This window comes from Ziziphus jujuba, chromosome 1 (assembly GCF_031755915.1).
Source record: "Ziziphus jujuba cultivar Dongzao chromosome 1, ASM3175591v1".
Lineage (NCBI taxonomy): Eukaryota > Viridiplantae > Streptophyta > Magnoliopsida > Rosales > Rhamnaceae > Ziziphus > Ziziphus jujuba.
The window spans coordinates 11,849,202-11,971,097 of NC_083379.1; the positions used below are offsets into that span (position 1 = coordinate 11,849,202).

The window sequence follows — 121,896 nt, forward strand, 5'->3', positions numbered from 1 at the left end:
GGCAACCTTCTTAGAAGACTTGACACTTGTCTTAGCAGTGAATTCTCACAAGGAATATCACCTGGCATATCAAAAACCAAAAGCAATCACTATTGAACTCTAGAATTTGACTCCGCATAGCTCCAAACATAGGATAAATAGCTTATTTGATCCACACACTCTTAAGTTGAATATAAATTAAAGTAAAAATTGGGCTTTGAGGCTAAAATGGGAATTGCAAGTTACAATCAACTTAGGCACGTCTTATAGTTAGGAGATGGGATATTCACTTCTAAGGATTTTATATTCTTCGCCTTTAATTCTTTAGGTTGGACAAAAATAATCTGAAATTCACATTCAAAACAAACGATCTCTTAAAAGCATGAATATACCTTTCTGCATTGAAAGAAGATAGTGATGAAGTACTCTAATTCTGCTATTCAGCATTTTGATGGCACTATGTGTGCCCGTAAGGTGTGCAGCCACTGCAAACAACCACATTTATGTTGATACACGTCAGAAAAAAGAGAACTTTTAGTAGTGTGATTTCTATCATATGAAAGGAAAAAAAAAAGTCTGTGTGGCTTTGTAATAATTAAAAGTATAATACACATGCATACAGACAAAGAGAAGTGGGAAAGAAAAGAGGAACTCACATTGTGTTGCGGCTGAACCTCCATCAGATGGTTTAAGATGAGCAACATGATCAACTGAGATTCGTTCTGCTTCTACTGTCTTTGAAGCAGACCCAGAAACAAAAGAACAAGTGCTCAGTAAACCTAATTGGTAATAGTCAAGATATATAAAGTACATAAAAATGAAGTCCAACCTCAATAGTGTAGCTTGCGCGAACAAATATGAGCTGAGGAATCCCATCTATGACATGCAGCTCTAGAGTTGTAATGTAAACACCCACATAAACAGAAAAAGTTACAACCTCGTATAACAGAAAAAAAAAAAGAAAAAAAAAAAGGATAAAACTAACATAACTCTGACTGTGAATACAAGTATGCCCATAATCTTGACATCAAATGGGACTGCAGATCCTCATCCTCACCTCTTTATATGTGTATATAGATGTATAATATGCATATATGTTATTGTTAATATAACGAACAGAATGCCGAGATATTTAGAAATTGAGTTCTCTCTAGAAGCCTTGGCTTTACATGGTTTAAACAGCTACTCCCCAACGTCAGCTCTATTGCTTGCCAAACCATTATTGACAGGATGACAAATTATGCAGGGTCTGCTAAAGATTTCTAAAAAATTGAAATCCCACTTGTTTATTCAATTTTTAAATATGCTATTAGCTAAATATATTTGAAGCAAGATTCTTGATAAATGCTATACTAAAGGCACATCGGTGCTTGGAATTTGAGGTGTGTTGGGCTATTACTACGCCATAAAAAGAACAAAAAACGCATTGGCACGTACCACTTTCGAAGATAGTGACAGGAAGATCCTTTTGAGCATGGTTAATAGATGGATTAAGCAAAACATAAACAGGGCTTTCATTGATATCCATCAACTGTTAATAACAAGGGGGGGAAAAAAAATCAAGCTACTTAAATGAATGGACATAAATTTGTAAATTGAAAGAGGATGCATATATTAGTGCAATGAGGGTTTTACAGCTTTATGAATGTGCATATCCGATTCCTGAGCATCGCTTCCAGTGGAGTACCAACCAAGTATGTAAAAGTGAGGGAAAACCTTCTTATCTGCCTCCATATCAACGAAGAACAAGAAGGAAATAAAATTTCAGAAAATTATATACAAAAAAAAAGAAAAAAAAAAAGAAAAATTAAAAGCAAGAGGAAGGAGAAAAAGAAGACGAACAGAGTTCTTGCTTCTTCTCGAGGAAAGCTCGGTCGAGCGAGTGAGTAGAGGGATCATAAAGAAGCTCGAAGCTGTTGAAGATCTCGACGGTACGTCCCCTCTGGATTCCGATGACACAACCATAAACCCTAGGAGGCGGCGACCGAGACGGAGATGAAGAAGAAGAAGAAGGAGAAGAAGAGGTATTATCGACTCCATCAGAGCCGTTGGTAGCGGTGAGCGGAGGATGCATCTGAGACTTAACCCTCGTGTAATGATCCGATATATTCACTATCACCAGCGGATGAAGCTTGAACGTCAGTCCGCTGCTCGACGACGACGCCATTGCTCTGCTGATTTCCTCTCCCTCTCTCTCTCTCTCTCTCTTCTTCTCTCTCACTCTGCCAGCGGACGGAGGGCTTTTCTATTTTTCCTTCTTTTTTTTTTTTTTTTTTTTTTTTTTTTTCTCGTTCTGTTTTTAAATAAAAATAGAATGTTAGTTGGGCTTTGAATAACAATCCGAGTCTGAGTTGGGCTTTCCTAGTACCTCTAAAAGCCCAAAACTACGAAGACGGTGAGAGGGAGAGGGAGAGCGAGAGACGAATGTCATCACTCATCATCCATTGTCATCCCAATCCCAATCCCAATGCAACCCCAGTAGATTGATAATATATAATAATAAATTTAATTTTCATAAAAAAATAATAATAATAAAATAAAAAACACAGCGCGCAACAGAGAGAGAGAGAGAGAGAGAGAGAGAGAGGGAGATAAAACAAGTGGTGGTGGTGGAGGAGGAGTTGTTAAGAGAATATTCCGGAATTCCTCAGCCGCCGGAGTAGGCAGTAGACGCAGCGGTAGTAGTAGAAGGCGGCGGCGGCGGTGGTTGTGGTGGTGAGGAAGGAAAAAAAAAAAAAAACAAAAAGAAGAAAGAAGGGATATGGCGATGCGTGAGCTTGTTTCGGGTGGAGCTGCTTGTGCGGTTCCTGGCTCTTCTTCTTCATCCAATCCTCTCGGTGCTCTAGCCAACTCTCTTATCGGTTCTTCTTCCAAGACTAAGGTAAGCCAACCAATATCAACCTTCAATTTTCGTTTTCACAGTATTTTTTTTGATTCAATTCCTTCGAGTATATTCCCAATTTTTTTTTTTTTTTTTGATTCACTTTCTCTTCTCAGCTCGCTGACTTTGTATTTTTTTTTTTGGGGGGTTTTGGTCCATTTTATATAAAACCAGGAAAGGCTAGAGGAAATCCCTACGTCAACGTCAACAAGTTCAGGGAGGCAGTTTGATGAACAATATCAACCGCCACAACTCCCTGGCTCCGAATTTGATCGGCCATTTCTGCAACCCGGCACTCAGGTTTCTTGTTCTTCTAAGAAAATCATTCTACTTCTTGTTCCAATCTATTTTTTGTTTTTTTTTTTTTTTTTTTTTTTGGTTAAGGCAATGAAAAATATATATATATATATATATATATAAATATTTTTGTTTTTTTGGTTCTGGTTAGGGATCGGATTTTATTGGCGCTTTTCGTTCCGCGGATCATGGTGGACTTGCAGATGCATGGGATGAGATACAGCAGCATTCTCATGTTGCTCCTCCTCTTCCTCACCCAAGAGATGCAGAATTCCAACGCATATATGATCGGGGACCTGCTCAACCAACTTTGGAGGGTAATTATTTTGCAATGTTGTATTTTATATATTTTTGCTTTGGCTTTTGATGAAATCACTATTAATTGCTTAACAGTTTAGGAAGCTTATGAGCTATCATATATCAATATCAATTTACTTATGTTTTTTGTATTGTGTTTCGGTGCTTGTGGACTTAATTTAGTAGGACGCAGAAGTGGTGGTAAACCTTCCTTTCGTTAGAAACGTCTACTTGTTCATTATTAATAGTTTTAAAAGATCTGATTAGGGGTCCATATCACCTACCTGTAGTAGCATATGAAGCACAAGAAAACAAAAATCCTGCTAAATTGAAAAAGTGGATTCTCAGTGCTTAAGAATAGAAAGGGATAGCTATGTGTGTATATATTTTCTTTCATTTTGTTTGAATTAGATCAAGACTCAAGGATCTCTTTTGATTTAAGCAGGTGTATTCTTGTTGATTACACCATACAAGATTAAGTGAAATTGTCTTTCTGTTTTTAGTTTTTGGAATTTATCTGCTTTTCCCCCTTAAATTGCAGGCCCACCACAAAGAGTGTTGTCAAACTTTTTGCACTCATTCGTTGAGAGTAGTCGTGGTGGACTACCGTTTCATCCCACTCCACTTCCTATGTTAGGATTGTCAGAAAGAGACAAACAATGCATACGTGACCGTAGCAGCATAATGGCCCGGCATTTTTTTGCAGATAAAAGTGAAGATTTTATTTCAGCACAGGTTTGAAACTTGTTATCTTTGAATTTTCTTCATTACCATTTTCAATTTACACTATTGTTTAGTACCATATCTACATTTGAATTTTTTAATTTTGTTATGAACAGTTGAGTTTTTGTTTGTTATGGTAAGATTCTAAAAGCAGAATAATAATAATAAAAAAGTATTATCAATGAACATTCTGATAGCAATTTCTCTCTAAGTTAGAATTTCCCCTTGACTGCCACAGATTGCAATAGCATTATGTACTTGAATGTCGCAATGATAATTTTTCCTATAAATAATATGGACAATTGAATGATGATAAACTTCTTACTTGATAATATTCCAGGTAAATGCACTTCTATCTTCTTTAGACATAGATAGTGATGTCCGAGCTAAGGGACCTCAGCCTGCCCCAGTAAGGGAATTGGAGGCTTATTGGAATGAGTCCCAAGGTATCATGCAACCAAATTCTCATGCTACAGATGGATGGGTTGCTGAATTTGGTCAACAACGACATGGAGATCCTAATGCTTGGGTTCACTCATTTGAACAACAACATGGTTCCAATGGTTGGGCCTCTGAATTTGAGCAGGTAAGAGAGTATTGAAATGTTACACAAATGTAAATGAGTCTCACTTATGGCAACAGCTATTCATTTTATGTATTGTAGAACAGCATATTCATATATGTTTTTGTTTCTCCCCTCAATACATTTTGAATACAGGAGCAATCTCAGTTGGCTTCGGTGGATCATATGAGAGGTGTAAATGTTGCAAACTTAGCTGCAATGGAGCAGACTCGTATGCTTGCAAATACTTTAGCTCAAAATGGTGATCCTAAATTTCAGGTGTATATGCTTTTACAAAACTCTACTGTTTTGCATGATTTTTATTTTTGTTGGTTAAAATGGGGGCCAAAGGCCCAAGAAAGCTGCATGTTGCTCTCTCTCTCTCTCTCTCTCTTTCTTTTCCTCTTTTTTTTTTTTCCCCTCCTTCACATGGTATGTAGTATTATGGAGAGTGCATTAATAAGTAAGCTTTTAAATAACACTCGTTTGGTGAGTGGTGCTAATGCTTATTCTGTAATTGCTAGTACTTTAGGGTGGAAATGATTATCATTATATTGTGTACATCTACTATGAACCTTATGATACCTTTTTGGGCCAAACAATTTTGGAAATTATTTAAAATGTTATGAGATAGAAAAATAATGAGTACTGTTCAAAATGCCCTACATTGTGTCATTAAATATTTTAGTGGTTACATAATTTAAGAAATATGGAAAGTCATGGATTCTTTGCCATCAGATGCATGGATGTTATGGGTAGCCCAACCTTTGACTAGTTATATAATTTGGTCAAAGTACTAGCATATCATTTTTTGCTGCAATTTAATTCAGTAGATCAATATCAAAGCACAAGAGGTCTAAAATAATCAACCAAGTTGATATATGTACATCACACACTAGGCAGAGACCCACACAGAAAAAGAAACTGACAAACTAGATAATTAAAATCTTTGTGTGTTGCAATTTGATTTAACCATTTATCCCATTCATGGGGTATGCAGAATTCGAAGTTTCTTCAGTTTGTATCAAAGATGAGTCGTGGTGAACTCATTATTGACGATAACCAAGTAAAGCCTACATCTGGGGATTGGGCAACAGAATATCAACAACAGTATAATGCAGGTCCTTCTTGGGCTGATGAATTTGTAAGTGCTGAGCCAAGTGTTAATATGGTCAGAATATTAATGTTAGTTACATTTGTTACTTTACCTTTTAATTGTGACTTAATATCTGCCAATGCACAAGTAGTGACTTTAGAGTAATTTAATGACAAATGGAATGATGTTGATAAATATATAAATGATGAACATTGTATAACTGAGCATGGTTTTGAACAGAAAATAAGATAGTAAAGCCTACCTTTATTAAGTTTATCAACCTACAAAATGCTAGAAGCTATTAGGAAGTGAGTTTAACTATGTATATCTTGCTATTACGAATATATACTACCTAATAGCTAGAAGCAAATATGGGCCTTATACATGCGATAAGCAACTACTGAAATTGGGAGTCAGATGGTTTCAAACAAATAAGAAATAGACAATTAGGGTTCTCATGCCATGTTAATGTTTACAATACATGATACTGAATTAGGAAATTAGATTTGCTGCCTGTATGTGATTCTGGGGTTAGGAAGAAGAAAAGAGAGAAGAAAGAGAAATGATAAAATAAAATTCCCAGTATTGAGTTACAGCAAAACATGTCATGTATTTATGTTGTTAAGATAATTGAAAATACAAATACTAAATGTCTTGGCATAATTAAAAAAGCTAATACTCAATAATCTACCAACTTTCAAATATATTCTGCTATCTAATTCTAGTAGTTTTCAGACTTCACATGGACCTGATCGGTGGGTGAATGAGTTTGCTTCTGAAAGAGAACAGCAACGGTCAGTTGATGATAAGTGGATTGATGAATTTTCTAATTTGCGGGTTAATGACTGGGCAGAAGAATTTGAGAACCAGGTTGGTGAAGGAGCTTTGGGGGATAATTCTGCAGATAATTGGGCTAATGCTTATGATGAGTAAGTGTTTCTGATCTTGCTTTTTAATTAGTAATATTGGTTGATCACCAAATATGCCTTTTTATATAATAGATATCTACTTTCGAGAGTTCTGCACTCTGCATGTTATACTGGAACTTTTAAATGTTTCCTGACTTCTTCCTGATTACTGTTGGCATGGTTGCTTAAAATAAATGAAATTAGATGCTTTGTTGATGTTCCTTTCACTGGTTTATGGAATAATAATTCTTTTTATTTATTTGTAACAGGAAACATATGCTTGTTTTAAAATGGAAGTGTGAGTGGAAATTCTTCAAGAGGATTAGAAATCCTCAAAAAAATGTGAAACACAAAAATAAACTATTCTGCAGATTTAACAAATAAGTAAATTATCTATTTATTTTGCCGAAGAAACTCAAGGCAAAACCAAAAACATGATTTGATAGCATTAGATATCACCCTTGAGATCTTTCTTAAAAATTTTCGATTAGTTTCTGCTACATTTTTGTGTTCTTCAGATTCCAAAACCTTTTAAGACAACAGTCAATTGATGATGATTCACAATCTATAGGAAACATCCAATACTTTTGTTTCAAATAACAGTTTAAACCACACTATGTGCAACATTACAGTGGAGAAAGATTAAGTCTGGTTGAAATAAAGCTTGCATTGATTCTGATAGAGGTGGACAATGTGTTTCCATTTTAGCTAATGCATTGATTGCATAATGAGGATAAATAATGATTACCCCACTTTAATTTGTAATTTTCAGTCCTGGTTGTTTCGTTCATGAGTTTGGCTATATACCGCTATTGGTGGTTATCACTAATGGGACCATTGCTATATGGCAACTATTAGTTGGGGGGATTTAATTCTTTTAATTAAAGCGAACCCTTTAATAGTAGCCAATTAAATTGCCGCCCATCATGTATGTCCAACTGGTGCTCTATCACCAGTGAGGCCAAATAACATGTTCCTTCATTTAAAGGAGTTAGTGGGCTTTGGCTTTTGTCAGCTTTTTTATTTTTTTTTATTTTTTGTTTTAAAGTATTTTGTGTACTATTATTTATTGTAATTATCTTGTAATATTCTCTCTTTTGTTTATCTCCACATGAAAATTTGTGTTCATTCATTATAAACCAAACAATTGCTGGATATGATTTAACATCTTTTCTTTTAAAAAACTTGATTTATATGACATGAATTGGTTTATTGTATTGACAAATAGGTTTATGAATGAGCAAATAGCTACCAAGCAGCATTCAGATGCTTCGAAGGGGATCTATGTCTTCTCTGATATGAATCCTTATGTTGGTCACCCCAATCCCTTAAAAGAAGGCCAGGATCTGTTCCGCAAAGGACTTTTGAGTGAAGCAGTCCTTGCTTTAGAGGCTGAAGTTCTGAAAAACCCTGAAAATTCTGAAGGTTGGAGGCTACTTGGAATAGCACATGCAGAGAATGACGACGACCAACAGGTAATTTAACCCCTTTTTATTTTTTGATATCACTAGAATAGAGTAGTTTCAGCTGTATTGAATAGTTCTCTGGAATTTTAATTCTGATTGTCCGTTATGCGCCCTTCTTTTTTTTCATTAGTATTAGAGAGAGAGAGAGAGAGAGAGAGAGAGAGAGAGAGAGAGCGCGGTGGGCAGCAGCATGTGGGGGCGGGTGCTCAGTCATGTCATAGTCATAAAGATAGATCGCCTGAAATTAATTCCTCATGTTTTGGTTTTGTGCATTTGGCCTTCATTGTTTATAAAATCTTCTAATATGAGTTTTATTTGTAGAATGAAATTTAATCTTGTAATGGGATCTCTGCAGGCTATTGCAGCCATGATGCGTGCACAAGAGGCTGATTCAACAAATTTAGAAGTGCTTCTTGCTCTTGGTGTGAGTCATACAAATGGTCAGTCAGTACTTCTCCAGTTATATCATATATGCAAAAGGAAAAATAGTTGTCTTATTTTCGTTTGGATCACATTATTCAATGAATAATTAACATATTCATCTTGTGAATTAATATTGGATATAGAACCTTTAACTTTGGGATAAGTGGGGAAATCTGCTTCTCTCAAGTATTGAAATAATGATGAAATATATAAAAAAAAAAATTTTAAAAAAAAAAGAACCCTAACCCTAAATAAGTGGTGTCTTCACATATGCAGAATTGGAGCAGGCGGCTGCATTGAAGTACTTATTTGGTTGGCTACGTCACCACCCAAAGTATGGGACACTTGCCCCTCCTGAGCTATCTGATTCTTTGTATTATGCTGATGTAAGTATCTGCGCATCTGCATGTTTTGTCTGTCTCTGCAGTAAGGAATTCCTAAAAAACTGGTTTTGGTAAACAAAATATACTAACTTATTCCAGATATGAAATGAAAACTTGTTGGGATTTAATTTTGTTGCTGCATTTAACTTCTTGTTATAGTGCTGGTGTGAATAGGATGTAAACCCATTCTTTAAACTGGTCCTTGAATTGACAAGTATGTAATTAGGCTTTGAATATTGATTATGTTGATTCACCTTCACACATTTTTAGACACAGTTATTGAGCACTTTCGAGAGAAGGGAAGAGTTCATGTAGTTCAAGCATTTCTATGTTCTAATGTTGCTGGTTCTGGAATCAGTTACGCTGTAATTTGCTTGTTATTAGCTGTATAATAGAAAATGCGAAAGGGGGATGCTATCAATATACAAGATGCTGTTCATGTACATGAGTATTATGGTTTTACTGGCTATGAATGTGCCACCATTGTTGATTTTGTTAGATGAAATGGTCACTTAGAAGATATTGATTGATGGTCAATTTGAGGGAAAATAATTCTATAATATATAGTCTATTAGTAGGTGCATAAACCACATCGATGAACAGAACAAAGCCATTGTAGCACATTCTAACTTTCCCTCTCTGCCCCCAAGACCATTTAAATTTTCTAATCAACAAATTTTATATTTCTATTTTGAAATATAAAATATATTGACTTTTTGGTTTCATACATCAGTTGACAATTGCTTGCTATTGGGAAGATAGATTTGTGGGTAACAAGTGGACTATTCATGTGGAAACATGCATTTAAATTCTTTCTTCAACGGTTATATGTACACTCGTACAGCTGTATCTATATTTATAATATAAATTCATTTGAGTAAGTATCGTGTTTTTTTTTTTTTTTTTTTTTTTGGCATGCAGATTGCTAGATTATTCAATGAAGCTGCTCAACTGTCACCTGATGATGCTGATGTGCACGTAGTACTTGGTGTTCTTTACAACTTATCTAGAGAATATGACAAAGCAATTGAGTCCTTCCAGACAGCTTTGAAACTCAAGCCACATGACTACTCTCTCTGGAACAAGCTTGGTGCAACACAAGCAAACAGCGTTCAGAGTGCTGATGCAATATTGGCTTATCAACATGTAATCTCTTAAAACATAATCATTAACCATATTCTCTTCAAATTAGTGTATTCTTTGGAATAAGCTCATTGCAAATTGAATTAGGGTAATTATAGTGTCGGTTTGAAATTATCCTTTTAGCTTATTCATAGCATTATAATTCAAAACTTCTGACAGTTAGGGGGTTCTATTACCATGCTAAGTAAATTAGTAATAATGTTATTTATTAAACTATTAAAAAAAATAAAATCTTATGTTGGCAAGTATTTAGCGAAACAGTCATTTAGATACTGTTTAAAATAAGAATTTCTGTGGAGTGTACAGTTCATTGTTTTATGATTGAACAAGCTTTATCTAAATCTTGTCCTAAAAGCGAATGGATCTCTATTTGGTTTAAGTATGACCTCATTGTCCCATAGCTAGACATATAAAAAGTATCCAAATTTTTATTTTTATTTTTTTTTGTCGAGAAACTATAATAAGTAATGATATTTATATTTCTAAGTCATATTTTTGTTGAATGTATTTATGCTAGTGGTTTATTCTGTAATTTACTTGATTTTACTTTCTCTTTGTTTCCAGGCACTAGATTTGAAGCCTAATTATGTTCGGGCATGGGCAAACATGGGTATCAGTTATGCTAATCAGGTATGTAGCATTGTTCATTTTCCATGCTCATTTTCTCTGTGTTTTATATGGTTTTTATTCGTTTCTCCTGCCCATGTTTTGGGTTTCTCTATTTGGTTGTGGGCTTGCAGCGACAATTGTAAATTAAACTCGATGGTTTCATATGCAGATGCATATATGAGCCCAACGGCAAACCTTTTAAGAGCTGTCTTAGTTGGAAATGTCCTTTAAATGAATGGGAAATTTCGTTGTTTAATTACATATGTTTGGTAAGAATGGAGGGAAGTAGAAAAAAGGATAGGAAGGATGGGAGAGTATAACTAACAGTGGTTGTCCCTTGTTTTGTTTATTGGAGGGAAGGAGAAGAGGGAATGAGAGAATAATTTAGTAATTGTATCCTTGTAATTGATAGGAATAAGACTAAAATTAAATTTACAAAATATATTAAGCATTTCCTTCCTTCAATTACTTCAACGATGGAAGGATGGTTTTAGTTGGGCATAGTTAATTCTCTTATCCACTTAACTCCCTCAATCAATCTCTCTATGAAACAAGATTTTTTATCTTTGTGCTCACTGTTGGGAACGGAGAGCTAATTAAAATGCCTAGGAGATCAAGTAGTCTGTAACATCGACAATCACAGTGCTAGAATATGATCTATCCGGGCTTCTAAGCATACAAGTTGGCCATCTTAAATGGAGTAATCATTTATCACTTCAGAATTTGTACGGGCTGTGAATTCTGACGTCTTAGAATTTAAGTAGTTAAGAGTGAAAATGCTTTTTATGACAAGTTGAAAGCCATTACTCTTTGTCTGTGTTAATGAAATTTCTTTTGTTTCCTCTTTTTGCGTACAGGGAATGTATGAGGACTCGATTCGTTACTATGTCCGCGCACTTGCAATGAATCCAAAGGCAGATAATGCTTGGCAGTATTTGAGAATTTCTCTGAGGTATGTTCATGAAAAGAAATTAGTTTTGGGTCTTTTTTGGTCAAGTTCCTTGAATTTTAACCGCAATTTGATTATGTTATTTTCATTTGTTGCAGCTGTGCTTCAAGAGATGACATGTTGGAAGCTTGTGATTCTCGGAACCTTGATGTTCTCCAAAAAGAGTTCCCACTATAATATAATTTGGGCATGTTGACATGAGACTGATGGGAATGTACGTCTATTTTGGTTGTATTGATGAGATTATTAGTTGGGCAAATTGACATGAGACTGATGAAGTGGAATAAACAATGTATAGGTCATATATTTAAAAACAAAATATGAATAAAGAATAACAAAGAAAATCAATCAAAGTCCTGAAAGTGGATTCTCTGTGTCATTGCATCAAGGGCCTACCGAAGATAGAGGTTCATGAAGTCTCCGTTCGATAACATGAGATAGGTTTTGTTTATATCTTAAATGCGATGGTACATTTTATCCCCAACAAAAAAAAAGAAAAAAAAAGAAAAAAAGAAAAGAAAAATTGCTCTGGTCCATTTCTTCTCTTATTTGTTGTGTAAAAATTTAGAAGATATTTTGGATAACGAGGACCAAATATCTTCAATTTTTTAATTTGAGGGTAAATGAGGTTAATATTTAGAGTAGTTGAAATATATGTACTTGCCACATTGAATAGATTGTAGCCTGACTGATTCTAAATGATTGAGCTCATTTGCAACTTAAAAGGGTTGAGATACCCTCCTTGATCCTAATTGTTATTTTGTATTTGTAAAACTTGTAGATTAACCATAACTTAACATTTGTTATTATTATCTTCTATTCCATAACACCACTCTTAGATATTGTTATACCTAAATCTTCTCATTTTTCATTATAATATTTCACATCTTTGAAACTTGCAAGACCAGATGGAAAAGTTCGAATGTGATTCTGTTTTCGAATGTTATTTGAACCCAGGCAGGGAAAAGAATAGAAATAAACAAATTAGAAAAGAAACAAGAAATAAAGAATGCAGATGCATAAAGTCATAAGAGTACCAAGGGTGAAAAGTCAATTTTCATGGTTTACTAATAGAAGCTTAAAAAAAAAAAAAAAAAAAATTGACCTTAATTGCAATTAAAGAAGTTAACGTACATTTAATCTTATCATCTATTATTAATGCACAGAAAAGGAGAAGGGGAAGGAAGATGGAATCTCTCTCTCTCTCTCTCTTATCAATCATTTGGCAGTGGGTCTGGTTTCTGGATATGGGAAGGGTGGTACAATGACTATCAAATATAATAAGATAAAAAATAAGATAAATAAATAGATAGACAAAAAAAAAAAACCAAAAGAGGATGCCTTTTGCTGTTCTTCTTACTTGTTGCACACGCCCATATTCCCTCTTCAAAGTTTCCCCCCAGCCTTTTTCATGTCCCTACTACAACCTCTTCTCTTCCCCTATACCCTTCTCTTCTCCCTCCTGTCTAGCTAGTACCATCCATTAATATACATATACGTACTTATATATATAATAATAGAGTGCTTTTGATTCATCACCATCAAAGCTCTTTCTCTCCCTCTTGCATGCAGAATTTATAATTTATTATATATATATATATATATATTCTCACACACACACACACACACATATAGATTGCAGAAGAGGAAAATCTTTATCCCCTTACTTTCTGAGCTTCAAGAGAAGTATATTATATATTTATAATATATATGTATACATTAGAAAGACCCACATCAGTCGCATGCATTACATTTCACTAGTCAATTTATCTTAAATGTGTTCAGGTCCTTTCATATTGCTTATATTAAGAAATGTTGCTCGAGTCGGTCACAATCGAAAGTACTAACCTATTATTAAATGAATTAGGTTATTTTTCTTTAACAGTTAATTTATTTAATTCCAAGTCCTGCAATAGATAATACGTAGTGGAGACTGTGAAGTAATTAGCTGCTACAGCGCAATTTTCTTGTTTGAGAAGACAATTGCTTCCAATCTGACCAGTACTGCAACACATGCATATGTGTGTGTGTGTGTGTATATATATTATTTTATATATATGTATATATGTAGGGTCATGTGTAGGATAGACTTACTTCATCTGGTGGAGGTGGAGGGTGTCTCACAGAAAACAAACTCCGATCCTTCTCCAAATAGCCCAAGTATAACATTATTCTCATCGAATTACTAGTTACTCCCACAAAACTATCCCAAATCAAATGTCATACCCTGCACAGATGAACCTACCAACTACACTACAGATTTGACTGCTCTCTCTCTCTCTCTCTCTCTTTCATTTACTATATGAAGTTGATGCGAGAAAGTAGGCAGTCATTGGAAGACATATTGTAATGGCTAGGAATCCCATTCCCATTCAATTTCATAATAGAAATTATATAAAATCTCTGTCTTTTCGAATCTTTTTAACATAGAAAATAATGCACACCTATACCAAATAATACCATATAGCCTCTATATATAAAAATGTAAATATAAATATAAGCATTACTTGGAGCACAGTTTATATGGGTAAAGGAAGAAGGACCAATAACAATAACTAGTATACCTCAGCATTAAAAAGGCACGAACAAAAGAAAAAGGCTGGAGAAATTAGTAATCATATAATCTGGATTCTGTAAAGAATATCTGGCCTACCTTATCTCAGCAAATCATGAACAATATTCATACATATATATGTATATATGGTATATATATCATGCAATTAATGAGTAGCATCATTGAATGAAGAAAGTGGCATAATCTTGTAGCAGCTAGCGAAGTATTTAATGATCACCGTGATATCTAGAAAAACATATTAATTGACCATTCGTCCTTCTTTCCCACGTTTAGATATATATTATTTATTTTTGTTGTCATGGATGGTGGTCATAATTACATGCTGTGTGTGTGTGTGTGAGAGAGAGAGAGAGAGAGAGAGAGAGAGGAAACAGGAACATGTATACCAAATATATCAAATGACCAAAAATAAAAAAATAAAAAATAAAAAGAGTAAATGAGTTGGGTTTTCAATCCAAACAAACAAAAGGTTACGTCCGAATCAAAAGATGGAAAGATGGATGGATGTCTGTCAATGCCATGCGTGCACCAACCCTATAACCCCACTTTATATAACCTATTATATATCTCTGCTATATATCTATCTCTATCTAATTTGCCCCCTCACTTCCCTCTTCTACTCTCATATAAACGATCCCAACACGCAAGCTTAGCTACTTCATATGCCATGCTTTACCATCTTATCACTGTCAGCTACCAAAGGCCAAAACACACACACACACACACACACACACACACACACACACACATACACGCACGCAGACACAATAAATAAATAAATAAATATCTTCCTAAGTATAACACACACACCCTCCATTGCCAAAGGCCAAAGCATCTTTTATTATCCCCTTCTTTTGCTATATAGCTATTGAATTTCCTCTTTTTTATATTACATATGATATATTAAAATACTATATATATATACGTGTGTGTGTGTGTGTGTGTTGGGGGCAGATTGCAAGGTTTAAAAAGGTTATCAATGTGAAACCTAGGTGGGAGATATATAGTGGTCCTTAAAAACCAGGGGCAAAGAGAAATCCCTAGCTATATATGGCAGAAGGGGTTTTTTATTTATTTATTTTTTAACAAAAATAAATAAATAAATAAACAAAATGCATGGTCCAAAGGCAAAAAGGAGGCAAAGTGAGCATGAAATGCTCTATTCTTTTAAAACTTTGATGGTTTTGTTGAGGGGACAGGGAGGCACAAATTAGGGTAGTAAAAATGGTGTATTTATCAAATGGACAGCAACACAGGAATATACGGCTCTTTCTTACTTTGCTAAAAACAAGAAAAACTTTCTTTCATGCCCATCACCTTTTCAAAGATATCTCTCTCTCTCTCGAAACCAACACAACATTGAAGGAGACAATGGAATTTTAGGAAACAAAGAGTGGCTCATTTTTGCAAACACCTTGTATACATTTTATATCATTGCCGTTATTTTAGCAACTAAAAAAGAAAGATTTTATATTTTTTTAAAAGTTATTATTAGTGGAAAGATTTAGGTGCGCATGAGTACGACTAATAATAATTTATTTAAAAGTATATTCTATCAGCATCAATTATTCAAACCAGCAATAAGAACAACCTTATTTCGTTCATTTCTTTTTATTTTTTAAAGTGAAAAAAAAAATAACGAATGCCACAACTAATACAAGAGACAAATTAACAATCACCTAAAAAGATGCCCTTTAATCTTTAGATATCATAAAGCATATAAAAAGTGAATTAATTAAACATCATAAATTAGATGCACTCCACCAAGCAACTATCATTGCCTCTATAATATTCAAAGAGGGAAATTAATGGTTACATAATTAATCAGTCAACAAAAATCAATAATAATATATTAATATAGAACAAAAGAGAGGGTCTAAGTGCAAAAGATAGAACAAAAAAAAAACAAAATTATTAAAGCTAGCCTAAGTAAGAAACAAATATATAACATACATATAACAATAACAACCTATCATCAAATTCAGCTCTCTCGAAGAAAAGCAAGAACAGTGTATGAAGATGAAGAAGGTGCATGGTAAAACAATGGAGCCAAACAGTAGCAGCTAGGTCGGTTCGGATCAATTGAAGAATCTAAAATGCTTGCCGTATAGCTTTCTGCTTCCATAGTTTTCTCATGCAACAATTCACAGCTCCCATATAAGTTAATCCAACATTGAGTACGAGGAAGACATCTTTTGTCCGAAGAAGAAATTTTAAGTCCGGGATCTTTTTGGTAAGTGGTTTGCAAAGGTCAATCTTCCAGCTAACACAAACCTACTACTACAACAACTACTACTACTACTACTAACAATAATAACAATAATACAATTTCATTTTGTTCTTCCATTTTGTGTTTCCTTTCTGGTAGGAAAACAAGGGGCAATAATATATTCATATATAGCAAAGAGAAATTTGTATTTGGAATAGAATTATTATATATATATATATATATATTATTAGTGCCATGAAGAAACTGAGAAAAGGGGACGACTCTGCCAACCTAAGAAGAAAGAATCATTAAGAATCCGAAGTTGATAACCTTCAGAAGGGTAATGGAGTCTAAGAAGAAGCTTAGCCTGAGAAAGTGCAAAGGGACTCAACGGAACATTGGAGAAACCACAACCTCTAAGCAAACTTTCCCACGTCTCATATCTCTCGGAACGCTGCCTACCATCTCCATCTTCCGCAATCACATCCACGATCTCTTTCCCAAACCACACCTGCTCCACACTCAGTCTCTCTCTGCTATTCGGCGGCAGATTCGCTTCCAGACAATCGAAGATCGCGGCGTAATAGTCCAAAGCATCCACGAATCTCTGCAAGAACACTGGGCTGTTATGCTCCGCTTCTCTTTCCGCAATCGTCACTATCTTTGGATTCAGAGCTTTGATCTTTTGAAGAAAACCTCGGAGCACACCGTATCGGTGGTGGTGGTGATGATGATGATGATGGTGGTGGCCGCCGCAATCGTAATCGTAACCGTCTTGGCCTTCAAGAAGCCTGTGCAGGTACATCATACAGTTTACCGCCAGAGCTTCGTCCGGAAGAAGAGATAGTCCCGAAGGAAGTGTATTAACATTATCAGGGAGAAGTAGAAGGGGATGAAATTGAAACCGGAGACCGAGTGACTGAGCGAACCTCAGGAGTCGGTCTCCTGTTCGGTTTAGCAAATCCAGATCGGTTCCGGTGGCGGTGATTCGGAGCATAGGTGGAGGTCGGAGGGTGTTGAAGGAACGCTCGGCAAGTGCTTGCATAAATGGTGGCCATTGAACGCCGTGCATAATGTCGAAATCGAGGATGTGAATGGCTTGTTGATCTTCGTCGATGGCTTCTAAGATGGCTTGGTTTGCAGTGAGATGAGTGAATCTGATAAATGGAGTGATCTGGTTTAGGGTTAGATAGCATGACTGAATAGCTGATGCGTCACTACTAGCAGCAGTAGCAGTGGTAGTACTAGTACTAGTACCAGTAGTAGTAGTAGTAGTAGTAGTGGAGGATGGATTGGGATTGAGTCTGAGGAAGAGGGCTCTGGCGAACTGGTGAGCCAATCTTTCCGTGGAATCACCGTAAGGCGAAGAGTTTGCAAATAAAATGGAAACCATACGGTGAGCGGCAGAGAAATCGGAGTGAGCGATGAGCTCGGCGCAGGTAATGAGTAATTGGCGAATGTGCATTATTGTGTTTTGCGGTGTTGTTAATGAACTAGTTGTTGTTGCTGTTGTTGTTGTATTAGTAATAGTAGTAGTGAATCCAATCTCTGATGGCTGCTGCTGCTGCTGATATATTTGCAGATCTGATGAGCTGAGGTGAGCTGCTGCTGCTGCTGCTTCTTCTTCTTGTTGTTCTTGAGGTTGTTGTTGATGCGAAGAATTGAATGACCCCATAAGAATTATCTGATATGGAGTATCTCTCTGGGGGTAGGGATATAATATATATATATATAAATATATGGATATATTTATATTTGTTTGGGTTTAATTTTATATAAAGACGCAAAAACATATATATAGCAAGTCGAAGACAGCAGTGGGGGGATCTGTACGTGGTGGCTTAATTAATAGCAGAAGCAGTAATACCAGGTTATTTGGGGAAACCGATCTCCAAGGAACATCTTTATATTATATATTATATATTATATGTTATATATTATATGTTATATGTTATATATTATATATTATATATATTTATTATTTGGTTATGTATATATACATAGAAAGACTTAGAAACTGTGAGAGGAATGGTACTTTGGGATAGAAGTTATATACAAGGGAGTATTAAATTCTTCCTGCTGTTGGGAAATGATAGTGTGAAAGAAGCTATAGAGAGAAACATGTGTGTTCTGGGTAGTTTAGCATATTTCTATGGTTTAACGTAAATATATTTGATCTAGATCGATGATGCACAAGCAGCTTATATATATATATATATATATCTGGCAGAAACTGAAAATGCCATTGCAGTGAGTTAGTAATAGTACTACCATTCCTCCCTTCTCTCCCACTAAAGCAATGTATATTCTTTTTTTCTCCATATTTAAACAAGAAAAAGAGAAGGGGTGGCAAACAAAAAAAAGAAAGAAAAATTGTTGAAAAGCAAAACTGATTAAAAAAAAAAATTTCTGGAAACAGACAACACAAAGCCAATATGATCCATCTGGGGTTCGCATCCATATTATTATTGCAGACATTGATCTATATATTGGCTAGCCAAAACATCATAATATAGCCAAAGGAAAGCAACATGTCCATTAACTAATTATATACGTAGCCAAAGGACAGCAACATTGTAAAATATCATAGTATGTAGTTTTCACTAATATTATAGTTAATCCTTAATTTTAATTAGCTAGAAATATATAGAGAGAGAGGCAATATTTGGATGCGTTTCATTTTTTTTTTTATGAAATAAAAATGAAAATACTATCCAGTTCAACATGTTTCCTATAATACACTTAACAAACTAAGGAGCTCAATTGGTTAATGATTTTGAAGTTTTTTTTTTTTTGTTTTTACTTTAATTATTTCTCTCTACATTTTGGATTTCCACCCTCTTCCTATTTATTCATCTTCCTCTCGTTTCTATCCATCATAACTCATGCTTTTATTTATTTATTTTATTTAATTATTTCCCAAAACGAAAGACTTACAAATAATAGTCCAAAAAGTTTTCATGTTAAAAGCTTTTATTAATAGTTTAACATTTTAAAAGGAATGATAATTCAACTTGCTATGAGATCCTTAGATATTCTAAATTCCAAATTCAACAATTCCATCCAAAGCATTAATTAAAAAAAATTTTAAATCTGAAAAACATATTTATTCTTTACGAAAAGATGATGGACTAGGACTGAAAAACAAGATGATGATGTGAATTCTTTTTATCCCAAAAATATTGCATTACTGATATATTTTTCAAAAAAAAAAAAAAACAAAAAAACAAAAAAAAAAGTGTTAATGAAATATTTGTATGAATATGATTGGATAGTAGTAATAATAATGATACTTTGTCATTTAGAATATAAAACTTAATACAAGCTGACTTTTTTTTTTTTTCCTTTTTTTCTCTTTCATTTTTTTTTTTTTTTTGGGGTCTTACACTTGAACCAAAAAAAATAAAATCCAGAAGAATAATGCAATTTTTTTTTTTTTTTAAACATAGTTTCAATTAGCAGAGAGCGATTTTTTTTTTGTGTTTTTTTACTCACAGATTCAATTAGGAGAATAATGTAATTCTTGTCTCAATTTCAACTTTCAACTTGTTTTTTGTTATACAAACTGACTTTTTTTTTTTAATTTTGTTTTACAGTTTAAAAAAATAAATTCCAGAAGAATAATGTAATTTATTTTTGACATAGTTTAAATTACAAAAGAGAGATTTTTTATTTTATTTTATTTTTTACTCACAGGTTTAATTAGAAGAATAATGTAATTCTTGTGTCAAATTTAATTGTTATAGAAGAAGAAGAATAGTTTTTTGATGGTCAATTCCTCACGATGTACTGATGACTAACCTATATGTATATATAGAAATGTTTTCCTGAAAACTATATTTTCACTTATTTTTGGGGATATAGTAGATATTAAAAATAGGATCACACGATTCATAAACATTTAAATGCTTACTTTTTAAATGTTCACTTTCCCATATTAAGTTTTTTTTTAAAATTTTTTTAGTATTAATTTTTTTTTGGGAAGAATTAACATGTAAAATTAGATGGATTTGTCAATATAAATTCTATTTTTATGTCTAATATAAACCAAGTGATAGTTCATACAAAATTAATTTTATCTATCTATATGCATACAATGAAGTTTGCATCAAATCCATCTAATAGTTTAACTATTAAGACATTCTATATTAATTATTTATTGTGTCCATTAAGATTTAAAAATACTTTTATAATTTATCAAATTCCTATAAAATTTATCTTCTTCATAAAATTTTTTAATATATTATTAAAATCTATGTTAAACCGTTAATTAATTTTAAATTTCAAATTTTGTGCGAGTTCCAATATTTAAATTTTTACATATGTAAAGTCAAGGAATCTAAAATATCTGATGCTAAAACGATCAATTCAATGGGTCAGCATCACTCTTTATACGTATATATTCGGTCTGATCTCATAAACCTCTTTTATGCTTCGTAAACCCAAATCAAATCATTTCTACAAACTGATGCACATGGATTGGTGAATGCTTCAAAACTTTAGTTTGTAGATAAAGGTGATAAAAAATATATATTCCTTTATATAAAAATAAAATTAATTAAAAAACAAAAGTAATTTTGGACTTGTCTGGATATGCTGAACCCACCTGTATGATTAAAGAGGCATTCAAATGGCAAATTTTATAGTCAAATATCATTTATTTTGGTTTGACAAATTAACCATACTTGGGATTTGGAGCTAGATGCAACTCGTTCTCTTTAAAATTATTATTATTATTATTTTTTTTTTTTAAAATGAACAAAGAAAAAGGAATTTACCAAAATGGAAAAGCCTAAAGATTCTCAAAACGTTCAAAGAATGATAAACCCCGTACATGCAAAAAGAATCTTCCTAGCTAGGAGGAGAGGAATTTTATGGGAGGTGAAGGACTTCAATTGATCAGCACGGTTTCATCCATACATCCATTATTGTTTACAATTAATTCTCTGCCACACAGTTTAATTATTAATTAAAAGTGAACAGACACTTTCTTTCTAGGTTTCATGAATCATGAACAAATTCAACAGAAGATATGTTTCAGCCCAACATGTTTCCGAAGGCAGAGATTTTTTTAATACATTAGTGGTTTGATAGCTAAATATATATATATATATATATGTATGTATAATCTACCTGTGTTATCAACATCCAATATCACAATATATTATATGAATCTTTTTTCTCATAACATATCAATAACATATTATGTGATGTTGAAAATAAACTTTGTCCATGTAAAAATTAAAATTTAGTATAAAGCAAGTAAAAGAGCTATTGATTTAGAACTATCACTTCGATTCTAACCAGATAATCATTATACAATTATTAAGATTTATACAATATACATACATATATATATATATATATATAATTTGGATGTCCATTGATAACATATTATTATTCGTGACAAAGTCAACTTGATTAATAAACAGAACAGATAACATAGTTAATCAAATCGAAACATGAACAGTGAAAAGGCATCAAATAATTAAATAATAATACAAGTAATTAATTTAAAGAGACGGTAGGGCTAGAGGGAGAGGATGCCATTGCTTGCCAGGGTATGTATGGTATGGAGGTGGCAGTTTTTTTATTTATTTTTTTTTAAATAATATTATAAAAATAATGTAATTTCCAAATATGAATGTAAATATATATATATATATATATAAAATATATAGGGGGTACTAGTAAGTAGTAGGGTGAAAATTACACGCAAAGCCTTAAATGTGGGAAAGGAATACTTGTGTTGACATGCTGCAACAGCTTAACCCCAATCTTCGCTTAACGCTGACACCTGTGTTTACCTTGTTTGTCTCTCTTTGTTGGATTCGCTTTAAGGTCTTTCCCATCATCATACCATGTGCCTCCACCTCCACCTGCCCTTCCTTCCTTCCTTCCCTTTTTCTTTTCTGTTTTCTCACCTTCCATCATATGTTTCTCTTCTTCCAATCTCATTTCTTCTTCTTTTTCTCATAATTATCTACCACTTTATCCTAATACAAATACTAACATAGTCAATAAAATCTAATATATACAAATATAATAGTCAGTTAAATTTGAATTTGGATTTTATCTTTGGTATCCACAATTAATACAATGTTTTTTTTTTTTAAGTATATTAAGATATAATTTTCACAACATGCACTAATATCGTTTATCTTCCTCAGATTTGGCTTATATATAATTTAATTTCTTAATTTTAAAAATGACATCCTTTAACTATCATATTTTTTTCTATTGTTTTATTCAATTTCCTTGTATTAAATATCATTTACAGCACCCTATGAATATTTTAGTTTCATTTTTTAAATAGCAGAGATGAACCATGAAAATATCAATTCTGTTCTTCTAATTATATTATATTATATTTTATATTAATACAATTCAAAAAGAAATTGGAAAATATTAGTTGGAATGATTGAAAGAAGCTGTATATATATATATATATATATATATATATGTAAGCTAGTTGCTAAAGCATCGTGTACGTTTCAGTTCTTCCCTAGGTGATGCAATCAGATACACTCCCAAATTTATAACTTGCTCCACTTTTATTTATTTATTTACTATTATTATTATTATTATTATTATTATGTTGCTGCCAAACAGTACGTAGCTATATAGACAACTGGAAGTCACAGATTTTCAGAAATGATCGTTGATTTACACAAGCAATCCTCTTCATCTCTTTTTGTCCCCATATGCCTAAATATGCCCCCTTTTTTTTTTTATAATTTTTAATATCCGATGGAACATGCAATTTGGATACAAAAAAAAAAAAAAAAAAATGGATAACCATATATTACCCAAAAAACAAAAAATATGGATAACCATAATACAATCCACCTGCACCACCACAAAACATTTATTATTTATTATTATCATTTTAATTTGACCGTATCACTCAAAGGATACTATCAGAGTATATAAGCCATAAATTTTATTTTACAGGACGATGTGTCCGACTTGTCCTGGGCATTACATGAGTTATATCTGCATATAATTTAATTTATATGATGGTATAAATTTTAAGGGTCCTTTTGCTTCATTGTAGGGGATTGGAGTGTATATATAAACAAAAAATTGGACTATATGGATAAAATTGGATTCTATAAAGATGGGACTATCACTTGTTGGATTGAACTATAAAACATAACGTTTTATTTTGAATAATTTGTAATATAAATTAGAAAAAATTAAAACATATTTCCGAACTTAGCCAAACTCTAACTCAATTCCGTGAATTTTTTGACTGGTCAACGTCAATTGACAGTCAGTCAACAACATTCAAATGTCGACGAATACGAGCCAAATACTGGTCAACGCCGGTCAAAGATTGGTCAATGTTGGTCAACACCTGTCTATAGTTCTAACGAGATAAATCCTCATTTAAGCCTATTTTTTTAATGGATAATTAATCCAATTGATTGAAAAGGATAGGATAATTAATCCAATTGCAACAAGCATGCTACTAAACTAAACTTATTATAGCCTAAGTCAATCCAATTCAAATATCCAAAATAAGTTGTTTGATATTGAATTGTTGTATAAATCATCAAAGATATTGTAGGATTAAAAGAATATTAGAGTATATAAACCATATACCTACTTTGTATAAGAGCCTTTTTAATTATAAATATCATTTTGACATTATCATAATTAAAATGTAATATTGATATAAACTTTGTAATAATAAATGAAAATGTCAATACTAAATTTTTACATTAATACTTCGATAATGCTAATCCTAAAAAATAAAAACGCCCAAGAAATCGATCATTTTAGACAGTCAAGAAATTTAACAGTCGCAAAATAATAATAATAATAATAATAATAAGAAGAAGAAGAAGAAGAAGAATTAATTCAATGCACACTCGTGGAACCCACATTCTTTATGATCATATCACAGCCAATAAATAGCAATCTCAAATTTGCTGTCAAATTTAACCCTAGTAAAATTTTTATTGTTCCCCATTGAAAATGTCAAATTGGAGATATGTTATTATAATATGGCAACATGACAATACCCAATTAGCATGGTATTGAAGATGCTCAAGCCTTTCTAGCCAAAAAAAGAAGATGCTCCAAGTCTGAGTTTATAGGAAAAGTGGTGCCTTAATAATAAAAAAGCATCTCCTGTCTATACCTTTGGCTTAGACATGCTTGAATTTTGTCATTATTTTGTGTCCAAAACCATATTTACCGTCAAATTTTACATTTTATCTATATATATATATATAATATTAAAAAAAAAAAAGAAAAAAAAGAAAAAGAGAAAAGAGCATCTCTTGCGTACAAATCACTAGCAAACAATGTAATTTAATGTTGCAGACGAAGAGAGAAAACACACTCTCTGCAGCCTTTCAGTACTAGACAGTAGACACGCACACACTCTCTCTTTATATATATATATATATATGTATTTATATGTGGAAATCAGTGAGAAGATCAAATGAGAGGTCATGAAGATCCCTTGTCTGCTTCCATAGGACAAAAGATATTTCATAATTGCACCTTTTCTTTCTTCTGGTATAAACTTACTCATTCCCAGTTGTATAGAAACCACTCTTACTATGAACCTTTTTTACTTTGTTAAACAACAATTATATGTATATCTATGCAGCTTTCTGCAATTGTAGCTATTCCTTACTGCTCTAGATCTTCTTTTTTTCTTGTGTCACAGAACAGGAGGTAAACTTTCTCTGATTATTCTATTAAGCTCAGTCCCAAAAATGGTAACAACAAAAAAATAATAATAATAATAATAAATTAATTAAAATGATAAAAAGCGAGCTATTTCTTATATGTATGTATAAATGAGTATACAAAACTGCAGAGGAATCTTCCCTTTTGACTCTTTCCTGCTGAGTACCAAATAGTAATAAACAAAGGGATCAAATGAAGGTGACCGTATAAGAGAGAGCATAAATATAATGTTAATCATCATACTCCAAAAAAAAAAAAAAAAAGCCAAATATCCATATAAATATATATATATATATATATAGTTGTATTTTTTTTTAATCATTTATAATAAGTTTTATAAACATTGGATATCTTAAATCTATAACTTTTTAACATTTTATGGTAAATATAGTAATTTTTCTGACTAAATCAATCTCATTTAATCTATTTATATTGTATTGAAAATATATATTTTAAGAGTTACAATATAAACTTTTTAAATTTTTGTTATTTTAATTAACAAATGCAATTTTCGAAAATTTATATCTGATTTTCTCTTCTTATTTAATTTTCTGCTCAAATATTATATTGTATTTTTAACTTTATTCACTGATTTAACGTGTATAAATATGCGTCCAGACCGTCATATCAGGGCACTCGTGATTAGTAAAACAAGTACGTACAAAAAAAAAAAAAAAAATTATTATTTTTTCATTATTGATGGTGGAGTACTATGCCATGTACAATTAATTGCCTGTTATAAAATGATTCACTTTTTTATATTTAATTTTTAATAAAAAATATATATAATTAAATACATATAATTACTGTTTATCATATTAAATTTTTAATAAATAAATAACACATAATTAAATATATCCTTTTAGTATTTGTAATAAGCTCCACTAGTGTCAATTCCATGAGTTGCCTAACAGTCAATTCCATTTTATATCATCATTTTCTTGATTGTTTTTTTAGTCAGCTTTATCCTAATCCAGTCATCTCCTGTTTAGATGCCTCTTTTACTTTTTTTTCAAAAAAGATATTTATGAATCATTGGATACAAATATTGATATAATACGTGAGACAGAAAATGGTTCATAATATATATACATATATATTAAATTCATAAGAGCAAGCTTGCATCCACATGATTTTAGTTAGAGAATCTGAAAATCCGAATTTGATTATAAGGAGCAGAACATCTCCATCGTGGATTTCCTTGCTCTCTTAACAGTGTATGTTTAACCTGTAAGCTACGGAGATTCATGTCACACTGCTATACTAGACTCGACAGTATCAATGCACAAACACACACCACCCTGCCAAAAAACAAGCTCTTTGGCTAATAGCCGGACACCCCAAATTGCAGAGAGGCCCCCCAAAAAAAAAAAAAAAAAATTCCATTGAAGACGACCGTGTTTAGCATCGTGTTTTATGGCAAAGAACATATTTTCCAAAGAGCATTTAATTATTTATTTTTGGGTCCTCTTTTTCTCATCCTGCAAGCGTGTTCAAAGCATATAATTGAGACTTCTCCTGCCAAATGAAAAATACATATTCTATTTAATTTATTAATGGCCAAAACACATATGAGGAAGAGAAATAGAACACAAAATGAAAGTTCAGATAACTATATACTGGAAAACAATCCATGCTACAAGAAATCTGGAAGCAAAACAATCCATCATGCTATAAGAACTGTCTCCAACAACCTCTGCAATACTGCAACTCAGTGAAACAAAGCTCCCTAAAATGAAGGCTGGCTGATGATGCATCTGAGATTGTTGTTCTCGCAACTGCCAGTCTCAGTTTCTCTAGCTGCAAGTGAATTTCTTCCCGACGAAAAATATGCCCACGATGCAAAGCATTTTGAATTCAGTTTCACCATCTTAAATGGACTGACAACCTTAGATGTCATAGCCACTTTCTCCGGCTGGCTGATCCTTTATCACCAGATAAAAACCTGGGAATGCTTAGCAGACTATTAACCCGTGTAATACCTTCCAAGGCTGACCACTCATCATCATCTGCGGTTGAAATGAACTCAGCTAGGCTTCTCCTGGACTGACCCTTCACCAACAACTTTTCCTTTATTGGCTCTGGGACAGGCACAATCTCGTCAGAGCCTTGTGTAGAATCTGAATGCTTAGGAACAGAAGTATGGGAATCATTAATTTCCAAACAATTAGCATTGTCATTTGTCATTTCCATTCTCTCCTTTGCCTCTTCATTAGTTGTATTTCTACTGGTCTCCATGACATCTGCATCGATTACAGACTGATGATTAAAAAAGAGGCAAACAGCAGCACAATCATCATTCTTTGATGTTGGGTATTTAAGCCTCCAGGATCGACTAGCACAGTCTACAAGAGCTCTAGCAGCTGTTGTGCGACCAGGGGCTGAAGCCACAACATCCGCAGCTTCCTTATTTGAAAGGACATCCCAAACCTGCATCGGGGTAAATTTACTTCATTTCAGGAGCCAACAAAACACAAATAACAAGAGAAAACAGAAATATACCCCATCGGTGGCAAGAATAATGAATTCATCTCTTTCAGTAATATGGTGATGGTAAACATCTGGGATGGAAATTAAACCAAAATCCTTCAGACAGAAATCCCCAAAGGCTCTAGCCATTGCCAAACCAGGTGAATCATTATTAGGCAACCAGACACGTGCAACCTCAGGCTCGTCTTGCAGTGCAAAAACCCTTCCTTTGCATTGCTGGATCCTAGCAGCTTCCCCTAATTATAAAAGAGACGGTAAATGAAATTTTCTAAAAAAAATGTCTCCCTCTGATTTCAGTGGTTTTATGGATGCTTTTGAGAAAGAAAAATATAAACTCTTTTTAAAGTACAGATTCCAGAAATCTTCTCTTCTTCAAAAAAGATCATTTTTTTTAGGTGAAGAGGTTGAAATGAGCGATTGTACAGAGTAAGAGACCTGGAAGATCAGGCTTTAAGTCAACAGTCAACTGGACAGCAATCAAACAATTATCTTTATCCCTTGTTGCCAACACTGCTCTTGAGTCCCCGACATTTCCAATAACAAGATCCTGACCCTGAAAAACCACATCACTACGTGTTATTTCTATAAGGTATGACCAACTTTTTTTTTTATTTTTTTTATTTTTTTTTATTTTTATAGCCATAGGAAAAACCCTCACTTACTAAGAATCCATATGCTGTATAGCAAAAGAAGCATACATTTCTGAGTGACAAAACTAGATAAATCACAGTAACATCAAAAATATGCTTTCTAAACCTGGCAATTCTGCATATCTGTTAATAAATGTTCTAATAGCTTTACGAACTATCGAATAGACCTAATAATCTCCTGATTCATTTAGTGTCTTAACTATAGAAACTTACTGGCAAAGAAGAGTAGCTTCCTTCAGCATGTCAGTTTGGTAACTGAACTCTTTTTTGCTAAGAATCTTTGAAGAAGAAATATAAATTAATATATCATCTTTCTATTCTTTTTGTAGATAGCTATAAGTCTACATTAAATCCTCTAAAAAATTGAATTCATGGTTTCCACAAAAAACACATCTTTTCTTCAGAGTGCTCAACTACTATTCGTAAACTGCAAAATATTTCAGAACGCACTTGATCAGTTTAATAAAGTGCTACCATTTATTTAACAGTACTAAATGCTCAATTGGTGATAAATCAAACTTTAACATGCTATTTTAAAGGCTTAAATTTCTTGCTCTCACTTGACGCTTCATGGCCCTGTTTCTGGAGGTGTTGTGAATATGCTTAAAAATAACCACAATTATATGCATTCCAGGAAGTCAATTTGGGGATTTTGCCAGAAAAATCACCTGTTTTACCACAGTAACAGCCGTAGTTCCACTGCAGAAGCAATCAATTGTAGGATGAAATTTCAATTCCTTATCCATTAATTTGAAAGCCTTTAAAAAAGATCGCTTAAGTGGTAGATACATCTCAGGGAGTTTCTCGTTTTGCTCAATCTCCAATGACTTGAACCATTCATCATCTATACTTGGAGAAGCAGTTTCTGAAAAATTTGGGCTTCCATGAGCATTTTCAGCATTATAGATGTTGCTTTGATCAGCATTTGAATTAGCTTTCCACTGAGTACATAGAATAACAGGAAGAGCATCCCGAACTTTCTTGGCCACCATATGACCGTAAGGACCATGGCCGTCAAATACCCCACAAAAAACTGTATCACTTCTTGAACTGAAATTCTATGTTCCAAGTATTTCAAATGAACACGTCATAACATGTTGATGCAAAAGAGAGGACAACAAAAAGACAAATATATATGTGAGAGTAAAAACCTGTCAATTACAAATATGCTGCTCAACACCATTCATACGTAGCATATACAAGGCAAAATATTACACCACTTAACAAAGAGATTATCCATATTACCATCATAAAATTGTCATATTTTATTCATATATAACACAAAGTAGCTGCACCAAAAAAAAAAAAAAAAAAAAAAAAAGATTGGGTTTTTGCAATCAAAAATGCAAAACCCAGATTCATATTCCCCTAACATTTACGTTGCTCCTCCCGGAACAAAGATTTTACTAGTCGGAAATTCATGGATTTCTAACATTCCAAAAGTCGTATATCCTTTTTGGGTATTAAGTTCTTATGCTTATAGATAAACCCAATAATAAAAACAAAGGCAGCTTTTGATATTGATTTTGAAATTGATATTTAGGGCAGATGGGTATAGAGAAAAAAAGCACTAACCTCCCAAACAACCATGGCGTCTTGATTGACTCCTTTCTTTCCCTGCTGCGTATATAAGCATGCAAGCTTGCTACTGCTGGAGCCATTGATGAAAATCTTTCCACTCCCACTCCCACTTCCAGAGATGATCTCAATCTCATTATTACAACCGCCGCCACCAACACCGCCGTAAGTTACATCTCCACCTGATTTCTTTCTCTTCCACCTCCCACTCTTCCAACTCTGTAATACACCCACTTCCCCTGTAACTGTAACAGTATCTGTAACGCTTCTCTTTCCTGTTCCCAAATATGTAGAAGTAGAATAGCAAGAACCCATTTTGATTTTGATTTTTTGGAATTTGAATTTGGGTTTTTCGATTCGATTCGCTTTGACTCACACACCACCCCCACCTATTCTTCCAAAAATCTATTTTGATGGTGCATAGTACACCAACCCACCCACTATTTTAGTCTTTGCATTACTAATTACGACTCTTTTTACTTAATTGCTTATTAAAACACCGTCCCTCTCTGTATCCTCATTATTTAGTTTCTCTTTTTCTTATTTTTCTTATTTCTTTTTTAATAAATTTATGTGCTAAAAATTTCCTTTATTTTAAGCAATAATAATGGTATTCACACTCACAGACTGAAGAAGATCCATGAATAGCCTGAATACTTTGTCCCAGAATCAAAACCAAAAATAAAGAATTTTTGAAATTCAGACAATTCAACTGGAATCTCTCAGCTTTTGCATCCTCTTTCTCTACTTGCTCACGTGTGGTGCTTTCTTGTTTACAATTTTTAATCCATGTATAACTTCAAAAAAATAATAATAATAATAAATAAATAAAGTTAATTGGGCTCAGATTCAAGGCCTTTATTGGGTTCCCATACTTTCCTTGGGCTTTGGAGTTTTGGGTTTCATTTTGGTGGTTTCTTCTAAGGGTTTTTTCCATAAATAACCACCTTACAACTCCATTTTAGAAAAATAGCAAAATTTTTTTTTTTTAAATTAGCCACTTTGGGACAAAAATACCCTTGATAAAATTGAAAATTACACAAAAGTTTTCCTTTCTTCTACACAGCCGTTCGTTCGTGGGGGTGGAGTTTATACAAAACTGTTCGTGGGGTTTCTCTAAACTCTTTGCATCTCATCGCCTCTCACTTTCATTTTTTTGTATTTTCTCAGATTTCAAACTAAAATCAGGTAAAAATTTTATCTTTTTTCTTATTAGATGAAAGTAAGAAAATATGTATTTTTTTTGTTTTTTCTCTTTCTATTTTTTCTTGTAAGTTTTATTAGTTTAGGGTTTTTTAAGCTTTTTATTTGATATGGGTATGTAAGAAATTGATTTATGAGATGTTCTATGTGATTTTAAAGATACTTTAGGTGGCATATGGTTTGAAAATGGGAGAAATTTTGTGTAAAACTGAAAAATCGCGAAAAACAGTAAAAACGGAGGAAATTTGGCGAAAAAGATGAATTTCCGCCAATTTCCTCCAGTTTGTCAGTTTTCGCAAATTTCCGCCAATTTTCCGCCAGTTTTCCGCCATTTTTCCGCCAGTTTTCCTTCAGTTTTCCGCTAGTTTTCCGCCAGTTTTCAGCCAGTAGGAAAAAGCTATATTTGGCCCGAAAAAAAAAACAGAATCAACTTTTTTAATACAGTTAATATGTTTGTTTAATATTATTCAAAATTTTATATATTTATTGATTTAGTTTAACGTTATTCATTTAATTTTGTAGTCAAATGGAAGATGATGACATTGTAATTGCAGTTTTATACAATGGAACATTGGTACAAAATGATAGTGGTGATTGGGAATATCGAAATGGTAAAAATGTAATGGTTTCCGTCGGCAAGAGATGCACAAAATCAGAGTTAGAGGATGAGATTTTCAATTCTATTGAGATAGATCGAAATGAATATTTGCTAAAGCTAAAATGGATATATGGACGATGTGCAGAAAAGTTGGATCCTACAGAAATACGATGTGATAGGGATGTGAAATGCTTTCTTCAAGAAGTGAGGAATGGAGGGATGACAATGATGCGGCCTCCATTGTATGTTGAGGTGATTTCAAAAGTTGAACATGTATGTAGAAATGTTCATCAAACAGCATTTGCTTCGGATAGTGGGAGTAATCTTCATTCTTTTTCTTGTCCTCCAATTGGCGGTCGTCTACCACAAGCTTCCGGTACTGAACCAATTCAGGCTACATCTCAGGAAATTATGGTTCAAGAAACTCAGTTTAGACATCAAGTTGATGTTCATGGGGGGGGCCTGGACATCATTTAACATTCACGAAGGAGTTGATGTTGGAGGTGACTATGCTGAACGGTTTCCTAACGACGAGGAGTATGAGCAGTTGCATCATATTGATCATGATGAGAATTACAATGCAGCAAGGGATGATGTTGGTCATAATGATGTAGATTTTGATCATGAGTTGCCGGATAATGATAATGATATGCATCCTGAAATGAACAATGAAGGAGTTGATGATGTTAGGGTTCATCGTGCTACAAGTGACCACATATCATCGAGCAACAGAAGTGATTCTATGGCCATATTTTCGTCAAAGTTCACTGGCTGTGAGAGCATAGTAGTTGGACAATTATTTCGCAACAAACGTGACCTACAGAATAAACTGAGTATCTATTGCATGCGAGAAAATAAGGAGTTCAAGGTGACACGATCAACTACACAACGATATGAGGTTGTATGCTTGAAAAATACTTGTAAATGGCGACTACGTGCAACCACATTTAAAAATGAAGAAATATTTGTTGTGAGAATTTTTGATAATGTACACAGTTGCTCGTTAGATATCGTGCATCGAGAACACAAGCAAGCCAGTAGCCGGGTTATCGGGCAATGTATCAAATCTAAATATGAAGGTATTGCACGTGTTTACAAACCCAAAGAAATTCAACATGATTTTTTGCAGAAATATGGGGTGAATATAAGCTACAACAAAGCATGAAGAGGTAAAGAGTATGCACTTAACAGTGTTAGGGGATCTCCAGAGGAGAATTTTGCTAAGTTACCTGCCTACTGTTTTAAGTTAGTGTCGAAGAAATTAGTTTCTAATAGGAGTAAAAATTATTCAACGATTTCCGCTTGGAGGAAATGTTTTCCAACAGAAGGAAAACTATTTCCGCTTGGAGGAAAATTTTTCCACCTGGCGGAAATTTATCAAGAGGCTTCAATTTTTCTTCATATGGGATTTCCGACTGGAGGAACGTTTTTCCTCCATTTTTCCTCCAGTAGGAAAATTTTTCGGCCTATAGGAAATATTTCCGACAAGCGGAAATTTTTTTAAAATTTGCAATTGAGCTCTTAAGGCGTTTGTGCATAACGGAATTCTAATAAATAAACATGACACATTTCCTATAAGGTCAATTACTTATCATTACATCAATACCACATTGTTATCGTTGTTAAATGAACATTATAAGCCACCATTATATTTACAATTAAAAGTCAAATATAATAAATAATATGCATCTATAAACATGAAAAAAGGAAAGAAAAAAGCATCACCACGCAGCTCATATGCTAAGTTCTTTGTTGTAAACCTCATATGCATACTTCTTCCTAAAGAACTCCATGTTATCTTGTGTGAATGTCAATGGTAATCTAGCATGTAAGAATTCGATGGTCTTGAGTGTAAATATGCCACAATCCTCTAACTCTGATTTTGTGCATCTCTTGCCGACGGAAACCATTACATTTTTACCATTTCGATATTCCCAATCACCACTATCATTTTGTACCAATGTTCCATTGTATAAAACCGCAATTACAATGTCATCATCTTCCATTTGACTACAAAATTAAATGAATAACGTTAAACTAAATCAATAAATATATAAAATTTTGAATAATATTAAACAAGCATATTAACTGTATTAAAAAAGTTGATTCTGTTTTTTTTTTCGGGCCAAATATAGCTTTTTCCTACTGGCGGAAAACTGGCGGAAAATTGGCGGAAAAGTGGCGGAAAACTGATGGAAAACTGGCGGAAAACTGGCGGAAAATTGGCGGAAAATTGGCGGAAATTTGCGAAAACTGACAAACTGGAGGAAATTCATCTTTTTCGCCAAATTTCCTCCGTTTTTACTGTTTTTCGCGATTTTTCAGTTTTACACAAAATTTCTCCCATTTTCAAACCATATGCCACCTAAAGTATTTTTAAAATCACATAGAACATCTCATAAATCAATTTCTTGCATACCCATATCAAATAAAAAGCTTAAAAAACCCTAAACTAATAAAACTTACAAGAAAAAATAGAAAGAGAAAAAACAAAAAAAATACATATTTCTTTACTTTCATCTAATAAGAAAAAAGATAAAATTTTTACCTGATTTTAGTTTGAGATCTGAGAAAATACAAAAAAATGAGAGTGAGAGGCGATGAGATGCAAAGAGTTTAGAGAAACCCCACGAACAGTTTTGTATAAACCCCACCCCCACGAACGAACGGCTGTGTAGAAGAAAGGAAAGCTTTTGTAGATAAGGGTACTTTAGTCCAAACGGGTAAAATATTGGTTAGTTTTTAAAAAAATAAAAAAATTTGCTATTTTTCTAAAATGCAATTGTAAAGTGGCTAGTTATCAAAAAAACCCTTCTTCTAACTCAACGAAACTTTATCCCTTTCGATTAATTATTATCATTTGGGAAAATTGGATTTTGCTATTGTGATGTTAAGGGTTTACGTAATTTCGGTTTTAAAATTTTAATTTCAGTAATTTTGGTTTTGATATTTCAAAATTATTGCGAATTGATATTTGAAGTAACAGTATCATTTAAATTAATTATATGGACATCATAATTTATTTTTAAAAAATACAAAATATTTTTTTAAAAATTGAAAAAAAAAATAAATTTATTATTTTTCCATTTTATATTTATAATTTTTTATTTAAAAAATTGTATCCATTCTTTTTTGTGTTTAAATTAAAATACCCATACTTAAATGTTTTTTAACCTAAAATTAGATCCAAATATAAAAATTAAAAATAGAATTTGAATTTTTGATATAATAAAAATAATTTTATTACACCAAAATTTAAAAATAATTATTGTGCCAAATCCACAAAAATTAGACCAAAAATAAAAAAATAAAAAATTGTCTATTTATTATTATTTTTTATTTTTTGGTCTAACAAAATTATTTTTTTGTCTAATTTTTTTTATTACTATTTTTTAATGGTTTATTTTTTGGTTAATTGGATTTTTTTAAAAAAAAATGAAAAAAATAAACCACAATTCATTTCCATATTGATATTTTAATCTATAATTAGAGGTATAAATGAACCAAGCTAAAGCAAATATTATGCTTAAGCTCGACTCGTATAGTTTTTGGATTGATCAAACTTGATTAAAGCTAGTTAAATTTGAAAATTTGTTATTCAAGATTGACTGGGCTCAATTATAAAGAAATTAAACTTGGCTCAGCTCATTTTAAAATAAAAGTCTAAGAAAAATAAACATTTGATTTATTAATTTTTATCATTAAATTATTAATACAGTCCATATGTTTTATTAAATTTATTTTATAAATTAGATATATATTTTATCATTTATATATTATAAGAATTTTAAATTATTAAACAAATATTATAAGTATCATACACGATTAAATTAATAATATAATATATAAATATGTACATAAATATAAATTCAAGCTACTCATTTACTATACACGAGCTATTCACGATTGGCTTCCATATTTTTCAAGTTTCTCATATTTTTTACGAGCCAAGTTTGAATGGGCCAAAAATGAGTAGAAAACATGCCGATCTTGAACCATTCAAGCCTATTTACAGCCTTATCTATAATTCATTTGGTCAAGTGGAAATTTTTTTTCAAAAATGAAAAAATTAGACCATTTTCATCTTCTTCTTTTTTGTTTATAAAATGAAAAAATAACAAATGCATTTTTTTAAAATTTTTTATTAAAAAGTTACTTTTTATTTCTAAAAACTGAATTATGGCATCAGTATGAACTAATTTTATTAAATAAAAAAATAACAATAAAAATTAGATAATTTTTAAAAAATTTTGATCTAATTTTTATTTAGGTTTTTTTTTTTTTGGTTTGGGCATAAAAAAATATTTTTAGTATACCAACAATTCAAATTCTATTTTGATTTTTGATTTTTATTTTTTGTGTAATTTTGTGTCCAAAGATATTTAATTATGATTGTTAATATTTTATTTCAACTACTAAAAAGAGAATGGATATAATTTTCTAAATAAAAAATCATAAATATGAAATGGAAAACTAATAAATTTATTTTTTAAATTTTTTTAAAAATATTTTTATTTTTGAAAAATGAATTATAATATTAGCATAACGTTATACTGATGCTAGCAATGTTAATTTAAAAAAAAACTTTTATTGCAGTGGATCAATTTACAATGATTTAAAATTTCAAAGCTGAAATATTTGAAATCAAAACTTCAAAACTGAAATCATGTTTACTCTAAACTTCATTGTATTAAACTGCAATTTTTCGTAATTATTATTATTATTGGTAAAATCTTTTGTTTGGTTATTTATGACTATACATTTTAAAATATATTTATTTGCAAACATTTTAAACATATTAGATTATTAGATCATAGTCATGTTACTCAATATTTATAAATTGTTTGGTCATATGATTGGAAAATTGTTTAGATTGTTTGACCAATTGCAAGTCGAAAAAATTTATGGCTGTGCAAAGCAATCAGCGTAAAAATAAAAAGAACAACTCTTTCATTCTTTTCTAAAAGCTTATTTGGGAGCCCATATTTTTGCTTTTTCCAGTTGGATAATTTGGCTCAATAGTCAAACACATACCACAATGCATATATACATAATAAACTTCAACTTTGCATTAAGAAATAGAAGTGTTACAAACATCAACATCACCTTGGAGTGTAGGAAGTAATGAATTTAAGACTCTTCTCAAAGAATGACAAGCTAAAACATGTGAAGGTTTATTAGCCTCCCCAAGGAGCAAAATGTACAGTGAAAAAAGAAGCATGAAAAGCTAAAGAAGCCCTATCTATCATTCACCAAAAATGGAAAAATAACAAAGCCTTATATGTCACCTACCAAATAAGGTTCTGCACCCAAATAAATTCGATAGTTAAAGGTGTGAATGAGGTGGGAAAAGGCTTTGATTATGCAGCCATTAGATTGCCACTCTTAATGGACACACCAACGCCACCAACACCACTTACCCACTTGCAGGGATTAGCCCAGATTTGATATGCATGCGGGTGAACTAATTATCATTATTTTACAAAAAAAAAAAAAAAAACAATAAACATTGTCACTTTTGAAGCTGTAGCTTAAAAAATATAATAATTATGAAAAAAGATATAAACAGCTATTGGGAATAGAGAAACTTTATTGCTTATCAACAAAAAAATTAAACTAACCTCTCAATTTATTATAATAGTAAACTCTAAGTAAGTATAAGGAAATGTATAAAATAGCCAATAACAACAACACTCAAATCAACTCTCTCAATATTCACAAAAATAAAAAAAATAAAAAAATCAACTCTCTCAATTTTACAATAATAATAATAACCTAAACTAAATCACTAAAATTAACCAAAAATATCATTTAAATCATCTCTTAAATATTCAATTTCAGTAATCAAAATAGCATATCCAAACCAATAATCACTAACAGGAAACTGACTTTAAATAAGAAAAAAAAAGGGGCAAAATTTAATATTCCTAACTACTCACATTTGTTTTTTCTTGAAAAAAGACAAAAAACAAAAAAAAAAATTCTTCTTTTCTTACCTGTGTCCAATTTTTTTTTAAAAAAATTGCTTATATCCAAAATTGTCTTTTTCTTTTTTTTTTTTACATGTTTTTCATTTTCTTTTTTTACTTTTCTATTTTTCTCTCTCTCTATATATATATATATATATATTTTAATTGTATATATGTGTATATAAACCAGTTTTACAATGCGGATCACACCAAAATTAATATTTTTTAGAAAAAAAAAAGTTAATTTTGTTATATACCGTGTGTATATATATATAGTAAAATTGAAATTTTTTTTCTCACACATCGACTTTGATTTGGTGCGTATGCGATCTGCATTATAAATTTTCTTCATATATATATATATATATATATATATATACTGAATAGAAAGAAAAAAAAAAAAAAAAAAAGAAAAAAGAAAATTGTGTTGGGTGGGCTTGAGCCCACCCTATCCTCTCATTAATTACATTGATACAGACCTGCCAAAGGTGGTACCCACTGAACATGCATGCATAACCTTCAGGTGGACCAGGGACCTCCATAAAAGCCCAACGAAGATTAGCCAGACCGTCTCTTCTTTTGAGGTCTACTAGATAAAGCTCCAAATATCCCCAAATTAAGGAGTTGCAAATGTTTCCTAATTAAACACCGCGAGTGAATCCACACACAACTGACAGAGTAAAAAAATATTTAAATGATGAGAGCCGCAGCCTATGAAGCTTCATTGCAAAAGTCCACATCCTTCCAAACCGACCTTCACATTCAAATAAAAGCATATATCGCTGAAAATAGATTGATTCGGTTAACATAAATTCACAAACACCATGTCTAGGACACAAACAAAATAGCACACATTAGAGCTCGATCTTGAGCGTGCTGGCCATAGAAAAAGATAATAGTATCTTCTTTGGAACCATCAATTTCTAGATGGATCACCTGCACAATGTTTGTTGTTGTTGCTGCACATTTGGACCACCTATTCGCCCCACCATCACCCATCATATGGCCAATCCATTAATTAGGACTTCATGAAGTAATGCCGCCAACTGCTGTAATGTCAATACTCACAATTTGGATACACAAATTCACCCCCCCAAAATTAAAAATAAAAAATAAATAACAATTTAAAAACAAAAATAAATGGGAACTTGCACTTGCATCCTCAACTTTATCAAAATTAGCACTTTCCACTTCAAATATGTTTTTTTGAGCGCACAATTATTTTTTGCACCTTTGGTTCTACTGTCAAAAGGTTAAAAGGAATCTATCACGTGCTGCTCACGTGAGACTAAGGCAGGGGTACGTAACTTTCTGGTGGATCAGAGACATGGCGTGAATCAACTTAACAGCGCAAGTGGCTGGCATGGCCATGAATACTTGACCTCCGACGAGCTCACGGGCGGTGATGCAGAGCATGGGTCATACTCTCTTGCCTCCTGCGAAGAGCGAGGATCGCATGGCTTCGTGAATCTTCTTGGGTATTTGAGCAAAACGCTGTCGTCTAAGGCTTTGTTCACGGAATTTTTGCTTTTTTACCGATCTTATTTTCCCTTACTTAGAGATTTTTAATTATTATTATTTTTTTGATAAATAAGATTTTTAATTATTATTATTATTATTTCCCTCTTTCTATATAATGGTTATCCCCCTCTATCTCCTAAGAGTCATAGGCCAAAATATTAAGTTCTGTTTATTTTATTATGTATGAATAAAAAAAAGAAAACTCATACAAAAAAAATTGGAAAATAACTAGAATAAATTTCTTGATGATCTTCGGAATTTCTGAATTAATATTTAAAATTTAAAATATAAAAATATATATAAAAATATCGAAAATTATTGAATATTGATGTTAATTTATAAAAAATGATGAAAATTGATAAAAATTGATTTAAAAATAGAAATTTTTATTAAAACTATAAAATTAGTTTATTTAATTAATTAATTATCAAATTGACTATTAAAATTATAAAAATATTAAATGGATATTATATTTTCTTAATCAGTTGATTTTTAATAAGCGTTAATATTTAAAAAATACTACTATTAATAAAAATGCAGAAAAACAACAATTTTAATGAAATTATTCATTAATTAAGATATATAGAACAATTATTATAATTATATTATATTTTATAAAATATCATTTCAATACTATAAAGAATTCTTGGATGGTTTAATTGTTTGTATCTTCCTCATTCTTATTTTAAAATGTAAAATATAATAAATAATTATTAAAATATATATCTCATTGATAATTTTGTATGTAACTGTTAATATACCATTAATATGAATATTTGATGGTTAAGTTTGCATGTATCAAATATCATTGATACTGAAATTTTGAACCTTGATTTACAAAAAAACATATTTCTTGTATGTCTTTCAATTTTTATCTATGTTCTAATTGTTATCTATTTTATAATATTTATACAAATATTAAATTTATTATTTACAAAATAATAATATATAGGTAAATTTGTAACTTTTGATATCAATTTTCTCTGAGACTATAATAGATAGACTTATATAATATAATTTTGGACATTGTTTGTTAAATGTAATTTTTTTTTTTAGTTTTTATTTACCTAATTATTGGAAAACAGTTAAAAGGTAAAAAATATATATCAATAAAATTAAGAAATATATATGTTTCCAAGTTTCTATGGAAATTTATGAAAATTTGATGGAAATTTAAAAATTTTCCATGAAAATTATGGATTTTTTAACCAAATTGTGAAGGATTTAATGTGGATATTATGATGAAATTTTTTTTGAAAATTATAAAAAAATATCAAAAATTTAAATAAATATTATAGAAGTTATATCTGTTTCCACGTGGAAACTAAATTTTTTTTTTTTTTTTGATGTGTTTGAAAAATGAAAATTTTGTAGAAATTACATAGAAAATTTTGATATTTTAAACTATGTTAAAACATTATTTAAACAAGATGGCTAAAAAAGTTTATGTTGAAAAGCCAATGTTGGGCTTGAGCATTTTCAATGGGAATGTATATTGTTGTGGATACTAGCGTGCCAAATAAGTAAATATGAATATTATTTGAACAAGTTGGTTTCCAATAGTCCAATGATAAAATGGAATATAAAGTTGACGTGTTATAAAAAGCATTTCCAATTCACAATATTTCACAAAGCCTCGGATAATAAATATTCATGTAAATAATATTTAGGCCACATAAATGTGATATTCATTTTATTAAGGCCACATAAATGTGATATTCATTTTATTAAAACTATAGAATATTGCTTATGTGGTATACTAATTTTCAAAATCTATACTCCCATTTAAAAATGCTTTAAATACTGTTAAAATGAATGTTTATTTCTAGAGATTTTATTAGATATTGTAAATAGTTTTTTTAAAAAATAATTTTTTATTTAAAAATCAGTTTTTTTTAAATAATGAAAAATTAATAAAATATATAATTTTAATTAATTTTGAATAACACTATTAGAGAATAATTTTGAATTGGCTATCAATACTATCAATACATTTAAATATTTATGACATCTAAATTAATTTTTATGCCAAATAGGTAGCAATCTAAATTTCTTTTGAAAATATGCTTAATCCGTCCAAAACAATGGACCCAATAATCAAGCTACATCATTTCTTTATTAGATATTTCTCAAACTTCTATTTATTTATTACATATGTTAGAATTTATTATTTAATAAACCAAATTGCAACTCTTTGAACATTCTATTATTTATTTATGGAGTATCAAAATTGTAGGTCATAAAAAGAGTAAAAAATAATGTTAATGTATCATAATTTTCAATAATGGTTTTCAAAGATATATTTGTCGTTTTACTGTGCCATATAGGAGAAACAAACTTTATCTCTTTTCTTCGCAATAAAAATTAACTTTGGTTGAATAAATTGCTGGGACACATATATATATATATATATATACACTAGTATAGATCTATGTGATACACGACATGTATAATCTCAATACATTATTTTGATAATAAGCTATGGAAATGAATTATAATAAAATCAAATACAAAACATCATAAAAATAACATTAAACCAAAAGTTTCAATTCAATATAGCTAATCCAAAATTTGAAAAACTTCTTTGAAAACCACATTAGTGGTTGAATTGGTAAGTTCTCCATTTTTATCACAAATTAATATCTTCAATTATTTTCTATTTGTAATTCTAAAAACTACAACATATAACTGTCTATGATTAAAAACTGGTTTGTTAATATAAAGTCCAACATGCGAAAGATATTGATCTTGACTCTTATTAATAGTCATAGCATATGATACAATCAAAGGATATTGTCTTCTCTGAAACTTAAAAGGTGACCTTGATTCCAATGGAGTTAAATTCATTATTGGAAAAAAAATTTTAAATCCTGCATTGCTTCATTAATAACTTTGCTTTTGAAAACATGATTGCCAAGCCATGTAATGACCAATCTAGTCCCATCGTATAACCCTAAAGAATGATCAACATTTCTTAATAGCATAATGGTGACGCCAACCTTCAACTTCAACTAATGATTAGGTACCCCAAAGCATTTTATAGTGTTTAAAATTTCAGGTGTATGAAAATCTCCTATAAGATCAATATTGGAATCCGATCTGCAAGTTGCATCAAAATTTAAATATCTATTTTCCTTAGTTCGATTAATGGAACTCATGTATTCATTTACCCATTCAACAATGTCAAGAGTTGGAGCAAGTATGGCTCTTTCTTGCAAATATGATGGATCATTAACATTCTATGAGAAAGAAGGATACATGCTATTTACAACAGATGCAACTGAATCTTCAGTATCCTTTATCAAAAGATCATCGGGTATATCAAGCATTGCATGACTATCATTTAGAGTGCCAATTGTTCCATCTCTAATGCTTGATATCCATTTTGAAAAAGCCTTTAGTTCATTCTTAATCAATGTCTAAGTCAAGACTTTGAAAACTCATGTTTTTTGTTAACTTCAAAACTTTACAATATTTCCACAAATATGATGAATTTATGGTTACAAGAACAATATCTTGCCTCTTTTTTTTTGGAGGCAAAATTTATCTGAAATCCCCTCTAAATACGACACTTTTGCTCTAAAAGGTTGCTCCAAATTTAATGGATTGCTAAATCTTAAAATATCTCTCATAGTCTTGTCCAACGCTTGAAAACAATATCTATTCATCATAGGTGCTTCATCTTAAATAATAAGTTCGGTTTTGACAATCAACTCAGCAAATGGACTTCCTTATTTAATGTTGCAAGTTAAATCTTCATTTGGAGCAAGAGGTATAGTAAACCTTGAATGTGTTGTCCTATCTCCCAATGAAAGAAGAGATGTTATACCACTCGATGCTACAGTTAACATAATTTTCCGCTTCAACCTTAATGTTATTGATAGAGTTTTCCAGACAAAAGTTTTCCCCGTACCTCCATATCCATACAGAAAGAATATACTGGGTTTGACACCTTCAACAGCATCCACAATTGTTTCATAAACATATTTTTGTTCAGCTATGAGATTTGATATAAACTTATTGTGGTCTTTAGCTAAAGCAATTCTATCATAGCGCAGTTCATCCATTATAAGCCTATTTTTGCAGCCAGAAACATTGACGGTGCCAGGGAAAGGCATCATTGGAAAGTCACGAAGACTTTTTCCACTTCTTCGTAAGACCTTCTCAATCTCTAGAAGAGTATAATTTTTTATCTCTTCGTCAATCGGTTGCAAATCTGTGAAGTAGAATAAATAAATAATCAAATTATGCTAATCATTATTATTATGTAAATAAAAACATTAAGGAATATATAAAACGTTGATGATGCAATATGATGCAGTGCCTGTAAAGTATATCATTTGATAGATGCCGCCAACTATGTTCCCAAATAAATTCAACGAATCTGACAACAACAAAATTGCAAATAGATATTTCAAATAGTATGCAGATCCCTAATGATTTGTTTCAGTTATACCATCGACATATTTTTTATAATCATCTAACAAACCAAGTGCATAGTAAGCATCTCTCAAGGAATTATATTGAATGGTCGTTTATATTCATTATTTCTTCAAAAATTTTTGGTTCCAAACTATGTTAAGAAGTATTCTCAAATAGTACATGTCATCGCATTTCGGAGGCACAAAAAACATTCATCCAATTGCAAATCCTTATTTCTTTGGATGCCATTCCTTTCTGAACTCTTTCATACAAATCTAATAGGAAACTTTGCATAAATCAGCTCGCTCGTTTCAACATATTTTTTATTTGCATTCATTCATGCTGAAAACATCTAATTGCTCACAGTAGTGACAATGTATCATAGTTTTCAATAATGGTTTTCAAAGATATATTTGTTGTTTTACTATGCCATATAGGAGAAATAAACTTTACCTTTTTTTTTTTTTGACAATAAGACTTAACTTTATTTGAATAAACTGCTGGGGTACATGTATATATTTATATTATTCTTTCCTGCTTCCAAACTGTTGACTCATAAATGATATTTTAAGAACCTAGAAGGGCTATTTGTCAATTGTTATAAATTCCTCAAAGGGTTATCAGGTAATTAAATATCTCACATTGCCTTTTAGACTTATCAAGAAAATAATAATTCATATGACCGATATAAAGGAAACAATTAATAGCTTGAAGGGTCTGTAACATAACGAAACATATAAAAAAAAAAAAAAATGGGTGTTTTGTTTTACACAACCGAGATCTCTACCCACACAACCATTTTTATAAAATTACTAAAATATCCTTGACTTTGTCCTTTCTTTTCCTTTTTAATTTTTATAACATCATTTTTCTCATACTTCAATTGGAAAGGACAGCAGCTGGATAAGGACCATTGTAGTAACTGGACCACCAACTCGACCATAGCTCATGTCTGCTCCACCCATCCTTGGTGATACACGTATTAGGTTACCGTATAGACAAATTTACAAAATAAATAAATACATGAATTTATGAAGGTAAATCTCAATCAAAGCAGAAATTACCCCATAATTTTTTATATTATAGGAAACAAAATCCTTATAATTTTTGTATTTTAAATTGCTTGTTTTCCATAAATCACGTTTGGCCCTTAGAACTATGAACCCGGTTGCAGAGAAAGAAAGGCTGAATAGGGATTCATTCTAGGAAAGAAAAAGATATCTTGTTGGTGATCCTCCTTCAGTAGCTGTTTACTCAACCAGAGTAAGAGAATCTATCCCAAATAAAGAAAAAAAAAATGTAAAAAGTATGCGAAAATTGGTGTTACAAAATTAATTGGTTTCTTGGTAATTTTAAATGAAAAGATAGTTTAAATATGTGGGTAGGATTTATTCTAAGCAATAAATCCTTCCTCTGATTTAATAAAATCATAAATGAAATCTAATTTTGGGATTCTGAGACTAATGTAATAGGTAAAACGATTAAGCAAAATTTCAGCCTATAGGTATTTCCAAGAAGAATATATGAGGAGATAGGCATAGCTATTTTATCATGTCCGATAACTTAGATAGTTCATCTAAGGAAATGCCTCCCTAGGGCTGTTCGAGAGGAAATTTATGAGACTCATGTATCGACTAGACATTGAATCCTGAAAAATCTATCTTATGAGATCAGCTAAATTAGTTAAATAATGAAATCCACTACTTTCCTTACTTGAGATTCTGTGGTCTGACTCATTAGGGGCTAGTGAGTTGGTTTTCTTGATAAATAAGAAAATCCAATGCAAATAGTATATGAGCACCTTATAATTCTTGGTTTCTAGGTATGCATATTCGTACAAAAATCCTAGATTTCAACTTTGGCACTCAAAGTATACCATCTGACTTAAGCATCGGAGTATTTTTTATCGGCACCATATTAGACTCCAAGATCTTTGCAGTTCCTTTATTTTGCAAATGACACCTAGATTTTAACTTTATTATGCAGCGGCTCATGGTGGTTAAGATCAAGGTTTAAAAAATCAATATCGATGAAAATATTGAAAGTTCAAAATACTGAAATATCCATGGAAATATAAAAAATTATCGAATATTGATAAAAACTTATAAAAAAATATGAAAATTGATTTTAAAAAATGCAAATTCTTATTAAAATTTTAGGATTAACTTATTTATTCAATTAATTATCAAATTGATTACAAAAATTACAAAAATTACAAAAATATCGAATGAATTTTATATTTATCCTAATTAATCAATGTATAATAAGCGTTAATGGTTATAAATATAATATTATCAATAAAAATTGCAAAAAATACATATTTGATAAAAATAGTTATTAATTAAGATATATAAAATAATTATTACAATTACATTATATTTTATAAAATATTATCTTAATACTATATAGAACTCCTAGGTGGCTGAAAATTGATTGTTTCTTCCTTCTTCTTATTTTGAGTTGTGAAATAGAAAGTAATTATTAAAAATTGTATCTTCCTAATAATTTTGTATATAATTGTTAATATGTAATCATATGGATTTTATATTAAATGTGACTATTCTAGTTGATAATCATTATATGATATTGGTTGACTATATACATGTAACATCCCGTCCCGAAGTACATCAGAAATTTCTCAAATTTGACCAAGGTTGACCGGGTTTGACTGTCGTTGACCGAGAAAGAATCAAATGTTGACTTTTTACTCCTGATGGAATTTCACATTGACCGAGGTACCGTTACGAAGTACACATTGGCACGAGTTCATAGACTAGTAGCACGTCAAAAACGAAGCTACGGTTTGAAAGTTATGAGCAAAACAAGTTCAGGTCCAAACTATTCAAGGGATGCCGGAGTTGACTTTTTGTTCATGCAAAGTTGAGCTTTGACTCATGTGTGGTTGTGAAGTACTTGTAGATATGAGTTTATAGACTAGCAGCACGCTTAAATTGGACATTTGGTTAAAAAGTTATGGACATGCAAAATTTTTCGAATACCATAATATTTTAATATATTTTGACTTGAGTGAACAGTGTGGGCCGCGTGTCGTATTTTCAGCCAATCCCATGAGTGAACAGCATCACCCACGGGTGGCTTTTATTTTGGCCAAAACACGTGAGCCGACGAAGGAGAGAGAAAAAGGGGAGGAGAGAGAGAAAGAGAGAGAGCTAGAGAGAGAAACCAACCGGCCAACCGCTGTTCACCCATTTTTGGCCACCAGAATAGTACACGCACCACCCCACCTTGACGCCCACCTGAAAACCCCTGGCCAACCAAAAATCACGGCCAACCGACCACCGACGCACCTAGATCGAGGCTTTTTCCGACGGCGGTGCCGATTACTTCAAACCCAGTTTTCTCCCTATTCCAGCCTTCGTTTGCCTCACCGCCAGTCCCGTTGAGTCACCCATTCCCCAATCTACCTTCCCACCAAAAATCACGGCCAGTGGCCACCGGACGAGCCGCCGGAGGTGGTGAATTCCGGTGACCACGGCGCCTCGTCAGGAAATCGACTTTCCGACAAGTTTCCAGTTGCACCGCCCATCCTTTCTCACTAAATCAACCTCCCTAAACCCAAATCCGAGGTCATTTTCCTCCAATTAGTGACGGATTGAGAGAATAGAGGACTTGAAATCCGAAAGCTTTTCGGCGAGATTCCGGCCACTTTGGGTCCGATCTCCGGGAAGTAAGACCAGATTCGTAATCCTCGTTGCATAAGCTTCGTTTCGGTATATTACTCGCAAATTTTGGTTAATGTTTATGTTAAACCTCCTGGGTACCGGGTATTATTTTTCCAAATAAAATATTAATTTATTTGAGTTGTATAATATTGTTGTTCTAGGAGCACGTGTTAGTCGTGGAATTGATCCCATGAAGGATCTTGGGTTAATTGTGTGCTCGAGGTGAGTAATCCACCTTCAAAATTATTTTTGGATGATTAATTATATTTATCCTGTGTTAATTTAATATTTAGAAATATGCTCATGTGGTGGAATTTAATTATAATTGTGGTAAAATTTTATTTTATATATATATATATATATATTCTTATTGATGCTAAATGAAAATTTGGTTTATTAAGGAATTCTTGATTATTAGTATTGTGATTTAATTGTATTTATTATGCATGAGCAAAGTGTTTTCATTTAATTAATTGTATTTGGATTTTAATATTATTTTTGGTATGATTTGATTTTAAAGATTTCAAGAAAAATATTGATTTAAGTTATGGTGCTCTCAAAATATATATTTATGCACTTGAAATATTATCTAGTTGATTTTATGATATGAGAAAAATTATATATTATTGATGGATTTATGCTGGTGTTATTAAAGAAAAATGTGGGAATGTGAGTTTGAAAAAAATGGTATAATTCTCATGGTGAATTTTGGAAAAATTGGATATTTTAATAATAAACTTGATTATTTGTTTTAGACGCACTCATACAGTACTGGTGTTCTGTACTGTATATGTGGATGAGCGCGCAAGTTATAATGCCTCCCTTGAGTTGCCATTGGATCGAGGGCAGGCAAGTTCTATATGGTGCACATAAGCCTTCCCCCTCCATGGCCGGGATGATTATTTTGTCAGGACCCGTCCAAAATTCCTCACAGGAACCCTATACAAGTCCTGATCCCAGGAAAACCCCACCGGACCTTCCAATGGAAAATCCGGCAGAACCTCCCCTAAGGGTTGGACTACCATAATTTTCCTGCACTGAAAATACATTTCTAGAAACATCCCATTATTCCTCCCACATTACTACAATTTAATCCACAACTTTCAGCACTCTGATAAAATAAACTGGAAATTCATGCAGTATTAATACAATAGGTCCAGTAAATGTACAGAGCATCAAAGTTACAGATGAGTGTGAAAGTTATACAACATAAAATAGGAAACAATAATACAATAGAATACAAGGAAGCATAACTCTTTGAAACTCAACAGCAACAAACGTCGAGCTTGGTTCTGATGTCCTCTACCAGCCCAAACCTAAGGGAACGGAATTTAAAAACGTGAGATGCTAATCATCTCAGTGAGTGACCCTATCTACTGTACAATTATAATAGTAACGAAAATTATAGCATATTTGAATAATTAACAATAAATGAGCAAATAAATAATAATTAATTGAAAATAATAATTTATCTCAAAACCCTTACGGTTCACTCGTTTGGAAAAATTCCCCTTTTAAAACATTTCACAAAAACCAGCAATTATATTTCTCAAAAATCAAGGTAGCCAATAAATAATTAATTAAATAATAACTAAATGGAATATCAACATTTAAAATACAAAATCATGCGAATAATAATATAGAGCACCACAATTTATATGAAAATGTTTAATCAATAATTACCAATAAAATGCAACAATTTTTGGAACCCAATGCACTCAGAAAAATAATCCGGAATAAAGTAAATTTTGAATAACAATTAATAAATCATATAGAAAAATACCACAAATTTATTTGTTTGAAATAAACGGTAAAACTTAAATAAAGTAACCATTTTATTTGAATAGTATTTCCAAATAATAAGCCGGAAAATTCAAATCGAAAAATAGCCTGACGCACCACACTATATACCAGTGATGCCCTACTGTACTCAGCGTCCCGAGCACCCTCAGGCGGGGGTTAAAGAGAGAACCGGCATACGGTCGCTTTGGCATCCTGACAGCGCCGCTGCTAAAACCTATCATCTCGACTTAGGAGGAGGGCGGTTATGTGTACTATACTAAATCGGCCTGCCCTCAAGTCCGTAGGTAATTCACGGGAGACTGTCATCCCGGCTTAGGAGGAGGGCGGTTATGTGCATTATACTAAACCGTCCTGCCCTCAGGTCCATAGGTAACTCACGGGAGACTAAAACCTGCGCGCTAATCACAATCTCATGTACAGTACAGAACACCGGTACTGCATAAGTGCGTCCAAAATAATTAAAATAAAATAAATACCAATAGCCCATTTTTGTTATTACCAAAATTTTCTGAAATTCACCGTGGGAGATATAAAAATCTCCAAACCCACATTCCTTGCATTGCTCACCATAAATCATCAATATAGAAAAGAAATATGGTTTACTCAAAACCATGAAATCAACCACCTCGCATTATAAATGCATAATTACATTTTTAAAACATACAGTACCATCATACCAATATTTTTCTTCAAATCCTTTAAATCAATTTTTTCCTCCAAAATAATATATAAGGCTCACAAAAATATTTAAATATATTTTCTCTTCATAAGCCCTTGATTGTACATGAAAATTCTCGATAAAAATAATAATAATAATAATCCGAAATTTAAATCGTAAATTTTTTGAATTTCTCCAATATTCAATCATGGCATCAAAATATATATATGTATGCATATAACCAAACGTCGGAAATTTGACATTATAAAGTAAATATCCAATTTTTATAAAATTCCAACCACATACATATATTTTCCAAATATTCAAATATCACCAAATAAATATAAATCATCACCCGAAAATAGTTTTTAAGGTGGGTCACTCACCTGGAGCACGCAATTAACCTAAGATCTTCTATGGAATCAATTCCACGACGCACACGTGCTCCTAGAACAACAATTCACACATAGTCAAATAAAATAATATTTTATTCGGATAAATAATACCCAGTACCCGGGGGGTTAAACACAAACATTAACCAAAATTGACGAGTAATATACCGAAACGAAGCTTATGGAACGAGGATCGCATTACTGGCCTCCATTGACCCCAATTCCGCCGGTGGTGGCCGGAATTTGCTCGGGAAGTACCGGACAAATTTTATCTCCTCATAACTCTCGAACCACTTCAAATTGAAACAATTGGAGGCCATATTTGAACTTAAAGGACCTAAAATAGGGGAAAAGGGGTGGAAGACTGGATTGGGTTGGCTAGAAACGGCGAGAATCACAGGAAAAACTTAACCCGCCGCCGCCGACTTCACCGGCCCGATCTGGACGCTTCCTGCGGCGTCTGGCCGGGAAATTTGGAGGTCGGAGTCGCCGGCGAACGGGCTTCTTCCTTGGCCGGCACGTGTGATCGTCCGGTGGCTGGAATTAAAAAAAAAGGCAAGAACCTGAGAGGGAGAAAGGAAGGGAAAGGAAGAAGAAGGAGCAAGAAGAAGAAGAAAGAAGAAGGGGCCCGTGGCCCTTTTTTCCCACATGGGGGAAAGGAGAAAAAAAGAAAAAAAAGACAAGAAAAAGAAAGAAATAAAATAAAATAATTAAATAATATTAAAAATAATATTATTATATAAAATAACAATAATAAAATAATATGGTATTAAGCATGGTTGACATGTGGCATCTCACCATGGTGACACATGGTCACATTTATTAAGTCACACGTGGCATATTGTTACAAGTTTAAAAATAATATTAAAATAATACAGTATTTGAAAAACTATACAAGTCCATCACTTTCAAACCACATGTCCAAATCGGACGTACCGCTAGTCTACGGACTCGTATCGACGAGTACTTCACAAGCATGCATGAGTCAAAGCTCAACTTTGCATGAATAAAAAATCAACTCCGACATTCTTTGGATAGTTTGGACCTCAAATTGTTTTGCTCATATCTTTCAAACCGTAGCTACGTTTTCAACGTGCTACTAGTCTACGAACTCGTGCCAACGTGTACTTTGTAACGGTACCTTAGTCAATCTAGAATTCCATCCGAGTCAAAAAGTCAATTTTTGACCCATTCGATCAACTGTCAACAGTCAACGGTCAAAGTCAACGGTCAACGATCAACCTCGGTGAAAGTTGGAAAATTTCCGTTGTACTTTGGGACGGGGTGTTACAATCTTCTCCCCTTACAAAAATTTCGTCCTCGAAATTTTATACGTCATAGAAACGCATAAGAATATTGGTTGCGGATTTATGCCTCGAGCTTCCACATCACTTTCTCGACTAGATTAAGTCACCACAAGACCTTGACTCGAGAAATAAGTCTTATTGATCCATACGCATTCTTCATTACTTAAAAATCTGCACTGGTCGCTCCTTACATGACAGATCTTCGATGTCCTTTCGTAGTAACAATACGTAAATTACGCTGCATACCCATGTCTGCTTTCCCAAAAATACTAACTTGCATGCCACAAAACCAATTCTCCCAATAACCTCATAGAAGCTAAGTTAATGAGAACTTAACTTCCTTTGTCAGCCAAAGCATATGACTCTCTCCTACAGAGATAATTAAAAAAAAAAAAAAAAACTCAATCTCAGACTTCGAATTCAAGATCTTTTCCATGCACATCGGCTTAACTCATTTGTTGATTCCTGAGCGGTCTTCAAACTCTCTCGGAAGGCCTTTTCCTTATTCATAGTCATCCGTAGGTGTTTGCATCCAATTCACGTTGGTCATCGTATGGTGCTTCTCCTCACCTACTTCACTCCAATATAGTGAGGTTCGACACTGCCTTCCATATAGAATCTCACACGAAAATACCTCGATGCTCGCTTGGTAGCTAATATTACAATGGACCTTATCAACGGCAATTGCTTATTCCTACTTCATTCGATATTACATCATGCACGGTCTTAGCATAACTTCTGAAGTATAAATTCTGCACTTCACTTGTCCAATGACCTGTGGTGGAAGGCGATGCAGTAGTTAAGTCTCGCTCCAAGTGTATTTGTTAACCTTCATCATAGTCTTGAAGTAAAGCTCGAATCTCAAATAGTCGTGATGGTGATTGATACTCTATGTAGTCTCATGATACGCTTTACGAACAGCTTGGCCGACTTGTCTCAATGAGAACCACTCTCGTACCAGTAAAAGTGCGCTAACATTTCTACTTCCCGCTTCCACTTGTAGCAACTTACGTACCTTGATTCTAATTCGGCAACTTCCTTTATCGCCAATCCACCAACAATACTTAGTGAGCATTCGATATATCTTTATACCTTTGGGGTGTATCACATACGTCAAATCACGTGCTTCCTTTAGGATCTCCTTTTTGAACTCAAGGATATCCTACCTTGGATTCTCAATTGGCGATACTTAACCCTTAAGTCACTCTTGGAAAAAATCATAACATAAAACAAATAATAAAATATATTTTTCAAATATACCACCAACATAAAATATATACAAATTATCAATATAAATTAAATTTCCAAACTTCTTCAAAAATCAAAATATAATTTATGAAATTTACTAATTAAATCAATGAAATAATAAATAATAAGAAAATTATTTTAATTAGTTTAAAATATCTTAACTTGCATAGGCAATTGTTAAAACTCCACATTGGAAAAATAATAAAAATATGAATAAATGCATAAAATCATATCTTAAAATCCATAGCATAAAATGAAATATGCATGCTCGTAATGGAGGTACGTACGATACCTTCTAACATGCTGCGTGATCCATGATTCCAATTGTCGTCGGCACTCTGCTACCAATACGAACCAGGGTGGTTGCCTATATTGGCCGTCCGATCCCCTGGACTCGTAGGCAACATGATTATGGGGCTAGCTCTACATGGACCACATTGGTTCGCCGTCTCCATGTGGTGCGGTATGCAATATAATATCAAACAATATAACATACAAATTAATGTACGAACATAAACAAAAAATACTTGAATAAAATACCTTTAATTTCAAATATTACTTTGAAAAGTATTTAATTTTTAATAATCGATCGGAAAAAAATATCTTGACACCTTAAGGTTGATCGACACACATTCATACTCGACAACAAGTATCAATTATGGGTGGTCACCTTGTTAAGTCGTTGGTAGCCAATACACACCCTTAGGCAATCATCCTTCTTCTCCATGAATGAAACGGATGTCATTCACGATGATAAGCTTGATCTAGTGAAATCTTTATTCACCAAATCTTGCAGTTAAGCCTTTAAGTCCTTTAACTTTAATGGAGTAGCACGGCATGGCGGTACTGAAATAGATCGATGTCCCAAGCCAATTCAATAATGATTTGATATCCTTTTTACGGTCGTAATCCAAGTAACTTGTGGGAAAACGCTTTCGAATTGCTTCCCACTATGAGCAGTTCCAACGCTCACCATCTATTCGGGCATCAACCACATGGGTCAAATACCCTTGACAACCATTCTCCGATAGCTCCTTGGAGACGAGGATAGAAATTAACCACGGTAAAGGCCTCCTAACTCCTCCACGAAGCAGCACTTCAGGTAAGCTGAATCACTTTAACTTTACTCCTTTATGGTAGCGGTCCATAAACATAGGAACTACTCATTCCATATCTAGGACCACTTCGGATCCCAAAAAGATTCACAGAATTGGATCTGCCCCAATTACTTAAGCTTCGATAAAGAAAAGACAATCCTCGACCATTGACTAGGCCATAGGAATTCCCTGTTAGGATAGGTGATTCTAATTGACACCCTCGAAGATTAGAGTTATTCAAACTCGGGCAATGAATTTGCTTCGAGACAAACGGAAAGAACGCTTTAAGACAGGAAAAATGAGAGAAGAGACACGGATGGGATGCACAACAATGTACAGTCCCTTAGGAATACTAGAACCTAGAGCTCTGATACCAACTATCAGGACCTGTCCAAAATTCCTCACTGGAACCCTAGACAAGTCTTGATCCCAGGGAAACCCTACAGGACCATTCAATGGAAAATCCGGCAGAATCTCCCCTAAGGGTTGGACTACCACAATTTTCCTGCACTGAAAATACACTTCTAGAAACATCCCCTTATTCCTCCCACATTACTACAATTTAATCCACAACTTTCAGCACTTCGATAAAATAAACAGGAAATTCATGTAGTATTAATACAATAGGTCTAGTAAATGTACAGAGCATCAAAGTTACAGATGAGTGTGAAAGTTATACAACATAAAATAGGAAACAATAATACAATAGAATACAAGGAAGCATAACTCTTTGAAACTCAACAGCAACAAACGTCGAGCTTGATTCTGATGTTGTCTACCAGCCCGAATCTAAGGGAACGGAATTTAAAAACGTGAGATGCTAATCATCTCAGTGAGTGACCCTATCTACTGTAAAATTATAATAGTAACGAAAATTATAGCATATTTGAATAATTAACAATAAATGAGCAAATAAATAATAATTATTTGAAAATAATAATTTCTCTCAAAACCCTCACAGTTCACTTGGTTGGAAAAGTTTCCCTTTTAAAACATTTCACAAAACCCAGCAATTATATTTCCCCAAAATCAAGGTAGCCAATAAATAATTAATTAAATAATAACTAAATGGAATATCAACATTTAAAATACAAAATCATGCAAATAATAATATAGAGCACCACAATTTATATGAAAATGTTTAATCAATAATTACCAATAAAATGCAACAATTTGTGGAACCCAATGCACTCAGAAAAATAATCTGGAATAAAGTAAATTTTGAATAACAATTAATAAATCATATAGAAAAATACCACAAAATCATTTGTTTGAAATAAACGGTAAAACTTAAATAAATTAACAATTTTACTTGAATAGTATTTCCAAATAATAAGCTTGAAAATTCAAATCGAAAAATAGCCTGACGCACCACACTATATACCAGTGATGCCCTATGGTACTCAGTGTCCCGAGCACCCTCAGGCGGGGGTTAAAGAGAGAACCGGCATACGGTCGCTTCGGCGTCCCGACAGCACCGCTGCTAAAACCTGTCATCTCGGTCTAGGAGGAGGGCGGTCATGTGTACTATACTAAACCGGCCTGCCCTCAAGTCCGTAGGTAATTCACGGGAGACTGTCACCCCGGCCTAGGAGGAGGGCGGTTATGTGCATTATACTAAACCACCCTGCCCTCAGGTCCATAGGTCTCTCACGGGAGACTAAAACCTGCGCGCTAATCACAATCTCATGTACAGTACAGAACACCGGTACTGCATAAGTGCGTCCAAAATAATTAAAATAAAATAAATACCAATAGCTCATTTTTCTTATTACCAAACTTTTTCGAAATTCACCGTGGGAGATATAAAAATCTCCAAACCCACATTTCTTGCATTGCTCACCATAAATCATCAATATAGAAAAGAAATATGGTTTACTCAAAACCATGAAATCAACCACCTCGCATTATAAATGCATAATTACATTTTTAAAACATACAGTACCATCATACCAATATTTTTCTTCAAATCCTTTAAATCAATTTTTTCCTCCAAAATAATATATAAGTCTCACAAAAAATATTTAAATATATTTTCTCTTCATAAGCCCTTGATTGTACATGAAACTTCTCGGTAAAAATAATAATAGTAATAATCCAGAATTTAAATCGTAAATTTTTTGAATTTCTCCAATATTCAATCATGGCATCAAAATATATATATGTATGCATATAACCAAACGTCGGAAATTTGACATTATAAAATAAATATCCAATTTTTATAAAATTCCAACCACATATATATATTTTTCAAATATTCAAATATCACCAAATAAATATAAATCATCACCCGAAAATAGGTGGATCACTCACCTGGAGCACGCAATTAACCTAAGATCCTCCATGGAATCAATTCCACAACGCACACGTGCTCCTAGAACAACAATTCACACATAGTCAAATAAAATAATATTTTATTCGGATAAATAATACCCAGTACCCGGGGGGTTAAACACAAACATTAACCAAAATTGACGAGTAATATACCGAAACGAAGCTTATGGAATGAGGATCGCATTACCGGCCTCCATTGACCCCAATTCCACCAGTGGTGGCCGAAATTTGCCTAGGAAGTACCGGTCGAATTTCATATCCTCATAACTCTCGAAACACTTCGAATTTAAACAATTGGAGACCATATTTGAACTCAGAGGACCCAAAATAGGGGGAAAGGGGTGGAAGACCGGATTGGGTTGGCCGAAAACGGCGAGAATAACGGGAAAAACTTAACCCGCCGCCGCCGACTTCACCGGCCCAATCTGGGCGCGTCCGGCGGCGTCTGGCTGGGAAATTTGGAGGTCGGCATTGCCAGCAAACGAGCTTCTTCCCTGGCCAGCGCATGTGACCGTCCGGTGGCCGGAATTTAAAAAAACGGCAAGAACCCGAGAGGGAGAAAGGAAGGGAAAGGAAGAAGAAGGAGGAAGAAGAAGAAGAAAGAAGAAAGGGCTCGTGGCCCTTTTTTCCCATGTGGGGGAAAGGAGAAAAAAGAAAAAAAGAAAGAAAAAGAAATAAAAAGAAATAAAATAAAATAATTAAATAATATTATTATATAAAATAACAATAATAAAATAATATGGTATTAAATATGGTTGACATGTGGCATCTCACCATGGTGACACATGGTCATATTTATTAAGTCACACGTGGCAAATTGTTACACGTTTAAAAATAATATTAAAATAATATAGTATTTGAAAAACTTTACAGGTCCATCACTTTTAAACTACATGTACAAATCGGACGTGCTGCTAGTCTACGGACTCATATCCACGAGTACTTCACAACCATGTATGAGTCAAAGCTCAATTTTGCATGAATAAAAAGTCAACTCCGGCATCCCTTGGACAGTTTGACCTCAAATTGTTTTGCTGATATCTTTCAAACCGTAGCTCCGTTTTCAACGTGCTACTAGTCTACAAACTCGTGCCAACGTGTACTTCGTAATGGTACCTCAGTCAATCTAGAATTCCATCCGAGTCAAAAAGTCAATTTTTGACCCATTCGATCAACGGTCAAAGTCAACTATCAACGGTCAACCTCGGTGAAAGTTGGAAAATTTCCGTTGTACTTTGGGACGGTGTGTTACAGTTTAAGCAGCGGCACTGTCGGGACGTCGAAGTGACCGTATGCAAGTTTCTCTCTTTAATTTCCCGCCAGATGGTGCTCGGGACGCTGAGTATCATAGGACATCACTGGTATATAGTGTGGTGCGTCAAGTATTATTTTTCTGATATAAATTTCAAATCCTAAAGTTTTAAAGTATTATTTAAATTAGAATGTATTTAATGTTGTTTTTATTATTTATTTTAATTGGAGATTTTAATACATATTTTATGGAATTTTATTATTTTTTAATTACCTATTTATATTAATGTTTTAACAATGCATTTTATCTTGATTTTACTATTTATATTGATTTGATGATTTTAAAGAGATCTTACTATGTTTTTGCCATTTATTTTAAATGGAGGTTTTAATTTGGTTTAATTATTCCTTTGTTTAATTTTTTAATTAATTAATTCATTATAATTATTTTAATTATATCCTGAATTGTCTTAATGTAAGTTTCATTAATATTTTTGCATTATTTGTTTATGACATTATCAATCATTTAGTAATTGTTGCAAAATTATTTTTATTCTATTTCTATTTTATTTTCATTATAAATTTTGGATCCTTGATCTATTATACTTTATTTGATATTTAGTTGACTAATTGTTTCCTTGATTTTTGGGGCATAAAAGATTGGATTTTGGAAAAATGTTTTAAAAGGGGAACCTTTCTAACAGAGTGAATGGTGAGAGTTTTGAAAGAAACTATTATTTTCAATTAATTATTATTTATTTACTTATTTATTCTTAATTAATCAAATGTGCTATAATTACCGTTACTATTATAATTATACAGTAGATAGGATCACTCATTGAAATGATTAGTATCTCATATTTCTAAATTCCGTTCCCCTAGGTACAATGATTGGGAGACGTTGATCGTCCGGGATGAGCCCGACGTCTCAGTTCATTGCCGAAAGTCCAAGAAGCATTTCCTCCCTTTTTCTTCTTCATCTTGTATTGCTTCCTTATATGACATTGTATTAATTTCATATTTATTTGTATAATGCTCTATATACTGTATGGGACACATTTTATTAAATACTGTATTAATTCCCTGTTATTATTTTGGAATGCTGTAAATTTGTGGAATTAAATTGTAGTAATGTGGGAGGAATAAGATGATGTATATAGGAGTGTATTTTCAGTGCAGGAAAATTGTGGTAAGTCCAATCCTCAGGGGAGGTTCTATCGGACTTTCCATTGGAGGGTCCGGTAGAGTTTCCCTGGTATCAGGGCTTGTCTAGGATTCCGATGAAGAATTTTAGATAGGCCTTGACAATACAAAATTATTATCTTCTGATGGGTAAATTTGAGACGATACGCGTAAGTTATTATTATGACATTCCATTAAATCATTTAGCTATAATTGTATAAAATATATTTCCTGTACATATTTATAATATTTATCATTTTATTTTATATACATATTTGTATTTTTGTCCATATTATAATTTATATATACTTTGTAATATTTAGAGAACTATTAAATTTATTATGGTAAAAAAATAATGGATAAGTAGAAAGTTAAAGATCAATGATATTCATTAATTTTTTAATAAAAAATGTTAAAAAATAAATTTAATAGAAATTTCTACAAAAATTTCATGGAAATTTAGAAAATTTTCATGTAAATTATAGATTTTTTTACAAAATTGTAAAAGAATTAATGTTGATATTTGACAAAAATTTTAATAGAAAATTTGTAAAAATATCAAAAATTTCGATGGAAATTTTATTCGTTTCCACTTGGTATCTAAATTTCTTTTTCACCTCATAGAAAAACCAAAATATCGTGGAAATTTTCAATTTTTGAAACCTTTGTTAAGATTCATGCATCAACAGTAAATAAAGATTTTCATCATGTAAAAAGATGCTCTAAAAGCATCTTCAATGGTTTTTTGTTTTTGTTTTTAAAGAGCATAATCTTCAAATTAGAGAGCATATTAGAGAATCTAACAAAATAAAGTATGGATTTTTATTCAATTCCAACACTACTTTTTATCATCACTCTTTATTTTCCAAGCCTCGCCTTCTATTTTAACTTCTTAATTTAAATAGACTGTTGCAATTATAAAACATAGGTGTGATTCATTAAAATAAATAAATGAAAATTTTTGAAAAGCTTGTTAAAGATGCTTTAATAGGTGTGCTGGACTGTGCTGGACTTTTTAGTTGGTAAAAAGATCGATTAGGCATTAGGCGAGCGAATTTCAACCAAATTTGAACCAGATTTTTTGAACCGAAAAGTTAGCTTTACCCCTAGTTATAGTTATTGAAGTGTATTTTATCATTTTTTTTTAAATACTAAAAAATTTCATTGTGTATAAATATACAGTAAATCTCGCATCAAGAAGTTCTAATGGATTTTCTATGAAGATCTTATTTATTAATTTTTAGATCTTTTTAAAAATTGAGATTTAAAGATGTATTTGGGATTTTATATAAATTTAATGAAATACTAAAATATTAAAATGATAAAGTGAACCCTATCAAAATTCATATAAACTACAAATATTTCTTTAAATTTTAACCATAAAAAAGATATAAAGATTGATAAATGGGGATTTGATGAAAAATTCATTACGACATCCTAATGATAGACTCTTAATCAATTGGATCTTTGATATCAATGGAAGGAATCATATAAAGTAAAAGTAGAGGATACTTAATGCCTTCATAATTTTATATTCAATTTAAATTTGATCATCCGTATATGTTATTTTTGACAGAACAATGAAAAAATTGACTAAAATCAACATTTTCCACTCTGGGTGAATATATCTCTGCGGCCTTTCGAACTCTGGTTGCTTCAATTCACTTCACTTATATAGCGCTTTCCCAATAATCCTGCCCCCCCAAGCAAAATGGAGTTGCCGAGTGGAAGCATCGCTATTTTTTATTTTGTTGATATAATTAGGATCTATTTAATTTCTACTGTTTATTATTTTATTTAAATTTGTTTATTATTTTATATTCAATTTCAATTGGATATTTAAATTTGACATAAATTATGTTAAAACCTTTATTAATAAATTTTTTCGTGAGTAGACCTATTTAAAGAATAGCTTTTATTCAAAAGTTATCTAAATGTTTACAAGGAAATAAAAATTTTGACTTTTCAAGATAGTTTTATAGTTTTTTTTTTTTAAAGGAAAGTTTTTAAATTTTAAAAAATATATACGTAAGAATATTCTTAGAAAATAATATAATCATTTAAGGAAATTGGGTTCAAATTTTTGAATTTTTGGAAAAGAAAAAGTACTTTTTTTTTTCAACTTAAAAAGGATCCATGCAAAATGCTAAAATTAGAAAATATTTATCAAATTTATTTGTTGGTAAATAATATAAAAATATTTAATTTATTCATTTAAAAATTTATTTATTTATATGTAAATTATATATATAAATATATCAACAAATTATATTTTAACACGTCTTGTTCAATAAATATAAATTAATAAATACTAATAAGTAAAGCTTTTTGTTAAAAAAAAAAACAGATAAAATAAATAAATTAATTAAAAAGTCATATTATTTTATTTTAAATATTATGCTATAATAAGCATGTATATATTGGATCCTTTCTACTCGCAACTGCCCTTCCTCTTCATACGGATATAAATTGTCCACCCACTACTCACACGTGATTCAAATGGGAAAGCTCCCAAGGACAATAATTGAAAGCAATGATTCACACAATTGATTTTATTTTATTTTTTTGGATAAAAGAATTTTAAATTCACCCAATTGAATTTTTACTTTTTTGTCACAACAAAGCTACGTGGTCCTTTTGGCCCCGCACTGCTCAGACACTGTCATTTGTTGATAATGCACTAAACAATTTTTTTTTGGCCTTATTATCCAAATAAAATATTCACGATGAATAATAATTATTTAGAAGAAACAAAAAATAAATAAATAAATCGCAGACCCTTATAAGACCACACTCGAAAGCTCAAACAACCTGCTATCTTAACCCTTAGCCTAAGGTGATAAGGAACTGCATTCCTTTGTATGCAGAAAAAAACAAGAGAGAGAGTAAAGGAGAATAAAAAAAGAAAAAGAAAAAAAAGAAAATGGGATCTGAAATCCCTTGTTGTAAGCTTCCTTTGATTGATTTGTCGAAACCAGGACTTAATCCTGGCACACCTGAATGGGACTCGGCGAGAGACCAAGTCAAGCAAGCACTGGAGAAATATGGTTGTTTCGAGGCATTTTTCGACAAGGTTCCTCCGGAAACTCGAAAAGCCATACTTGATGCAACGGAGGAGCTTTACGACCTCCCTTCGGAGATCAAACGCAAAAACATTTACGACACACCTTTTCCTGGTTACTTCGGAGACTATCCTTTAACTCCACTCTATGAGAGCATGGCCATGGTGGATGCTGTTAAGCTCTCCGACATCGAAAGCTTTATCAACGTCTACTACCCTCAAGGAAACCCAAGCATCTGGTTTTGCTCTCTTTCCTATAGCTCTCTTGCTCTTTCTTCTTTTTTTTTTTCTTTTTTATCGAAAAGCTTTATTCGATGGTTAATTTTTTTTTTTTTTTTTAATGTAAGAATATTTGGCAACAATCAACAACTATTTGTTGATAAAAAAATCTTTTTAAAACTGTTTTAAAAAAATTAAAATTTTAAACTTATCTAAAAAGTTTTTTTTTTTTAACTAATATGGAAATATATTAGGCATTTAATGTATTATTTTATTTATAATCAAATATTTATTAATTTTTTAATAGAAATTTTTTTCTAAAAAAGTTTATTATACAACATTCTACATATAAAAGTTATATTTTTATCAATTAAATCAAAATGATACTTAGTTAGAGACATTAGCTTCTTAACTCTCTCTTATATATTCTTGGGAAAATTTCATTTACACATATTCAATGTTATTAATTTTTTTCATTTAAATTTTATATTTTTGAAAAATCAATTATTTATTTCTTTTTAATTTTTTCAATTATTATAAATACTAATTCATTAATTTTTATAAATTAATTTTAACAGTTAACAGTTAAAAGGTTAAACTATATTTTTATCATATTATTCAATTATAAAATATAAATTTTTAAATTTCTTTTTGATCTTAAAATGTTAAAATTAATTGATAAAAAATACTAAAAACTGTTAAATGAATCTATTTATATATATATGTATGCATATAAATAGAATTTATTTTATTATTTTAAGCAATTCAACACACACATATACACACATATATATATACATATATATATATATATAGAGAGAGAGAGAGAGAGAGAGATTTTGATGATGATTTAAAAAATAAAATTGGCAGCCAAAAGTTGCACCGCTATGCGGTCGAAGGATCAGAATTGGATAAGATGGTGAGGAGGATGGTTTTGGAGAGCTTGGGAGTAGAGAAATACTTAGATCAACACATAGAAACAGCAAAGTGCCTTCTTAGAGTGATGAAATTCAAAGGGCCTCACACCAAAGACAATAAGAAGCTTGGGCTTGTACCTCACACCGACAAGGAATTTATCACCATTTTGTATCATAATCATGTTAGTGGTCTCGAGGTCCAAATCAAAGATGGCACATGGATTTCCGTCGAACGTAACTCGCCCGATTCGTTCATTGTCATGTTTGGTGATTCTTTCTATGTGAGTTTCCTTTCACCTCTTCGAAATTTTTCTCCATTTCAACACTTTCGTCTTTTCATTTCGAACTCATTAATTACTTTTCACCTTTTCCCTTTCTTTATTTTTGTCTACATTGATGTTGATCAATATAAAATCTTATCTTATCTAAAAAATATGATTAATTGGATTTCTTTTTTTTTCTCATCTAAACTTTTAAATGATGTGATATTATACTGTTGGTGAAGTACGGAAATTTAAGGGGGGAAAAAAAATTGGAACAGAGGATCTGGATCCTAATGACTATTGTTTACTTGTTAATCTTGTCAGATGAATCATGCATCTTTCACCTTTCAATTTGATGCATGATGGGGACTAGACTAACGAAAAACGACAATTGGAAGAACAACCATGAAAGAATTTTTATAATTTGGAACACAAAGTTTTGTGACCAAAATATTATATATATATATATATATATATTTGTCATGGTACTAAATACTAACCCAATCAAAATGCAAGTAATATTAAATTGATTTGGGGGAATGCAGGCCTGGACAAACGGTCGATACCATTCACCGCGCCATCAAGTGATGATGACCGGAGATGAGACAAGGTACACAATAGGAATGTTCTCTCTCCCAAAGGGAGGTCACATAATAAAAGCCCCAGATGAGTTAGTAGATGAGGAGCACCCTTTGCTGTTTAAGCCCTATGACTTTGAAGAGTTTTCGAAATTCTACCTTACAAAGGCTGGTAATTCTGCTTATTCTCCTCTCCACGCTTATTGTGGTCTCTGAAGAACCCTTTGTTATATGCATATATTCCTATGCCTGCGACTGGTAATATGTACTGATTTTAAGTTTCTTTGTATTTTTATATGCTGGTTGGGAGCGCTTGGTGCCCCAAAAACTCTACCACCTACTAAGAATAAAATTGTTGTATTCTACTTCAATAATAATATATTGTGTTTAGTAATAAAAAAAGAATAAGAGCTTTTTTAAGCTTTCCGAATAAAAAAAATAAAAAAATATAAAATCTCATTTTGATCTAAATAATGAGCATTTGATAGTAAACATTTATCTAAATAATGTTTAGGCTACATAAATTTGGTATTCATATTTTAAAAACTACACAGTACTGCTTATGTGGTGTATTAATTTTCAAAATACGTATTTTAAATATTATCAAAGTGAATATTTATATCTAGAAATTCTATTAGATATTTTAAATTTTTTTTGAAAAATAATTTTCTTTTAAAAAATCCAATTTTTTTTTTAAAAAAATAAAAAGTATAATTATAATTAATAGCTATTTTGAATAATACTATTAATTGGAGAACAATTTTGAATTGGCTATCAATACATTTAAATATTTATGACATCTAAGTTAATTTTTATACCAAATGGATAGCAATCTAAGTTTTCATTGAAAATGCTCTAAAACCTATACATAATAATGGATCCAATATTCAAGCTACATCATTTGCTTATTAGATATTTCTAAAACTTCTATTTGATTTATTACATATGCTACGTTTTATTATTTAATAAATCAAATTGCAGCCTTTCAAAACTTCTATTATTTTTTTGTCGAGTTTCAAAATTGTAGGTTTAAAGAGGAATAGACAATAATGTCAATGTATCATACTTTTCAATAATGGTTTTCAAAGATATATTTGTCGTTTTACTATGCCATGTAGGAGAAATAAACTTTACATTTTTTTTTTCTGCAATAAAAATTAACTTTAGTTGAATGAACCGCTGGGGTGTATATATATATATATATATTATTTTTTCCTTCTTCCAAATTGTTGAGCTATAACTGATATTTTTAAAAGGATGTATTCAATTTGAATTTTAAAAAATTTTTATAAACTTTTTTAAGTGATTGACTTTTGCAAGGTTTTGTAATTTTTTATAGACTTTTGTAAAGTTCATGAAATTATGAAAGATTTTTATAGACTTTATGTTCATAGACTTTACTGAATTTTAATGGAGTTTATAAAATTAGGAAAATATTTATATGAACCTTTATAAACTTAAATTTTTCAAAAATTCGACAGAATATTTTTCTCATATCAATAAATATTTTCTTAAAAAGTCAAATACATAAATAAATAAATAAATCACTTCATCAAGGAAAATTTATTTAAACAACAACTAGCAATACTAGAAATTCATAATGATTTTATAAAATTTTGATGACACATTTGAATTATCTTTATTTTAATATATGAATTTTATTATTAGGTTATTAAAATTCGATAGGTACTATGAGTGAAATTGTGCCATAACAAGCAAACTAAGACCCAAAAAAAAAAAAAAGTATAAGAAAAAGTTTCCACCCTATGCAATTTTCTTTCACATAAGATAGAGAATACAAAAGGGAAAAAAAAAAAAAAAAGGCTGATTAAAATCATCAAAGCCCTATACGTTGGTTAAGGATAATAGGGAAAGAAAGGGCTTAAAAAATAATATGTAATTAACTTCAATTAAAATCCTTTAAAAGCATCTTTAAAAGTCCATAAAATTTTTGACGATGAGGGATGGAGAAATATTAAAGTAAATATTTCATTTTTTAATTTAAAAGTCTTCAAAAGTCTAGGATTTAAAAAAATCTCTAAAAATAATTATCTTTTTAAATACATTTTATTTGATAAATACATTTAGCTTTTATAATTTTTTTTAAAATTTATATTGAATACTTCAAAATTTTTATAGAGTCTTTAAAACTTTACATTAAATACATTAAAAATCTTCAAATCCATAAAAAATTTTAAAATTTTTTGAAATCTTATTTGAATACATCCCTTTATAATCTAGAATAGTTATTTGTCAATTATCATAAATATCTCAAGAGGTTATAAGGTAATTAAATATGTCACATTGCCTTTTAAACTTAATAAGAAAGTAATAATTTATATGAGAAATATAAAGGAAACAATTAATAGCTTGAAGGGTATGTGACATAACGAAACATATTATTAAAAAAAAAAAAAAATGGTGTTTCGTCTCACATAACTGAAACCTCTACCTGCACACCCTTTTTTAATAAAATTACTAAAATATCCTTGACTTTCTCCCTTCTTTTCCTTTTTAACTTTTATAACATCATTTTTCTTACACTCCAATTGGCAAGGCAGCAAGTGGATAATGACCACCCACATGACCATAGCTCATGTCTGGTCCACCCATCCCTGGCGGTGTACATATTAGGCTACCGTATAGACAAATTTACAAAATAAATAAATATATGAATTTACGAAGGGAAATCTCAATCAAAGCAGAAGTTACCCTCATAATTTTTTATATTATAGGAAACAAAGCCCCTATAATTTTTGTAATTTTAATTTACTGGTTTTTCATAAATCACGTTTGTCCCTAGAACTATGAACCCAGTTGGAGAGAAAGAAAGGACGAATTGGAATTCATTGTGGGAAACAAAAAGATATCTTGTTGGTGATCCTCCTTCAGTAGCTGCTTACTCAACCGGATCTATCCAAAAAAAAAAAAAAAAGGAGTAAAAAGTATGAGAAAATAGGTGTCACAAAGTTAATTGGTTTTTTGGTAATTTTAAATGAAAAGATCGTGTAAATATGCGGGTAGGATTTATTTGGAGAAATAAATCATTCCTCTGTTTTAATAAAATCATAAATGAAATCTAATTTAGGGATTTTAAGACAAATGTAATAGGTAAAACGATTAAGCAAAATTTCATTCCACATGTATTTCCAAGAAGAATGTATGAGGAGATAGTCATTGTTGTTTCATCATGTCTGATAACAAAGATAGTTCATCTAAGAAGTGCCTCCCTAGGATTGTTCAAAAAGAAATTATAAAACTCGTGTATCGACTAAGTATTGAATCCCGAAGAGTTTATCTTATGAGATGAGCTAAATTAATTAAATAAGGAAATCCACTGCTTTCCTTACTCGAGCCTTTGTGGTTTAACTCATTAAAGTTAGTGAGTTGGTTTCTTCAAGAACAAGAAAACCCAATGCCAATAGTATATAAATACCTTATCATTCTTGGTTTCCATGTATGCGTATTCTTACAAAAATCTTATATTTCCTCTTTGATTTGAGTGTTGGAGTGTCTTTAGTTGACACTACATTGGGCCCCAAGATCTTTTCATTGACACCTAGATTTCAGCTCTATTATGCATCGGCTCATGGTTGTTTAGGTTCGTGCATCAACAGTAACTATATATTTTCATCATGTAAAAAGATGCCCTAAGAGCATTTTCAATAGTTTTCTTTTCCTTAAAGAGTGTAATTTTCAAATAAAGAACATATTAGAGAATCTAACAAAATAAAGAGTGGATTTTTTATTCAATTCCAGCAATACTCTTTATTATCACTTTTTATTTTTTTATTTTCTAATAAAGAATTACTCTTTATCATTATAACATTTAATTACAACAAAGTATTCTTATTTTTTTAAAATATCTATCTATATATATATATATATAATATGAAATTCAATAAAAGTCTTAATTATGCATTGAAAATTGTAAGTGTAATAAATAAATATATTAAAAGCTTTATATAGAGAGTAAGTTTGGCTTTGACATTTGGAGAGTCAAGCCCTACCTTCTATTTTAATTTCTTAATTTAAAGAGACTGTTGGAGTAATAAAATATAGATGTGATTCTTTAAAATAGAGAAATGAAAATCTTTAAAAAGCCTGTTAAAGATGCCTTAATAGGTGCCCTGGATTTTTCTACCATGCAAAAAGATCGATTAGGCATTAAGCAGGTGAATTCCAACTGAATTTGAACCAGATTATTTGAACTAAAAAGTCAACTTTACCCTTAGTTATAGTTATTGAGTGTATTTTACGTATTTTACCCTTATTTTTTTAAATTACTAAAAAATTTTGTTATATATAAACACACAGTAAATCTCACATCAAGACACTCTAATGGATTTTCTATCAAGATGTTACTTATTAGTCCTTATATCTTTTCAAGCATTTGGAATTTTGTATAAGTTAAATGAAATACTAAAATTTTAAAATAGTAAAATGAACCCTATCAGAATTCATTTAAACTTCAAATATTTTTTTTTAAATTTTAGCTATCAAAAAGGTTTAAAAGTTAATAAATAAGGTTTTGATAAAACTTCATTACGACATACTGATGATAAATTCTTAATCAATTGGATCTTTGATATCAATGCAAGGAATCATATAAAGTAAAAATAGAGGATACTTTATACCTTAATATTTTTCATTCAATTTAAATTTGTTTATTATTGTATTGATATAATTAGGATCCATTTGACATAAATTATGTTACAACCTTTATTAATAGATTTTTTTGTGAGTAGATCTATTTAAAGAAGGGCTTTTATTTAAAAGTTATTTAAGTGTTTGTAAGGAAATAATAGTTTTATAGCTTCCTTTTTTGTTTCTTTTTCTTTTTTTAAAGATAGTTTTAAAATTTTTAAAAATAAATATCTAAGAATATTCTTAGAAAATAATATATTCATTAAACGGAATTGAGTTCAAGTTTTTGGATTTTTTGAAAAGAAAAAATACAGTTTTTTTTTTGTTACACTTAAAAAAAAATCCAATCAAAATGATAAAATTAGAAAAATATTTATCAAATATGATAAATAATATAAAAAATATCTAATTGATTTATTTTTTTACTAATTTACCCATTTAGAAATTTATTTATTCATATTTACATTATATAATTATATCATAAAATTATATTATAACATGTATTATTTGGTAAATAACAATAAGTAAAGCTTTTTGTAAAAGAAAAAAAAAATGATGCCGACAAAATAAATAAATAAATAAATAAAAAAGCATGCATGGATCCTTTCTACTGGCAACTGCCCTTCCTCTTCATGCGGATATAAATTGTCCACCCACTATTTACAGGTGATTCAAATGAGAAAGACCCCATGGACAATAATTGAAAGCAATAATTCACACAATTGATTTTATTTTATTTTATTTTTTTGGTAAAAGATTTTTATTTGTTTTTAAATTCACCCAATGGAATTTACTTTTTTGTCACAACAATGGTATGTGGTCCATTTGGCCTGGCACTACTTAGACACTGTCATTGTTGATAATGCACTAAACAATTCTCTTTTGGTCTTATTACCCAAATAAATATTCATGATGAACAATAATTATTTAGAGACAAAAAAAAAAAAAAAAAAAAAAATCGAAGGTCCTTATAATAAGACCATACTCGAAAGCTCAAACAAACTGCTATCTTAACTGTTAGCCTAAGGTGATAAGGAACTGCATTCTTTGTCTCCCCCAAAAAAAAAAAAAAAAAAAGGCAAAGAGAGTGAGTGAAGGACAGAAAAAAATGGGATCTGAAATCCCTTGTTGTAAGCTTCCTTTGATTGATTTGTCGAAGCCAGGACTTAATCCTGGCACACCTGAATGGAACTCGGCGAGAGATCAAGTCAAGCAAGCACTGGAGAAATATGGTTGTTTCGAGGCATTTTTCGACAAGGTTCCTCCGGAAACTCGAAAAGCCATACTTGATGCAACGGAGGAACTTTACGACCTCCCTTCGGAGATCAAACGCAAAAACATTTACGACACACCTTTTCCTGGTTACTTCGGAGACTATCCTTTAACTCCACTCTATGAGAGCATGGCCATGCTGGATGCTGTTAAGCTTTCCGACATCGAAAGCTTTATCAATGTCTACTACCCTGAAGGAAACCCAAGCATATGGTTTCGCTCTCTTTACTATACCTCTCTTGCTTTTTGTTTTTTTTGTCCCTTTTTTTTTCCCCTACCGTTCCAAAAAGTTACCTTTATTGTCTTTGGTTAGAAACATTAGCTTTTTAACTCTCTTTGGGAAAATTTCATGCACACATACACAGCGTTGCTATTGTTTTTCATTTAGATTTTATATTGTTGAAAAATCTATCATTTATCTCCTTTTAATTTTTTAAAATTATTACAAATACTAATTTATCAATTATTTTTTATTCTTACAAATTAATTTTAATAGTTCAAGATCAAAATTATATTTTAAAAATATTATTTAATTATAAAATATAAATTTTTAATTATTATTTTGATTTTAAACTGTTAAAATTAACTGATAAAAAATACTAACAGGTGCCAAATGAAATTATTTAATTTATTTTATGTTTTTAAATAATTTAACATGTGTATATATATATATATATATATATATTTGATGATGATGATGATTTAAAAATAAAAATTGGCAGCCAAAAGTTGCACCGCTATGCGATACAAGCATCGGAATTGGACAAGATGGTGAGGAGGATGGTTTTGGAGAGCCTGGGAGTAGAAAAATACTTCGATCAACACATGGAAACAGCGAAGTGCCTTCTTAGAGTGATGAAATTCAAAGGGCCTCACACCAAAGACAATAAGAAGCTTGGGCTTGTACCTCACACTGACAAGGAATTTATCACCATTTTGTATCATAATCATGTTAGTGGTCTCGAGGTCCAAATCAAAGATGGCACATGGATTTCCGTCGAACGAAACTCGCCCGATTCGTTCATTGTCATGTTTGGTGATTCTTTCTATGTGAGCTTCCTTTCACCTCTTTAAAATTTTTCCCCACTTCAAAATTTTTACCTTTTTATTTCGAACTCATTAGTTACTTATTACAGTTTTCCTTTTTTTTCTTATTTTTTATTTCTTTATCTTTTTTTATTTTTGCCTTTATTGATGTTGACCAATAATAAAATTTTATCTTATTTAAATAAAATTGTTAATTGGATTTATTTTCTTTTGTCTCTCTGCTAATTTTTTAAATGATGTAATATTATATTGTCGGTGGAGTACGGAAATTTTAGGGGGGAAAAAAAAATCTGAAACAAAGATCCGGGTCCTAATCACTACTGTTTTCTTGTTAATCTTGTCAGATTAATCATGCACTTTTCACCTTTCAATTGGATGCATGATGGGGACTAGACTAACGAAAAAACGACAATTGGAAGAACAACCCTGAAATTTTTTTTATAGTTTCGAACACACAGTAACCAAAATATTATATATATATATATAGAGATTTATCATGGTACTAAATACTAACCTAGTAAAAAATGCAAGTAATAGTAAATTGATTTGGGGGAATGCAGGCTTGGACAAACGGTCGATACCATTCACCGCGCCATCAAGTGATGATGACGGGAGATGAGACGAGGTACACAGTGGGAATGTTCTCCATCCCAAAGGGAGGTTACACGATAAAAGCCCCAGATGAGTTAGTAGATGAAGAGCACCCTTTGCTGTTTAAGCCCTTCGACTTTGAAGAATTTTTTAAATTCTACATTACAGAGGCTGGTAATTCTGCCTATTCTCCTCTCCACGCTTATTGTGGTCTCTGAAGAACCCTTTGTTATATGCCTGTGACTGGTAATATGTACCGATTTAAGTTTCTTTGTATTTTCATCTGCTGGTTGGGAGCGCTTGGTGCCCAAAAACTCTACTACCAACTAAGAATAAAATTGTTGTACTCTACTTCAATAATAATATATTGTGTTTAGTAATAAAAAAAGAATAAGAGCTTTTTTAAACTTTGCAAATAAATAAAATTAAAAATATAAATATATAAAATCTCATTTTGGTCTTTCTAGAGAAACTAAAACTCTGTAGTGTTTCTTTATAATGTTTTAACGTACGTGGTTTATTTGGTTTACTTGCATTTTGGTTGGGCTTTAATTTCAGTGCCTAAAAACTTAACTCGCAAAAAAATCTGTAAAATATCTTTTCAAGCTCTTAAATACCTTTTTATTTTGTATTCAATGGAGAAACTTTAAGTATTGAGCTTCTCTTAAAAATAAAAACTATTCTAACCAAGTTGAAAATAATTACTAATTTTTAATGAACTTTTCTTTGCTTTCCTTTTTTATTTTTTTTTATTTTTTATTTTTATTTTTAAACTTTCTGATAATTGTTGACTGAACTTTGTTTCTTGTTTGATGTGTCTTCAAATAAAAATGATTTTAGTTCAGCATCCGTTTGACAGCTTTTTTTTGCCGTTTTTAATTAGTCGTTAAAAACTCTTGTCTCGAAGCCAAAGATAACAAATATTTGCTGATAAACAAAATTAAGCTGACAAATTTAAATTTTGAGTTTTTCTTTTCTTCAAAAAAAAAATCTATATTCTCAGCTTTTACGGGATGCCAAATGCGATTAGTGACATTATTTTATTCCAATTTTGTCCTTACTATTTTTATAAAATACAAAATGCATCCAAATTCATTTTTTCCTTTTCTGCCCAAAACGTTCTGTCGGGTCATTATCCCTCAAATCAAAGAGGGTCAGGTAATTGTCTTTTTCTATTTTTATTTTTATTATTTTATTTTTTTGTTTTTGGCGGGTTTTTCATCATAGATAGAAAGGAGTGGTTGGAAAGAAATACCATATAAAGACATCTGTAGGATCTAAGCTTTCATTCTGATCAATGATATGCACCGACTCAATAAATAAATTATTATATTAATGTTAATTTTTGTAGATAATGCGTTTTCTTTATTATAAAAAAATAATGTTGCAGATCATACATTTTGTAATTATGTTGCCAATTCTCAATTCAATATTCACGGTATTTTTTAATTAACAGCAAACAAACAGTCAACATTAATTTTAAAAAAGCTTTCTTTTCAAAAAAGATTTACTAAACAGTATTTCAAAAATACTATTCAAAACAGCTCCGCTAAATGGACATCCAGCCAGCAAGGACAGAACAAAGTAAGTGTGCTAAATTCCTCTTTGCCAAAAAGTAAGAACCTCGTGATCATCATTGCTTTAAAAAAAAAAAAAAAAAAAAAAAAAAAAGAAGAAGAAAAAGCTAGTGATCTTGTCTTTAGATTTGGAGAAATCTCACATTTTAACTTATTGAAACAAACCTTCCAATCAGCGAATCATGGAAAATTTTTAAAATAATTATATACGCTCTTTTTTAAAAAAAATAATTATATAATTATGATATATATTTATATATATATATATATATATATAATCATTCATTTTTAAAATCAAAATTAATATTAATTTTTTCAAATTTTTTGAATAATATTAAAAATTAAAATTTAAAATTAAACTTATTAATCAATAGATCTTTATATGAATCATTTTTTCTAAATATGATTTTAACATATTATTAAATTTTTATTCTATCACTTTTAAATTTTAAAATTTAAAATTTTTAATATAATTCAAAGATTAATAAAAGAACATATAATATTAACTAACAAGTCATTTTGTTTTCAGCCTAACTATATATATATACATATATCTTACAAGATTGAACTAATAATATCATGTTAAAGATCTACAAATTCAAAATTTTAGAATTAATTTTAAAAAATAAACACCGCCTAATAAACCTGGTAATTATTGTTGGATATAAATTTTTACTATACTATTACCGGCTTAACCTGATAAAAAAATATGTTGATATTTATAATATAGATAAAATAAGGTGCCAATTATATATAGAGAGAGACCTAAACAATTAAACAATCAAGTTTGCATGAGATGACAAGAACAAAAAATATATATATATATATATACTTATCAAAAATTCAAAAGTTAAATTTTGGTTTAGAAATAATTGTTATAATTGTTATTTATCTAATTAGAATTAGAATTTTAATTTTAAATTATTTATTGATGTAGCATCTTCAACATGTATATTACAATGTGTTTCTAACATATCATTATGCTTTCTGTATATACTCTCTCTCTCTCTCTCTCTATATATATATATAACAATATACAATTCTCCTATGTTTGGATGTTACCTTTATGTAGCTTTTCCAATTTCCACTCCAGCTTTAAACTTATTGATACAGACAAACATTGTAGGAGAGTTAATTATTCTCTCTTTATATATATATATATATATATATATGAAGTTGTTTTTTTGTTTCAAGTCATAAAAGTGAAAGGCAAATTTTTTCTTGTTCTTTCTTTTTTTCCTTTATTTATTTATTTTTTCTTTTTCTTTTTTGAGGGAAGAAACCAGACAAATTTTCAAAAGCCTAAAAATTAACTACTTTTTGAGTCCAAAAAAATGAAAATGAAAATTTGAATTCATAGTTGTCCTATTTCGATGGTTTGGACTAAAATTAAAGTTAGATTTAAAATATTAAATTCATCCAAAAAATTAAAAAAAGAAGTAAAATGGAAGAGTACCCCAAATTCAAAGGAAACAGCACTAACTGATTAACATATTGGTATTTCAAGAAGGTTGTTTGCCAAATTCTACCGGGGAAAAGAAAAAAAAAATTGTTTACATGTAATTTCATAAAGAGAGATGATTACATGTTATCTATTGGATTGAGAATAAAAAGTTAGGATTGAATGTCAAGGACACACAAGCATGAAAAAATAAAAATTTAAAATTAAAAAAAAAAAAAAACAAATAAACAAAGAATCTGGTTCATTATGTTTATTGTCATATTCTTATTCCTGCTGTTAGCCTTTTCACGCCATTGTTAATAACCTGTTCAGTTTTTTGTTGTTTACAGGAGCTTTTGAGGTACTGTGTATTTGTGATTCTTCAAATTAATTCTGCTATTTCATTTACGTAGTTTTGTTTTTTGTTTTTTTTTTTTTAATTTTTTTTTGTTTTTGTTTTTTTTTTTTTTTCAATTTTGTGTCTATCTTCATGAGATAGACCTAAACCCACTAGAGGGCTGAGCAAGGGGACATTGGAGAGAACATACAGTTTGAGCCTTGAGGATCCATAATTTGTATGCCCATAACCTTCTTGGGCCGCTCCTTCAATCAATGAGCGGGTCAAAAAATCCACCCTTTGGAATTCCGGGTTTTTTCTCTTAAACACACTCAAACATTGTGGGACCATGCAGAACATGCCACGCTTTAATATGGCATTTTATTTTCAAAAAAGAAAAATATATTATGGCATTTTATTTTCAAAAAAGAAAAATATATTATGGCATTTTATTTATTTTTTATTTAAATAGTAGTTCGGTAATACAAGTTTTTTTTTTTCTATATATATAAATATATATATATATATATATATATATATATATATGTATATATACTCACAAACACTGCGGGACCATGAAGAACATGCTTTAATATGGCATTTTTTTTCTTCAAAAAAAAAAAAATATATATTATGGTATTTTATTTTATTTATTTTTTATTTTTTAAATAGTAGTTCGGTAATACTACAGCCTTAGAGGTACCACCTAATTTACATAAATATCATTACATTCGAAACTGAAAAACAGATTATTTTATTTTTTATTTTTTTTTAAAAGTGATAAATGTCATTACATTCTAAACTAAGAAAAGATGATTTTTCTGAATAACAGATTTGATCGAACTTGGAATGTAGAGATATATTTTTAGTAATTTGAATACACAGGTTCCCAAATCTTCACAGATCTGATTCATGTGGTAATAGCTCAAATATCTTAACTTCGTTTGTTTACTTGTTTTCTTTTCTTTCTTTTTTTTTGATATTTTTGTAACCTTGTTTGTTGAGTTGGTTATTACTGTATTTTTTTTTTTTTTTAACATAAAAAGTGCTTCAGATAGATTACATGAACTGCTCCTGTATAAAAATTTATTTTTGATTGCTATTTAAGAAACCAATTTCTTTCTTTCTTTTTTTCTTTTTTTCTTTTTCAATTACAGAGAAAACAACGGCTTTGATAGCCATACTACATTCTTCTATGTAAAAAAGTATCCTCGACGTTATTGCAAAATATATTTATTATCCTTGAGATAGTTTCATAGTAAAGTTTTACCATCTTCTATAAATTCAAATTTGAAATCCTAATTTAATATTCATCACTTTCAATTTGATATCTCTCCCCATCAGTAATGGATCCAAGAAATTTTTATTTTTTTTTTGTTTTTTTCAAAGGGCACCATTATATGATATTGTTTGATTTTCCCTTTTTTTTTTCTTTTTTTTTTCTTTTTTTTTTCCGTTTCGTGTCGAATAAATGATAAGAGTGTTTGATTGTTTTTTTCTTTCTTTTTTTTTTTTCTTTTTGGTGTAATACATTGTTCTCAAAATTTATAGTTTGGAAAGAGAAACATCTAAACATCATTTGCTATGTCATACTCTAATTAATTAAAATTTTTCAATAATTTACCAAAAAATTGAAATTTTCACTAAACTAGGTAGGATTAAAAGATTAAATATTCTTTTTCATTTTTATTCAAATTTTTTTAGAGAAAAGCATAATTTGAATCATTTTGACAAATTTGATTTTCTTTTTACACTAAATTTGTTCCAAATTTATAAAACCAAACAAAAATTTATACTCTTTAAAGATGGAAAAAAAGGTTGATTTTGATAGTGATTAACTAACTAAAGTAAATTAAATATTTTTATAAAGAAAAAGCTAACCGGAAGGAATATGTAATCAAATTCATAAATTTGGCAACTCAATGTTTGTGTAATTAAAACAAAAAGTTAGTATATAAATAAGTATTGTGATAATCATATTTTTGTTTTAATTACATATTTCTTTTGTTATTAAATAATTATTATGACTAATAATATATTTAATATGATCGTTAAGTAATAACTATTTTGCCAAAAAAATTATATATATTTCAATTATATTTACTTCAAAAAATATTTCAATTTTATAAATAGTTATTATTGTAAAAAACTATATTATAGTTAATAAGATATTTAAAAAAAAATAATGTATGAAAGAGTTGTTGAGGAGGGACATAATTAAAATTTGAAAGTTATATTAGTAAGAAAAGTAAAAAAAAAATTGATTTATCTATTTAAAAGTTTATTTGTTTATATTTAAATTATATAGATATATATATATATATTAATATTATTTGATAAATACAGATTTTTTAAACAAAAAAAAAAAATGCCAACAAAGATAAATAAAAAAGTTATATTATTTTATTTTAGATAGTATGCTATACTAACCATGTATATATTGGATCCTTTCTACTTGCAACTGCCATTCCTACGGATATAAATTGTCCACCCACTACTTACACGTGACTTGAATGACGAAGCTCCCAAGGACAATAATTGAAAGCAATAATTCACACAATATTGATTTTATTTATCCTTTTCTGGGTAAAAGTTTTTTATTGTTTTTTTTATTCTCCCAATTGGATTTACCTTTTTTGTCATAACATTGCTCTGGGGTCCATTTGGCCAGGCACTACTCAGACATCGTCATTTGTTAATAATGCACTATACATTTTTTTTTTCTTTCTATTTTATCTTTTTGCACTTATTACCCAAATAAGATATTCACGGTGAATAATAATTGTTTTTTTTTTTTTTAAAAAAAAGAAAAAAAAGAATGGCAGATCCTTATAAGACCACACTAGGAAGCTCAAACAAACTTCTATCTTACCCCTCAGCCTAAGGTGATAAGGAACTGCATTCTTTGTATCCAAAAAAAAACAAAGAGAGAGAGTGAAGTAAAAAAAAAAAAAAAAAAAAAAAAAAAAATGAAAATGGGATCTGAAATCCCTTGTTGTAAGCTTCCTTTGATTGATTTGTCGAAGCCAGGACTTAATCCTGGCACACCTGAATGGGACTCGGCGAGAGATCAAGTCAAGCAAGCACTGGAGAAATATGGTTGTTTCGAGGCATTTTTCGACAAGGTTCCTCCGGAAACTCGAAAAGCCATACTTGATGCAACGGAGGAACTTTACGACCTCCCTTCGGAGATCAAACGCAAAAACATTTACGACACACCTTTTCCTGGTTACTTCGGAGACTATCCTTTAACTCCACTCTATGAGAGCATGGCCATGCTGGATGCTGTTAAGCTTTCCGACATCGAAAGCTTTATCAATGTCTACTATCCTGAAGGAAACCCAAGCATTTGGTTTCGCTCTCTTTACTATACCTCTCTTGCTTTTTGTTTGTTTTGTCCTTTTTTTTTTCCCCTAGCGTTCCAAAAAGTTACCTTTATTGTCTTTGGTTAGAAACATTAGCTTTTTAACTCTCTTTGGGAAAATTTCATGCACACATACACAACGTTGCTATTGTTTTTCATTTAAATTTTATATTGTTGAAAAATCTATCATTTATCTCCTTTTAATTTTTTAAAATTATTACAAATACTAATTTATCAATTTTTTTTAATTCTTATAAATTAATTTTAATAGTTCAAGATCAAAATTATATTTTAAAAATATTATTTAATTATAAAATATAAATTTTTAATTATTATTTTGATTTTAAATTGTTAAAATTAACTGATAAAAAATGCTAACAAGTGTCAAATGAAACTATTTAATTTATTTTATGTTTTTAAATAATTTAACATATATATATATATATATATATAATTGATGATGATGATGATTTAAAAATAAAACTTGGCAGCCAAAAGTTGCACCGCTATGCGGTACAAGCATCGGAATTGGACAAGATGGTGAGGAGGATGGTTTTGGAGAACCTGGGAGTAGAGAAATACTTCGAGGAACACATGGAAACAACAAAGTGCCTTCTTAGAGTGATGAAATTTAAGGGGCCTCACATCAAAGAAAATAAGAAGCTTGGGCTTGTACCTCACACTGACAAGGAATTTATCACCATTTTGTATCATAATCATGTTAGTGGTCTCGAGGTCCAAATCAAAGATGGCACATGGATTTCCGTCGAACGTAACTCGCCTGATTCTTTCATCGTCATGTTTGGTGATTCTTTCTATGTGAGTTTTGCTTCACCTTTTGAAATTTTTCCGCACTTCAAAATTTTCTCCTTTTCATTTCTAGCTCATAATTACTTATCATCTTTGTCCTCTTTTTTATTTTTTATTTTTGTGTCTATTGATGTTGACCAACAATAAAATCTTATCTTGTCTAAAAAAAAATGATTAATTGGATTTATTTTTTCTTTTCTCTTTGCTAAACTTTTAAATGGTGTATATTATATTGTTGGTGGAGTACCGGAGATTAAAGGCAAAAAAATAATAATAATAAATAAATAAAAATAAAAATAGTAGATCTAGATCCTAATTACAATTGAATTATTATTGACCTAAAAGTTAAAATTTTTAAAAGGTAGACTTATATTTGATTTATATTTTTTTTTAATATTTCTTTTCAAATATAAATTCATCATTTTTTGATTTCTTTATAGGTTTTTATATGTGTTATTAATTTATTAGTTATTTTGGATGGAACTGTTGAGTTTGAATTTAGAAATTCTTGATTCTCTGGTTCGGATACTATATGGAATACCATTTATTCCAAAAACTATTATTTTCTTGTTAATCTTGTCAAATTAATGATGCACCTTTCACCTTTAAATTTGATGCATGATGGGGACTAGACTAACGAAAAACAGCAGCTGGAAGATCAAACCATGAAAGAAATTTTTTTAGTATAGAACGCAATTGACAAACTATATAGGTATATCATGTATGGTAATAGTAAATACCAACCTAGTCAAAATGCAAGTAATAGTAGATAGATTTTGGATGAATGCAGGCCTGGACAAACGGTCGATGCCATTCACCGCGCCATCAAGTGATGATGACAGGAGATGAGACGAGGTACACAGTGGGAATGTTTTCGATCCCAAAGGGAGGGTACACGATAAAAGCCCCAGATGAGTTAGTAGATGAAGAGCACCCTTTGCTGTTTAAGCCCTTTGACTTTGAAAAGTTTCTGAAATTCTACGCTACAGAGGCTGGTAATTCTGCTTATTCTCCTCTCCACGCTTATTGTGGTCTCTGAAGAACCCTTTGCTATATGCATATATATATAAATTCCTATGCCTGCGACTGGTAATGTGTACTGATTTTAAGTTTCTTTGTACTTGCGTCTGCTGGCTGGGCGTGCGTGGTTCCCAAAAACTCTACTACCTACTAAGAATAAAATTATTGAAGTCTACTTCAATAATAATATATTGTGTTTAGAAATAAAAAAGAATAAGAGCTTTTTTAAGCTTTGCAAATCAATAAAATTAAAAAATAAAAGAAAAATCCAAAATTTATAGTTTTTCTTTGCAATGTTTTAAGATATGTGGTTTATTTTCATTTTGATTGGGCCTTAATTTTCAGCGCCTAAAAGATTAATTCGGGGGGGGGGGGGGGGGGGAAATCTCTAAAATATCTTCTAAAGCTCCTAAATACTTTTTTATTTTGTATCTCAATAGAGAAACTTAAGTGTTAAATTTCTCTCAAATACCGTTCTAGCCAAGTTGAAAATACATACTAATTTTTAATGAACTTTTTTTTTTCTAACTTTCTAATAATTGTTGGATAAATTTTGTATATTGTTTGATGTGTCTTCAAATAAAAGTTCTCTTAGCGAAGCATCCGTTTGGCAGCCTTTTTTTATTTTTTTTAAAGCTTTATTTAGTGGTTAAAAACTTTTGTCTCGAAACCAAATACTACTTAGTATTTGGCAACGATTAACAATATTTGCTGACAAAAAATAAAAAATAATTTTGTGTTTTCCTTACTTAAAAAAAAAATAAAAATCAATATTCTCAGCGTATATGCCAAACGCGATTAATGACATTATTTTATTCCAATTTTATTCTTACTATTTTTATAAAATACAAAATGCATCCAAATTCATTTTCTCCTTTTCTGCCCAAAACGTTCGGTCGAGTCATTATCCTCCATAACTCAAAAGAGTGTCAGGTAATTGTCTTTTTCTATTTTTATTTTTATTTTCATTAATGCTATTATTATTTTTTTGGTGGGTTTTTCATCATAGATAGGAAGGAGAGGTTTGAGAGAAATACTATACATGGACATCTATAGGATCCAAGCTTTCATTCTGATCAATGATACGCGCCGACTCAATAAATAAATTGTTATATTAATGTTAATTTTTGTAGATAATGCGTTTTCTTTATTATAAAAAAATAATGTTGTAGATCGTACATTTTGTAATTATGTTGCCCAATTCTCAATTCAATATTCACAGTATTTTTTTAATCAACAGCCAAACAAACAGTCAACATTATTCTCAAAAAAGTTTTCTTTTCAAAAGGATCTACTAAACAATATTTTAAAAGTACTACTCAAAACAACTCTGCTAAATGGACATCATCATCAGTACTTTAACACAAAAAGACAAAAAAAAAAAACAAAAAAAAAAAACAAAAATGGACTAGTGATCATATCTTTAGATTTGGAGAGATCTCACATTTTAACTTATTGAAAATAACTTTCTAACCACCAAATCATGGAAAAGTTTTAAAAAAATTATAGACGATCCATTTTTTAAAAACATAATTCTATAATCAAAATATATATATATATATATATATATGAGAAATATTTAATGTTAAAATTAACATCAGAATTTTTTTTTAATTTTTAAATTATATTAAAAATTAAAATTAGATTTATTAATTAGTTGATCTTATTTTTTTAATTAAAATTTTAATATGTTAAAGTTCATATTTTATTATTTTTTTAATTTTAATTTTTAATATAATCTAAAAACTATTAAAAAAGCACTTTATATCAAAACTATCAAATCATTTTGTTTTGAGCTTAAAACTCTATGTATATATCTTATGAAATAAACTAATAATCTTATATCAAAGATTTATAAATTCAAACTTTTAGAATTAAATTTAAAAAATAAACACAGCCTAATAAATTTAGTAATGGTTATTGGTTATAAATTTTTACTTCAATATGTGAGTATATTTTCACCTGACAACATATTTCTAATATATCATTATTCTCTCTCTATATGTAATAATATACAACTCTCCTATATTTGGATGTTATTTCCGATTTCCACTCCAGCTTGAAACTTGTCGATAGAGAAAAACATTGTCGGAAAGTTAATTATTCTCTCTATATGTATATGAAGTTGTTTTTGGTCTCAAGTCATAAAAGAGAGGCAATTTGTTATTTTTCTTCCTAGGGGAGAGAAACCAGACAAATTTTCAAAAGCCTAAAAATAAAGTACTTTTTGAGTCCAAAAAAATGAAATTAAAATTTGAATTCATTGTTGTCCAATTTCGATGGTTAGGACTAAAATTGAAGTTAGATTTAAAATATTAAATTTTAAATTAAATATTTTTGTATTAATTGGTTTCGATCCATGTAGTATAGTGCATTTTTTTAAGACATAATTTCCTTTTGGGATGACTTGATTAAAGTAAATCGAAGATAATTCATCAAAAAAAAAAAAAAACAAAAAAAACACCACAAAGAATCTGGTTCATTATGTTTATTGTCATATTCTGTTAGTCCTGGAGTTAGCCACTTGACAACCAAAGTCTTACTATTATGCCATTGTTAATAGCCTGTTCAGTTTTTTGTTGTTTACAGGAGCTCATGATGTATTGTGAATTTTTGATTCTTCAAGTTAATTCTGCTATTTCACTTGCATATTTGTGTTTGTTTGTCTTTTTTTTTTCAAGTCTATCTTCATGATTAGACCAAAATCTACTAGATGGCTGAGAAAGGGAGGCACTAGTAGGGGGAACACATAGTTTGAGCCTTGAGGATCCATAATTTGTATACCCATAAACCTCTTGGGCCGCTGCTTCAATCAATGAGCGGGTCAAAAAATCCACCCTTTGGAATTCCGGGTTTTTTTTTTTTTTTTTTTTTTTTTTTTTTTCCTCTTAAAAGATACACACACACACACATTGCGGGACCATGTAGAATATGCTTATGCTTCAATATGGCATTTTATTCTATTTTTTTTTTTAAATAGTAGTTCAATAATACTAGAGCCTTAGAGATACCAACTAATTTACATAAATGTCATTACATTCCAAACTAAAAAGGAAATCATTTAATTGAGAATTTTTTTTTTTAAAGTGATAAACATCATTACATTCTAAATTAAAAAGAGATGATTTTACTAAATAAGATCAAACTAAACATCATTATATTCTAAATTAAAAAAAGATGATTTTACTGAATAACAAATTTGATCAAACTTAAGCTCTACATATATATATTTAGTAATTTGAATACAAGTTACTGAATCTTCACGTAGTAATATCTCAAATATCTTAACCTTGTTTGTTAACTTGCTTTCTTTTTCTTCTTTCTTTTTTTTTTTTTTTTGATATTTTTTTAACCTTGTTAGTTGAGTTGGTTATTGTTGTATTTTTTTTTTCTTTCTCTTTTTACATAAAAAGTGCGTCAGATAGATAACATGATCTGCCACTGTAGAAAAATTTATTTATATGATCGCTATTTAAGAAAATAATTTATATATATATATATATATATATATTTTAAATCATAGAGAAACAACGGCTTTAATAGACATATTACATTCTTCTGGATAAAAATAGTAGCCATGCATATTATAATAAAATAAACATTTTAAATATCCTTGAGATTATTGCAAAATATATTTATTATCCTTGAGATAGTTGTTTTTTTGCCTTTTTTTTTTTTTTCTTAAACCTTTAGATAGTTTAATAGCAAAGTCTTACCATCTTCGATAAATTCAAATTTGAAATCCTAATTTAATATTCATCACTCTCAATTTAATATCTCTCCCCATCACTGATGGATCGATCCAAGAATTTTTTTTCAAAGGGCACCATTATATGATAGTGTTTGATTTTTATTTTTTTAATTATTATTATTATTATTATTATTATTTTTTGTAGAATATATGTAGTGTTTGATTGTTTTTTCTTTCTTTCTTTTTTTTTTTTTATTATTATTATTTTTTTGGTGATACATTGTTCTTCAAATATACAGTTTGGAAAGAGAAACATCTAAACGTCATTTTCTATATTATACTCTAATTAATTAAAAATTTTCAAAAAATTACCATAAAATTGAAATTTTCACTAAACTAGGTAGGATTAAAAGATTAAATATTCTTTTTCATTCTTATTCAAAAAATTTTACAGAAAAATATAATTTCAACGATTTTGACAAATTTGATTTTCCTTTTACACTAAATTTATTGCAAATTTGTAAGACAAAACAAACATTCATACTCTTTAAAGATGAAAGAAAGTTTGATTTTGATAGTGATTAACTAAATAAAGTAAATTAAATATTTTTATGAAAAAAAGCTAAGTGGAAGAAATATGTAATCAAATTCATAAATTCGCAACTCAATTTTTGTGTAATTAAAACAAAAATTTAGTACATAAATAAGTAATGTGATCATTATATTTTTGTTTTAATTACATATTTATTTTGTTATTAAATAATTATGACGATAAATAATATAGTTAATATAGTGATTAAGTAATAATTATTTTGTTGAAAAATTATATATATTTCTTATATTTACTTCAAAAAATATTTCAATCTTATTAAATAGTTACTATTGTAAAAAAACTATATTATAGGTAAGAAAATACTGAAAAAAAAATGAATGAAAGAGTTGTTGAAGAGAGACATAATTAAATTTTGAAAATAAATTAATAAAAAAACAAAAAATTAAAAGCAAAATAAAATAAAATTTAAAAGAAAACAAAAAATTAATTTATATATTTAAAAATTTATTTATTCATATTTAAGTTATATAAATATATCAACTAATTATATTTTAATATATGTTATTTGGTAAATATATGTTAGTTGGTATATATATATTTTTGTAAAAAAAACAAAAAAAACAAAAAACAAAAAACAAAAAACCTATAAAAATAAAAAGGTCATATTATTTTATTTTAAATATAATAACCCTGTAGATATTGGATCCTTTTTACTTGCAACTGCTGTTCTTTTCACAAGGATATAAATTGTCCACCCTCTTCTTACACGTGATTCAAATGAGAAAGCTCCCGAGGACAATAATTGAAAGCAATATTTCACACAATTGATTTTATTTATTTCTTTTTTGGGTAAAAGAATTTTTTTAAATTTTTTTATTCTCCCAATTGAATTTACATTTTTGTCACAACATCGCTACGTGCTCCATTTGGAGGGACACTACTCACACACTGTCATTTGTTAATAATGAACTACACAATTTTTTTTTTTATTTTTTTCTATTTTTTTGCCTTGTTACCAAAATAAGATATTCAAGATGAATAATAATTGTTTAGAAAAAAAAAGAAAAAAGAAAGAAAAATAAGCTAGAAAGCTCATACTTGAAAAAAAAAAAGAAAAAAAGAAAAAGAAAAAAGAAGGAAGAAGAATGGTAGAGCCTTACAGGACCACACTAGAGAGCTCAAACAAATAAGAATCTGCATTCTTTGTATCCAAAAAAACAAAGAGAGAGAGAGTGAAGGAGAAAAAAATAAATAAAAAAATGGGATCTGAAATCCCTTGTTGTAAGCTTCCTTTGATTGATTTTTCGAAACCAGGACTTAATCCTGGCACACCTGAATGGGACTCGGCTAGAGACCAGGTCAAGCAAGCACTGGCGCAATATGGTTGTTTCGAGGCATTTTTCGACAAAGTTCCTCCGGAAACTCGAAAAGCCATACTTGATGCAACGGAGGAGCTTTACGACCTCCCTTCGGAGATCAAACGCAAAAACATTTATGAGACACCTTTTCCTGGTTACTTCGGGAACCATATTTTAACTCCACTCTTTGAGAGCATGGCCATTTTGGATGCTGTTAAGCTTTCCGACATTGAAAGCTTTATCAACGTCTACTACCCTGAAGGAAACTCCAGCTTATGGCTTTGCTCTCTTTACTATGCCTCTCTTGCTTTTTGCTTTTTGTCTTTTATTTTTCCTAGCGCTTCAAAAATGTTGCCTTTACTGTCTTTAGTTAGAAACACTAGCTTTTTAACTCTCTCTTAAACATTGTTGGGAAAATTCCATTCACACATATTCAATGTTGCTATTGTTTTTCATTTAAATCTTATATTTTGAAAAATCTATCATTTATCTCCTTTTAATTTTTTAAAATTATTACAAACACTAATCTATCAAATTTTTCTTAATTTTTACAAATTAATTAATTTTAACAGTTCAATATCAAAATATTATTTTCACAATATTATTTAATCATAAAATATAAATTTTTATTTGTTGTTTTGGTCTTAAAAATGTTAAGATTAACTGATAAAAATGCTAAAAATTGTTAAATTAATCTATTTAATTTATTTTATATTTTTAAGTAATTCTATATATATATATATATATATATATATATTGGTGATGGTGGTGATGATTTAAAAAAAAAAAAAAAAAAAAAATATTCACAGCCAAAAGTTGCACCGCTATGCAGTACAAGCGTCGGAATTGGATAAGATGGTGAGAAGGAAGGTGTTGGAGAGCCTGGGAGTAGAGAAATACTTCGATCAACAGACGGAAACAACAAAGTGCCTTCTTAGAGTGATGAAATTCAAAGGGCCTCACACCAAAGACAATATGAAGCTTGGGCTTGTACCTCACACTGACAAGGAATTTATCACCATTTTGTATCATAATCATGTTAGTGGTCTAGAGGTCCAAATCAAAGATGGCACATGGACTTGCGTCGAACATAACTTGCCCGATCCTTTCATCGTCATGTTTGGTGATTCTTTCTGTGTGCGTTTCTCTTCGCCTCTTGAAATTTTTCTTTACTTTAAAATTTTCGCCTTTCATTTCAAACTCATTAATTATCTATCACTTTTTCCCTTTTTTATTTTTATTTTTTTTATTCTTTTGGTTTTTTTCCCCATCGATGTTGACCAATAATAGAATCGTATCTTACCTTAAAAATGGCTAATTAGATTTATTTTTATTCTTTCCTCTTTGCTCACTATTAAAATCGCGTTGAAAAATGATGCAATAAATGCGTCGCACAAAATAAATAACGACGTATCGTACGGTGTCGTCTAAGGTTCTGTCGCTAAATCTATAAGACAACAAGCGAGAGAGTCGCCTATCTTTGAGTTTTTAGCGATGTATATTTACTTTTAGCGACACATTAATAGAGTCGCCTATTTAGGGACGTATTAATAGAGTTGACTATTTAGCGACGCACTAGTAGAGTCGCCTATTTAGCGACGCATTAATAGAGTTGACTATTTAGCGACGCATTAGTAGAGTCACCTATTTAGCGACGTATTAATAAAGTGACTATTTAGCGACGCATTAATAGAGTCGCCTATTTAGCGACGCATTAATAGAGTTGACTATTTAGCGATGCATTAGTAGAATCGCCTATTTAGCGACACATTAATAGAGTCGCCTATTTAACGACGCATCGACACTTTTAGCGACGCATTATTTGTTAATGTGTCGCCCCTTTTTTTTTTTAATTTTTTTAAATTTTGTGAAAAGTGATTAAAATAGTAAAAATATAAAAATAATTAAAATATAAAAAAACGAAAACTAGCTTCATCCAAAATAAATAGAATACAAAAATTTTAAATAAATATTTTGTCATAACAAATTAATTATCAAATAAATTAAATATCATCTCATTCACATATTTTTACATAATTTGTAAGCTATTGTATTTTTCATAACAAATTTAATATTAATTAAACTTTCATGAATGCATATTCATTGAGATGGAAGTTGACATCCTCTTGTTGACGATATTACATCCTCATACTGCATATGAAAACATTAAAAAAGTTATTAACACTTATGCAAAATAAATAAAATATTAATCATTATTAAATTTGTAATTTAGTAAATGAAAATTTAAAGAATATTACCATTGTTCTTAAGATTTGACGAAGCACATTTCTCCCCTCACAGTCATTACAAACATAGTCACTCTCACATTCATCCTCATTATCATTTTCATCGATACTTAGCAACTATATGACAAATGGATTGTGAGCCATCTTTGTATCTCCAAGAATATCTTCTTCAACAAAAGTACGATGTTGTGGTGAAGTTAAAACAATAGACCATCTTGATTCAAGTTGATCTTCAACATAAAATACTTGTTGAACTTAGCAAAATAATGTCAAGCAATATTACAAACATAATTTCTACAAAAGCAAGATTAATAAAACCTAATGAACCTAAGCTGCAGTTAAAATGAAAAAAAAAAAAAAAAACAACCCACCTCATGTTAAGAAAAAAGAAACTCACCTAAATGATGGAGACAAAGAAAGAAGAAAACCAAAAAATCACGAGGGTGACACAGAGAAATCCAGCTTCTTGGCCGACGACAACGTAGGCAAATGAAAAATGAAACCTGAAATATCTCACTCTTCAAGTCTCTCTTAGATTGCTTCCAAATCTAATATCGATTAGGTAGTGTACTTGATATAATTTTAAAAAAGAAAAAATGGATTCAAATGAGCGCGTAAAAATTTTAAAACGCACCAAAAATTTTCAAAAAATGGCAAGAACGCGCCTTTTCTCCTAATTGCATTTTTTTTTCTTTGATTAATTTTTTTATTTTTCAACTACAAATAAAAACTGAAAATATTTTTTAAAAATACGAAGCAAAATATCGACGATTGCTGTTTATTTTTCTGTTTTTCAAGTATACCTTTATTCTTTATAAAATTTGCATGTCTTTCAAAATTTTTGTTTTTGTTAATTGAGAGAATAGGCGACGTATTCTCTTTAAGAAGGATCGCCTGTTCTTGAATTTTGGGATCAAGCGATGTATTATGGTCGAAAAGCGTGGCCTGTTTGATTTTTTTTTTATATTTTCTTTATAATCTTTAAATAATTTTTTAATTGTTCATTTACAAATATATTCATGTAGCAATCCAATTAACACAAATTCCATTGATCTAAAAATAGAAAATAGTTTTGTCAATACTCTTCTCAGTTATACATATATGTGTATAGACGAGACACAAAATATCTCAAGACCTAATTTGAGATAGGGTACCGAATATATAATTCTAATTCAACAAGCATTTATTGACCAATTTATCTAGATAAGTATGTTAAATGAGCTTAACTTTCATGTGTTTGTGGTCATTGATAGTTTACTTGTTTTTAAAAATTGAAAGTCTATTAAATTGCTTTTTTTTTAAAAAAAAAATTTAATTGAAGGAACAGGCGATGCAATTCCATTAAAACACGTCGCCTATTCCATTTTCTTTTTTTAATCTTTAATTAGTTTTACTGATTGGTCATCTACAAATTTTAAAAAATATATATATATATTTGCAAAACTAAAAAATCACTAAAAATAACTTTCAAATTGAAAAAAAAGTTAAAAATTGGTTGGGTGAAATGGCAACGCAGTTGTTTACAAATGCATCGCCTTTTAGTCTATTAAGCGACTCTTTCTTAAAAGACTGCATCGCCTAAAACAATACTAACTAGTTCTTATTGTATTATTACATCCAAGTGATTTGGCCCTGGTGGTGTGGTGATTTCTTGAGAGTATAGGAGGTCCTAGGTTCAGTTCATGTTATGACCTTATTTTGATTTTTTTTTAAATGTTTAAACAAAAAAATTGAAAAAAAAAAAAAAGAGGACACATTTGTCGCAGAATTCATTGCATGTTCATCTATTTGGCGACACATTGTTAAAATAATGCGTCGCCTAACACTATATTAGCTAGTTTTGTTGTATCTGTACATACAAGTCATTTGGCCTGGTGGTGTGGTGATTTCTTGATAGTATAGGAGTTCTTGGGTTCAATTTTTGTTATGGCTCTATTTTGATTTTATTTTTTTTTAAATGTTTAAACAAAAAAATTGAAAAAAAAAAAAGAACAGGCGACGCATTTGTTGAAAAATGCATCGCCTGTTCATGTATTTGTTGACGCATTGTTTAAATAATGCATCGCCTAACACTATATTAACCAATTTTTGCTGTATTAGTGCATATAAGTCATTTGGCCTGGTGCTGTGGTGATTTTTTGAGAGTGTAGGAGGTCCTGGGTTCAATTCTGTTTTAAATGTTTAAACAAAAAAATCGAGAAAAAAAAGAACAGGAGACGCATTTGTTGAAAAATGCGTCGCCTGTTCATGTATTTGGCGACGGATTGTTTAAATAATGCGTCGCCTAACACTATATTAACCAATTTTTGCTGTATCAATACATATAAGTCATTTGGCTTGGTGGTGCGGTGATTTCTTGAGAGTGTAGGAGGTCCTGGATTCAATTCTTGTTATGGTCCTATTTTGATTTTATTTATTTTTAAATGTTCAAACAAAAAAATTGAAAAAAAAAAAAGAGAGAGAACAGGCGACGCATTACACGTGTAATGCGTCGCCTGGTCATGTATTTGGCGATGCATTGTTTAAATAATGTATTGCCTAACACTATATCAAACAATTTTTGCTGTATCAATACATATAGGTCATTTGGCCTGGTGGTGTGATGGTTTTTTGAGAGTGTAGGAGATTTGGATCTAATATCACTACTGTTTTCTTGTTAATCTTCTCAAATTAATGATGCATCTTCACCTTTAAATTTGATGCATGATGGGGACTAGACTAACGAAAAGACAACAATTGGTAGAACAAACATGAAAGAATTTTTGAAGTTTGGAACACAAAGTGACCAAAATATTATATATATATATATATATATATATAGATTTATGATAGTAGTAAATACTAACCTAGTCAAAAAGTGCAATAATAGTAAATTGATTTTGGGGAATGCAGGCTTGGACAAACGGTCGATAACATTCACCGCTCCATCAAGTGATGATGACCGGAGATGAGACGAGGCACACAGTGGGAATGTCCTCCATCCCAAAGGGAGGTTACACGATAAAAGCCCCAGATGAGTTAGTAGATGAAGAGCACCCTTTGCTGTTTAGACCCTTTCACTTTGAAGAGTTTCGAAAATTCTACGCTACAGAGGCTTGTAATTCTGCTTATTCTCCTCTCTCGCCTTATTGTGGTCTCTGAAGAACCCTTTGCTGTATGCATACATTCCTATGCCTTTGACTGGTAATATGTAGTGATTTTAAGTTTCTATGTACTTTCCCCTGCTAGTTGGGCGTGCTTTGTGCCCAAAAACTCTACTACCTACTAAGAATAAAATTGTTGAACTCTACTTCAAAAATAATATAGGGTGCTTCTTCTTACACGACTAAAATTTCTACGTTTATAAGTAAAATTACAAAAGCATCCTCATTTTTTCAATTTTCTTTTCGAAGTTTATGATTTGTTTTTTCCTTAGGGTTTGGTCTCTTCACCAAAGACTTACAGGGACTGCCAGCGGCTTGCCTTAAACACTAGCACCCTACAATGAAGGTTGGTTGTAAAATCTGACAATCTACATTGAGTTTTCTGCCACCAGCTCTAGCTAAATATATATTTTTCATAATTTTTTTTAAAAAAAAGTGGATTCACCTCTTTTAGATTTATTGGCCTTTGTTCATGGAGGAATTTTGTGCTCACCCTTCTCTTTCATAGCAAGGATGATGGTGATACTCTGGTTGTTGGTGGCTGCGGGATTACGTATGGGAAGATATTGAACCCCATTGAAAAATTAAAGAAAAGTTTAAAAAAGAATAAAAATACAAAAAATTGCCATGTGTGGTTGCCACGAATCCTTTGTTTGTAGGCAATCTCGGTTTTTTTTTTTTAATGGTGGTGGCTACTCATATGGAAACCTTGAAGTGATTTTGGCTTGCGTTGAAGATGAAACAAACAAATAAAAAAAAAAAAAAAAAACATTAGAAGAAAAAATGGAAAAAAAGAAAGGGGGCTTTTGGTCATTTTATGTAAAATGCAGTACAAGGAGATCTTTTTTTTTCTTTTTTTTTTTTTTTTTATGGGTGAATAAAAAAAATGGACTTCTTGGCGGGTATCATAGGCCTAGGAGATTGGAACTGTAGACTATTAGAAACTATGATTTTAAATCTGAATAAGAGTTCATGGACTACTATCCAGTTTAGCACTGCACAGCTGTCTCAATTTCCTTCCCTACAATGTATGAAAGCACATGGGATCCACACCAACTCCTGCAAATAGTGTGATGGAAAATTAGTTTCTACTACTAACCTCTATTTCTGAGATGTCAGTACAAGTAGAAGTTTTGATTGTGTAAAAAGAAGCATCCAATAATATATTGTATTTAGTAATAAAAAGAATAAGAGGTTTTTTAAACTTTGCAAATAAATAAAATTAAAATAATATTAATAAATAAAAAAATCTCATTTTGGTCTTTCTAGAGAAATCCAGAATTTGTAGTTTTTCTTTGTAATGCTTTAACGGGAGTCGGATCCTCTGTCCCCTTGGTGTCCCCAAGCCTATCCCCCAGTCAGTCAATGCTATCTCATTTTAAAAAATAACATTCATTTTTTACGGTCAGTTTATTATATTTTCTACTTTTTTTTTAACCCTAAAATACTCCTTCTTCTTTTTGCCTTTGAATGTCGCGCAGCCATACCGGTATTCATCAAACCGTAACACCTTGAATTACTAATAGATAGAAGAGAGAAAATGTATGTTTTGAAAGTGGGGTTTATTTGCTAGATGGTTGGGTTCGGATTTTCTTCAATTTTAAATATATATATATATATATATATATCTTGAGACTTGGGCATGGTTCAACAAATCTGAAGATATAAGTATGTATATTTTCGTTGTCTGGTTTGATGTGATAAGAATTTTATGCAACAATCGTTTGAAGTTGCCTGAAAAATGGTGCTTTTGAGTCCTTTTGGATTGAGCTTGCCACCATATACATTTTGATTGAACCCGCGAATTTTAATTCTTTGACTTTAACAAAAGAAAAAAAAAAACAGAGATTTATAAAGGGTCTTTCAGGTTTAAAAATAATAATAATAATTATTATCAAACCAGATTACTAATATTAAATTTCGATGAAATTTTATAATTCAAAGATTTTCAATAATACAATTTTTTTTTTTTTTTTTGGGAAATGAATGTTCTATGGATTTGCTTTAACGAGCGATGTGAATTAAATTTTACTGAAGATTATCATTCAGTGATGAATATAAAATTTGAAAATTAGTGGAAACAATGTTGGTAATAAAAGGAATTAAAGTTGGATGAATGTCGGTGTGGCTGCGCGATATTCAAAGGCAAAAAGAAAAAGGAGTATTTTAAGGTTAAAAAAAAAAAAGTAAAAAATATAATAAACTGATGGTAAAAGATGAGTGTTATTTTTTAAAATGAGGTGGCATTGATTGATCTTGGGGACATCAAAATGGGGACAGAGGATCCAGCTCAGCTTTAACGTATGTGGCTTATTTCATTTTGATTGGGCTTTAATTTTCAATTCCTAAAAACTCGGAAAAAATATCTAAAATATCTTCTTAAGCTCCTAAATGCCTCTTTATCTTGTATCTCAATCGAGAAATTTTAATATAAGCTTCTTTCAAAAACCATTCTAATCAAGTTGAAAATAATTACTAATTTTTAATGAACCTTTTTTTTTTCTTTTTTTAACTTTCTAAAATTGTTGGGTGAAGTTTGTATATTGTTTTATGTGTCTTCAAATAAAAGTGCTATTAGCTTTTTTTTTTTTTTAAATAAAAAAATTGTTTTCAAAAACTCTACTTAATGGTTAAAATTTTTTGTCTCAAAAGCAAATATGTGATATTTGGCAACAATTAACGAATATTTGCTTACAAAAAAATAAATTAAGCTGAGAAATTCAAATTTTGAGATTTTCTTTTTTCTTTTTCTAAAAAATCTCTAGTCTCAGCTTATATGGGATGCCAAATGCAATTAACCACATTATTTTATTTAAATTTTTTCCTTATTATTTTTATAAAATACAAAATGCATCCAAATTCATTTTTTGCTTTTCTGGCCAAAACTTTCTGTCGAGACATTATCCTCCATAACTCATTGAGTGTCAGGAGATTGTCTTTTTTATTTTTACTTTTATTAATTTTATTTTTTTGGGGTGGGTTTTTCATCATAGATAGAAAGGAGCGGTTGGAGAGATACTATATAACGACCTCTATAGGATATAAGCTTTCATTCTGATCAATGATATGCACCGACTCAATCAATAAATTATTACATTAATGTTAATCTTTTTAAATAATGTGTTTTCTTTATGATAAAAATATAATGTTGTAGATCACACATTTGTAATTATGTAGCCAAATTCTCAATTCAATATTCACAGTACTTTTTCCATTAACAGCCAAACAAACAGTCAACATTATTCTCAAAAAAGCTTTTCTATTAAACAATATTCAAAACACTATTCAGAACATGATCATCGTTACTTGAAAAAAACAAAAAAGTTAATGATCATGTCTTTAGATTTGGAGAAATCTCACATTTTAATTTATTGAATGTAACTTTCTAACCACCAATCATGGAAATTTTTTAAAATGATTATATGCGCTCCTTTTTTTAGAAAAACAATTCTATAATCATTATATATATATATATATATATATATATATATATATATATATATATATATATATAATCATATTTAAATCAGATTTTTAATATAAAAATTACCACCATAACCATTTTTTAGTACATTAAAAATTAAATTTTAAAATTAATTTATTAATCAATAGGTTCTTATATAATTCATTTTTTTTAATATGTTATTAAATTTATATTATAACATTTTTAAATTTTAAATTTTAATTTAAAATATGATTTAAGAACTAATAAAGATACATCTAATATCAAAACTATCAAATCATTTTGTTTTGAGCTTAACACTCTCTCTCTCTCTCTCTCTCTCTCTCTCTCTCTCTCTCTCTCTCTCTCTCTCTCTCTCTCTCTCTCTCTCTCTCTCTCTCTCTCTCTCTCTCTATATATATATATATATATATATATATCTTATGAGATTGAGCAAATAATATTATATTAAATTCTATAAATTCAAATTTTTAGAATTAATTTTAAAAAATAAACACAGTCTAATAAATCTGGTAATGATTATTAGTTAAAAATCTTTACTATAATATTACCGGATCAACTCTATAAAAAATTTGTATTTATAATAGAAACAAAATAAGGTGCCAATTATATATATATAGAGAGAGAGAGAGAGAGAGACCTAAAGAATTAAGGAATCAAGTTTACATGAGAAGACCGGGAAAAAAAAAAGAAAAGTATACACATCAAAAATTTTAAAATTAAATTTTAATTTAGAAATAATTGTTACTTATCTAATTAAAATTTTAATTTAAAATTGTTTATTAATGTGGCATCTTCAATATGTAAGTATATTTTCACCTTATATTGACAATGTGTTTCTAATATAACATTATTCTCTCTGTGTATATAATAATATACAACTCATTTCCTATCTTTGGATGTTACATTTATGTAGCTTTTCTAACTTGTACTCCAGCTTGAAACTTATTGATACAGACAAACATCGTAGGGAAGTTAATTATTCTCTCTTTATGCATATGAAGTTGTTTTTTTGTCTCAAGTCATAAGAGAGAAAGGCAATTTTTTTTGTTTTGGGGAAGAAACCAGACAAATTTTCAAAAGCCTAACAATTAAATACTTTTTGAGTCCAAAAAAATAAAATTAAAATTTGAATTCATTGTTGTCCTATTTCGATATGGTTTGGACTAAAAATAAAGTTATATTCAAATTTTAAATTAAATATTTTTATATTAATTGGTTTCGATCCATGTAGTATAGTTTAATTTTTTCAAGACATAATTTCCTTTTGGGATGACTTAGTTAAAGTTAATGGAAGATAATTCATCCAAAAAAATAAGAAGTGAAATGGAAGAGTACACCAAATTCAAAGCAAACAGCACTAACTGATTAACATAGTGGTACTTCAAGAAGGTTGTTTACCAAATTCCCACCAGGAAAAAGAAAAACAAAATTAAAAAAAAAAAACCCCACAAAGAATCTGGTTCACTACGTTTATTGTCATGTTCTGTTATTCCTGGTGTTAGCCACTTCACAACCAAAGTCTTACCATTATGCAATTGTTAATAGCGAGTTCAGTTTTTTGTTGTTTACAGGAGCTCATGATGTATTGTGAATTTGTGATTCTTCAAATTAATTCTGCTATTTCATTTGCATTTTTTTTTCAAGTCTATCTTCGTGATAGACCAAAATCTATTAGAGGGCTGAGCAAGGGAGGCACTACGGAGAACATACAGTTTGAGCCTTGAGGATCCATAATTTGTATACCCATAAACATCTTGGGCTGCTCCTTCCATCAATGAGCAGGTCAAAAAATCCATCCTTTGGAATTCTGATTTTTTTCTTCTCTAAATTATATATATATATATATATATATATAAATTCTACGGCGCAAATCATATCTAAGTCGGTGTTTTTGAAAAAAAAAATCGATTTTACTATATATGTAACAAAACCGACGTTTTGTTCAAAAAAATATCGACTTATATGTGGTCTGCACTGTAGAACTACTATATATATATATACACACATAAATATTGTGGGATCATATAGAAAATGCTATGTTTTAATATGGCATTTTATTTTTAAAAAAAAAAATATTATGGCATTTTATTTTATTTTTTTAAAGTATTAGTTGAGTAATACTAAAGCTTTAGAATTATCAACTAATTTGCATAAATGTTATTACATTCTAAACTAAAAAAGAGATGATTTAATTGGGAATTTAATTTAATTATTTTTTTTTATAAAAAGTGATAAATGTCATTACATTCTAAACTTAAAAGAGATGATTTTACTGAATGATAGATTTGAGCAAATTTAGGATCTAGAGATATATTTTTATAATTTGAATACAAGTTCCCGAATCTTCACAGGTCTGATTCGTGTAGTAATATCTCAAATATCTCAACCTTGTTCGTTTATTATTATTTTTTTTTTATTATTTAATCTTGCTTGTTGAGTTGGTTATTTTTTTGTATTGTTGTATTTTTTGTATTTTTTTTTTTTTACATTGTTCTCAAAATTTATGGTTTGGAAAGAGAAACATTTCAACATCATTTGCTATATTATACGCTAATTAATTAAAACGTTCATTAATTTATCAAAAAATTGAAATATTCACTACCCTAGATAGGATGAAAAGATTAAATATTCTTTTTCATTTTTATTCAAAATTTTGAGAGAAAAATATAATATCAATGATGTTGACAAATTTGATTTTCCTTTTACACTAAATTTATTACAAATTTACAAAACAAAGCAAACATGTATACTCTTTAAAGATGAAAAAAAGGTTGATTTATATAGTAACTAACTAACTAAAATAAATTAAATATTTTTATAAAGAAAAAGCTAACTGGAAGAAATTTGTAATTAAATTCATAAATTTCGCAACTCAATTTTTGTGTAATTAAAACAAAAAGTTAGTACGTAAATAAGTATTGTGATAATTATATTTTTGTTCTAATTACATTTTTTTTGCATTAAAAATTATGATGATAAATAATATATTTAATATAGTGGTTAAGTGATAATTATTTTACTAAAAAATTATATATATTTCAATTATATTTACTTTAAAAAAATATTTCAATTATATTAAATAGTTACTATTGTAAAAAACTATATTATAAGTAAGAAAATATTGAAAAAAAATAATATATGAAAGAGTTGTGAAGGATGAAATAGAACATTTTGAATAGTTTATAAATTAAATGATTTGTTAAAAAAAATGAAAGAGTTGTTTAAAAAGGTTATAATTAAATTTTGAAAGTTATATTAGTAAGAAAACAAAAAAATTAAAAGTAAAATAAAATTGAAAAGGGCGGCACGTGCCCCATCTGGACCCCACCTGGGTCCTCCATGCTCCCCGGTCCCTCCAAATAAACTATTTTTTTTGCTAAATCTACAAATGAACTGTGTGACAACATTTTTTACCATAATAGGTACTCTAGCTAGCTTGACCAAATTCTTCTAATCTTCCATCATTAACCCCTTGTAATTGATGGCCTAGTTTACAAGCATTTGGCCAATGTCTTACGCATGGATTTTATTTTTCAATACCTAACCCAATTCAACCACTAAAACATATATTTCAGCTGTGAAAAAACAATACCAGCCCACATTAATTTGAGTATTTTTCAAGTACTAATAATCTTTCCAACTCTTAAAAGTAGACTAAAATGGATATTAATATTATGGTAAAACCCAACAACTATTTTATGTATAAAAGAAAAAAAAGAAAAGAAAATAACTTGTTTGATCAATTAATTATTTATTTGTTCTTAATTTTTTTTTACTAAAAACACAATTGGTTTATTAACTGTTTTGATTTATTGCCAAAAAAAATAAACTGAAGTCATATATTTATGTATGAATTACAAATATTTATTATAAATGAACTTTATTTGCAAGTTAATGAAAACCAAAATAGTAAAAGTTTAATCTTAACACATGATTGTTGAATTGAAAAACATCATCAAATCTTCAAAACTTTAGATAAATGATGAGGAACAGATCTGATCTTTTTTAAAAATAGTATGAAAATGTCATTTTTCATTATTGCTAAATAGTCACCAATAAAATCTATTATTAAAAAATTTTATTATAAAAAATAATAAAAATAAATATCTAAATTAATTATAACATTATGTGGAATTTCTATATAAATATCTTGCATGAGTGGTGGCTATAAACTTTGATGATATAGTCCACCGACCCAACGCACATCCGACATCAAAGGTATATTACCTAAAAAGAAAAAAAAAAAAAAATCCCATATCAAAGCTAAAGGTTTAGGGACCGCATCAGACAGATAGTAAGAGCAAATAAAAGTACCAAAATTTTTTTTAAAGGGAAAAAAAGAAGAAAAAAAAAGGAAGAAAAGGAAAACCAAATGACCATTAATAATTTAACAGAATATTAATTTTCTTTTTTGAGAAAATATAAAGCAGGCAGATTTATTCTGTATGTCGCAATTTCTCTGTATAAGAGCTTCTTAAATCCTAGACAGTGACAGAAATTGAAACTGCAATATGGGATTCTTGTTACATCCCTCACATGCCCAAATAGTGAAAACTCCCAACAGTTTATATCAAGTAGCTTTTCCCATTTATCATGCCTTACTTTTATATTTCAGACTTCTGTATCAATAATTGGTTTATCCATTTTCACTTTGTTCGAGGAAACTTTTATTAGATTTCATAATTCATATTTTATTCAACCCAAAATAGACTTCAGTAAATAAACTACACAAGCTGCTAATTGCTAAAAAGGTCAACTGCTCTTAAAAAAAAAAATAAATAAATTAAAAGCTACACAAAAATATTCCATAAAATATATTTTTATCCTATTATTATTATTATTATTTTTAAATCATAGATCCATAATAGTAATAAATACTTTGTCAAGTATGTATGTTTTATAGTTTCTGTATTGGCATGAAATTAGTTAAAAAAAAAAAAATTATGACGCTAATTCGCACGAAACGATTCCTGTCCCCGGCAAAAAAATAAAGAAACCAATTGAAATTAATTTTTTTTATTCTTAATAATTTTGATCAATTTACTGCACCAAATTTACAAAAATGTTAGCGTTTAATATTTGAGGTAGTTACATTGAGACCAACATTTTAGTACCATAAATTATATACAAAAATATTAAAATGTTTTCCAAAAACAGAAATAATTAAAATGAGTTCAATTTTACCCAAAAAGAAAAAAATACAATGAATTCAACTTTAAGAATATAACAAACAAACAATTAGATTCCAAACTAGCTTTCAACAGGAAACCAGCTTATAAAAATCATAGCACAGAAAATTAAATTCATCACATCCAAAATATACACAAGAAGAAAAAAAAAAACCATTTAATTTTTTTCTTTTCTATAGAACTTGGAGGACAAGGGTAAAGAAGAATTAGGAAAAAAAAAAAAAAAAGATTTCTCTCTGCATTATACCCCAATTTTACTTGCTTTTTGTACATAAAATGGATAAGAATAAGAAAAAGAAAAAGAAAAAGAACCAAAAAAAAAAAACAAAATATGCAAACAAATTGAATAACAACCACTACTTGGAAATGGAATCGTTAATGGGCGGCGATGAGGAGGATTGGATTGGAATTGATGAATTTTTTTGCTTTTTATACTTGAAGATATAAAGCAAACCAGAAGCCACTAGCAATGCGACACCTGTAACCCCACAAACCAAGCTCCCCACCAACAGCACTTGCCTCACGCGATCTCTCTTCTCTCCACCGTCACTGCCAACGCTCCACCACGACGGTGCCGTCGAGTTCAGCGCCTTCGGCAATGCCACGTTCGTCGTCGGAGACACTCCTTCTCCTCCGAAGAATGACTTCATCTCCGGCGATTCCTTCTCCCCCGACGGAGTCGATTCCTGGAAATCCAGGCCGTGATCCGACGGACGAAGCTCCCGGCCATTAGATTCTCTGGCGATGGAGATCAAGCAGACGGCGACGAGGATTATCAGAACTGTTGCTCTTGGATTCGCCATTTCTAGGCGGCGTCTTCTTCTTCTTCTTAGGCCTTAGCTCTCTCTCTCTCTCTCTCTCTCTCTCTCTCTCTGGCTTTGTCTTCTTTGTATATCTGTCTCTCACTGGGGCCTAGAAACGAATACTAATAGGTGGTTAAGAAAACGAAACGACGTAGTTTTTATGAAGGAGACCGACCGCATTTTGGTCATTTTACCACACTGTTTGTTTGTGTGTGTGTGTGTGTGTGTGTTTTTTTTTTTTTTTTTCCTTCTTTGGGCACCGATGCGGAAACTGCGTGATTTCGCTGTCGGTAAATTTAGTTTTTTTTTTTTTAATTATTTTTTTAATTGTTAATTACATGGTCGCCGCTTGGTTTTTTGTCATTTCATGGTGACTTTACACATTGTTTGGTTCACTTTTGTGTTTGTTTTCTTTAGTTATACTCTTTAAGACTTTGGTCTTTAGACCATTGATGTTTAATAAAAAATGGAGAGGAAATAATAATGTTTTTCCTTTTTTTTTTTTAACATGAAAATAGGGTCCTTAAATTTTTAAAAATTGATAATAAAAAAAACTACCTTTACATACAATAAAATTAAAGAAAAAAAAATGTAGATGAACTAATTATATTCAAGAATCAAGACAAAAACATTCATACCGTTATACAGAAAAAAATATATATATATATGAAGACAAAGACATTCATATTAATAGAGAAAAAAAAAATGTGAAGACAAAGATATTCATAGTAATAGAGAATACAAAAAAATGGTGTCTCAGTATGGGGCTCCAAGATGTTGATCTAACTTACAGTGAATATTTGTTACATTGATTATAATATAGTACAATGAGGAGGTCAAATATTCAATGTAATGGTTTTGTCCTAGTGTTTGGACCACCCGCTTATAAATATTATGCCACGATGTCACATAGAGGCGCATTACTTTGAAATTTCTTTATTTCCTCCTTTAAACAATTCCTTTGCTTATTATATGTCTCTTGGGAAATAAAAACTTTTCTTTTTGGTAATTAAGTAAAAACATTTCTTGTTTTTACTTATATTACAATTTTACATGTACATCTATCACTCTAATTTCACAATCAAACATCGTTATTGAACCCATTACAGCTATTCCAAGGTTGATAAGGTAAGCAATTAATGTTGTTGGATTGTTTGTTGCTGAGTTTTATCAAATTATGAATATATCTAATCATCTATCATAGGTGTTTACGCTTGTTGGTTGTTATTCTTCTTCTTTTTTTTTTTTTTCTTTTTTTTTTAAATTTTTTTTTTACCTCCTTCTTTTCTTTTAAAGATATCTATTGGTTGTCTCAAGACACAGCGAAAAAAAAAAAGAAAAAAAAGAAAAAAGTGGGTTGTATCAGCCAGAAAAAAGATAAGACGTGAAAAGAAGAAGAAAAAAGAAGTGTGGTCTAAGTAATGCTCCTATCTTTTAAATATTCTATTTGATCATATAATTAAATTACAAATCTTTGTAATCTACCATCTAATTATATCGCTTTTGATTATAGAGCATACATTTACCTGTAACCAAACTTTAGGCCACAAAATATTCTACCCTTAGATCTGTTCTTGAAATCATCAAAGCTGTTTGATGGCAAAATATATGACCATTATCCTCTATTATGTTGAAACTAATCTTTAACCGGCCACTTAAACACGAGAGCAAAATGGAGTAGGAAAAAAGAAAATACAAAATTGATAGGGGTTTAACCTCGGTGTTAGAGCTGTACTTTCTGAATTTTTTTAATAATAAAAGAAAAATACAAAGTAATCCTGTACCCTCACAACATAATGCTCCTCTCTACGAAAAAAAATTATAGCACTTTGGGAGTATCAACTTCCACTTTTAATACACTGGTGCAGCTCACAATCAGTGTACTAGAGGTAGGAGTTGATACTCCCGGAATACCAGAAATTTATTCCTTCTCTATATAATATAAAAAAATAAAAATAAAAAAATAAAAATAAAAAAATAAAAATAAAAAAATAAAAAAAAAGAAAGAAAAAATGGCACCTAGTACTTCTTTATAGCAAGAATGCTAACTCCTAAAATAATATAGGATTACAATAAGATAGAAAATAAGCCTCCACAAACTCAAACATATTCTTCCCTCTTACTATATCTACCTCTCTAATACCTTTCTTTAGTTTCTCTCTTTACATTCTATCTATTCTTTTACTCTGTTCCACTTCTTTGCCTCACTATTCGTTGTCACCCACATAGTTGCACAAAGATTGTAGTCCATTGTGACAAGGCTTTTTAGTAGATGCCATATCTGGTTTCTTAACAGAAATTCGGACTGTTGAATACTTGAAGAACTTGGCTTCACTAGAACCTTCAGTATTTTCTGTCAATAACCAAAAATAAGATAGAAGTAAAAGCAACAAAAGATTTAGCAACAGAGGTAATATTATGGAATTTATTTTCCTAAAAACAACAAAATTCTGAAGAACATATGTTCCAATGATGCCCAAACAACACATGAGTACCTAGATATATTGCTTGAGCTGTGAGGAAAACTGGCATTTGTCAATGAATCAGTAGGCTTTCCTGGAAGCTCTTGAGAAGCCTTTGGCTTTTGCATTGCAAGTACACATAAATATGTTAATAAACGTAATAACTAAAAGATACAGAAAAATGTACATAAAAAATATATACAATACCAATACAGCAGTGCCCTATCTTCAAATAATCACTCAACCTGACTGAAGCAATTTTTCCTCTTCATCATGAATCCTTCTAACATTATCTGTTGAGTTCTGCATGCATTAGTTGAAAGAGAAATATTAGGAACCAGCTTCCAACAACAACGAAAGAAATTTTAAAAAAGTTAAACAAAGAAGTAATATCAATACTAACATGGAAAACAATTGATTTTGAGACTGTTTCGTCCTCCTTTTCCAATTTGCTCTCCTGTCAATATATGAATTCATTAGCACAGCCAGAAGTGGAAGGTAAAACTGAGATTTAAGAAGTAGTAATTAGATTATGAGAGGAAACATATTTCAAAATTAAGAAGACAAATTCAGGGTCATATGTAATCCACCTTTTTCTGGAGAATTTGGCAACAGTATAAGTCTCTGCATTTATGTCTGTATGCAGTGGCATCAACTATGAGATTGAAGAAGCAACCACTGTGCTCATTGAACCTTTTGAATAAAATCTGACAAAAGGACCTTGGAATTTATGTAATAGAGTTCAACTATAAATTTGGTATAATTGACAGAGCATAATTAATTGACAAACATATAGCACAATTTTTTCATACATGCTCTGCAGCTGAGCTTTGCAAGGACTTGAGCTTGAATCCACACTGACAGTGTCATGTGTATGCTGGAAATTACAAAAACATGTATTAGTATTAGAAGATGCCGGCATTAAATTCGAATAAACTACTTTATTTCAAATCATTATTGTATTAAAAAAGAAAAAAAAAAAAAAGAGATGCGCTATGATTTCATTGCATGCAAAACGCACAACCGCAAGATCGCATTCACTATTTTACTTGGCTAAGTTAAGAGTCAATTTGAATATTTGAAAGGTTGCTATGATTGAAACCATTCGAGACCTTAATATAGAAAACCCAATCATACGGAGTTATGTACCTTGTGCGTGTGCACTTGGTGCATTTGAAATAGAATCTAACTATTTGAACACCCAAATATATGTCTGAAAAATGCTAAAAAAATAAAAATAAAAATAAAAAGAGATTAAAAGTTAATTACCTTAATTAATTCACATAGAACAAGAAAGAAAGGAACAAGTTGAAATTAGAGAGAAAAAAGTTACATGACCGATGGAGTCCTCCTTGGGGGTACTGAATTTGGAGCCCTTGCAGATGAAATTTCAGCACGTGTTGCAGCCAAAGCTCGTGGGAAGCATATTTCGCACTACAATTCTTCGTTTACTCTTCAATTTGTCTTTATTTAGGCTTTATTTTTTTAACAAAATAGTTGAAAAAAATATGTGGGAAATTCATTCTATAATATTACATTAATTTTTTTAATCAATTTTTAATTAAATTTATTTTACTTATTTCAATTTGAATATGGTAAGAACAGTTCAATGATAAAAATTATAGTTTTTTTGAAAAATGATATAAGGCCGAAGCCAAACTAATAATTTTTTTCTATGAATATATGTCTATTATTATATTATTATTTTTTTGGAATGGGTCTATTATTATTTATTATTTTTTTAAAGTTGAAGTGTTTGATAAATTTTACACTATATTAATATTATAAGTGTTGTTGTTCGAAAGAGAATATTCAAACTTGGATTACTCTTTGAAAAAATAAAGATTTTTACTACTAAACTATCTATAAATATTGTTATTTGTTTATATATATATATATATATTATAATCAAATTCAAATAAAATCTTTAATATAAAAATTAATATATAGTAAGTTTTTAAATAGTATCAAAAATTTATATTTATTAATTATCGTATCTCCATAGATTTATTTTTTTAAAATATAATTTTTAATATATTATTAAATTTATAGTTAATTATTTTTTTAAATTTTAAATTATAATCCTAATCTAATATTAATTAAGATGGACCTTAAATCTTAGTTGAAACTATATATATACACGTATCTATATCTATATATATTGGTATTTAGTAGTTTAGTGAATCAATAGCTTAATAATAACCATTATCAATTGATTTTATTTACGTTGATTGATTTTTTAAAACTAAAATCTTGTATGGAAAAAAGCAAACGCAGAACATTGTTAGAGAGAAAAAAGTTACATGACCGACGGAGTACTCCTTGGTGGGCATTGAATTTGGGGCCCGTGCAGACAAAATTTCAGCAGGTGTTGCAGCCAACACTCATGGAAAGCATATTTCGGACAACAATTTCTGGTTTTACTCTTCAATTAGTCTCTTTATTTAGGTTTTATTTTTCAAAAAAAAAAAAGTTGAAAAAAAAATATGTAGTAAATTCATTCTATAAGATCACATGTAATTTTTTATCAAATTTTAATTAAATTTATATTATTTGTTTCAATTTGAATATAATAAAGATAGTCTAATAGTAAAAATTATTGTTTTTTGAAAAATGATCTAAGGCTTTAGTCAAATTAATAATTTTTATTTTTCCATGAATAGATGCCTATTATTCTTATTATTATTATTTTTTGGAGAGTTCTACTATTATTATTTTATTAAAATCGAAGTGTTTGGTAAATTTTAAACTATATTAATATTATAAGTCTTGTTATATGAAAGAGTAGATTCACACTTAAATCATTCTTAAAAAACAATGATTTTTATTACCAAACTATCTATAAATATATATATATATATATAACCAGATTCAAATAAGGTTTTTAATATAAAAATTCACTTGTAGTTAGTTTTAGATTGCATTAAGGATTTAAATTTAAATTTAAAATTATTAATCGATAGATTTATTTTTCTAAAATATAGTTTTAGTATACCAGTAAATCTGTATTCAATCACTTTTTAAATTTTAAATTATAATTTTTGATATGATTCAATAATAATTAATGATAAAATTTAAACTTTGTGTGAAATTGACTATATATATACATATATATTTTGTTATTTGTTACCATGAATATTGATTGCTAGTTTAGTGAATCACTAGCTGAATAGTAACCCTTATCAATAGATTTTATTTAAGTTGATTGACTTTTTAAAACAAAAATCCTGTATTGGAAAAAAGTAAACGCAGACCATTATTATCTTATCTACTAGGTAATGATCACCTACCGATAACAAATAGCAAGCATGCACTTTCCATACATTATCGAATCTAAAATTACAAGTCCTTATCATTATTGGTGAATCATGATGCCAATCCTAGATTAAACTAACCTGGTTCGATTAAGTTTGGGTTAAAAATAATTTAAACCAATTGAACCAAACTAACTGGTGACGGACATAGAAAATTTGATCAGGAAGGGTAACGTTATATATGTCATTATATTAATTTATGGTGTGGAAAATAGTTGTAGTCAACTAATTTGAAACTGAATTAAGAATCGGTTTTTTATTTTTTAAAACTTCATTTGGGTGAAATATATGAATTTCAATGGAAATACAAAATAAATTGATTGTGAATCTATAAAAAATAAAATAAAATAAACACAGTCATTGAGAAAAATAAAATAAAATACTGTTTTTGTTAGGATTTAAAAATGTAATTGGAAATTAAACAAAAAATTAATAAAAAAAGTGTGTAGTTAAAAAAAGTTGCAGCTTAAATTAGATTAATCGGAACAAAAATTAAACTAGAATATTATTTTATAAATATTTATTATTATTAATTAATTGTTTTAAATAATTATATTTGTTTATATATCTATATATATATTTATTTAAAATTAGATTAAATAGGCATATTGTTAAAATAGTATTGACATATTATAATTATAATAACTAATTATGATTGTAGATGAGATAATTGAATAAATATATATATATATAATCTATAATATATATAAAAAGCGGAAAAATTAATTGTTTACAACTTTCGGGCACCTCCAAAATTACATAAATAAAATTTTACTTTTGATTTCAATAATTTAAAAAAAAAAGGTTAAAATCAGTGGTTAAAACATTTAACCTTCGTTCTTTTTTACCCCTTCGTTTCTTATATTCACTCGATTTGACCCCTCAGCGACAATAGCAACCCTTAAACAGCACTTGGCAAAAAAAAAAAAAAAAAAAAAAAAAAAAATCCTTAAATAGAAACAATAATTAATAAGTTTTTTTATTCATTTAATTTTTTTTTAAAGGGAAACGAATAAGTTATAATTTATTTTTCATCTAAATTTTAGTATTGCAATATGCTTCTATTATTTCTCATACAATTGATATTTTACTATTAAAATTTTATTGATTGAAGTCAATTTTTGTTTTTGGTAAATTAAAAAATATATATTTTTGATTTTATTCCTCCATTTAATAAATTTATATTATTTAGTTACAAAACTAATACTATTTAAACAGACAAAATAATCAACAAAATTTGATAAATTAATATATATATATATATATATCATTAATTAATTAAATATAAGCCAATTATGGATTTTTTTTTTGGTAATACTAATCATGGTTATTTTGTTTCTTTTTAAGTTAGAATCTTTTAATTTTTTTTTATTAAGGTTATCTCGATTTTCTTATTCCTACAATCCTTCTCCTTCCTGCTTTTATTATTATTATTTTTTTTTTTGGCGCTTCCTTTTCTTTTAACTAATGATGTATACTCATTAATTTTTCAAATTTTATTGTTTCCTTTGTGTTATTTAATTAGTGTTGCTTTGGTCAAAATATTAACCTTTTCTTATTTTTATTTTAATTAGAAATAAATGAACAACTGTTAATTTACTATAGAATTGGGTATACAGTGTTAAATTGAAAATATATGTGAAAATATAATGCTTTATTATCTATACTTAATACAATAATTGTTATTAATCGTAATTAATTTGGTTGCACTATATGATTTTTAAAAAATAACTTCAAAAAAAGGTTATGCATGAAAATTAAAGAAATGACAATATGGCAATAAGTCCTAAAAAAAAAAATACGAAACATAATTTTAAAAATGACATAGTTATTGAGAAATATGAATAGACAAGATATAATATAAATAGACTAGCATATTTTATCCCATTGGACTGATTAAAATATAAGAGCAGATAAAAATATTTAAAAGTTATTATCCAAAAATAATAATAATATTAATACACATAAATATTTTTTTAATTTTTTTAATAATAAGTATGTTATATTGATAATAGGTCTCTATATATATATATTGACTATCCTACATGAAATGGATAGTATAATTTAAAGTGCTTAAAATATAAATTATAAATCAACCCTTAATAAATTTTTCTTACAAATGTCCAATTGTTTAATTTCATGTATAACAAAAATTAATAAAATAATACATAAGTCTATTAAATGGTGGTCCACGTGCAATGCACGTGGCCCATGCCTAGTATATGCATAAGTGAGAAAAAATATATATTAAAAGAAAAAAAATGTAAGAGAAAAGGCAAAAGGTGTGAAAGTAGAGTAGGGGTGGAGAGAGAGGAGGGACGGGTGTTGCTCCATTGAATTTTTAAAGATAAAATAATAAATAGCAAAAAATAATTTTTGCTATTATAAAAGAACTGAGTAGTATATTATAAATAATTGTTTTATTATTTTATTATGTTTAATTATATTTTAAAATTATTAAATTTAAATTATTAAAAAAATAGAATATATTTCATCCATTTCCCGAAAATTTAAGTTAATTTCACTGTAACCTTTAAGATTTTACTAAATTACAAGAATTTTTTCTATCATTAATTTTTTACTGTTAAAAATAAAGATACAAAGGCATAATAACCTGTTCAATACTTAAAAGCTATCAAAGTTTTTAGAATGCATGCCAGGTGTATACCCATGGGTACCATTGTAATATACCTTACTTTTTATAATTTTAATATTTTTATTTATTTATTTCTCTTTATGTTATATTTTTTCCTTTTATTTATTTATTTTTTATATCTATATATATTTTTATTCCTCTTTTAACTTTTATGTATTATTGCTAACCAGCATAATTATTTAATATAACAAATTAAAGAAATAAATATATTGAAAATTAATTTTTTAATTTAAAATAAAAGTGTGAATAAACAAAAAATAAAAATATTATAAATTTATTGCATATATATATATATATAAGGTTTTTTTTTTAATAAAATCTTTGATGCAAAAATAAAAAAACAAAAAAAATAAATAATTGGTTTTGTTTATTTTTAAAAGTTTTGAGATAAAAATAAGTGTAATTAAAACTAGAAAAAAGTTTGAGTAAATAAAGGATAAAAAAATGTATCTTAACTTAAAATTAAAACAAAAATTAACATAAATAGGCATTTTTTACTTAGATTTGTTTTTGTTTTTAATTCGCTGTATTAAATAATTGAGACAAGTGGCAACATTCTTAAAAAAAAAATTTATACATTCTTTCTTATTATTAAAAAAGAAAAAAGAAAAAGATATGTCTCTCTCCTCTCCTTCTTCTTCCCTTATTCTTCTCCTTCTTTCGTTCTTCATCACCCAGATTTCTTTACACAAGCAGTTTTTCTCTTCTCTCCAATTCTGTTGATTTAAGCACCCTAGATTTCGAGGACCCCATCAACACTCTTTCTGTTATGTTTTTTTTATTTCTCCATCAGATCTCTTGAAGCAACCCTTAATGGCAAGCATGTGTTGAGTTCACTGTATGGCATACTTGGCTAAACATGATTCTCATTTTCCCAAAATTTATGAAAATGATTTTCATTTTTACTATATTTATTTTATTTTTGGTTTTCTTCACCACGCTCGGATTGCTTGTTTTCAATTGAATATATATCAATATGGTATTCCAATAAAGTTTCTAATATTATAATTAATATATTTTTTTTAATTTTTAGATTGATTGAGATTTAAAATTATATTTATTAATTATTTAGTTTCGATAAAATTTATTTTTTTAAAATAAAATTATAATAAATTATTAAATCTATAATTTATAATTGGCAAAATACACTTTACCATCTTAAACTTTATCTCCTTTTATACTTTACCACCTAAATTAATAATTTTGACACATTACCACTTAAATTTTTATTATGCTAGCATTTTAGTACAATGTCAAACATTTGTAAAGGGAAACCTAGCAAGATGGGCACACGTGCATTTCATGTGACTAAAATTAAGGGCATTTGGTGGAAAGAAAAATTGGTTCCCATAGTCCATGTCGGAGGAGCAAGTAAAGGGTCAAAAGAATGAAATCATTTCGTTTTCCTTTCTTGCTCATGTTTTATGTAAATTATATATAATTGGGTTTTTGTTTAAAATCATTACCACTTTAGATTTGATTCATTACTCAGATTCAACTTCGGCATCTGGAATTTTTGGATTAATTATAATTCTGTCATTCTTTTTTTTTTTTTTTTAATCTTTGATTGGGGAATTTATTGAAAATGTATAGTTGGATGACTGGTTTTTGTGTATGATGTTATGTTTGAATAAACATCTAAGTAATGCACCTACTAAGAAGAATAAGAAAAAAATGGGGTGCGCTCTTTCTATATATGCTGTTGGGCCGAAGAAGAAGAAGAAGTCGAGTATCCCAGCAATCATGGTGTTTGTTTCCTAAAATGAGAATTCTAGTAGAATCTGATCATCAAAGACCTTTTTAAGGGGTAACTATACATATATGCTCCATTAGTTAATCAACGGTGGAATTGGCTTAACTTTTTTTTTTTTTTTTTTTTCTTCATTTTGTATTTAACTTTTTATAGGCTCATATTATTCCTAAAATCATAAGGAAGATGTAATGTTCGCTTTGCCAAGTTTAGAGCATCTGAAGGTAAAGATAGATGAATAATTGGTAGCAATTATTTAGAATTAATTGAAGCTGTGCTTTGGTATGCTCCTTATCTTGAGACCTTTGCATTAATAAAGTAACTGCAAATTATTTTAAACTGAAGGATTTAAAATCCTCTGTTATAGGAACGATCATCAAGGGAAGGAAAATGGTTTCATTCCATTCGGCCCTTTATTTGCTTCTCAGACATGGAATATGGGGATAAATTTTTCTTCTATCAAATGCCCATTGTTTTGGTTACAAGAGTTGCATATGTGCCCATTTTGTTAGGCCTCATTTAACCCTGTTTGACATTGTACTGAAATTACTAGCAAAATAATAGTTTAGGTGGTATAGTGTCAAAATTATTAATTTAAGAGGTAAAGTGAAAAAATATGGTAAAGTATATTATACTTTTCATAATTTTTAAATTTTAATTTTTAATGTGAATTAAATATTAATAAATGATATCAAGTTGTTTTTATACAAATATGGATACATATATATATATATATATATATGATACATCGAGTTTTGTCAATGCATGGTGAAATAAGAAGAAACAGAGAGAGAGATTTTTTTTTTTTGTTAAATTATAATTTGCAAATGAAAGCATCAAAAAGAGTTTCTAAGCTAACTTTTTTTTTGGATGATGTTTCTAAGCTAAATTTGATTAGTTCATTTTTTTCTAGTGGGAGTAAAAAAAATTAAAATTTCCCAAGAATTGTGTGCCTTTGTTATTGGTTTTGATTAACTTATAATTTATTGATACAATGCTTGGATAAATACCTAGATTTATCCGCCTCATGAAAAAAAGGAGAAGGTAAAGTTGGTCTTAGTGTCTGAGGAAAATAAGATGAAAGATAAAAAGAGAGGGGAGGGAGAGAGGAAAAGAGAGCAACAGATTTTAAAATATTATTCTATTAATAAATATTATTATTTGACTCTATCGTATATCAAATATTATTATATGAATATGTCATGTAAGAGACAGAGATATTTATGGGTAATTTTGTCAATGCCATGTAGGAAAGAGAGAGAGAGTGAATTATGGATGGATATCTAAAGACAGGGAAGGTGTTTCCAATTTTGTAAACCTTACAGAGACATTTTTAATTTCATCGAGACAGAGGAAAGAAATATACCCTAAAAAATATTAATATTTTTTTAAAATATTAAATAATTAAAAATAATAGAAAATTCAAACCGACTAAATCGAATTAAATTGAATCGAAAATGATTAATTTGATTTGATTTGGTTTTTCTTTATAATTCAATTCAATTTAGTTCATAAAAAGAATGCAAAAAAACTGATTGAACCGATTCGACGTACACCCCTAATATATATTCCATAATCTCAATCCTTAATTTCTTAAAACAATTCCATGTAAATTAACATTCCTAAAATTTTCATTTTCTTACTTATTAGATTTATCAAACAATACTTTTCAATTTCAATTTTTCAAAACCCATAATTTCCATTTTATAAAATCAAGTTGATAACAATTAGATTAAAACATCGATTCCCAAAACCTATTAGATACTAAAATTCATAATGTCACTATAAGCATGTTAAAATTTAAAAAATTTAAAATCTTGTCAAAAATGATTTGAAATTATAACACTTAATATATACTTATATATAATCATAATTACTCAAGATTCCCATAAAAATTCAAAACCATGAAAATAATCAACCTAAAATACCCAAAAATATATTCGAAAATATTTTTCCACTCACAGTACAAACCATGCCACTCCTATTTAGCTATAGGTTTGCCTCCAAAGTCAGGATAGGAGCCTAACATATAAAAAATATTATTTAAGATTCCAAAAATTTATTTAGAGAAGTGGTATATGCCAACAATTATAACACTTCACGATTACAAAAATTGGATACAAAATAGTTCAATTACATTGTGAATCCTTTGGACTTAGTATCTAAAAATTGAGATTTTGTACCATAATGCCTATGTCAGCAAGAATTCGATCCTAGATTGTCTGATTTTAGTTTAATTTTAGTGGATTTTATTCTAAATTAACTGATAGTGGTTGATTACTTAAAACACTATAATAATTTGCAAACCATATATCAATAGAAAGTGTATGACATGGGTAATTTGATGATATGCTCATCTTGCCAAAACAACGACACCTGTGATCGAAAAATTTATTGAAAGATTGAACGAAATTTCAAGTTGGCAAATCTCTTAAACGGTGGAGAATTAAGTTAAAAGAATGTCATATTTGAACTCAGGGAATCCAAAATTAAGTGGAGAGACCATAACCATGGCATGACAACCAATCAAAATCAGAATGCTTGGAGTAGCATGTGGATTTTGGCCAAGCCTGGCATATTAGCTGCTTAGACTTTTTGGTGGTTGACCTAGTGGAGGGCACATGCAGTGTGGTTTGAAAAATTTCAGAGTCAATTTGGAGAGATTTCACGGTTGCATAATGGAGAAAGGATAACCATAGAAATTTTTCAATGGTGTCGAGTCTGATTGCTTTCATACGATTTTGGGGGGAATTGTGGGTCATAATAGGTATTTTGGAATTTGTTAATTTCAAGGCACAAATCCCCATATATTTATATCCACTTGGGTCCATTAAGGTACTAATTTGGACACTCATAAAATATTGAAGTTTTAAATTTTATGGATGCATAACTTTTAAATTGCGAGTTAGAATTAGATGTGCCGGCAATTTGTAAACTCGTGTTGACAAGTTATATACATTAGTTTAACAATCAAAACCAAAACTTGATATACAAAAAATCGATCCTTGGATTCACATGTAATTGATTTAGTCAAACCCGATCAAACTTATGAAATTGGGTACTATCTGATACGTGGTGTTACACAGACGATATAAATATTTCTAAATAAATAAAGATTGAGACAAAGGGAAGCTAAGTACTATTGCTATAAGATGTTGGAAGGATGATGTGTAAGGTTGGTTGTCAGCTAAGTGCCTGAACTGAGAGGGATATATTAAATACAATAAAATATGAGATGAAAATATATCAATGAGTTGACTAAGTAATTTTAAAAAATAAATATTTAACCTTTAAAAATTCTTTCTCTCAAACTTTACACTTCTTTGAAAAAGTTCCATTTAAAAACCATTTCATGAAACTCATTAAAACCTTTTAGTAGATATTCAATAAATACGATGAATAGCATACAATAACCATAAAAATCATAAACATCATTATTGCATGAATAGTAAATATGAATAAATATGGCTGTAAAACCATTGATAAACCATCCAGTAATATTTTAAAATTACATTGTATCATACCATATATATACTGGTGCTAGGTGGTGTTTGATGTCTCAAAACACTATCAGAAAGTAAAAAAAAAAAAAAAAGAAAAAAAGAAAAGAAAAAAAAGAAAACTTACCATCTTTTAGCATAGCGAAACCTACTATCCTATGATCATAAGAGTATAACACAGAACCCAATCCTCACCCTTTTGTATGACAATTTATAGGATGATCAAAACTTGTGGGCTAATATTGACGGACATAGAACATTGGTAATGTACTTTTATATGTATTAAAACTCAATTGTACAATATTTGTAATCATTATTTACACGAACCATACTTTTGTATTTTCAATATACAATCATAAACTGAAATTTAATACCAATGGAACGAAACCATATATTTAAATATTCCAATATGTGAATTTATAAAATCACAATTCTCTTGTCGGACCGTCCGTATGCCGATCCACACCAAAACCAATTTTTTTTAGGAAAAGCATCGATTTTACTGTATTTGTATATATATATATATATATATCTAAAGTATCGAACCATTGAAATATTTAACTTATAAAATCATTTATAAGCAAGGTTAAAAAAAACAAAAAAAAAATGTGGAAATTTCATGAGAGAAGAAAGAGATGGAGTCGTTTACCATGAAAACGAATAAAATTTCTATAATATCCATAGAAATTTTTGATATTTCTCCATAATTCCATGGAAATTTTCATTAATATATCCACATTAATTCTTTCATAATTTGATTGAAAATAAATTTCATAATTTCCATGAATTTGGAAATATCTATTAAATTTAATTTTTGAAAAAAAATTATTCAAAAATTTTATAAATATTATTGATGTTTAGTAAAATTTTTTGCTCACCTAACTTTATTGATAGTTTATTTTTTTTCTTACATTTTAATTGCCTTACAAAGATTAAATAAATAAAAATTCACATTTAACAAATAATGACAAAAAATTTACTAAAAACAAATCTACCTACCCATTATTATATTTTCTGGCAACAATAAATTTAATATTTGTACATTATGTAGTAGATAAAAATTTAAATATAAACAAAATTTTAAATATATAAAGGGTATATATTCTGTGTAACTAAACCATCAGAAAATAAAAGTTGTTCACAAAGTCAACTGATATCTAATAATGATTATCATCAAATATAATCACATTTAATACAAGATCCACATGGTTGACATTTAACAATTGCATGCAAAAATATTAAGGAGATAATATTTTATTAATTATTTTACATATTTCAGATTTTATAATAAAAATGAGAAAGAGATTAATGATTTTCAACTATTAAGAGTTCTATGTGGCATTGAATATTATGTAATTATAAGAATAATTACATATTATTTTTACTACTAAACTATCTATAAATATTGTTATTTGTTTATATATATATATATATATTATAATCAAATTCAAATAAAATCTTTAATATAAAAATTAATATATAGTAAGTTTTTAAATAGTATCAAAAATTTATATTTATTAATTATCGTATCTCCATAGATTTATTTTTTTAAAATATAATTTTTAATATATTATTAAATTTATAGTTAATTATTTTTTAAAATTTTAAATTATAATCCTAATCTAATATTAATTAAGATGGACCTTAAATCTTAGTTGAAACTATATATATACACGTATCTATATCTATATATATTGGTATTTAGTAGTTTAGTGAATCAATAGCTTAATAATAACCATTATCAATTGATTTTATTTACGTTGATTGATTTTTTAAAACTAAAATCTTGTATGGAAAAAAGCAAACGCAGAACATTGTTAGAGAGAAAAAAGTTACATGACCGACGGAGTACTCCTTGGTGGGCATTGAATTTGGGGCCCGTGCAGACAAAATTTCAGCAGGTGTTGCAGCCAACACTCATGGAAAGCATATTTCGGACAACAATTTCTGGTTTTACTCTTCAATTAGTCTCTTTATTTAGGTTTTATTTTTCAAAAAAAAAAAAGTTGAAAAAAAAATATGTAGTAAATTCATTCTATAAGATCACATGTAATTTTTTATCAAATTTTAATTAAATTTATATTATTTGTTTCAATTTGAATATAATAAAGATAGTCTAATAGTAAAAATTATTGTTTTTTGAAAAATGATCTAAGGCTTTAGTCAAATTAATAATTTTTATTTTTCCATGAATAGATGCCTATTATTCTTATTATTATTATTTTTTGGAGAGTTCTACTATTATTATTTTATTAAAATCGAAGTGTTTGGTAAATTTTAAACTATATTAATATTATAAGTCTTGTTATATGAAAGAGTAGATTCACACTTAAATCATTCTTAAAAAACAATGATTTTTATTACCAAACTATCTATAAATATATATATATATATATAACCAGATTCAAATAAGGTTTTTAATATAAAAATTCACTTGTAGTTAGTTTTAGATTGCATTAAGGATTTAAATTTAAATTTAAAATTATTAATCGATAGATTTATTTTTCTAAAATATAGTTTTAGTATACCAGTAAATCTGTATTCAATCACTTTTTAAATTTTAAATTATAATTTTTGATATGATTCAATAATAATTAATGATAAAATTTAAACTTTGTGTGAAATTGACTATATATATACATATATATTTTGTTATTTGTTACCATGAATATTGATTGCTAGTTTAGTGAATCACTAGCTGAATAGTAACCCTTATCAATAGATTTTATTTAAGTTGATTGACTTTTTAAAACAAAAATCCTGTATTGGAAAAAAGTAAACGCAGACCATTATTATCTTATCTACTAGGTAATGATCACCTACCGATAACAAATAGCAAGCATGCACTTTCCATACATTATCGAATCTAAAATTACAAGTCCTTATCATTATTGGTGAATCATGATGCAAAAATACCTCAACCAGTAAAAACAAAATAAAATAAAACCCCCCTCACCACCATATTCAAAAAGGAACTTAATTAAACTCCTTTAGTGGAATCAAAGATAATACATTAAATTATTCACCATCTTACAAATCCGGCGCATTAACAATTTGTGTTACATGAATCCTCCTCTCTTTTGTCTCCCTTTTTTGAACTATTCCTATCTCTTTTACTTACTTTATTCAATTGATACTATACATTATTAATCAAACCAAAAGCACTCCACGCAGCAAAATCAATTTAATTAATTTTACGACAATTGCCTCTTACTTCTCCATTGTTTCCATCTTTAACATCAAGCAAGCCCATCTTCACCATAGCCTGCTGGAAGTCCAAGAAGAACATGGCCTGGTTCAAAGCGTAGCCATTGACCATTCCTTTAGTTTTTGGAGTTGAAAACAGAGTTTGGTCGGAGAAGAGAACCCCTGATTTTCTCTGCAATGCGTTATAGTAGAGATTGTCGAAGTTGTTCTTTGTTGGATCCAAGGGCTGCTCTGCGTTGTCTCCTGCACTGCATGTTTTTCTCAATGTCTTTGCGAAGTTTGTGTCTAAGTTTGGATCCACATTGTTCAATCTGTTTTTGAAAGATGAACACCTTGCCACTCCTAGTGTATGTGCTCCTATAGACAGGACACCAAAAATAGGAACATAATTAAATAAATTTGAATAATGTTTTTCCTTAGGTTAACATGCCAAATATGAAAATATATAAATAAATAAATAAATAAATAATAGTAATAATAAATGAAAAATAACCCTCATGATTTTGAGTTGTGCTGTGACACCTAGTAGGACTAAATGAATATAGTGTGCCTTATAAAAGCTTTTAATACGAGGGCAGATTGGTAGCTAACAAAATAAAAGAAGGGTTAATTACATTTTGATACTTTTGACATTTAGAATTCTACAAGATTTTTAACTTTTCGATTCAATTTTATAGGATATAACTGTCATTTCACGTAATTCATATTAAATTTTATCAAATTTTAAAATTAAAGATATTAAAATGCAAAATTTTAAAACTAAATTTAAAAATTTGCATTTATAGTATCTTCCAACTTGATATTTGATATAGTTAAATATTAATCAAGTGACTTGCGCAAACTTTTTCTAAAAAAATATAAGGTATTAAGATGCAAAATATTAAAAATAATTTTAATTGTTTGAAAATTAATAAGTACTTAATATTAATCATGTAAGGTATCAATTAAACCTCGTAGTCAAAAGTTAAAAAAAATAATAATAATAATCTAAATTGCTAAATTAAAAATTAAAAATCTAAACTACAAAATTTTAAAAATTAAAAGTATTAAAATGTAATTAATTCAATAAAAAAATATGCATTATATAACATATCATAAATTGTAAATATACTCATCATTTCAAAAATTTTCCTGATTGGTTATTATTGTTCTTGTGATATGATGTAATCAATCTTTTTTGTTTCTTAATGAAATTTTAATTTTTCTAACTAAAAAAAAAAAAAATCATATAAGGATTTCTTATTCCATAAAGGTCCATTTGCAAAGTGTCAAAGTTGAAAGGAAAAATGATTCTTGGAACTTAGTTTTTTGGGATTCATTTTTCTGAGAATTAATTTTTCTCATGGTTTGTTTGGTAAGTAATAGGAAAGTTGGGATTTATAAGTAATTAAATTTAAGATTATATAATAAATTAAGGGTAAATATATATTTTAAAAAAATTTCAAAACTAATTTTTCTGAGATTTTCAAAATGACACATATATATGTGAGAACAACTTTTCCATATATTTTCCTACACTGGTGGGAATCTATTTTCCTGGACCTATACTTTTCCACCTTACAATAAACATGCAAACAAAAAAAAATTATCACTTTTCTAAAAAAATTAGATTGCCACTGACTTTACATTTATCCAAATGTGCCGTAAAGATTTTAACGTGTCAAAGTATTAAAAAGTATAAATTGTTAAGAAGTATTATTTCAATTAATTATTTAAAAAATTTAAACTTTTAGTATTTATCACGTATAAGTAAGTCCCCTAATATAAGATGAAACGCACAAATCAAATTGTATATGAATGTGATTACCAGATAGAGCCACCATCTCCTGGGCAGTGAATCCATGCTTCCCAAATAATCTTATGAGTTCAGAGGCATTAAGGGAGGGCGATGGCAGATTGATAGTGTCTTCTATTTTAGATCTTTTTCCATCTTTTCTTCCATTTGGTATATCATACACTGGCCCTCCAGACTGCATATATTATTACCAACAACTCTATATGTTAAAATTGAACAAAGCTGAGAAATTAATAGCAAAAATAAATAGATCAACAAAAAATAAATAATAAAAAATAAAAGTGAATAGAAATAGAATTTTACATACAAAGAAAACAGCATCTCTAGCCGCCATTGCTAGAATGTCAGCGCAGGAGACGACGCCTGGACATTGTCCTTCTAACTCTTCTTTAGCTTCATCAACAATTTCATAGCCCCTCAAGCTCAGGTTTGCAGGCGAGTCCTTTTCTGCAGTGTTATCTTTTGTTGAATCGAGAAGAATGGATGCATCACACCCCTACACATACATATTAACAAAATCCAAACTAAATAACATCTTAATAATAATAATAATAATAATAAGGAACAAGCAGAGGATCCTAATTCGATATATATACCTCGATGAAACAGTCATGGAAGTGCATTCTCACAAGGCCAGCTGCTAGAGTTGGATCATCTTGCAATGCTCTGTTGACTATATCCTTTATCACAGATTCAGCAAATGGGCATGTCATCAGGTAGTAGTTCATGCTCAGCCCATCTGCTGCTCCGAACCCATAGCCACTCATTATCATTGCCATGGTTAAAATCATACTCAGAAAATAGGCAAGGGCCATATTTAGTATACGTAAAGGAGGTTTTGATAGCATAAATGTATATATAATGTATCTGAGAAAGAATAAATTACTATAACTAGGGAGCTGCACTGGGGAAAAAGAGTTGAAGTTTGGTAGAATGAATTCTGGGAAGAGAAGGCATTGTTCATATATATATATATATATATATATGTTCACAAATAATTGAAGACAAGAAAATAAATTAATTGGAAAAAAGTTAAAGGCAAAAAAAAGCTAAAAAAATAGTGGATTATCATATTGTATACCTAATCCAGTCACTAATCACTATAACATATTTAATCTCTAGTTAATTGCATGTTCCTTGCATGAAGGTGGACACGTAACAGTTTCACCATTATCAAACCTAATAAGTAAATCTGTTGGCCGATTCATATATGCGTTTGAAAATCATAAAAATCAACCAATTAATTACCAAATTCAATATGATATTTAATTATAGACTAAAAAATGTTTGTAGTTTGACTTGCGTATTCCATATAGTCAATACTTAATAGTATTTATATATATAAATTAAATTATTTGAGTTGTATACGCATGTACCATATACATGGTAATTAGTATAAAAATTATATTTTAATTAATTAATTTGTTGAGGTTAATTATGTATGGAAATTTAGTGGGAATTCAGCTGGATAAGAGATATAAATGCAAAAAATGATCATGTTCATTGAGAAACAGCTAGTGGGGATGGTGATGGTGGTGAATGTACGCGAATCTGCCATGGAAGTCAAAGTGGAAGTGGTGGGGTATTTGGAGTGCAAGTTAGTAGCTGGCTTCCATATTGAAACAAACATACATACATATAACATGCAAAACCTACTTTCATAGAGTAGCAGCCATGGCTTTTTGTTAAGTGGAGAAAACTTATTTGGCCAATAATAATAATATAATAATAATAATAATTGATTTGCGCGTGGACTATTTTGAGTGCTGTCTACACGCCTAACATATTATGGGGTTGAAGAAGAAGGGAAGCGGATGAGATGCCCTTTCTTTCTAAGAAACTACTACATCTCTCTCTACTTTTTAGGAGCTTAGAGAGAAAAACTCAGTACGAGGACCCATTATATAGCTTAGGGATTTTTTGATGGGCATCATCGGGATCCAGATTAAATGATCAAATGGAACTAGGGATGATAATTTGACCCGTACTATCTGAAAACCGGGATGCATCGCTCCTAATGCAGCAGTTTTTTTTTTTGAAAATTTAGGATTACAGGATGAGTTCGAAATAAATTTTTAATATTTGAATCAGAATTGGATTGGAATCGGAGAATAAAAATCCCAATCCGAATCCAATCCAATATATATTTATTTATTTATTTAAGTGAAGAAATATAGAATTATTAATATATTATATAGTTTTTTTGAATTGTTTAAAAACTAGCTACATATAAAAAAAGTAAAAAATAATTTTTGAGAAAAACAAAGGAAAAATAAAAAATATTTAAATATAGGTAAAAGCAAATGATTTTAAGCTACAAAGCATCGGCTTTGCCCGAATTTTTTTTTTTTAATTTACAAGGGAAAAATCGATATTTTAAGCCAAAACATCGGATTTGTCTTTTTTTTTTTTTCTTACTAAAAGATTACAATTTTTTTTTTTTAAATTTACAAGAAAAAATAGACGTTTTTAAGCTAAAAAAGCATGGCAACGTAACACAACAGTTGAAAAAAAAAAAAGAAAGAAAGGAAGAACGAGATAATAAGAAAATGATAATAATAATTAATATAATGAGGAAAAAAAAAAGTGATAGGATTTCAAAAGATAAGAGAATAATTAAGGGATAGTAGTTATTTTGACTAAAGCTGAGAATTAGAGAAGAGGGAGTTGGACACGTGGGAAGTAATGGTTACGCAGTAACACAAAAATGACTTTCTCTGTCAATTTTGAAAAGGTGGGGCAAAACCTCAGAGCCAAGCCCGTAATAATGCTAAGTACTATTTATTATATTATAATAATAATAATAATAATAATAATATATTATGATTATTATTATTCACAGGTTCTGTTCATAATTACTCTCTCTGTTTCCCGTGTCACTCGAAGCCTGACTGAGACCGAGTTTGGGGTTGTTAAAATATTACACTAATTTTTTTATTTCAAATTTGCAAGAGAAAAATGGAGGATTTTTTTTACTAAAATATTACTATTATATAGATATTAAAAAAAATAGGATGACTGTGT

General features: G+C 29.6%; 10 protein-coding genes and 1 long non-coding RNA gene across 12 annotated transcripts in view; 5 read left to right on the top strand and 6 right to left on the bottom strand.

Annotated features, from left to right (window-relative positions):
• Positions 1–2,257, bottom strand: part of LOC107417381 (COP9 signalosome complex subunit 6a) — a 5,542-nt gene extending 3,285 nt beyond the window's left edge. Inside the window, exons 1-7 of the mRNA XM_016025999.4 lie at positions 1,822–2,257; positions 1,615–1,703; positions 1,417–1,510; positions 809–870; positions 636–714; positions 372–464; positions 1–61 (exon numbers count right to left, since the gene is read on the bottom strand). The exon at positions 1–61 is cut by the window's left edge and continues 40 nt beyond it. Coding sequence (XP_015881485.2) covers positions 1–61; positions 372–464; positions 636–714; positions 809–870; positions 1,417–1,510; positions 1,615–1,703; positions 1,822–2,146 — 803 coding nt within the window. The 5' untranslated portion in view covers positions 2,147–2,257. The remainder of the gene's footprint in view (positions 62–371; positions 465–635; positions 715–808; positions 871–1,416; positions 1,511–1,614; positions 1,704–1,821) is intronic.
• A 226-nt stretch (positions 2,258–2,483) lies between these two features.
• On the top strand, positions 2,484–12,069 carry LOC107417371 (peroxisome biogenesis protein 5). Its single transcript, XM_016025990.4, has 15 exons — positions 2,484–2,860; positions 3,035–3,160; positions 3,309–3,474; positions 3,996–4,189; positions 4,518–4,763; positions 4,896–5,018; positions 5,740–5,883; positions 6,571–6,764; positions 7,972–8,218; positions 8,565–8,649; positions 8,909–9,018; positions 9,937–10,161; positions 10,723–10,788; positions 11,625–11,719; positions 11,815–12,069. Exons 1-15 carry the CDS (start codon positions 2,741–2,743, stop codon positions 11,891–11,893), a joined length of 2,220 nt encoding a protein of 739 aa, XP_015881476.1. The 5' UTR covers positions 2,484–2,740; the 3' UTR covers positions 11,894–12,069.
• Positions 12,070–16,234: 4,165 nt separating this feature from the next.
• LOC107417118 (scarecrow-like protein 18) lies at positions 16,235–18,175 on the bottom strand. The gene has a single exon (XM_048467401.2). It carries the CDS (start codon positions 18,173–18,175, stop codon positions 16,748–16,750), a length of 1,428 nt encoding a protein of 475 aa, XP_048323358.1. The 3' UTR covers positions 16,235–16,747.
• An 8,560-nt stretch (positions 18,176–26,735) lies between these two features.
• Positions 26,736–30,680, bottom strand: LOC107417053 (probable protein phosphatase 2C 6). Of its 2 annotated transcripts, none has more exons than XM_016025608.4 (5): positions 29,925–30,680; positions 29,018–29,407; positions 28,135–28,252; positions 27,712–27,935; positions 26,736–27,639 (listed from the first exon to the last, which is right to left on the bottom strand). In XM_016025608.4, the coding sequence occupies exons 1-5, from the start codon at positions 30,240–30,242 to the stop codon at positions 27,106–27,108; spliced, it is 1,584 nt and encodes a 527-aa protein (XP_015881094.2). In that variant the 5' UTR covers positions 30,243–30,680; the 3' UTR covers positions 26,736–27,105. The 2 variants fall into 2 exon arrangements, with proteins under 2 accessions (XP_015881094.2, XP_015881100.2); XM_016025614.4 differs by having other exon boundaries at positions 29,018–29,399; positions 29,925–30,203.
• A 2,720-nt stretch (positions 30,681–33,400) lies between these two features.
• Positions 33,401–34,534, bottom strand: LOC132800375 (uncharacterized). Its single transcript, XR_009635452.1, has 2 exons — positions 34,277–34,534; positions 33,401–33,738 (listed from the first exon to the last, which is right to left on the bottom strand). It is a non-coding gene; the product is annotated as an uncharacterized LOC132800375 (long non-coding RNA).
• Positions 34,535–61,390: 26,856 nt separating this feature from the next.
• LOC125419292 (probable 2-oxoglutarate-dependent dioxygenase AOP1) lies at positions 61,391–64,053 on the top strand. Its single transcript, XM_048462421.2, has 3 exons — positions 61,391–61,895; positions 62,746–63,073; positions 63,601–64,053. The coding sequence occupies exons 1-3, from the start codon at positions 61,519–61,521 to the stop codon at positions 63,847–63,849; spliced, it is 954 nt and encodes a 317-aa protein (XP_048318378.2). The 5' UTR covers positions 61,391–61,518; the 3' UTR covers positions 63,850–64,053.
• A 5,230-nt stretch (positions 64,054–69,283) lies between these two features.
• LOC132803239 (probable 2-oxoglutarate-dependent dioxygenase AOP1) lies at positions 69,284–71,642 on the top strand. The gene is made up of 3 exons (XM_060815705.1): positions 69,284–69,765; positions 70,275–70,602; positions 71,160–71,642. The coding sequence occupies exons 1-3, from the start codon at positions 69,389–69,391 to the stop codon at positions 71,406–71,408; spliced, it is 954 nt and encodes a 317-aa protein (XP_060671688.1). The 5' UTR covers positions 69,284–69,388; the 3' UTR covers positions 71,409–71,642.
• A 5,783-nt stretch (positions 71,643–77,425) lies between these two features.
• Positions 77,426–80,017, top strand: LOC107405475 (probable 2-oxoglutarate-dependent dioxygenase AOP1). Its single transcript, XM_048464910.2, has 3 exons — positions 77,426–77,897; positions 78,401–78,728; positions 79,510–80,017. The coding sequence occupies exons 1-3, from the start codon at positions 77,515–77,517 to the stop codon at positions 79,756–79,758; spliced, it is 960 nt and encodes a 319-aa protein (XP_048320867.2). The 5' UTR covers positions 77,426–77,514; the 3' UTR covers positions 79,759–80,017.
• Positions 80,018–85,126: 5,109 nt separating this feature from the next.
• On the top strand, positions 85,127–85,856 carry LOC125420677 (probable 2-oxoglutarate-dependent dioxygenase AOP1.2). Its single transcript, XM_048467431.2, has one exon. It carries the CDS (start codon positions 85,243–85,245, stop codon positions 85,741–85,743), a length of 501 nt encoding a protein of 166 aa, XP_048323388.1. The 5' UTR covers positions 85,127–85,242; the 3' UTR covers positions 85,744–85,856.
• A 13,675-nt stretch (positions 85,857–99,531) lies between these two features.
• On the bottom strand, positions 99,532–100,286 carry LOC125418586 (uncharacterized). The gene has a single exon (XM_048462418.2). The coding sequence runs from the start codon at positions 100,186–100,188 to the stop codon at positions 99,742–99,744; it is 447 nt and encodes a 148-aa protein (XP_048318375.2). The 5' UTR covers positions 100,189–100,286; the 3' UTR covers positions 99,532–99,741.
• Positions 100,287–116,831: 16,545 nt separating this feature from the next.
• Positions 116,832–119,825, bottom strand: LOC107417746 (peroxidase 47). The gene is made up of 4 exons (XM_016026382.4): positions 119,469–119,825; positions 119,180–119,368; positions 118,885–119,047; positions 116,832–117,434 (listed from the first exon to the last, which is right to left on the bottom strand). The coding sequence occupies exons 1-4, from the start codon at positions 119,718–119,720 to the stop codon at positions 117,055–117,057; spliced, it is 984 nt and encodes a 327-aa protein (XP_015881868.3). The 5' UTR covers positions 119,721–119,825; the 3' UTR covers positions 116,832–117,054.
• Between the last annotated feature and the right edge of the window lie 2,071 nt (positions 119,826–121,896).

Bases quoted from the DNA above. Each gene is read 5' to 3' on its own strand.
- LOC125418586 (XM_048462418.2), bottom strand. From the start codon at position 100,188: ATGGCGAATCCAAGAGCAACAGTTCTGATAATCCTCGTCGCCGTCTGC.
- LOC107417118 (XM_048467401.2), bottom strand. From the start codon at position 18,175: ATGGGGTCATTCAATTCTTCGCATCAACAACAACCTCAAGAACAACAA.
- LOC107405475 (XM_048464910.2), top strand. From the start codon at position 77,515: ATGAAAATGGGATCTGAAATCCCTTGTTGTAAGCTTCCTTTGATTGAT. The intron at 77,898-78,400 runs GTTTCGCTCTCT...AAAACTTGGCAG, and splicing joins GAAGGAAACCCAAGCATTTG to CCAAAAGTTGCACCGCTATG. The intron at 78,729-79,509 runs GTGAGTTTTGCT...GGATGAATGCAG, and splicing joins TGTTTGGTGATTCTTTCTAT to GCCTGGACAAACGGTCGATG.
- LOC125419292 (XM_048462421.2), top strand. From the start codon at position 61,519: ATGGGATCTGAAATCCCTTGTTGTAAGCTTCCTTTGATTGATTTGTCG. The intron at 61,896-62,745 runs GTTTTGCTCTCT...TAAAATTGGCAG, and splicing joins CAAGGAAACCCAAGCATCTG to CCAAAAGTTGCACCGCTATG. The intron at 63,074-63,600 runs GTGAGTTTCCTT...GGGGGAATGCAG, and splicing joins TGTTTGGTGATTCTTTCTAT to GCCTGGACAAACGGTCGATA.
- LOC132803239 (XM_060815705.1), top strand. From the start codon at position 69,389: ATGGGATCTGAAATCCCTTGTTGTAAGCTTCCTTTGATTGATTTGTCG. The intron at 69,766-70,274 runs GTTTCGCTCTCT...AAAAATTGGCAG, and splicing joins GAAGGAAACCCAAGCATATG to CCAAAAGTTGCACCGCTATG. The intron at 70,603-71,159 runs GTGAGCTTCCTT...GGGGGAATGCAG, and splicing joins TGTTTGGTGATTCTTTCTAT to GCTTGGACAAACGGTCGATA.
- LOC107417371 (XM_016025990.4), top strand. From the start codon at position 2,741: ATGGCGATGCGTGAGCTTGTTTCGGGTGGAGCTGCTTGTGCGGTTCCT. The intron at 4,190-4,517 runs GTTTGAAACTTG...ATAATATTCCAG, and splicing joins AAGATTTTATTTCAGCACAG to GTAAATGCACTTCTATCTTC. The intron at 8,650-8,908 runs GTCAGTCAGTAC...TCACATATGCAG, and splicing joins TGGTGTGAGTCATACAAATG to AATTGGAGCAGGCGGCTGCA.
- LOC125420677 (XM_048467431.2), top strand. From the start codon at position 85,243: ATGGGATCTGAAATCCCTTGTTGTAAGCTTCCTTTGATTGATTTTTCG.
- LOC107417746 (XM_016026382.4), bottom strand. From the start codon at position 119,720: ATGCTATCAAAACCTCCTTTACGTATACTAAATATGGCCCTTGCCTAT. The intron at 119,369-119,468 runs GTATATATATCG...ATGTATGTGTAG, and splicing joins TCCATGACTGTTTCATCGAG to GGGTGTGATGCATCCATTCT. The intron at 119,048-119,179 runs GTATGTAAAATT...TAATATATGCAG, and splicing joins CTAGAGATGCTGTTTTCTTT to TCTGGAGGGCCAGTGTATGA.
- LOC107417053 (XM_016025608.4), bottom strand. From the start codon at position 30,242: ATGGGTTCTTGCTATTCTACTTCTACATATTTGGGAACAGGAAAGAGA. The intron at 29,408-29,924 runs GTTAGTGCTTTT...CTTGGAACATAG, and splicing joins ACGCCATGGTTGTTTGGGAG to AATTTCAGTTCAAGAAGTGA. The intron at 28,253-29,017 runs GTGATTTTTCTG...GTGGTTTTTCAG, and splicing joins CTGTTACTGTGGTAAAACAG to GGTCAGGATCTTGTTATTGG.